The 144,179-nt window shown below is 39.2% G+C and overlaps 2 protein-coding genes across 4 annotated transcripts; one reads left to right on the top strand and one right to left on the bottom strand.

The window, feature by feature from the left end:
• The first annotated feature begins 28,739 nt into the window (after positions 1-28,739).
• ZDHHC13 (zinc finger DHHC-type palmitoyltransferase 13) lies at positions 28,740-87,869 on the top strand. Of its 2 annotated transcripts, none has more exons than XM_043973410.1 (17): positions 28,740-28,872; positions 45,541-45,689; positions 46,442-46,564; positions 49,208-49,285; positions 51,406-51,550; positions 57,707-57,771; positions 60,474-60,636; positions 60,874-60,999; positions 65,018-65,151; positions 68,133-68,233; positions 74,261-74,385; positions 75,166-75,228; positions 76,330-76,423; positions 77,173-77,256; positions 81,150-81,307; positions 83,403-83,500; positions 86,205-87,869. In XM_043973410.1, the coding sequence occupies exons 1-17, from the start codon at positions 28,846-28,848 to the stop codon at positions 86,341-86,343; spliced, it is 1,872 nt and encodes a 623-aa protein (XP_043829345.1). In that variant the 5' UTR covers positions 28,740-28,845; the 3' UTR covers positions 86,344-87,869. The 2 variants fall into 2 exon arrangements, with proteins under 2 accessions (XP_043829345.1, XP_043829347.1); XM_043973412.1 differs by having other exon boundaries at positions 28,753-28,872; positions 45,546-45,689.
• Positions 87,870-93,509: 5,640 nt separating this feature from the next.
• CSRP3 (cysteine and glycine rich protein 3) lies at positions 93,510-119,297 on the bottom strand. 2 transcript variants are annotated; one of them, XM_043971518.1, is made up of 6 exons: positions 119,140-119,297; positions 109,431-109,573; positions 100,504-100,672; positions 96,939-97,068; positions 94,550-94,643; positions 93,511-94,327 (listed from the first exon to the last, which is right to left on the bottom strand). In XM_043971518.1, exons 2-6 carry the CDS (start codon positions 109,540-109,542, stop codon positions 94,251-94,253), a joined length of 582 nt encoding a protein of 193 aa, XP_043827453.1. In that variant the 5' UTR covers positions 109,543-109,573; positions 119,140-119,297; the 3' UTR covers positions 93,511-94,250. The 2 variants fall into 2 exon arrangements, with proteins under 2 accessions (XP_043827454.1, XP_043827453.1); XM_043971519.1 differs by lacking the exon at positions 119,140-119,297 and having other exon boundaries at positions 93,510-94,327.
• Positions 119,298-144,179: the final 24,882 nt, after the last annotated feature.

The following is a 144,179-nucleotide window of genomic DNA, read 5'->3' as shown; positions in this document are numbered from 1 at the left end:
AAAAGAGTATATCTTCTTGAAATATAATACTTATTTACCTATTATGTCCCTGAGCATAACCTCCCACAACTCTAATCCAGTCTTAAGTCTCATACTACCAAGTCTCATGTCATACTTCTTAGGTTAAATCTGCTTCCTTGCAAGAATTTCCACTTGTTTGGGGGATTGTTCATAACTTATGTATTTGCATATAGATATTTAAGGTCATAATTTTTGTCATTGTCTCTCTTCTTGTATATTGTATATTATAAATAACTTATCCTTGCTACTAATATTCTGTTATATTTGTGTGCTTAATAGTATCTTGGCAGATCCGTGTTAACAGTCTTCTCTCTCCCTGTGCACAACTACTCAAAGATAAATGTACAATTTTCAATATTCCTGCATTCAACTTTCATGACTTTATGCATTCACCTGATTTTATTAGTAACCTCATTTTCACCTTGGTGACTGTATACTTGTGGCTATGTGCAGTAGAGAAAAAATGAGAGATGTGATACATGGAAGTTTGTGGGGTGGCTGGCATCCTAATAGGCACTTCACTGGTCTTGTTCACCTGACCATTAATTGCATATTTTCATTGTTTGCCTTTAAAACCAGTTTTTTTGTTGTAATTATGCCCCCAAAGCATAGTGCAAGTCCTCGGGACTCTAAGCCCATGTAAAGTCAGTGATGTGGCTTAGTGAGAAAATAAAGAAAAAAATAAAGAAAATAAAGGTGTTAGATAAATTTCAGGCTGGAATGTCTGTAGTTGCTGTCATCCTAACCTACCAGCTGGATAGAGACATCACAGCCTCAAAGTTAAATGTCAATTCACCTCTGCTATGTTCTCATATACTGAGACCCTTAAGTATCTCAAACAGCCCACAAAGTGCTGATGGATTATTTTAAGCTACAGTATCCTTTATGATCTCCAACATCATCAACGAGCCATGAAAGATAGAATGTTGGGGGTGAGATAGACACCTTTTCAGTCTTGGCATCTTCCAACAGTTGTGACTAAAGTCTCAGCAACCTCTTCCTTAGTTTTCAGAGGGTGGCCAAGGTAGAGAGATTTACAAAAGTATCACACACAGTACAACCTCACACTGCCATCTGACACAGTAAAAAGTAAGATTCAGGCTAAAAATAATTTAGTTTTAAGAATTTTATTTGCTATACAGTATTTATGGTACTGTAGGTGTGTTATGAGAAGTGAATATTGTCTGAAATCAATGTTTTTAAGTGAAAGGTTAACACAGAAAGTCACAGAATTCTAGGGAATTACTGTATTAGTGAGAAAAAAATGTTTTGCATGAAGCAAGGCACCATGAAATAAAAAATATTCTCTGGCATTTCTATCATGATTTATTCTTGGCAATGTTGATAGCCAAACAAATACATTTGAACTATTCCATTTTCCCCATTATACTGTGATCAGGGACATCCAGATGGTGCAATGGATAGAGCACTGGCCCTGGCATCAGGATGACCTGAGTTCAAATCCAGCCTTAAACACTTGACACTTACTAGCAGTGTGACTTAACCCCGATTGCCTCAACCATCCAGAGCCATCTCCAGTCATCCTGCTGTATATATTGCCACTGAACCTAGATGGTGACTTTGCACAGCCCTCCCTCATTTAAATCCAATTCACTGCAAGTCATGACATCATCTCCCAATGTCATGGTCCTCTTTAAGAAAGAAAGACAAATAACAACAACATTATAGTGAGATCTCCTTACCTTTCTTTGCCTAAATCCCCAGCATAGAGTACCATGCTTGCACAAAATAGGAACTTACTAAATGCTTGTTGACTTGACTAGATTTTGATACCAAAAGTATTATGTAAGAAAATTGCAATGGTATTTAACATTAAATATGGTAAACTGACTAGAGCTAGCCCACTGTTTACACAATAAATTCATGCTTCAGATGGTAACATTGTAAAGGCTCTCAGGAATAATTTTCAAAATATCTCAAAGGAAATCCTAAATGATACTTTTGGTGCCTTTCCAAAAGTGAGATTAGTGACTACTAACCTATCTTCCAGCTTTCTCTCAACCTATATCATAGCTTTTTCTCAAATTATCTGTTCATTATCTCAGACATGTTCTCCAGTCACAAAGCTCACAACCCATCAATGCCTATTCATCTTGGTGCATCCTGGGACAAAATCCAAAACCTTTTTCAAGAACAAAAATAAAGAAATGAAATTGACTAGGACAAGGAAATCCATGAGGTAAGATGGGCAAGTGTCTATTTGAATCAGCAAATTACACGAAACTCTTTTGCCCACAAGAGCTGAGCATTTTCTCAAAATGGCGGTGGCATTTACAGCTTTCACTTAAGGTTGTTTCTGTTCTGGTACATAAATGGAATTTAAGTTGGTCTTAAAAAAGAGGTTGATAGGATCATAAATATGGAGCTAGAAGGAACTTTAAAGACCCACTAGAACAACCTCCTTATTTTACATTTAAGAAAACTGAAGGGGCAGCTAGGTGGCGCAGTGGATAGAGAAGCCCTGGATTCAGGAGGACCTGAGTTCAAATCCGGCCTCAGACACTCAACACTTACTAGCTGTGTGACCTTGGGCAAGTCACTTAACCCCAATTGCCTCGCAAAAAAGATTTTAAAAAAATAGGAAACTGAAGTCCCAAATTCACACACATCCTATAGCAATTAGAATTTGAATCCAGGTCCTCTGACTCAAGGCCTAGCATGTTTTACAGTGCACCATGCTGCATCTCTAGTTGAATTTTGATACTTAAAGATTATAGGGGGGCAGCTAGATGGCGCAGTGGATAGAGCACCGGCCCTGGAGTCAGGAGTACCTGAGTTCAAATCCATCCGGCCTCAGACACTTGACACTTACTAGCTGTGTGACCCTGGGCAAGTCACTTAACCCCAACTGCCTCACTAAAAAAAAAAAAAAAAATTATAGGGGAGAGAATCCCTAAAGGAAAATCCATATAAGCAGAGGCAAGAAGGTGGAGAATATGTTAAGAGAATGACAAGTAAAACTTTTTGCTTAGTTTTGTGTAATGGAGTGGTGGAAAATAATGTTAGAAGCATAGGTTGGAACCAGATTGTGTCCGACTTTGAATTCCAGGATAAGAAGTTAGGATTTCATCCAGTAGACAATAAGGAAATGTTGAAAGATGGATTTTGACCAGGGGAGTAGCATGATTAGAAATGTGCTTTAGGAAACTTAATCTAGCAGCAAATTGGGTCAGATAAGGAAGAAACTGATTAGTCAAGCAAAAAATAGGAGGCTATTATAATAGTACAGATGTGAGTTGATAAATGCCTGAATTAAGGTTGATAACAGTGGGAGTAGAAAGACGGAGGTGGACCTAGTAGTGACCAAGTAGAAAGAATTGACAAAATTTAGCAATTGATATGATGTGGAAGAGTCAGCAGGAGGCAGGGACAAAAAAAAAAAATCAGAGCTAGAACTTGTAATTTTCACTTAAGAAAAGGGGGTTAAAAAGGAGGAGGAATAAGGGTACAAAGAGGGCAGGACAGGATAAGCTCAGTTAGGGAAAAGCCATAACAAGGAGGGACCCAGATCCAGATCCAGAGCTCAGATGCCATCTAGTCCAATTCTCCATTTTATTTTTTGGTGGAGCAATGAGGGTTAAGTGACTTGCACAGGGTCACACAGCTAGTAAGTGTCAAGTGTCTGAGGCTGGATTTGAATTCAGGTCCTCATGAATCCAGGGCTGGTGCTTTATCCAATGAGCTACCTAGCTGCCCTTGAACCCTCCATTTTAAATGACAAGGAAAATGAAGTCCAGGAAGATTGTGACTTGTATAAGGTCATCTACGTACTAAATGTTAGAGGCAGGATTAGAAGCTAATGCCTCTGACTTCAGAGCCAATGTCCTTTCCACCCCACCATGGTATATTCTTCTATATTATTGAAGAGACAAGCAAAACAGGGTTGGATGGGGTGCGGGTATCAAGTCAGGGCACCAGAAAGACACCCCTGGTTAAGGCTGCTGAGGGTGAGACCTGCTGGGTATGAGATCACCTGGGATATAGCAGTGGGTAAGACAAGAAGAAAGAAGCAAGCCCAGGGATCATTCTGTAGGTTCTCTTTGGAACAAAGCCTGAATTTTCACCACCCTAATTATAATTGATTTTTTAAAATGTTTTTTGAGATTTTGAGAACAAGTGACAGACAATGGTAGACCCATTGACATAAATGAGGGACTTGTAACAGATGTGTGTTTCTTAGCTGTATTTAGGTAGCATCAATAAGTCCCACATGTTCCTTCCCAATAAGATCAGGGGTGAAACAGGGATGTCCATTATCACCTCTATTATTTAATATTTTACTAGAAATGTTAGCTTTAGCAATCAGAGAAGAAAAAGGAATTAAAGGAATTAGAATAGGCAAGGAGGAAACAAAACTATCACTCTTTGCAGATGATATGATGGTATACTTAGAGAATCCTAGAGAATCAACTCAAAAATTACTTGAAACAATTAACAACTTTAGCAAAGTAGCAGGATATAAAATAAATCCACATAAATCATCAGCATTTTTAGACATGACCAACAAAGTCCAGCAGCAAGAGATAGAAAGAGAAATTCCATTTAAAGTAACAGTACATAATATAAAATACTTGGGAGTCTACTTGCAAGACAAACCCAGGAACTCTATGAACACAATTACAAAACACTTTTCACACAAATCAAATCAGATCTAAATAACTGGAAAGATATCAATTGCTCATGAATAGGCTGAGCTAATATAATAAAAATGACAATCCTACCTAAATTAATTTACTTATTCAGTGCCATAACAGACTACCTGAAAATTATTTTATAGAGCTAGAAAAAATAATAACAAAATTCATCTGGAAAAACAAAAAGTCAAGAATATCAAGGGAAATAATGAAAAAAATGCTCAGGAAGGTGGGTTAGCTGTACCAAATCTGGAGCTCTACTATAAAGCAGCAGTCATCAAAACTATCTGGTACTGGCTAAGAAATAGAGTGGAGGATCAGTGGAATAGGCTAGGCATAGGAGACACAATAGCAAATGACATTAGTAATGTACTGTTTGATAAACCCAGACTCCAGTTTCTCGGATAGGAATTCAGTACTTGACAAAAACTGCTGGGAAAACTGGAAGATAGTGTGGGGACTAATTTTTAATTGGGGAGTGTTAGCTAAGTGACTCTCTGCAACATTGGGGCAAGGAAGGAGACTGGCAGCCTCCCTCAAAACAGAACAGGATTTATTTTAACAAGAATGAACTTTAAAAAAAAACACAAATAGGATCAGTAGGATCAAGGGAAAGGAAATAAAATGGGGAAAGGGAAATTATACAACCTCAAAAGATACCACTGCCCAGGAATCAGTTGAGAATACGCAGCAGACCTCCTGTCCTTCCAACGTCATGCTAGAATGCCCAATTCTCCTCCCCCAATCCCAGAAAAACCCCACACCAGCCCCAGCCAATGGGATGGCCGCTCTGACAGTCACATGACTGCCCTCACTAGGCTTCCAATCATTATAATTTTGCCAGGCCCATGTAGGCATCAGCGAGTGGTGATGATGTGAGGTGCCAGCGCCCTGGCAACAGCTACAACCAGTGGGTGGAGCACCGTGCGGTTTGCGGAGCCCCAGGCCAGTGCCCGCTGAGGCATAAAAACCTCGAATAACGATTAATTCTTTACAATAGTATGGCAGAAATTAGGCATAAACCAAATTCTTACACCTTATACTAAAATAAGGTCAAAATGGGTACATGATTTAGACATAAGAGGTGATACCATAGGTAAATTAGGAGAAGAAGGAATAGTTTACCTTTCAGATCTTTGGAATGGAGAACAGTTTATGACCAAACAAGAGATACAGAATATTATGAAATGCAAAATGGATGATTTTGATTACATTAAATTAAAAAGCTTTTGTACAAACAGAAGCAATGCATCCAAAATTAGAAGGGAGGCAGAAAGCTGGGAAGCAATTTTTATGGCCAGTACTTCTGATACAGGCTTCATTTCTAAAATATATAGGGAACTAAATCAAATTTATAAGAATCCAATTCATTCCCCAATTGAGAAATGATCAAAGGATATGAACAGGCAGTTTTCTGATGAAGAAACCAAAGCTATGTATTTCCATATGAAAAAATGCTCTAAATCACTATTGATTAGAGAGATGCGAATTAAAACAACTCTGAGGTACCACCTGACACTTATCAGATTGGCTAAAATGACAAAAAAGGAAAATAATGAATGTTGGAGAAGCTGTGGAAAAATTGGGACACTAACGCATTGTTAGTGGAGCTGTGAACTGATCCAACCATTCTGGAGAGAAATTTGCAATTATGCCCAAAGGGCTATAAAGCTGTGTATACCCTTTGACCCAGCAATACCACTTTTGGGTCTTTTTCCCAAAGAGATCATGGAAAAGGGAAAAGGACCCACATGTACAAAAATATTTATAGCTGCTCTTTACGTGGTGGCAAAGAATTGGAAGTTGAGGGGGTGCCCATCAATTGGGGAATGGCTGGACAAGTTGTGGTATATGAATGTAATGGAATATTATTATTCTGTAAGAAACGATGAGCAGGAGGAGTTCAGAGAAACCTGGAGGGACTTGCATGGGCTGATGATGAGTGAGATGAGCAGAACCAGGAGAACATTGTGCACAGTATCATCAACATTGTGTGTTGATCAACTGTGATAGACTAGATTCTTCTCACCAATCCAACAGTACAAGAAAGTTCCAAAGGACTCATGATGGAAAAGGCTTTCCAAATCCAGAAAAAAAAAAAAGGAACTGTGGAATATGGATGCTGATTGGATCATACCATTTCTTTGGTTTTTGGTGCTGTTGTTTTTCTTTTTTGAGGTTTTTTCTTTTTGCTCCGATTCTTCTTGTATAACATGACTAATGCAGAAATATGTTTAATGTTATTATATATATACATACACACACACACACACACACACACATATATATATATATATATATATATATATATATATATATATATATATATATATATATATATATATATAACCCATATCAGATTACCTGCTGTCTAGGGGAGGGGGGGAGGGAGGGAGAAAAATTGGAAATTGGAAATCTTATCTAAACAAATGTTGAAAACTTAAATTAATTTTTTAAAAAAGTAAATAAGTCCCACATGTTACACACCTCTAACCCAGCAGATTATAAAAGCATCCAAACACAGCTTTAAATAAGAAATCTTAAATAAGAAAAAAAATTCTGCAAGTAAACAATAGTCACCACTTGATTCTCCAGCTCCACCAATCATATATCTAAGGTGGTGACCAACTAGGGGTAAAAATGGCCCCCAGGAAAGGAAGAGTAGGCTACCCTACTGAGCTGCCCATGGGAAGTAATAGATACTCACTCTCATCAATTTCATCAGAACTGCTAAAACAAAACTTTAAAACTGCTTAAAGAACAATGAAAAAATATATTTGTTCTGCTTATGTCTTCCCCCCCAGATGCTATACTCTGGGGGCAATCAGATGTGGATATTTAAAATAGAGCAAAGGAATAAATGACTTATTATTTACCACAGATTTCTCCATGACAGTTATCTTTTGAATCCCCAGATATTAAAATTCAAAACCTTTCAGGATTCACCCTTAAGGAGTCTCACCAACATTGATGTAGCCATAAATAAGAACTCATTATGAAGAATTTAATTTCCCATAATGGATTTTTTTCCAGCAAAGATCTCACAGAAAATTAACTGAGAACACATGACTTACTGTTTGTTGGTCCCTGAATGATTAAACACGTGTACTAATTTTATGGCTCATTGTACTCCTCTTTGCCCATTAGAATTTGTCAAGCAAAAAAAAAAATCTTTAAAAAAAAATCTCTCTAGGCAAATGGCAGCATTTTTGATTTCTCAGGAGGATAAGCACCAAATTACTGCAAAGGATTATTATCCCAGTTGTTTCATTGTTTTAAAAATACACTGAAGCAAACACCAGCCAATTTGCATCTTTGGAAGAAAATAGAATGCATCACTTTACCCCCTAATAGCTTTCATTTTTTAATATCCATGAAGCTATTATTTTACATACTGTTTGAAGTAATTCATTATCTTTGCTCAAAATGTGTCTTCTCACAATAGACAGCATAATTAATTTCTAGAGATTCTTAGGATAGATATTTGTATGTTCATTCACAAAACACATCCAGTGTGTTCCCTATCATCTGCAGAATCAAATATAAAGTCCTCTGGTATTTAAGGACCTCTATAAACTGCCCACCCACTCTCTATCATTCTAGTCTTCTCAGCCTTACACCTACACACACCCCATACATACACACATACACATACAGTCTTCAATCCAGCAATACTGGCCTTTTTGCTGTTCTTCAAACAAAGTCCTCATAGAAGGCTTTGCTTTTCATCTCTGCCTCATGGCTTCATTGGCTTCCTTCAAATCCCAGCCAAAATCTCACCTTCTACAGGATCCTCCTTAATTCTAGTGTCTTCCCTTTATTACTATTTCAAATTTATCCTGTATATAACTTGTACTGTTAAAACTCTTTCCCAAAGGAGGAAATTGTTTAAGGGGCTCAGGGAACACAAGTAATGTGGAGAGGAGGGTGTGGATCAGGGAAGGCATCACTTAGGAAGTAGTTCCTAAGTTGAGCTTTGAAGGAAGTTAGGGATTCAAAGAAATGGAGGTGAGGAGAAAGTGCATTCCAGACATGGAGGACAGCCCATGCAAAGACATAAAGGCTGGAGAAGAAGCATCAGGTTCAGGGAGCAGCAAGATAAAAAGATTACTTGAAGTATTGCTTAGTTTAGAGGCCAGTTGAACTTATCTGGCATGAGGATTCAGTCAGCACTGCTTTGCTTGTTCCTCTAGAATCACTCAGCACATGTAAAGTAGGGGAAAATTACCAGTAGTTTGGGAATTAAGAGCCAGGACTTGTGGGACAAAAGATGAGGGAGTTCAGAAGGGAGGAGGAAAAAAAATTACATTGATTAGTGACTTTTGTGTCAACATTGGGCAAGAGAGGAGACAAAAGGAATATGAATTCGAGTGCCTAAGAGAAAAGGGAAGAATCAATAGGAAGTCAAAGAACAGGTTTAGCCAGAGTAAGGAGCTAGACTAGGATGGAAAAAAAAAGGGCATTTTAAGTGCAAATTTTCAAAGTTGAAGATTTCAAAAGTAGAACAGCTTTGAGTGATAGAAAGGTTTACAGTATGACTATTCCAATGAATGAATAGGAGTAGAAAGTTGGGATGGTGGGCAGCTAGGTAGAGCAGGGGATAAAGCACTGGCTCTGGATTCAGGAGGACCTTAGTTCAAATCCAGCCTCAGACACTTGACACTTGTTAGCTGTATGACCCTGGGCAAGTCACTTAACCCTCATTGCCCCATTTAAAAAAAGTTAGGATGGGGTAAGGCTTCAATACAAATAACTGCTTAGAAGCTGGGGAACCCTGCTCTTCATGCTTACAAAATAGATACCTTAGATCCCTGGTACTCTGAAGGTTCATATCTATTCAAAAGCATATGCTCATGAGTCGCCACTGCTGTGTTTTCTTTTTCTCTAGTCAGTCACAAGAGAATGATTAGTTCAAAGCAAAGACATTTAATAAGATCACCAAGGGTGGTCTGAAGGATCCCTAGACCCCTTGAGATAGCACCTCTCTGAATGGAGAACACAAGGGAGTTGCTTCTTTCCACAAGAATCATAATGATGTGTAAAGTAAAGACTTTGGCAAGACAGACTGTGGAGCATGTTTTATAATTGGTTTCAGTCAGCTAGCCACATGTGAAGCTCTTTTATTAGCTGTGGAAGATTTGAAAGGTCCTATCAAATTCAGTTAAAGTATCTTTGCTTCAACACTGAGGGAGCTTGTTGACCAGGGAAAGGAATGGAGCCTATGACTTTGTGAGTTCAAAAGGTCTAGAGAACTCCGGTGCATCTTTTTATTCCAAGATTTGGTTTTGTGGCTAACACTACATTGTTGTGCCAAGGTAAGAAGGGAGTAGAGCCTCCTTCAGTATCCTGGAGTTCAGTTAGTAGCCTTGATGCTATAAGGAGCAAAGGAGTGATTTTTGGGACCCCAATCCAGAGGTAAGAGGTAGTCTCATCTATCAGTCATACCACATCTGGACATAAATTTTGTGGGACTAATGCTATGCAGGAACTGAACTAAGTTTTGAACCTACTCCTTTAGGGATTGAAATAGCAGTAATAGGAGAGTATGCCCATGAGGTGTTGGAGCAAAAAAGTTTGTTATTTTGTAAATACATATATGTATATTTCTATGTGGATGTGTGTGAATGTGTGTATATACACACACATATACATACATAAGATGTATATTTTAATACCTTTTTTGCAAAAGCTAAACAATGTTAAGTAGTAAAATGGAACTGGGGTACTAATCACTGGCTCCTAACATATGGGCCCTATATCTGGTGAGGGCTTAAGCAAAAGAGACCCCCACACATACACATGTGAGCCTTTCAGTGTCCCCTAGAGCAGGGCTTCTTAAACTTTTCCCACTCAAGACCTCCTTTTGGCCAAGAAATTTTTACATGACCCCAGGTGTATAAATATAAAAAATTGATATACAAATCAAGTATTTACTGCCAAATTTTTCTTGACACCTACATTCAGTTAAGGTTGTAACCCACAGTTTAAGAAGCTTTTCCCTAGAGCCCTGACGGGTAGGTGCATCCTGCATGATTCTAATAAAGTGACACACACCACAACAGCATCATAGATCTGGGGGTAAAAACACCTCAGAGATCATTTAGTCTAGCCCTCTAATTTAAAAATGAGCAAACTAGAGACTAAGGAAGGATTTATGACTTGCTCAAATTCATACAGTATAGTAGCAAAAATTGTGACTGAACATTTTCTCTCAAGTGTCCCTCAAAAAACTAGGACACACTTTCCCATAAATGCAAAAGAGGGCTCCAAAGTCCAGTGTGGACAAGCATAATAATTGTGCATGAGGGATACACACATGGTCAATTTGGATGGCCAGGTCTCACATATGAAGAGGCACCTCACATTTCTGATTCAGTAGGACCACTGATGTCTTCAGATGATGTCATCACTCGGGTCTAATTGAGTCTGCTCCTCATTGGTGGTGTGATGTTTAAAATCTAAATTGTGGTCGCCTTAAATCAGAAACTTCAGCACCAGTCTAGCCTAGAGTTCCAGCCTGATTGGATTCTTCCTGAAGTCCTCCTCCAGGAGCCTGCTTTAATCAGGAACACTCTAGCAAGCTGTTTGTGGAAGCTTTTTATAGGTCTGGAACAGAGGCAGTCCTTACACACTGCTTCAAGGTGATTGGTTGGTGTCATCCAAATCCATTGGCTTTGAAGGTGTTCACAAGTTGAGTTCACAGTCTAGTTTCTTAAGGGATGGCCAGGTGTGATTACAATCCAATTAACTTGAAGTAGGCTTAATCAGCAGTCAATCATGTGGATCCCTTTCCCCTTTCCATGATTTATTTGGGCAAAAGACCCAAAAGTGGTATTGCTGGGTCAAAGGCTATGCACAGCTTTATCGCCCTTTGGGCATAATTCCAAATTGCTCTCCAGAATGGTTGGATCAGTTCACAGCTCCACCAACAATGCATTAGTGTTCCAATTTTTCCACAGCTTCTCCAACATTTATTATTTTCCTTTTTTGTAATTTTAGCTAATCTGATAGGTGGAATGACAACTATTCTAAACAATACAATGATCCAAGACAATCCCAAAGGACTATTGATAAAACATACTATCCACCTCCAAAGAAAGAACTGATATTGATTGAACACAGACTGAAGCATGCTATTTTTCACTTTAATTTTTTATTTTATTCAAGCTTTCTTGTACAAAATGACTAATATGGTAATGTTTTATATAATTACAAAACAAAGAATCAATCTGAAAAAATTAAAATAGAAAAATAAAAGGGGGAGGCAATGTTGTATGTGCTATTCCCCCCTCACTAAGGATCAAAAGATGCAATAGATACAAAGGTAAATGAAATGATAAAGTAAGAAGTAATAATTAAAAATGAGTTGCCCCCAAAAAAGAATCTTGCCATCAATGATTAAGATTGTCACAGGACAATTTATTTCCTTTACCTTTACAGAGATGGACAAACAGGGGCATCTTTGAACTCTTGGGGTATTACCTCCTATTGCCATATAACCAGGAAAATTTCATTCATCTTTTGTATGAGCAGTGAGCCCTCTTGTAAATGTCACCTGGAATAGAATCAGCACCAGACACTCTGCCATACAAGAGAAGCCTAAGGGCATTCTAAACATCTTCAGTTGGAAATTCATCTAGAGAGTTATTGATTTCAACTTGAGGCATGTGGTCAGTGGCTTCAGCATTGATTGATGACAGTCTGTTGAGAACACTATGGAAGTGTTTGGTCCATCTCTCCAATATCATGCCCTTATCACTACTCAATGTCACTCCATCAGTACTGAGTAGTTGAGATGCATCATAGGTCTTCAGTCTATAAATAGCCTTGAGGGCATTTTAGAAGTGCTTTCAATTGTTATTTTTAGCATAAATATAATTTCATCTGCCTTTTTACTGAGCTAAGAATCCTGCATCCCTCTAAGTTTTGCTCTCACTTTACTTTTGATATAATTATATGCCGCCTTCTTAGAGACAGATGAACTATCCTGCTGGTAAACCCTATGGAGTTTTCACTTTTCTTTTAGCAGTTTCTAAATTTCTGGCCCAGATGAGTTAATGCAGTGTTGCACACCAAATTTCTGAAAGCCACCCACCTACTCTTTTTCTGTGTTGCTGACCATGTGTTGGGTCAGCTTTCTCTCCAATTTAGCAACTGCTCACTGTAGAGAAGTGCTCAAACTTGTTGACATTAAGTCTTCTGGAAGTCATCTTGTCTTGGGGCTACCACATTTATTGAACACAGATATTTAACTTGGAGAGAGTAAGTCTATGATCAGTTCAGCACTTTGTGCCACACATCATCTTCATCAGTCTCAAATCCTGTCTCTCCTCCTTACAATGACATAGTCTATTAAATGCCAATGTTTGCTGCAAGGGTGAATACATGAAGTTTTATTACATTTAGGTAAATGGAAGACAGTCTTGGTGATGAGGTCATGAGATGCACAGATCTTCAGTAGTCAGTGACCATTGCTATTGCTTTTTCCAAACTCCATTCCTCCCAAGGATTCTGGTAGTCTATGTTTACTCTTGCATTAAAGTTACCCAGATTTATAAACTTGCTTTTTTAACATTGATGATAAGGGTCTCCAGGTCTTCATAAATTTTTTCTTTAACCTCATCAGGATTTTTCCATGGTGGGAACATACTCACAGATGATGGTGGCATGGCATTTTCCTACAAGTGGCAATTGCATTGTCACAAGCCTGTCATCTACTCCTTTTGGGAGGCATAGAAGCTTGTTGACTATGTTAGTTTTAATTGCAAAATTTATGCTAGCTTCACAATGTTCCCCTTCACTGCAACAACTCCAGAAAAAACATGTATCCAGTTCTGACTTCAATAAGCTGGCCTTCAGTTGCCAGCCTTGTTTCATTTAATGCTGCTATTGGATATGGTACCTTCTGTGTTCACTCACAACAAGAGTTCTACAAGATTTTATATTGTCCATAGGTGTGCTCACAATCCATGTACTGATGATGAGTGGAATCATTTTTGTAAAAGTTTTTGTATGTCAAGGGCGCGCACGCGCGCGCGTGTGTGTGTGTGTGTGTGTGTGTGTGTGTGTGTTCCAACCAAAAGGTGAGATCCCTGCCTGCTGATGTAAGTAGGCCAGGGATAGATGAAGCAGACAATTTTTAAGGCACTTTTTCCTTTATATACAAGTTTGGTGAAGGAAGCCTTCATTTTTTTGCAGGACAATGAGGGTTAAGTGACTTGCCCAGGGTCACACTGCTAGTAAGTGTCAAGTGTCTGAGGTTGGATTTGAACTCAAATTCTCCTGAATCCAAGGCCAGTGCTTTATCCACTGTGCCACCTATCTGCCCCTTAAGGGACCTTTTCTAGCCCTTTCCTCATGCCACAAAGTAGGCAGTGCAGTACTTAACAAAGGCTCCTCAGACATCCAGGGGGCTGATAAATCCTACTGCTGCTTCAGTCCAGTGAGAAGATGACCCTATGACCTGGATTAACTATGTGCAATGTTGTGACTACAGCTCCTAGTGTATCTGTACCTGCTGCTTCATCACTTGTCTGTTGCCACAGTACTTTGAGATAGGTTAAAAATGTTTTAAAAAAAGGTTTGGGTGATGTCTTTTGATTCATGCATGAATTGGATTTAAGTGAGGCAGAGCTGCTCAAAATCATAGCCTCATTCTCTCTTCCAGGGTCATCAAGGTCTAGTGGCAAGACATAGTCAAGATAACCACTGATGGCTTGAGATGCAATGAATGACTTTGGTGCCTTCTATGTCAAACCAAGCTCTATGGCTTTAAGCCACCTTCATAGTCATTGAAACAAATTGTTCTCATCTGCCCATTCTGCAGGGCAAAATGTTCACATACATAGAGTAGACATGGCTGTAACTCAGTGAAGGTTTGGAGAACCCTTGGTTACTCTCAATCTGATTTAGCCCACCTGCCAGAATAGTTTACCAGGGTATGGTCACTGCGCATGCTATAGTTTCTTGGAGCCACAGGTAAGAGTTTGGGTAAATCAAGTGGACACCAAATGTGGAAAGCAGCCCTGAAAAGGACTCAGCAGCCCTCACATGAGAGGTACCAGTCTTCCCTGAACACACCCTACACCCCAAGATAAAAATGCCTATAGGACTTACCTCAGGATTGAGATCATATGAGATAATATATGTAAAATATTTTATACATCTTGAAGCACTATACAACTCTCTCTTTGATTATAATTTTATCTCATATCTCCTTTAGGTAGCTTCTTCTAAAACAACCTCTATCCCCTTTATCCTTCTGGGTCCCTGTTCTAGGCTCATTTTCTTATTTATTCCAATAAGTATCTATTAAGCATATGCTACTATGGGCAAAGCACTGTGATAGGCTGGGAAGACAAAAACAAAAACAAATAAACAAACAAAAAAATCTCCTGCCCTTAAGCAGTTGATTTTTTACTGGGAACCTGGGGAATATAGCACATAAGCATATAGGTATATAAATGATCATTTGAGGAGGGGGAGAACTTGTAGTGAATTAGAAGAGGCTTGGCATTGGAGATGGTACTTGAGTTGAGTCTTTTGTTTAGTTTTTGTTTGTTTTTGTTTGTTTGTTTTTGTTTGGAGGGCAAGGGGGGGGGGTGTTAAGTGACTTGCCCAGGGTCACACAGCTAATGAATTGAGTCTTGAAGGAAGCTAGCTTTTGAAGAGGCAGAGGAGAGGACAGACTGTGTTCCAAGCACAGGAAATACCAAAGGCACAGCAGTAGAAGATAAGTGTAGCATGATCAAGAAACAACAATCAGCCTAGTTTTCTTGGAACACAGAGTGGATAAAGAGATGGAACCTCAGAAGGTAGGCTAGAGCCAGATAGTGAGGGGCTCTAAGGGCCAAAAGGAGGATGCTGTATTTGATACTAGAAGCACTAAAAAGCCAAAGATGCTTTTGAGTAGGGTTTCACATTCTTGACCTTGTAAAGAACGACCCTGTAATTAACCAGTTCACCTCCATATTGCCCTTTACCTTTGAATCACTTAACTCTGGTGCTGCAAATGTATTGGAGCAATTAGAGCCTTTCCCCAACACCAAAATTTAGAGAGTTCTGTTAGCCCTTTCAGACCTTCAGCAGAATAGACGTTAAATGTAGTAACAAGATAGCAAAAATACTTAGGAAAGGAAGCTACCTAATGGCAGCTTTGCTCCCTAGGTAAGCTCCTCTCTGGTCTGCCACCCTCTTCACCTTCAGTAAACTAACATGTATCGAGTACTTACTATGTGCTGAACATTGTTCTAAGCATTCCCTCACTAGCAGTAGCAAGTTTCCTCCACCAACATAATAAAGATTTGTTTAATTCAATCCTTTCCCGCTTAACAGGAAATATTTTTGCTTTAATGAAAAGGATTGGAAAATATAGGGTAGCTTGGTGGCACAGGCTTGGAGTCAGGACAACTCATCTTCATGAATTCAAATCCAACCTCAGACACTTACTAGTTGTATGACCCTGGGCAAGTCACTTCATCCTGTTTGCCTCAGTTCCTCATCTGTAAAATGAGCTGGAGAAGGAATTGGCAAACCATGCCAGTATCTCTGCCAAGAAAACCTCAAGAGAGTCAGACATGACTGAAAGGACTAAACAACAGGTGACAAATATGAAGATTCTATGTATCTTGGCAGGTTTGCTACAGTATATCTTTCAAGGGCAACCTTGACACAGGAGGCAGCAAGGCTTAATAAATAAAGTGATAGTTTCTGAAACCCTTGGCTAAAATCCCAGCTTCCAACATTACCTAGATGGTCTTGGAAAAGACATTTAACCACTAAGTACATCAGGTAATTCTCTAGGACTTCTCTACTAAGTGACAGACAGAAATCTGTGTCGGTGGAGAGAGCTGCCACAGACCCATCATCCTTTTTGTGTACCTGATATCACATGACCAAAGTCAAGTCCCTTACTACAGTTACACAAGGATACCACTAATATCAAACCAAATTGTTCTTGAGGGATATATCAATAAGTGCTCTAATCCCAGGACTTATACTAACCAGGCATGTCATCTTTGACAAGTCACTTCAACACTGAACCTCAGTTTTCTGGTCTTTAAAATAAAATAGTTGTACTAGATGATATCTCAGGTTATCTTAAAACGGACAGGCTAAAAGATCTTATATTTCTTTTTGGTTCTACGATTCCTGTGGAGGAAGCTGAGTCAGCAAAGGGCAAAGTGACTTAGCTGAGATCACAGAACAAGCCTAGAGGCACAGTTCAGATCTCAGCTGATGATGTTAATACCCAATCCCTTTGGTATTCAGGTCACTAGGTGACATTGTTTCTCGGTTCTCATCTGTAACCCACCCAGCCCTTAGGACAATGTACAAGCCTGTGTTAACCTGGTACCCCAGGACAGGTGTTAGGCCTCCTTGGACACAGGCTGCTTGAAGTTTTATGATCTCTTGTCTCAATAGCTAGAGGGGACCTCAGACACCAAGTGGCTCATCTCTTCAATTTACAGAACAGGAAACAAACCCAGCAAGGTCACATAACTAATAATTAGTAGAGCTGAGGTTTCAACCCAGGTCCTCTGATTTCATAACCACTGGTTCTGTGTGTGTGTGTGTGTGTGTGTGTGTGTGTGTGTGTGTGTGTGTGTGTACATTTTAATACTACACTAAACTCAGTGATGGTTTTATACATGGGTAAATGATGTAGCCACCTATGTATGGCCTGTGATTTCAAGGGTAACCAGAAGCTTTCTTATTGTCCCAATCCAGAAACTTTAGAGTTGGAAGGGATTTTAGGGATAATTTTTTCCTAGGAAGGAATGAACTCCCCCATGAGTAGAAGTCATTCTGAGGACAGATGAGCATCTGTCTGGGATGCTTGCACTCACAAGTTGGACTAGATGGTGTAGAAATTCCTTTCCAGCTAGAAGTTTCCACGATTGGCTCTAGGACCATATGGACTAGGTTCAGTCTTAGAAGCCTGATCCAGGGAGGTCATTATCTGTCTTTTGCTTATCTCCCCACCCAAAGGGTTTTCTCTAGGACTCCTGTCTAATTTTCCCCAAATGGGGGGTAACAAGTGCCCAACTCCTACACAGTCAATGTACGATATGGTTATCAGACATAGGACTAGCTTTTATTTAACTCATCATAGAAAATGCAAATTAATTAGGAGCATTCCTGATCCACCCCCACCTTATTTTATAAATGAAAAAAAAAATAGGCCCACAAAGAGTTAGTGGGAAAGGCAGAAACAGAAACACAATCATTATCTTCTGATGCCTTGGCTTTGTAGTCTTTGATTACATAGTAAAAATCAAATTCCACTGCAGGAAGTGCTGAAGGAGTTTTCCCTTTAGGTTAAAGCATTTGATAAAATCATGTGACGCAGTGGAATAATTCACTAGGGGCTTAGGCAGGATTCAAGTCTCAGCTCTGTTATTCACTCATCTTTGTGGTCCTGGCCAATTGAGAGTAACACATGGTTGCAATTTCTTTGTCTTTAAATTGAAAAGATAGGTCACAATTAGCACCAAAAAAATTATTTTTCACCTTCCCCCCCCAAATGTTTGTACTATATGAATACACACTGTATCGTTGCAGTGGGCAGAGACCAATTTTCATATTTCACATAATTATAACTTTGAATAATGTGAAATCGAATACATGTGGCCATATCAGGGGATATATTGTTTGCACTAATAGGTATCTAGCTGTACTCCCTATTTCATGAGATTGTTTTGAGGAATGCCTTCCTCAATCTTAAACTACCCACCTTGTGAGCAGTTAAGTCCAGAGATTTCTCTTTTAAAATGCAAATACCTCTAGCAAATACATTGTCTTTTTGTTATAAAAAACATTCATTCAACAAACATTTTTAGATGTCTACATTGTGACAAGGAGTGCTAGATACATTGAGGAACAGAGACAGAAACCACAGTCGCTGCCCTCAAGAAGTTTACATTCTAGGGGGCAGCTAAGCGGTGCAGTAAATAGAGCACCAGCCCTGGATTCAGGAGGACCTGAGTTCAAATCTGACCTCAGACACTTGACACTTACTAGCTGCCTGACCCTCCACAAGTCACTTAACCCTCATTGCCCTGCAAGAAGAAGAAGAAGAAGTTTACATTCTATTGGTGGAAGCAACCTGTACTCATAGAAATAAAAACAAAGTTCAAAGTAAATAGAAAGCCTTTCATTATCCTCCTTCCCATAGTGCCTTTTTCTGGTAAGTATCCCCAATTTTCTTGTACATGTCTTCTTTGTAAGTTTGTTATTTGCATGTTGTCTCACTTAGTAGATTGTAAGCTCCTTGAGGCAAGACCTTTCTTTTTATCCTCAGTGCCTTATCCTCAATATTATTTATATCTTCAGTGCCTGGCCCCTAGTGGGTGTTTTAAAAATGCAGATTGACTAAGTGACTGGGGGAGGGAGAAGGGCACTGGCAACTGAGTTGATCAGGAAAGACCTAGTGGGCCTTAAGCGGATCTTTAAGGTATCTTCCTCTTTAAGGGAGGAAGCTACAGTTTCCTGCGGTTTTTCCTTCTCCTTACTTCACTAGTAGCAGAACACGCTGGTACAAATCAACACACAGATGCATATACCACTCTAAATATAATAGATCGCCAGAAGAAATATTAACTGGATAGTAAGGTGGTGCAGTGGATAGGGTGATGGACCTGGAGACGAGAAGACCAAATTTCAAAAGGCCACACTTCAAATCCGGCCTCAGATACTTAGTAACTGTGATCCTAGACACGTCTTTTAAACTCCTTTCTGTCTCACTTTCTTTCTCTGTAACATGGGAATAATAATAGAACTCCCAGAGTTGTAATGAGGATAAAATAGACTAATATTTGTAAAATGCTTTTCAAACCTTAAAATGTTATTTAAATACTAGCTGTTTTTATCATCATTATTATTAACTATAGAGAGTATCAGGGTATTTTCTCATCAAATATATCCTAGATACAGATATGCTTTGGATTTCTTGGGCACATAGATGCACAAAGTAATAACCATTGGATCCCATTTGTCCTCTAAAGAAAACATTTCAGATTCAACCTAGCACTTGACATTTTTTTAGACAACCTCTATCCTTCTATGGTACGGTAGAAAGAATCCACACTCTGGAGTCAGATGGGATAGGGACTGGACCCATGATATAAAACTGGTAAGTTTCTAAATGAGAACATTCACTCTACCAGAGGAAGATGGCACATTCTCAGTGATTTATAGTCTGAGAAGGTTGCCTAGATTATTCCTAATTTCACCGCCAGTAAGTGTTAGAGGTGGCACTTGAACATAGTCCTACTGGTTTGGAGGGTAGCTCTGTATACACTATGCTTTGCTGCTCTCTCTAAGCTTCATAACCAGGATTCAAATCCCATAGTGGACTCTTATTGCCTATGTGATCTTGGGCAAACCAGTCTCCCTGAGCCTCAGGTTCCTCATTTTTTTTTTAGTGAGGCAATTGGGGTTAAGTGACTTGCCCAGGGTCACACAGCTAGTAAGTGTCAAGTGTCTGAGGTCGGATTTGAACTCAGGTCCTCCTGAATCCAGGGCCGGTGCTCTATCCACTGTGGCACCTAGCTGCCCAGTTTCCTCATTTTTTAATTAAGTGTGTGTGTGTGTGTGTGTGTGTGTGTGTGTGTGTGTGTAAGTGTGAGTGTGAGTGTGAGTGCATGTAGGGCTTGAACTAGATTGCCTTGCCTTTGAGGAACCTTCAACCTCTAAACTTCTGTTTTTTTCTTTTGGTACTATCCAGGACTTTGGGTTATGACAAATTATGGACATCACATAATAATACCTCACATTTATATAGTGTTTATGATTTGCACAGCACTTTTCTCCCAACGACCCTGTGAGGTAGATAGTACAAGTTGTACAAGATAGTACAATTACCCCCATTTTGCAGACGAGGAATATGAAAACAGAGGTTTATGAAGGTGAACTGACTTTCCCAGGATCACATCGTAAATGGCTCAACCTGGTCTTTGGACTTTTCCATTATTGCACACAAATTCTGAGCAAGTCAGGCAAGGCTAGGAATGCTAGTTACAGAGGAACCAGATAAAGAACTGGACAAGACCCCTGTGGGAGGATGAGCAACTATTTCTCAGCGAGTTACACTTTGGCACAACTAAAATAACTCTATGAACACGTTAGTCCTTAGTCCACTCCTGCTAAGCCACTTCAGTGCAGTTGCCTCACTTCCCCAATCCTCCCATTTATCTCACCACTCCAGGCAGGGCAGGGCCACAATACAGGTTGAGGCAGAGCAAGGAAGGCTGGGGGTGGCAACATCATAAGGGTTAAATGACAGTTGTGCTAGGCCCATTGGAATCCCAGTAGGCCTGAGGCAAGATTTCAAAGGAACTCAAGTTTGTTCTTAGTGTCTTCTTCCTTCCTTTTATAGATTGAGTACTAGGAGAGATCCTCAGAGGATATCTAGTCTAACCACCTCATTTTACTGATGAGGAAGGAGATGGAGAGAAGTTGAGTGATATATACAAAGTATCTGAGCTGGGTTTTGATCCCAAGTCCTCTGACTCCAAACCACCATTTTTTCCCTTTCTGCAATCTTGCTTTTATGTTCTCCTGATTCTCTCCTACCAGCTGATGGATATAATTCTCCACTGTCTAGGTGCCCATTGCCTTCTTACTATCCAAAGCCCAATTCTAGCCTTGAAAGCCAACAATTCTCCCGCAGAACAGAAGTACATCTCCTCCCAACATAGGTCCTCAATGAGGCACATTCACAACTTCTCTTCATCCTTCATACCTCTCAATTTTTTTCTTTTCTTTTTTTGTTTTTGTTTTTGCAGGGCAATGAGGATTAAGTGACTTGCCCAGGGTCACACAGCTAGTAAGTGTCAAGTGTCTGAGGCCGGATTTGAACTCAGGTACTTCTGAATCCAGGGCCAGTGCTTTATCTACTGCACCATCTAGCTGCCCCCTCGATTTTTTTCAAAAGTTGGATAATGGTGAAGTCAGTGAGAAAACTGGGATGCCTGAAACAGACAGTTGTCTTGTTGGGAAAGAGCAAGAAATAAAGTTTAATAATGTGTAGTCAAGGAGGGATAGATTATGGATAACTTTCATTGTATACAGAACACTTCTTTATGTATGGGAGATGGATGTGACCTGTTAGTCAGTCAGTAAACATTTACTAAGTGCCTACTGTGTGCCCAACACTGTGCTAAGCCCTGGGGACACAAAGAAAGGCAAAAGACAATCCCGGCTTTCCAGAAGCTCACAGTCTAATGGGGGGGGGGGAGGAAGGGACAGATAACATAGAGACAATCACGTACAAGATATATACAGGATAAATTGGAGGCAACAAAGAGAAGAAAGGCACTAGCATTACGGGGATCAGGAAAAGCTTCTTGTAGAAGACAAGATTTTAGCTAGAATTTGAAGGAAATCATGGAAGCGAGGAGGCAGAGACGGGAGAGGGGAGAGTATACCAGACATGGGGAACAGTTAGTGAAAAATGCCCAGAGCCTGGAGTTGATATGTCTTTAGGAGGTCAGTTCCAATGGATCACAGAGTACATGGGAGGAGGGAGGTATAAGAAGACTGGAGCTTACAATCTAGCAGAAGTTTCAACATGCATCCAAATAACTGATACCCAATAATATATGATAAGTGCATAAGAGAACTATGAGGTGCTAAGGGAGGTACAAAGGGAAGAAGAATCAACTGGGAGGTATCATCCGCTGGGGAAAAAAGTGGCATCTGAGGTAGGCTTTAATGAGCCAGGGTAGTCGGTTCTAGGTTCAGTCAACAGTAAAGTCACAAAAGCAGGAAAGCTCAGGGCTTAGGCAGGTCATGAGAGATTAGTCCCATTTTTGAGTGTGGGAAACAGAACAATAGGAAAAAAGATGGGTCCAAGGAGTTATCAGAGGTAAGGACCATTAAATGGTTCTGTTTATTGTCTTTGTAGCCTTGGAACCTGGAATAGCAGTCTTGTACATCGTAGAAACTCAATAGAGGTTTGTTGAATTACAGAAAGCAATAGGAGTCCTTATTTGTTCTTCAGAAGGTGAGGAACATTATTTTCCCAGTATCATTTCATGCAGGTCCTGAAACACACTTAAAGGTCTTGGGCAGGAAGGAATTGCAGAGGCCACCTTCACCCACACACTTAGTTTATGGATGAGGAAACTGAGATCTAGGGAGAATAAGTGACTTGCTATGGGTCTTATTACAGGTAGTAAGCATCAGAGGGACAGATTGGACCATTCTTCTGCCTTCAGTGTCAGCTCTCTTTCTACTGATATTCCAAGTCTTTATTAGAGCCCTGAGAATAAGTGAGATCTACTTTGGGTAACAAGTGCCATTTTCAAGATGAGCTCCCCTGGGGTCTTCGCTTAAACCTCATTGCTCTTATCCTATAGTGTCATCAAATTTTGTAATCTTGCCTCACTGTAAGTCATCTGTGAGCTGGCTTTATTTAGGAACCAGGGTAGTTGTTAACTGATCCAATCTCATTTGATTCTTCCTTTTTCTGCACAGTCCTTGCAATTACAAAAGGTTATTATATGTTTCTATATTTTGTACATGACTCGGTAACAGCCGAGGGCAGAGCCAACCTGGATCTAGTACTCCAGGGAAGGTGAAAGTCAGGGGAATGAAGGATCCTTCATTAAAATAATTAGTTGAATGTGCATGAGGGAAACATAGGTAAGAAGGAGAATAACTCGTGTTAAATGTTTTGTGCTTTTGTTTTTTTATAATTGAAGCCACGATACATTTGAAATGAAAAATTACATCTTTCATGACATTTGTCCTGAGTCACTGACCAAAGTGGTTGCCATAGTATGTTGACAAAGGCTGCCAACATTGCTTTCTCTAAGATCAAAATACTCCTGAGCCTTAGAGTTTATCCAGGCCAACTCCCTTATTTTATAGATGAGGAAACCGAGGCACAGAAGAGTTCAGTGAATTGCCTAAGGTCATGTAACTCAATAAAATATCATTTGGGGGCAGCTAGGTGGTGCAGTGGATAGAACACTGGCTCTGGATTCAGGAGGACCTGAGTTCAAATCCAGCCTCAGACACTTGACAGTTACTAGCTGCGTGACCCTGGGCAAATCACTTCACCTCAATTGCCTCACCAAAAAAAAAAAAAAATTCATTTAGAAGGGACTTTAAGGTTAGCAAAGCACTTTATATATGTTGTCTTATTTGATCCCCACAGTAACCCTATAAGGTAGGTGGTTATTGTTATCTATGATTTATAGACAAAACTGAGTTTTTGAGAGGTTAGGTGACCTAGCCAGAGTCCCACTGCTAGTAAATAGCAGAGGTTAAATTTGAACCTGTGTTTCCAGCACTCTTTCCATTGTACTAAACCCTTGCTCTAGCTTCAGTGATACTCAAAACAGGTTGTCCTTCCTCAGTAAGTCATCGAGCTTTCATGGAAAGATGGAAACATTTCAGCCTGAGAATCAGGAAAGTGGATACTCAGCTGTCTCAGCTCTTTTAGTAGCTTTTTTAGTAGCTGTAGGATCTTAAGCAAGTTACTTCCTCTCTCGGGACCATAGTTTCCAAATATATAAAAATGGAAAGTTTCTACAAGGTTATTTTCAAAATCCCTTAAAGTTCTACCATCTTATTATTCTACTTATCAATTACCCTAATTTCTCCAGCAGGGAGGGATTATGGAATTATGCAACAAAAGTCACAAGACCATTTATATCCAACTGTTTCACTACTAAGTCTGTACCACAAGGAGGTTATTGACAAGGGAGAAAGGCCTATCTATAAAAAATAGATGAATGAATGTATGAGTGAACTAAAGAATTAATGAATGAATAGATAAATATTCTAGCCAGGAGAGTTTGTAAAAGCAAACTGAAAAAGAGCAAAGTTTCAATGATTGAGGAATGTCTAAAAGAACTATGATATGTAAATACTTTCTTCATTCTTTTATTCCTTCAAGTCAATTTCCTGTTATGTCTTTGAATTCTCCATATTTTTTTTTATGACACAGTAACATTCATGCTTGACCCCAATATTAAGAGAATAGGACCATAGGCTAATAACTCTAGAATTAGATGGGACCTCAAAGGTGATCTAGTCCAAACTTCTCATTTTACAGATAAGGAAACTAAGGCCCAAAGGGCTTAAGTGATATGCTCAAGGTAATATCATTGTGCCACAGGAAGTGAAAAATGTGACAAATTCCAAGTAAAATGTGAAGACCTACATGATGTGATATATAGACTTAAGAGAGCCTAAAGAGACACAATATTTAGAGCCCCTGACTTTAAATCCAGCCCCAGACACTTACTAGCTTTTCGATGACCCTCAGCATGGTACTTAACCTCATAACAACCCTAGGAGGTAAATACTATTATGATTCCCGTTTTACAGATGGGGAAATTGAGGCAGAAAGGGGTTAAATGACCTGCCCAGGGTCACAAAGCTGGTATGTATCTGAGGCAGGATCTGAATTCAGATCGTCCTGACTCCCAGTCTAATGCCCTATGCAGCATGCCCACCAGCTATCTCAAGATCCACAAGATGGCATAGTGGTTGAAACCTATCACAGCAAAGTGGTAGGTTGAAACATGCTTTGACTTGCAGCTGAAACTTCCTTTATGTGTTATCTCCCCCATTAGAATGTGAGTTCTTTGAGAGAAGGAACTGTCTTTTCCCCCTAAATGAATAAATGTTTTGTTGATTCATTAATTCATCCCAGAGTGACTTGAACTTTTTAGGCAAATGTAACCTGAAAAAAGGTATTTATTAAATACAGTCTTGATGCAAAGAAAGGCAAAAGACAGCCCTTGCTCTCAGGGACCTCATAATCTAATGGGGGAGAAAATATGCAAACAGCTCTGTATGAACAAGCTAGATCTAGGATAAACTGGAGCTATTTTCAGAAGAAGGCACTAATTTTGTTTTGTTTTGTTTTTGTTTTTGTTTATTTTTGCAGGGCAATGGGGGTTAAGTGACTTGCCCAGGGTCACACAGCCAGCAAGTGTCAAGTGTCTGAGGTCGGATTTGAACTCAGGTACTCCTGAATCCAGGGCCTGTGCTTTATCCACTGCCCAGCTGCCCCGAGAAGGCACTAATTTTAAGGAAGCATGGGGAAAGGCTTTCTGTAGAAGGTAGGACTTTAGTTGAGCCTTAAAGGAGGCCAGGGAAACCATGAGGTGGAGTTAAGGGAGATATTCTAGGCGTGGGGGGACAGACAGCCAGTGCAAAGTCATGGAGGAGGGAGATCGAGTGTCTTATTTGAGAAACACCAAGACCAGAGGTGTCAAACACTGAAGGCCCCCTGCTTCCATCAATACTCCCCAGGGCAGGAGAACAAGATGAAAATATAATTGGGAAATATTTAACAAAATAAATGAAAATACAATAAAACATAAATACAATTACATTTTAAAACTAAGTGAATATGCTGCCCCAGGGATCCTTATATACAGATTAGGGACCCCCATTTCTATTGGAGTTTGGCACCACTGATCAAGACCATTGTTCTTTAAGTTCAGAAATGGTGACCTATTGGGGAAAAACATTCCAGACAGGAATCCTGCAATCAAAACCCTAGCTCTGAATCTTATTAGTTTTATCATTCTGAGAAATATCTATAACTTCTCAACACCTCAGTTTTCTTATTAATAAAATGGCTGTAAGGATTCTTAAACCTCATGGGGTGGTTAGGAGGAAAGCACTGTGTAAATCTTAGTGGGCTGTATAAACAGGAGCTCTTTGTATTATTATTGTTCTGACAGGTCCTAGTGTTTCTAGCACCCCAGTGTGTAACCCAAGTGATGACTGTTCTCATTTCAACAGGAAGCAAATATTTTGGAATCACTCATCCTGTGAATGCAATTCATCAGATTCCAGATCTTCTGGTAAATTCAGTTCAGGAAAAACTCAATTTTCAGGTGTCCCCAAAAATGAGGAAGCAAATCAGTTCAAGTCAATTCTACTCAACCAACATTTCTTATTACCGAGGGTGTAGCTATGACAAGTTTACTAACTGCCTACTCCCACAGCAGCTATTAGTCAAGTGTGAATGAAATTTCTTTCAAAAGCAAGCAAGACCCTGGTATCTGAGTCATTGTCAGGGAAAGATGCTATGTGATAGACTTTAAATCCCCATTGCTCTTCAGTCTTCTCAGTGTAATTCTTGAAATTGAAATATTGTTGTTTTTCTCTATGATAGCATTACAGAAACTAACTCACAGATTAGGGGCGTGTGCTTGTGTGTGTGTGTGTGTGTGTGTGTGTGTGATTTTTTTCTCCTTTGAGCACACATTGCTGTCTTGTTTATTTATATTTTTAATTTATAAAAAACAACAAACATTTCAAAAGACTGGATTTCCCCAGTTCTTATCTTCTTATTATACCCTGAAAGCCCTTAATGACTATTATCAAGAGTATTAAGTGGGTGTCATCAATCTTACATAGCTTATTGAGGGTCACCCAGTTAGGGGAAAAAAAAAAAAACTAGAGAAAAGCAGCCAGAGGGGGTAGCTAGGTGACACAGTGGATAAAGCACCAGCCCTGGATTCAGGAGGACCTGAGTTCAAATTCGGCCTTAGACACTTGACCTTGGTTAAGTGACTGTGGACAAGTCACTTAACCCTCATTGCCAGAGAGAGAGAGAGAGAGAGAGAGAGAGAGAGAGAGAGAGAGAGAGAGAGAGAGAAAAGCAGCCAGAAATAGGTCTTAACCTCAGTGGGAATTGAAGGTTTCTCATATGGGGATATATCAACTCCTGTATTTTGCCTACTCTCTAGGACATAAGACTTGCTGTGAGTGAATTCCTAAAAATAAAATGGGATACATTGGAAATGCAAGGAACCTGAGAGGGGTGGTTTGGTATGGCCAACTGAGTCCAGAATTGGGACATGGGGGGAGAGGGCAGGGTGAGCATTGTCTCCAGTTGGCCTATGATCTCAGTCCCCCTTCCCCTTACAATTTTCCCTTTCTGATGACTCTGAGTCTTGGTCCCTGTCCCTTCAGACAAGCCCTTTTGATATGCCCACTATATGCCACACACTGAGCTTGGTGCTGGGAAGAGACGAAAATGAAAAAATAGTTCCTGTCCTCCATCTACCAACAAGGACCTGGATAGAATAGACTTAGGGACCGGACCTGAGATTTCACTGATATAGGGAATTCCCTTATTATTTCATATTGTCTGAGAGTTGTCTAGGACAGAAAGCTTAAGTAACTTGCCTTGGGTTACCCAGTCAGTATATATCAAAGGCAGGATTTAAACTCAGGCTTAAGGTTCTAAGGGCTTTCTCAGTCTAACAGACCGCGTTGCCCCTCAGACACTTCCTAGCTGTGACCCAAGGCAAGTCGCTTCACCTCTGCCTGCCTCAGTTTCCCCATATGCAAAATGAGAATAAACAATAGCACATACTTCCTAGGATTTATGTGAAGATAAAGTGAGATAATATACTTGTACAATACTTTTCAAATCTTAAAGCTTCATATACATGTTAGCTATCATCATCGTGGTCGTCGTCATGTTCATCATTAAATATTGCTATTCCTCACCGATTCGGTCTAGTCTGTAAACTCTGCTGTTTTACTTAAGAGTAGTGTAGGCACAGGGGAAGGGGCACCTTGGAACTCGGTATCCCCACCCTGGCAGATAGAAGACACTTAATAAATGCTTGTCTGTTGATTGACAGGTCAGTCGGTCGGTCAATAAACATTTATTAAGTAACTACTATATGCCAGGTACCGGGCTGGATCCTACACCAAAGCAAAGATCTTCCCAGGCTCAGAGATGATGGAGATGACAACCCGGTCAGTGAATTTGGGTCCGATCCCCACTGCTGTGACCTTGGGCAGGCCTCGGCTCCCCCCTTCCCCGCCTCTCAAATCAGGGAGTTGGACCAGCCCAGACTAGCACGTAGCTACGAGCTGCTAGACACTGAAGCGAGCTGCAGGACCCGGAGCCGAAGACGCCCCAGCCGGCTGCTAGGACACGGCCGCACCTGGAGGGCGAGACCCCGCCCCTCGGAGCGGATTGGCCGGACCGCGCCGTGATTGGCAGGCGGCTCGGGGAGCAGGAAGCGGCCGCGGCGCTGACAGGAGCAGGAAGTGGGAGGTGACGGCGCGCCGAGAAGGAGGCGGCGGGGGCGGAGGCGACAGCGGCGGCAGGACCGGGACGCAGCCGGGGCCGGCCTCGAAGTTTCCCGGTCGGACCCGCGTGGAGGAGGCGATGGACTGGTCCGGGCCGAGCTCCCAGGTGAGCGCGGCGACCGCGGCAGGGGCGGGAGGGCAGAGCCGGGCGGGGGCTCGGGTCTGAGGGGGCTGGGGGAGCCCAGGGGCTGCGATGCCCCGCGGGCATGGGGGTCCCTCCCCTCTACTCCTCCCCCCCCCCGAGGCTGCGGGGTTTGGGGTTGGGGGGATCGCAGGAGCTGACGCCGCGGGACCGGAGTTCGAATCCCGCAGTCCTCCCCACCAAGTTATTTCTGCCAAGGCCTCAGTTTCCTCACCTGTAAAATGGGGGGGGGTGTCCGATGACCCCCCCCCCCCCGAGTCCTCATCCAGCTCTGGACCTCCATTCTTGTGATTCTCTATGTGGGAATTAGGAAAAGCCTCTTAACCTTCCTGGGCCTCAGTTTCCCCACCTGTAAAATAAATAAGGTGATCGGACTAAGTGACCCCCGAGGATCCTATGATCCTCTTTGGGCCTCAGTTGGCTCTTCTGTTGCGTTTGGACTTCCAGAGCCCCTTCAAGATCTAGATCTGGGCTTCCCTGAGCCAGTTCAGCGCCCCCCCCCCCTTCCTTTTTTTTAAGAGAAGAAAACAGATGAGGTCACGGGTCCTGGGTCACATCGTGCGGAGGGGAAGTTTCGGGGTGGAGGACTGAGAAGAGGGTGCTGGGGACGGGGATCTTGAATCAGTAATGAGGGAGGGACTGGAGTGGAAGGGAATGTGGGCCTGGAGAAGGAAAGAAGGGAGTTGGGGGAAGAGGGAGGGGGCGGGGAGGAAGATTTAAACGAGTTTCAGGGCAATGGAAATGAGGATTCTTGGGCTGCATTAATAGAGGCAGTAATGTGCAGGGCTAGAGGGGTGGGTGATTTTAGGGTCATGGATATGTAGATCTCCTACAGTGGTCGTCCAATCCACCTTCCTCATTTTAGGGATAAGGAAGCAGAGAAGCGAACTCACTTACCCAGGGTCACAAAGTAAAAGTGGTGCCTCATGGGAGAAGGGAGTGGGGTGGGGAAATGGAGAAAGAAAGGGAGGGGGCAGCATATAGGAGAGAAAGGTAGAGAAGGGGCTATGGGAAAGAATGAATGGGGGTGGAAAGGATAAGAGAGATGTAGGGTAGTAGGGGTGGGCTCAATTAATAGAGGTAGAGGTTTTCATAACCATGGAGGAGGAGTTGAAATGACTCCCTCCCTCCCGCTAGTCACAGACGTAAAAACCAGCAGAGCCAGACTTTGAACCCAAATTCTCTGACTTCCAAGGCACTATTCTTCCACTGCACCTGTTCTCTGCTTTAGTCAAACCACATCTGAAATATCAAGCAGAGAGCTGGTTTTCACATTTTAGGGGGGACATTGACCAACTGGAACATTGCATAATAGTTCCAGCAGAGGACCTGCCACCGTGCTGTACAATGATGGGTTCCAAAAAGTCTTCAGAAGACTTGAGGAGATAGAATAGCCTTTTTCAAATATTGAAAGAGCTGTCAGATAGAAAAGGCATTAGACTTCTTACTTGGTCCCAGCAAGAACTAGATGAGATTAAAGTTGAAGAGAAGCTGATTTAGGCCCAATATAAAGAGATGTTAGCACTTTGACACTTCCCCAAAATGTTATGGGCTGCCTTGGGAAATAGTAAGTTCCCTATTGCAGAGGATAGTCAAGTGGAGGCTGGATGACCCTTTTTCAAGGTCATTATAAGTAGAATTTCTGTTCAAGTGGAGGCCTCACTAGCTGGTCACTGAGGTACTTTCCAGCTTTCAGTTTCTATGATTCTGGTTGACTAAAAGTATAATATTAAGTGATATTAAAGAATGACTAAAAGCTTGATATTGCTTCTATTGAAGGGGCATGGAAGAACCTGGAGAGAGGGGACAGTTAGAGAGCTTAGGTAGGTAAGACTAAAAAAAAAAAAAGTTGGGGGATGGAGCCAGTGAATGAAGGGAAAAAAGTAAAAGCAATGGGAATGGAGAGAAAGTTAATGGGGCAGTTAGGTGGTGCAGTGGATAGAGCACCGACCCTGGAGTCAGGAGTACCTGAGTTCAAATCCGGCCTCAGACACTTAACACACACTTACTAGCTGTGTGACCCTGGGCAAGTCACTTAACCCCAATTGTCTCACTAAAAAAAGAAAAAAAAAAGAAAGTTAATGAGGGTAGGGGGCTGGGGAAAAACAAGTGATGGGTAAACATTGGTTAAGAAAATCTGGAACTGAGGGCCAAGGTTTCCCCTCCCATTTCTGCCCCCATGCACCATGGGGCCACATTTTTTTTTTCCTCTGGACCAGGTAGAAATGGAAGAAGTGGTGGCTCTTCCATGGGGGTTGGGCTGAGTAGGAGGGAAGATGAGAGGAAAGAAGGCTTCCTTATAGGAGGTGTTAGGTTACATGCTCTTAGTGGACCATTCACCTTGACCTTGAATCTTTTGAAACAGCTCTAATTAATTCCACTCCCCTGGGAGGGGCTTTTTTTTTTTTTTTGTCTTTGCTTTGTTTTGTTTTTCCCCAGCACTGGTTTAGAGTCCTTTTACCTTTGCTTGTTTATTTCTGCTGTGTTTCACGTTTTCTTCAGAGAAACCAACCAACCAACCAACCAGAGTTTATAAGCAAAGAAAGGATTCTGTAAAGGAGATGTTCCATCTTGGAATGGAAGTCTGATGGTTACCGTGGTAACCTTCTTCCTTTAGCTCTCTGGGAGGCCAAGGAAATGTTCCTAACTCTTATTTTTTCAGAAAAGGCATGGCAGAATTACTTTTCTTTGTAATTACTTGGGAACTAAGAAGGGAGGCATTGGAAATTCAGGCATGTAACTATAGTTGTTTTGATTAAAAAGGCATGGAATCTTTTAATGGACACTTGATAGGGCCTTTGGGAATCTAATTCCCTGGATCAAAGCAGGTAGAAATGATGGTTGTGTTGAATTAATGCCCAGCATAACATCACCATAATATTTATCTGCCCCTTAGAAGAATTCCGTTAGTGGTTCAGTCAGACCATATTTACTTAGTGGGGGAGCAGTTGGATATCCTTGACAATGCCAGGCATAGGCCCATTTAATTATAAGTTATTTTTGTTCTTGTAGTGTATTGTACTTATTTTTCTCTCCTTTGAGAGTCTCATTCACTCAATTCAATTTCTTAAGCACCAGGCATACAGTGCTATTCGCTGTGATTATTATGACAAAAGTGAAATCTTTTCTATTTTCAAGCACCTATATTCTATTGAGAAAAATATGGACAATTAAATACTTCTTAAGTACTTTCTAGACGAAACACTTGGGAAGAGCAAGAAAGGCTTACTAAAGGAGAGCACACTTGAGCTGAAGATGGGAGAGGGATAGAAAACCGTGTATAGTGAACAGCAAACAAGGACAGCTTAGCTGGAATGTGGTAGACATGAAGGAGGGGAATGGGTCATGAGTCTGGAAAAGTGGGCTAGAGTCAAATTGTGAAGGGTTTTAAGGTTGCAACTTATCCTAGAGGCAAGAGGGAATTGCTAGAACTGTTTGAGCTGGGGAGTATCACTTTGGCAAGCTAGATGTCTCATGAACAGCTCTGCAAACTAGCCCAAAACAGAGCAGGTAGCCTTTTCCTCAAAACCTAACCCTCCTCCAACCTTCTGTATTTCTGTCAAGAGCACCACTACTGTTCCATTTACCCAAATTCACAACTTTGGCATTCTTTGATGCCTCACTCTCCTTCACTTCAAATATCTATTCAATTGACAAGTCTTAACTTCTCCACATCCCTTGATCTGACTTCTCCTCTCTAATCGTACAGTGCCACCACCCTAGTTCAGGTCCTGATCATCTCTCTTCTGGACTGCTTTAGTAGCCTACTTGCTCTCTCCAATCCACCCTCCACATTTCCTCTAAAATATAGATATGACCATGTCTTTTCTCTGCTCAGTAACCAAATTCTCCTGTAAAAGGTATTCAAAGCCTTATACAACTTGGATCTAACCTACCTTTCCAGTTTTATTATTTCTTTGACTGCACTGTAAGAAACAGTCAAACTGCCCTTCTTTTTGTTTCTCACATAAAATAGTTTATCAACTGTCACTTTTGCTTTTTACTGGCTATCTCCCATGCTTGGAATGAATTCTCTCCTTACCTCCATCTCTCAGAGAGTTTCTTTCCTTTGAGAATCAGCTCAAGTACCACCATCAGTGTGAAGATTTTTTTGATTCTTTAGCTCCTGGTGTCAACTTCCCCAAATCACTTTGTTTTTATTTTGTGTATATTCTGCATATGCATATTTATGTACATATTATCTGTCATTTCATCAATAAAAATGTATGGTCCTTGAGGTCAGGGTCTGTTTAATTTTTATTTTTGAATCTGCAGTACCTGACACTTGGTAGGTAATTGATTAATATAGTGAAGAGAAGAGAAACTTGAGTCAGAGAAGTCAGTTAAAAGGTTTTATTGCTATTTCTAAAATTATTTTTATTTCTTTCTTTAAATATTTCCCAATTACATTAACATTTTTAACAATTTTTAACAATTTTTCATTCCAAATTCTTTCCTTCCCTCCTGAAAAGGCAAGCAATTAATTATATATGTGAGGTCATACAAAACATTTCCATATTAGCTATATTGCAAAAGAAAACACAAAATAAAGTTAAAAGAATTAGGTGTCAATCTGCATTTAGAGTTCATCAGTTCTCTCTCTGGGGATGAATAACATTTATGGGTCCTTTGGAATTATCTTGGATCATTGTCTTGATCAGAGTAGCCATGTCTTTCCCAGTTGATAGTTGTTACAGTATTGCTGTTACTGTGTATAGTATCCTCCTGATTCTGCTCACTTTGCTTTGCATCCGCTCAAATAAGTCTTCCCAGGTTTTTCTGAAATCATCCTGCTTATCATTTCTTATAGCACAGTGGGTTCTATCACAATCACATATCGCAACTTGTTCAGCCATTCTCCAATTGATGGACATCCCCACAAAAAGAGCTGCTATAAATTTTTTTTGTACAAATAGGTTCTTTTCCCTTTTTTTTTTTTAATCTCCCTGTGGTATACATACCTATCCATGGTATTGTTAGGTCAAAGGGTATGTATGCACAGTTTCATAGCCCTTTGGGTGTAGTTGCTTTCCACAATGGTTGGTCTACTTTACAACTCTACCCACAATACATTATCCCTGTTTTTCCATATTACCTTCAGCATTTGTCATTTCCCTTTTCTGTTCTGTTAGCCAATCTGATAGGTGTGAAGTAGTATCTCAGAGCTGTTTTAATTTGTGTTTCTTTAATCAGTAGTGATTTAGAGTATTTTTTTCATGTGACTATTGATAGCTTTGAATTCTTCATCCAAAAACTGTCTGTTCATATCCTTTGGCCATTTATCAATTGGGGATGGCTCTTATTTTTTATAAATTTGGTTAGGTTCTCTATATATTTGAGAAATGATGCCTTTATCAGAGAAACTTGTTGCAAAAACTTTTTCCCAGTTTCCTGGAAAACTTCTGATTTTGGCTACATTGGTTTTGTTTGTGTAAAAGCTTTTAAAATTAATGTAATCAAAATTGTCTTATTTTTCTTCCTGGAATCCCCTTTATCTCTTGTTCGGACATAAACTCTTCCTTTATCCATAGATCTGACAGCACATTTTTGCATGTTCTCCTAATTTACTTATGATATAACCCTATATGTCTAAATCATTTATCCATTTTGACCTTATCTTGGTAAACCACGTGAGATGTTGGTTTAAGCCTAGTTTATGCCAGACTACTTTCTAGTTTTTCTAGCAATCAAATAGTGAGTTTTTACTCCTAAAGCTTAGATCTTTGAATTTATTAAAATTACTTTAGTATGGCCATTTACTATGTATTGTGTACAGAATCTATTCCATGGATCTACCACTCTATTACTTAGCCAGTACGGATTATTTCGATAATTACCCCTTTGAAATGTGGAACTGCTAGGTCACCTTCCTTCACGTATTTTTTTTCATCCATTCCCTTGATGAATTTTGTTACTATTTTTTCCTAGCTCTCTTAAAATAATTTTTTGGTAGTTTGACTGGTATGGCACTGACTAATAGGTAGAATTGTCATTTTTGTTATATTGGTTTGGACTACTTATGAACAATTAAAATTACTCTAGTTTAAATTTGTCTTTATGTGAAAAGTGTTAAAATTGTGTCCATATAATCCCTGGGTTTGTCTTGGCAGGTAGACTCTCAAATAGCTTCTATTTTTGCAGTTATTTTATTTTATTTATTATTATTATTATTTTTTGGTGAGGCATTTGGGGTTAAGTGACTTGCCCAGGGTCACAAAGCTAGTAAATGTCAAGTGTCTGAGGCCAGATTTGAGGTCTTCCCGAATCCAGGACCAGTGCTCTACGCACTGTGCCACCTAGCTGCCCCTGCAGTGATTTTAAATGGAATTTTCCTACCTCTTTCTGCTAGGTTTTGTTGATATTATATAGAAATGCTGATGATTTACATGGATTTATTTTATATTCTACAACTTTGCTGAAGTTGTTCATTATTTCTACTAGTTTTTTGGTCGATTCTCTAGGATTTTTTAAAGTATATCCTCAAATCATCTTCAAAGAATGATGTTTTGTATTCTCATTGCCTATATTTATTACTTCAATTTCTTTTTCTTGTCTTATTATTATAGGTAGAATCTCTAATATAATATTAAATAATAGTGGTGATAATGTACATCCTTGCTTCATTATTAATATATTGGGAAGGCTTCAAGTTTATCATTTTAAGAAAGCCTCACTGATTCCTGTGCTTTTTTGTGTTTTCAGTAGGAATGGGTGTTGTATTTCATCAAAGGCTTTTTCTGCATCTACTTATATAATCATACTGTTTATTTTATTTTTCATCAATATGGTCAATTATGCTGATGGTTTTCTTAATATTGAACCAGCCCTGCATTCTTGGTAAATCACACCTGGTCATCTTTTTGACATATTTCTTCTGTAATCTCCTTGCTAGTATTTTTTTTTATTTTAGCATCAATATTCATTAGGGAAGTTTTCTTACTCTTTATTTACTCTCTCTGGTTTAGGTATATTTGTGTAATAAAAGGAATTTGGTAGAACTCATTTACCTATTTTTTTTCAAATAATTTATATAGTATTGGGATTGATTGTTCCCTAAATGTTTGGTAGAATTCACTTGGTGGTTTTTTTGTTTGTTTGTTTGTTTTTTTAAGTGAGGCAACTGGGGTCAAGTGACTTGCCCAGGGTCACACAGCCAGCAAGTGTTAAGTATCTGAAACCGGACCTGAACTCAGGTACTCCTGACTCCAGGGCCGGCGCTTCATCCACTGCGCCATCTAGCTGCCCCAGAATTCACTTGTGAATCCATCTGGTCCTGGAGATTTTTTCTTAGGAAGCTCATTGATGGCTTATTCAATTTCTTTTCCTGTAACAGGGTTTTTTAAGTATTCTATTTCCTCATAGCATTTTTCATCATAAGTCCTTCAGAATTGTCTTGGATCATTGTGCTGCTGAGAGTTGCCAAGTCATTAACAGTTGATCATCATACAGTTGCTGTTACTGTGTACAATGTTCTCCTGGTTCTACTCATTTTACTTTGCCTGAGTTCATGTCAGCCTTTCCAGGTTTTCTTAAATCATCCTGCTCATCATTTCTTATAACGCAATAGTATTTCATTACAATCATATACAGTAGCTTGTTCAGCCATTTCCTAGTTGTTGGGCATCCCCCTCAATTTCCAGTTCTTTGCCACCACAAAAAGAGCTACTATAAATATAGGTCCTTTTTCTTTGATCTCTTTGGGGTACAGACCTAGTAGTGTTATTGCTAGATCAAAGGGTATGCACAGTTTTTTATACTCCTTTGGGCATAATTCCAAGTTGTTCTCCAGAATGGTTGGATCAGTTCACAATTCCACCAATGGTATATTAGTGTCCCAATTTTTCCATAACCCCTACAACATTTGTTGGTTTTCTTTTTTGTCACGTTAATCAATCTGATAGGTATGAGGTGGTACCCAAGAGTTTTAATTAATTTTCATTTCTGCAATCAAGAGTGATTTGGAGCATTAACAATAGTTAGATTTGGTTTCTTTTTCTGAAAACTGCCTGTTCATATCCTTTGATCATTTATCAACAAAGGAATGGCTGTTATTTTTATAAATTTGGCTTGGTTCCCTATATATTTGACAAAGAGACCTTTATCAGAGACACTTGTTACAAATTGTTTTCCCCAGTTTCCTGTTTTCTATCTAATCTTGCATGCATTGGTTTTATTTGTGTGAAACCTTTATTAATTTGATATAATCAAAACTATCTATTTTAAATCTTGCTCTTTATCTCTTGTTTGGTCATAAATTCTTTCATTATCCATAAGTCTGACAGGTAAAATATTCCATGATCTCCTAATTTGCTTATGATGTCACCCTTTAAGCCTAAATCATATACCCCTTTTGACCTTATCCCAGTATATAGTGAGATGTTAGTCTATACCTAGTGATTCCTTGTCCCAAAATCTTGGATATTTGGGTCTGTCAAATACTAGGTTAGTATAGTCATTCACTGCTTTGTATTGTGTACCTAATCTATTCCACTGATCTACTACTCTGTTTCTTAGCCAGTACCAGATTAGTTTGATGATTCCCACTTTGTAGTACAATTTGAGGTCTAGTACTACTACTAAGCCAATTTCCTTCACATTTTCATTTTCATTGATTATCTTGATATTTTTGGCCTTTTGTTCTCCAGATTGCTTCTCTTTTTATTAGGTCTAGTTTTGCTTTTGCTTTGTCTGATATTGCTACCCCGGCTTCAGGTGAAGCATAATAGATTGTAGTTGTGCTCCATTTATTTATTTGTTTTTAAGGCTCTATGTGTCTCTCTTTTTAGTGTGTTTCTTGTAAACAATATATTGTTGGGGGCATCTAGGTGGCGCAGTGGATAGGGCACCAGCTCTGGATTCAGGAATACCTGAGTTCAAATCTGGTCTCAGACACTTAACACTTACTAGCTGTGTGACCCAGGGCAAGTCACTTAACCCCATTGGCCTCACTTTTTTAAAAATATTAATTTTAAAAAATTAAAAAAAACCACAACAATATATTGTTGGCTTCTCATTTCTAATCCATTCTGAAATTTGCTTCTATTTAATGTGTGAATCCATCGCATTCACATTAACAGTTATAATTAATAACTGTATATTTCCCTCCATCCTATTTTCTTCTGTTTATTCTTCTCTCTTTATCTTGTCCTTCCTCTAATGGTTCTGTTGCTTCTGACCACTACCTTCTTTTATCTACCCATGCTTTTATCACCACCCCTTCCCCCTTTCTCTTCCCCCCCTTACCTTTCTAGTTCCCTCTTGAGTAAGATAGATATCTTTTACTGAGTTTGTGTGTACACACACTCCCTTTTTGAACCAATTTAGATATGAGGTTCAAGCATTGCCAGACCCCAACCACCATTTCACCTTCCACTATAAAAGCTCTTCCTTTAGCACCTCTTTTATATAACATAATTTTCCCCATTCTTCCTCTCCCTTTCCTCTTCTCCCAGGGCATCCCTCTTTCTCACTTATCCATTTTTTTTATATCATCCCAACATAATTGACCCATTCCTGTACCCTCTTTCTATGTAAAATCCTTTTATCTGCCTTAATACTGATAAAATTCTTAGAAGAAAGATGTATCATCTTCCCATATAGAAAGGTAAACAGTTTAATCTTGAGTCTCTTATAATTTCTCTTTTATGCTTCCCTTTTCATCAAAATTTCTATTGAACTCTGGTTTTTCATCAGGAATATTTGAAAGTCCTCTATTTCATTACATGTCCATTGTTTCCCTTGAAAGACTCTACTCAGTTTTGCTAAGTTAGGTTATTCTTGGATTATAATCCCAGCTCTTTTGCCTTCCAGAATATCATTTTATAAGCCCTCTGCTCCTTTAATGTGATAACTGCTAAAGCTTGTGTGATCCTGACTGTGACAATATTTGAATGATTTCTTTCTTGCTGCTTGAAGTATTTTATTTTCTCTTTAACTGGGAACTCTAGATTTTGGCTATAATACTCCTGGGAGTTTTCACTTTGGGATTTCTTTCAGATGGTAATCGGTGGATTCTTTCTATTTCTATTTTATTTTCTGGTTCTAGGATATCAGGGCAGTTTTCCATAACTATGATATCTAGGTTCTTTCTTTGATCATGATTTTTAGGTAATCCAATAATTCCTCAATACATTTTCCAGGTCAGTTGTTTTTCCAATAAAATATTTCACATTTTCTTCTATATTTTTCATTGTTTTGATTTTGTTTTATTGCTTCTTGATGTCTCATAGAGTTATTAGCTTCCACTTGCCCAATTCTAATTTTTAAGGAATGATTTTCTTCAGGGAACTTTTGTTCCTCTTTTTCATTTGGCCAATTCTGTTTTTCAAGGTATTATATTCTTCAGTATTTTTTTGTGCCTCCTTTACCAAGCTGTTAATTATCTTTTCATAATTTTCTTCCTTTGCTTTCATTTCTTTACTAATTTTTCTTCTGTCACTCTTTGTTTTTGAAAAACATTTTTTAGTGGCTCTTTGCTCAAGAATCATCAGCAGCCCTGTATTGTCTCAGGAGTTAAATTCAGACTCCTCAGCCAGACTCTCAGAGCCTTGTTAACCAGAGATCTTTTATCTGGGGTCCATGAACTGCTTTTCTTTGCTTGTTTTTAGTATTTTGATAACTGAATATTAATAGAATTCATTTCCTTTGTAATGCTCTGAATCTTATTTTACCCATTTAAGAACATTCTTCTGGAAGGGAAACACCAGTATTCTTCACTCTCTGCTTGAAGACAATTGCTGGCCCATTGAATGCTTGGCCTGAAGCTCTGCCAGTATTCTGGTATTCTGAGAACTTATACCTCCCAATTTGTGGAAGTCTGCCTATCCTTGACTATATAACATATCCTCTTAAAGTTTTAAGCCTTCTGGTGGAAAAGAGTTTTGCAAATCTCTAGCGTATTCTACCTTAGAAACACTTAATTGTGTTAAGGGTACTCTTAGGAATAGAAAAAGAAATAGAAAGCATTGTGCTTGTTCTTAAGATGCCTCCCAGTCTAGGGGAAGCAAACCATGAATATAGGAAGAAATTAGAGGGGAATTGTATAGCATTCATTTAGAGGAGAGTGATTCACAGGCAGTATTCTGACATGGACTTGGGCTATTTTTTTTCCTATTGTGGGAGTAAAAGATCAGTTGTTTTCCTCAAAGGCTTTTTTATGTGACCATCTTCAGTAAAATGTTAACCTCATCAGAAGTTGCCTGACTAGCTCCTTCCATACTTGTGATTAGGTATGAGCATTTTGTAGCAAAAGTATTTTTTGTGAAGTCAATAGAGACTTATTTTTACCTAACAGTTTTAGGTTTCATTTTTCTCAGAGTTTAAATAAGGATGTATTATGTGAAAATATAATATAAATATTAACTAAGTCCATTAATTATAATGCAGCATAAAATATGATAAGAGCATAAGAGAGATCCAGAGTGTTGTTTGAGGTCCACGGAAGGAAAGATCATATATGACTGAGAAGAGCATGCAAAGATTTGAGCTAGACCTTCGAGGATGGGGAGAATAACAACAGAAGACATTTATATAGTAAGGTAAAGTTTACAAAGGATTCTTCTTAGAGTATTTCATTTGATCCTCATGCCAATCCTGTAAGGTAGGTACACAGTTGTTATTATCTCCATTTTACAGATGAGGTTCAGATAAGTTCAATGACTTGCCTATTTTCACGTAGCTTTTGATCTTCAGAGGCAAGTTTTATACCCGGGTCTCTCATGACTCCACAAGTCCAGCATTCTTTCCACTGTACTATACTGCCTTTGTAAAATTTCAACAGGTTGGGGGATGCTGGGGAAGTGTCATTCTGGGTATGTTTGATCAGAGGCTACCTCAGGATTTGTACAAAGGGTGACTTATTACAGTGTAATGTATTTGGAAGAGAATAGTTTGAGATAATGATGAAAAGGAAGGTAGGCACCAAACTGTGCTGGAACTTGAATGCTAAGCTAAGGAATTTTAACTTAACTTGCCATGTAGTAGGGAGCCATTGGAGGTGATGATGTAAGATCTGGGTATGGGGAAGGTCATTCTGACTATGTGAAGAATGAATTTCAGTAGAGATAAACTGGAGGTGGGAAGATCAGTTATGTGTTGCAATAGTTCAGACACATGGACCTCTACTAGAATAGCAACAATGGTGATTTTTTTAAAAAAAGGTAGAGATTTCAAAGCATTGAGAAGACTTGGTAACTAATTGAGTATGGAAGGTGAAAGAAATAGTTGATTCAAATATAACATTGATTCTTCAAAGATGAGTGAATAGAGTTATAAATCACCCAATCCTTTGAAGTTCATTCTATCCAGATATATTATCTTATCTGTACCTCTTGGCAGTTATCTACCAATTCACAGGTCATTCTTCCTTTTTCAAAGACGTTGGTATCTAACTTTCAGTATTTCTCTCCAGCTGAACTTGTTCACTTATACTTCTGGACTTTGATATACATATTGATGTTCCATCCATCCAACACCTTGGACTCCCAGTCCTCACTTTCCTTAACTCCCATTTCCTGTGTTGTCACTCCCCTCAACCACACCCAGGGATGGTTACACTTTGATCTCCCCAACACTTCTAAGTTCCACTTTCATGATCAAGAATTCTGAAATCCTTTTATCTGACCACAACCTCATATCCTTCCATCACTCTCTATTCTTCATTCTTTGTTTTTACCATGATCTCTACTCCCTCCATACTTCAGTATTCTTCCAGGCCATCACCCTGGCTCTAACTTCATTTTGTTAAAATAGTTCAGCTACACCCTAATATTACTCTTATATTCTGTGCTCCATTTTCTTATTGCTGCTTCTGCCTTGACAAACTTCAGCCCTGTAATGTGTCCTCAACATCTGCTTCCTCCATTTTAACTCAAGAAAGTGCTGGTTACTGGGTCCACTACAAATTTATTTTATCTAATCTGTATTGGGCCCTCACTGTCATGAGGCAATTCTTTCACTCTTCCTTAGTTGATTCAATATAGCACTAGCCACATACACTATTCTACAACTCTTCTCAACCCCTTTCACCTTTGTCCCTTAGCAGAAGACCTTGCCTCATACTTTACTAGGAAAATAGAGACCATTTGCCATAACCTCACATTTCTCCTTTTTTCTACACCTCAAAACTCTTTGACATTATCTCCCACTGTCTCCTCTTTTACTATAGTTTCTGATGAAGATGTAATTCTCCTCCCCAAGACCGAGCCCTATATTTATACCCTTGATGTCATCCCTTCCTGTCTCATCTGGCTGCTTGCTCTAACACTCTTCCCACCAATCTTCAGTCTCTCCTTATCTACTGACTTTTTCCTTGTTGTCTGAAAACATTTCTAGGTCTTCCCCATCCTTAAAAACAAAACAAAAGAAAACAAACAAAAAAACTTCACTTGACCCTACTGTCCTATTAAGTTGTTATTCTATATCTCCCCCATCCTGTTTTCTAACCAAAATCCTAGAAAAAGCTGCATGTACTTATTGCTTCTATTTCCTCTCCCTTTTACTCTCAACCCTTGAAGTTTTGTTTCTAACCTCATCACTGACCTCAAACTGCTTTCATCAAAGTTACTGATGAACTCTTGACTACCAAATTCTGTGTCCTTTTCTTATTCCTCATCCTTCTTAACATCTGTTCAGCATTTGACATAATTTATCACCCTGTGCTCCTGGATGGTCTTTCCCAGCTTTCCTTGACACTGCTATCTTCTGCTTCTCCATCTACCTGTCTAGCCACCTCACAAGTCTTTTTTGCTGAATCATCATCTGTGCCATGAGCATAACCATAGATGTTCCCAAAGGCTCTGTCTTGTGCTCCTCCTTTCCCCTTTCCTCCCCTGTCTTCACTTCTCCTCCCTTCTTCTCTCTAATCCTCTCCTCATCCTTCTTCAATGGAGAGATCAGTTCCCATGGGATCCATTATTGTTTCTGTACCGATGACTCCTAGATCTATATACCTAGCCTCTAATCTTTCTCCTGAGCTCTTCTCACTATTACTATCTCATCCCTGAGCTCTCACATGCTGAACATTTAAAAGTGGGTGACCAATAGGCATGTTAACATGTACAAAACAGAATTCGTCCTCTTTTCTCCAAATCTGCCCTTCTTCCCAAGTTTACTGGTTAAATAATACCAACGTTCTTCCACTCACCCAGGTTCATAACCGTGGAGTCATCCGTAACTCTCACTCTAGCCCCATCTTCTATTACCAGATTATTTGCCATGTCTTTGTGATTCTACCTTCACAACAAATCTTGCATCTATCACCCTCTCTCTACTCACACAGCTGCCACCCAAGGCCAGGCCTCACTCCTTGCCTGGACAAAGCCAACAGTAATAACAGCAATAACCCACATTTGTATAGTACTTCAAGATTTGTAAAATGCTTTACATGACCTTTTGAAGTTGGTACTATTATCCCCATTTTACTGATGAGGAAACAGACTAAGAAATTAAGGGACTTGCTTATCTGAAATGAATAATAAGTATTTGACATGGTATTTAAAACCAAGCCTTTATAAATCTAAATCTAGTACTCTCTATACTGTGCCACACTGCCTCCCAATTGTAATCGTCAAATTTCTCCCTTCACTCCATCCACCGTGCAGCTGCCTGTATTCTAGGGCTTGGGGGTAGGACAGAAGGAAATGATGGTATGCACACGGATAAGCATGGTGCCAGTGAATAATAGATTCAAAGAAGAGAACTCAACAAAGTGATAAAAATGGGATGAGGAGGGAAGACCAAGAGGATGAAGCGGTACCTGATATGAGCATGGAAAAAATCTGAAAGGCAGAGATGAAGTGGGGAGAATAATCTAGGGATATAGTCTGAATAAATCTATGGAAGTAGGAAGAGATAGGATGATTTCAAGTAATTATATGGAATAACTAATTTGGTTGTTTTTTCCTAAAGCAATTTATAGATTTTCCATGTCCTATGCTGTCCTTTTTCTTTTCTTCTGTATGACTTATAGGCCAATTGAGAAGGAAGCATGGGGAAAGAGGAGGAATAAAATCTCAGAGTTTCAAAGTCTTCATTAGAATGGTGCCCAGCTTTCTTAAAGATATTCAGATTGACTTTAAGGTGGTCTTGAAGTCAAAGACTCATCATTAAAGGCTTAAAGACTCATCATTAAAAAGTAATGTCTGGGGGCAGCTAGATGGCGCAGTGGTTAAAGCACCGGCCCTGGATTCAGGAGTACCTGAGTTCAAATCCGGCCTCAGACACTTGACACTTACTAGCTGTGTGACCCTGGGCAAGTCACTTAACCTCCATTGCCTTAAAAAAAAAAAAGTAATGTCTGGGGGTGGCTAGGTGGCATAGTGGATAGAGCACCAGCCCTGGAGTCAGGAGTACCTGAGTTCAAATCTGGCCTCAGACACTTAACACTTACTAGCTGTGTGACCCTGGGCAAGTCACTTAACCCTCATTGCCCTGCCCCCTCCTCCCCCCAAAAGTAATGTCTGGGGGGGGGGCAGCTAGGTGACACAGTGGATAAAGGACCGGCCCTGGATTCAGGAGGACCTGAATTCAAATCTGGCCTCAGACACTTGACACTTACTAGCTGTGTGACCCTGGGCAAGTCACTTAACCCTCATTGCCCCTCCAAAAAAAAAAAGGTAATGTCCATTGTGTGTTATCAAACTTGAGAACCTACATCTAGTAACCACCAGACTTTAAGTCTATACCCAATGGAACTATCTCTGAATATTTTATTGGTGATACTATTGCGTATTTCTTTGATGTAAATGAAAGGTCCAGAGAATCGATATCATGAATAGAGTCACATTTTTATATCCTATGAAATTTCTTCTTCTCCTCCCACCCCTACCCCGCACCAGTACCACTGACTTCCCCTTTGGGATCTCAGGATGGTATCTGTTTGTTAGATAATATCTAGATTTTATTTACATATATAGATTTGAATGGTCTATTTGGTAGGAAGAAGCACTGAGGCTTCTTTACCTAACCTATAAAGGAGGGCTTATTTTCCACATAATTTTCACTCTCACCAGGGAATTGATCAACTCTAGTTTGGGATAATTGCATATTTAAACAGTGTGGCCTAAAAAGCCACATTTAAGTCCATAGTCCCAACTTTCTCTCTCCCCAGGTATTCTAATACAACTGCTGCAAAAATTAACAGGCTTGATTTTTATTCCTCTTCTTTCCCCATGCTTCCTTCTCAGTGGGCCTATAAGTCATACAGAAGAAAAGAAAAAGGACAGCATAGGACTTGGATAATCTATAAATTGCTTTAGGAAAAAACAACCAAATTAGTCATTCCATATAATTAGAAGTCTTGGTAGTGTTTCCGCCAAAGACATTCAGGTCAGAAACTTGCTTTCTACCTTCTAAAGATGTTTGAATTCAGACCATGATCATCCTTTTGTAATGATTATATGCAACATGTGATTTTATATTAATGAATGAAAAAGTATTTCTTAAGCACTTATTGTATGCCATACACTGGGAATCATTGGCAGAATTAAGAAATATGAAGGATGCATTCCCAGGACACATGCCTAAGACTTCAAAATGTTAATTAGTTAATTAACATAGATATCGTGTTTGTTTGTTCAACTGGTTATACATGTGATTGATGATTTTATAACCCTTTGCATTGTAAATCTTCAGTGCAGGAATCACAGTCATGGCTCCCATTGGTCTCCAGCACTTGGTCATCGAAACATCTCTGCCCAGGAAAACAAAGAACCAACAAAGGAAAAAGAAGCTTTGCCTCTTATAGAGGACACTAGTAACTGTGACATTGTGAAAGCTACCCAGTAAGTCCTTTATGATTACTGTCTTTGGGCATTTTATTGCTTTGCTATTGTATATGCTGTGCTGTCCAGTGGAGTTCATAACATTGCTTTTGCAGCTTTAACCTTAGTGAAAGATGATAACAAAAGTAGCTTGCATTTAAAACAACAAAGAACATTTACTATTTGGAAATTCATTTATTTGGATATATACCCAACCTTTATAAAGGTGATCCTAACCTAACTAAAGATGACTCTAATTGTACTAACAAAAATCTTTGCACATAATAAGCATTCAATAAATACTTATTGATTGATCTAAAAAAAATTGAAGGTACGTTTAATGTTCATTTATGGGACAAACCAACATAATGAAAATGACAGTACTTCATGAGTTAAAAGCATTTCTTTTTCAGCAAAATCTTAAAGTTGTTTACATGATGGAGAATTGAGTTGTATAACGCTACCCATTATCAGTACTTCACTCTTTATTGCATAAAATCATAGACCAAATCTGCTAGCCCTGACCTAGAGGACCTGCTAACCTAGCATTATTCTTAATTAGGATATGGAGTAAATAAGTATAAGCTTTGGTATTAGAACTCATGACTTTGTGCTATTCAAACTTGTTGTCATACCTTGATTTGTATTTGCAACATTATTTAGCTGCAAGATAGACTGCTAAGAATATAAGCCTTCCAAGAGGAGATACTTTAGTGTTTGGATGTTTTTAAATGCTGCCCGGTGGCATAGATTTGAATATTTCCTTGTTTTAGGTATGGGATTTTTGAGCGATGCAAGGAGTTGATAGAAGCTGGATATGATGTCAGGCAACCGGACAAAGAAAATGTGTCTCTTTTACACTGGGCTGCTATAAACAACAGACTGGATCTTGTAAAGTAAGATTGGGCAACTGTGTTTCATAAATGTCTCTGTTTCTTTGTTGATGATTATTTTCCTTATCCATTTCTTGTTTTCTTTGTGTGAATTATCTCTCTTTTTGGAAATATAAGTTTGAATAATAACCCATTTTTAATATTTCTCTATGAATGACCTTGGGCCTCAGAAATTCTTATCTCTTTACCATTTCCCTGAGAATGTGAGTTTTAGCAGGCTGCTAATCAACTTAATGTGAATATAAAGACAAAATTTGAGTACTGAGAATGTAAAGTCTTTAAAGGAGGGAAAAAATGCCTTTTATGGCAAATTGAAGACTTGAATCTAGTTGTGACCTTACAGTGCTTTACATTTGGGAGGCATGATCCAAAGATGGTTGGGAGCCTTTTGAACTGCACTTTAAACAAAATTCTAAAATGCTATCCTTTCACACTGCTGCTTACCCATGATCCTTTTTGTTTCTTTAATGTACATATTTTACTCTTCTGTCATTTACTAACATAAGTTTAGAATAAATTCTCATTGGGGCCATAATCTTTTTGTAAAGGTTAAGAAACTTATTAGAAATTATTTCCATTACATATACATCACACTCTTGAATAAGTATCTGGAAATGACTGTGCTTTTCTTGATGATTTCTTAACAATTCAGTAATCTTGAGGGCAGCTAGGTGGCACCGTGGATAAAGCACCAGCCCTAGATTCAGGAGGACCTGAGTTCTAATCCGGCCTCAGACATTTGACACTTAACTAGCTGTGTGATCCTGGGCAAGTCACTTAACCCTCATTGCCCTGAAAAAAAAAATTCTGTAGTCTTTTCCCTTTGCTCATCCTTCTTGAAACTGCAGCATGTGATGCTGACAGCCACTTTCTGCTCCCTGAATTCTCATGATGCCACTGTCTCCTGGTTTTCTTGTTACATGCCTGGCTTCTTCTTTTCAGTTGCTTTTGCTGAATCATCATCCATTTCCCACTTGTTGTGCATTGTAAACCCAAGGGCCCACTCTTGGTCCTCCCATCCTTTCCCCTTCTCCCCTCCCTTCCCCCCCTGCCCCCCACTATCATCAGCTACTTGTTAGACATCTCTAAATAGATATCACCCAGGCATCCCAAACTCAACACTTCCATAACAGCATTCATTATCTTTGCTGTCCAAATATCTCCTCTTCCTCACATCCTGTTTCTGTTAAAGTCACCACCAACCTTCCAGTCACGAAAAAAGTACTTGATGCTTTACTCACCCTTGCCCTTTATGTCTAATTAGTTGACAAGTCTTTTCAGTTCTACCAACATAATATCTTTTATAATCTTCTCTACACTCATACCACATCTCCCCTACTTCATTCCTTTATCACTTCTCATTAGATTATTGCAGTAGTAGGTTAATTACTCTCCACATATCCAGTGTGTTCCTTTTCTAAGCCATTCTCCATGTGATTTGTATTTTAAAGCATAGTTCTGACTCTCATTCCCATGCTCAAGAAAGTCCAGTTTTCCCTAGGGACTCTTTCTTGTCCCCAGGTGAAAAGACAGATTCCTCCATTGAAACTGGTTGACATTTCAAGCTCTTCAATCTGATTCCAGCCAGATTCCAGGTATATTGTACAGTACTCTCCCGCATGCACTCTAATCACCACCAAACTCACCTATTTCCTATTCTGAACACCGTATTCCATCCCTCTCCCACCTTTATGCTTCTGCACAAGGCCAAGTCTGGAATGCACTCCCACCTCACTTCTACTTCATAGAAGCCCTTGCTTCCTTCAGAGCTCTGCTTAAGTACAAACTCTTTTATTAAAAAAGGCCCATCCTGATCTCTCCATTTATTACTGCCTTCACTGCCCCCTCCCAGCTACTTTGTATCTATTTTACATATAGTTTGCAATTACTTTTCTGCGTACATTTTGTTTCCACTCAATAGAATGTAAACTCCTGAGGGCAGGTTTTGGGTTTTGGGTTTTTTTCCTTTTCCTTTTTGTGTTTCTATCCCTATTGCCTTTCAAAATTCCTAGTGAATAATAGTTGTTTAAGAAATCTTTGTTTCATCTTGCCACAAATGTGAGGTGTAATAACAAAGTAATAAGCTGTCATATAAAACATCAAATCTATTTCAAAAAGATTTATCTAGCTTTAAGAAAAGAGCTTTCATAACTTTGCCTCGGATAAGATGAGAGCATTCCAAACTTTTCTGACTTTACAACTTAGTCCTACTTTGATTGAAAGTAGCACAAATGAGAAATTGAATCCACTATTAAAACTGATATGATCTCTTTTTTGTTCTCACCATGTTAAAATTGTATCCTATGCAACACTAATGCATATATTGAAATGTGTTCAGCTTGAAGCTTTTGAAAGCTGATGTAGCTTGTGAGAATGTGCAAAGAACAGTAATCAAATTTATAGGAGGAAAGTTATAACTGAAGATTAATTATACCTGAGGTCATTAGTTGTCAACTAAGATTATTTGACTAGGGATAGGTATAAGACTCTAGGAAGAATCTTTTTCAGAGTTCCATAGAGCTGAAAATGTGTTTTCTTTTAGCAAAAAGTATCTTCATTTGTTAGCATTTATTAAAAATCTAACTAGTGTGATATTTCTTCTTATGAATTTTCCATTCTAACAGATTTGTGTGTTTTCCTACATAGGTTTTATATTTCAAAAGGTGCTGTTATAGATCAGTTGGGTGGAGACTTAAATTCAACCCCTCTACACTGGGCCATCAGGTAAGAGTTTTCTAATGGTGAACTCACATTTGTATTGTATTTTAAGGTTTCCAAGCTGTTTGCTCACAACAAATCTGTGAGTTAAGAATTGAAAATATTATCTCTCTTATAGTTGAGGACACTTGGTTTCAGAAACAGTCACTCAGTGAGTTGGTATTGCTGGGATTTGAACCCAGGTTCCATGAAGCACTGCCTCAGTAACCACTATTTAGGTTATCGAGGTCTATCTAACGATTATAAGCAGTTTTAATGATGTTTTTTCATGTTATCCTTAAGTTCTTTTAGAGGTATTAGTTCCTCTGTTGTAATGTAGTGTTCGTTTATGACTGTAAGACTCAGATGCATGTCATTTAACTTTGTTTCCATAATTAGGATAAATGTTTTGAATAATTAATCATGAGAGACTACATAACATAGTGAACAGAGAGCCTGCAAGAACCTGTGTTCAGTTTTTGCCTCTGATACATACTTTCTGTGTCACCCCAGGCAAGTCATTAAACATATTAGTGCCCTAAGCAGTTTTTTTAGACTGAGTTGGAGATAAGGCACTGACTTGCATTGAGGAAGGGAGTTTTCTCATCAGAGAGTTCCCTATACCAATGAGATCCTATAATTAATCACAAAGATGAACTGTGGACCTCACTTAGAGTAGTTGTGGCATATATGTCCAACTGAAAACTTTAATCAGTGGATTCAAAAATAGAGCTTGATTCAGAAATCAGATTTAAGGCCTATCCTAATAATCTTAGTAGGAGACAGGATTGATCCCAAATGGTTCAGCTGTGTTGACACTCATCAAAGAGCAGACAGGCCAATATAAAATACCAGGCAGTTAACTTAGATCCCACTGGTACCCATTCAGTGCAAGTCTATAATTTCAAAGTCATTCTTTTGCCCTGCTTAGTTCCCTTTTATCACCTCATTGTCAGGGAAAGATAACATTTAAATGCAAATTAATTTAAAGCCAAAGTAGGGTAAAGAAATGTGTTGGGGTTTTTTTTTTTTTTCCCATATCAAAGAACTTAAAAACATTGGGTTAGCTATATGTAGCAGTCTGCATATAAACCTGAGCTCCATTCATTTCTGCAGTGCTATTAGGCCATCCCATTCATCAATGGTGAGGGCTACAGTTCAGCGGTGTTAGTTTTCAACTCTGTTATGTTGACAGATCTTCTCCTGAAGTCCTGGTGTTTTCCTTATCGTGGCATGCAAATGATCCCAGGTTCACAAAGACCATATGGGCAGGGCATAAGTTCTAACATATTTCTTTCCATGTTCAGAAAACTGAATGTGAATGTGAGATTCTGTCTGCCACTCATATTTGACTCTATGTCCCTATTTGGGGCTTTCTTGGCAAAGATACCCGAGTAGTTTGCCATTTCTTCCTCCAGCTTATTTTTCAGATGAAGAAATAGAGGCAGACAGGTTAAGAGACTTACCTAGGGTCACACAGCTAGTAAGTGTCTGAGGCTAAGTTTGAACTCAGGAAGATGAGACCTCCTTCATGGTTCATAGAATCATAAATCTGGAAGGGACCCAAGATATCATTTAATACAACCTTTTCATTTTATCCAAGAGGAAACTGAGATCCACAAGGATTAAATGACTTCTCTTAGGTCACACAGGTAGCAAATAGCAGTATTAGGGTTTGACCCCAGGTCATGTGACTTCAAATCTAGTGTTCTTTGAACATTAATTACTTCCCAAATAGAATCAGCTCTAAGCCTACATAGCCTTCATATATCTGTCCTGTCAACAAGGATAGCACAAGAGATGTTGTCAAATGTCTTGACCAAGGACATATATTTATAATCCGCATATGTTCATAAGGGGTGGCTGGTATCCACAGACACGCCTCCGTATCTTTTTGCAAAAAAATTATTTTTTTGTTAGGTCATCCAGTTCAATACCCGCCTATAAGCCATCCCATGTATATGAGATTTACTCCTAACTTGAAGGTGTCCACAGGGATGAAAACAGCTTTTCATGTGTATCTAATCTACTCCAGTATGTCTGTTTCTAACCTAAATCCTTCGTGGCTCAGATAAGGTGATCCAAGTTAATATTTGCTTCTCCCTCCACATTATAGAATTCAACAGTGTTGTTGTCTTTCTTTACAGACAAGGACATTTACCTATGGTGATATTGTTACTACAGTGTGGTGCAGATCCCACACTCATTGATGGAGAAGGGTTTAGTGGTATCCATCTGGCAGTATTATTTCAGCACATGCCCGTCATAGCATATCTCATCTCAAAGGGTCAGGTATGTTTTTTTAAATGTTCCATATATTTCAACTGTTATAAATTGGAAAGCTTCTAATTATTAATCAATTTTTAAAAGGCAGTTTAAGGTTCTACCAAAAAAGACCTAATCTCATGCCTCACCTAGATGTTGAAGTGACCCAGAGTTCTCAAAGCCTTGAGAACGATTCAAAACTCTGGCAGGTTCTACTAGGCTGGAAAGGCTTTGAAAATGACCCACAGTGACAGACTGTGTGTGTTCTCTGAGGTCCAGTTTAGCCAAATGTGGAAAGGCTCATTACCAGAAAGCTGGTTATTAGGTGATGAACTTTATAGCCATGGTGATTCATGAAACATAAAAATTCCAAATGGCTCTCATTCTGATTCCACAAAATGAAGGAAAGTAGGTACTAAGCATCACACAGGTCTTACTATAGGGTCTTTGTTTAATGTATAATATATTAGCAGAATGCTAGAGAAATAAACCATATCTGCTTTAATATTCTTCCTAGAAATGTAAATGCTAGTTATAAAGTAGTTATGGCAGATGAAAAGATAGTTCACAGTTTCTTGTCAAGGAAGTAATAGAGTTGTCAGGATTGGTTGTATCATGTCCCTAGAGGCAATAGGAACCATTTAATGAGCTCCTTGGTCATGCTCTCAAGAAAGATAAACAAATGGACCACCAGGGAAATACTTATAGCTTATGGGCCCATACCTGTTACAGAAGATAAAGTAGAAAAATTCTATGAAGAATTTGATGGAATCATCCAAATTGAGTCCAAAACACTGGCATGAATTGGGCAGAAGAGAGGAAAGATGAAAAGCATATGGTAAAAATGAAAAAGTCAAAAGACTTTTTTATATGCTACTTAAAATCCTTTTGCCTGTTTAACATGAATCAAAGTGCTGGCTATAGTGAGCCCTTAACAGTATCACAGCAATTGAAAAAGGTTATATCTTAGTGCACAGGAAATGACTAGTTACCTTTATGAGAGAATTGCCTGTTTTTGAGCAGTCATGTCATTGACAGAGCAATAGTCAAAATCAAGACAAAAATTAAAATAAAGGATGAAAACAATAATGCATGCAATTACAACAGCACTAACCTGACCTTTTAAACAAGCTTCTGACTATAAAAAATGGGAGGACCAAAGTAGATATAAAAGTCTAGGGGCAGCTAGGTGGAGCAGTGGATAAAGCACCTTTCCTGGTTTCAAGAGGACCTGAGTTCAAATCCGGCCTCAGATACTTGACATTTACTAGCTGTGTGACCCTGCACAAGTCACTTAACCCTCATTGCTCCGCAAAAGAAAAAAAAAAGTCTATGAGATTCCTTAGATAAGTTTAATGATACAAAATAGTTGCCACCGCAAGAAGACCAAAAGACCCTGTAATCACCTTTGAAAAAAAAATCAACGTGGACACCTTGGCGTGGAAAATACATTGTAGCCAAGATCAACACTAGCTTAGTGTAAAAGCTCATTTGTTGCAATGGAGAAAGATGATGAGATGAGGAATAGCATCAACCTACAAAACAGAAAAAAGTGGTTCAAAGAAAAGAAGCCCACCAGAGATGTTGGTGTGAGACTGTCACACCAGACCCTCCTGAGATTATCAATAGATGAAACCAGAAGGAGGGCAATAAGTAGACATGACAATGAAACAAATCATTTGAAGACAGTAGAAGCATCACATTACCACATTGAAAAAGTGGCAATGACATGAGATAAAGTTGGAAAAATGAATGAATTTGCCTTCACATAGAGAAGAAATCTATGCTGGATGTGGCACAAGTTTAAAGACATTTGGAATTTGATTTTTAAAATATCTCAAAGTAGGTGATATCCCAAAAGAAAGGAACACAATATGGATGACACTTACTTTGTTTCATTGGGTTCTCTATGGATAGTGAGGGCCTCCGGTTGTTTTTGTTTGCAAATGGAATTGTGCTAATTTCGTCAAACTCCAGAACATTGCAGAGCCTCTAGGAAGAGATCTGTATTGAACAATATCTGTTGTCCAGGCTTGAACATGGCATTTGGAGGGACGTCATATAGTGCTTTTTCATCAGTGTGTGTATCCAGAACAAGCAATCCTGATTGGCAACAAGTTTGGCTCACAGTTGAATGGGAGAAAGAAGGTGGATTAGATTGCTTTTGGTAAATGGCAAAGCTTCTTTACTGACCCCAAGCTTCCCATGAAAGCAAGCTACTATATTTTGAATAGTAACATTCTCCCACAGTTGCAATATGATAAGACTTAGAAAACAACTACCTCTGAAGAATTAAAAATAAGTATCACACAGGGCAGCTAGATGGCGCAGTGGATAGAGCACCAGCCCTGGAGTCAGGAGGACCTGAGTTCAAATCCACCCTCAGACACTTAACACTTACTAGCTGTGTGACCCTGGGCAAGTCACTTAACCCCAATTGCTTCACCAAAAAAAAAAAAAAAATAAGTATCACACAGGGCAATGGAGAGATGCATGATAGGTGTGCAAAAACTAAAACATGTAACTAATGAGGAACTCTAAACAAGGAATAAAAAATGTCATCAAGGAATTGTGTAATAAAAAGAGAAGATGGGCTAGTCATGTGACAAGAACAAAGGATGACAGGTGAACAGTCACAGTGCTCCCCTGGTACCCTCACATGTCAAGAGAAAGTGAGAAAGGTCTCTGGCACATAGGGTGATAACCCCTGTAGTGAACCAATGAAGGACTTGGATGAGAGTCATAGAGGATGTGGAAGGCATGGATGGGTTGCAATCTGCATCATTGAAAGGAGCTCAGGAATTGATGAGGACATGGATCCACTGAGGATTATTACCAAAATTAAGAATTATTACCAATAAGACATCTGCAACTTCACCCTTTCTCATCTTTATAACACCCTTATGAGAACGGTCAGCTTATGCATCAAGTTTATACATGATGAACACATGACAGGGCAACAAGCAGATTTTACAGATAATTTCTACTGCAGCTTCCACCTTTATAGCCACATTACTGCCTGGGAGGTATAGAAGATATAATCAGATCCTGCTGTGCTAACTTGTTTGCTGAAAACCAAAAACAAAGCTTTTGACTTGGTAGAACACAATGCCACCTGAAAGGCTTTCCTTAAACAAGTCTTTATAACAGATACAATCTCAATGATCACTTTTGTTCTGTTATCTGCTGAGTATCATCATCAAGCAAAGTATACAAAGGAGAGATTTGCTCACCAAGATGGTATGACTAGAACAAAGATTTCCTTCCAAAGCTGTTTTCTAAGTGTTCTTATGTGCAGAACACAGTATTCTGACTGCATCAAGCCCTCAGGGCCATCTTAATGAGCTCCACTGTCACTCTAAAGATACTGGCCTGGTCATCCTTACTGGAAAACTAAAGGGTATGAAAAAGACATAATGAACAGATGGTCACATGCAGTTTAAGGGCAGCCCATTTTGTTAATCCATCATGATTACTATTAGATAGCTAGGTATAAAATCTTAGAGTAGTTCTTCTGATGAAAAATGAGCTGGTTCCACAAGTAAATAAGAGATCAGGCTAAATCAAGTTTGAGAAGTTTTACAGCCTTTCCAAAACTACATCCTGCAAAAGCCCTTCTTTTTATGGCACAGTATTTTCTCATTGATACCCTATGGCTGTGTATCGTAGAGTACCAAACTCAGAAGAAACAGAATTGTGGGTGACCCACAGGGCAATGGAAAAGATGCATAATGCATGTAAGAAGTCTGTTTTATATTACCAATGATTACTTAGATGTGAGAAGTAGTGTACAAGAGATCAAGAACATATGTAAATAGAGAAGGAAGTGAGATTGTAGATTATTGTGTAAGGAGTAAGGGATAGCTAATGGACAGTCTGTGTGCCTCAGAAGTGTCCGTGAAATGTTCACTCACACACACACACACACACACACACACACACACACACACACACTACTCTTCAGAGAGGATTTGCCAGGAATCATGAATAAGAATCTTTCAGGTTAATATAGCATTGATGAATTGTGATCTGAGTGACAGAACAAGTACCTGCTTTGATGAAGCAAAGAATCCATTGAAGAATAGAAGTTTTTGTTGAACCTTAAAATATCTAGACTTAGCATAGGTATTGAGCACCATATTTCTATTTACTCTTTTCAGGCATAAAGTAAAGATCATTTGGCTCTGCAGCATTTAGCTACATGTAAGCCTATGATAGTTTTCCATGTCAACCCAACAATTTTTATTGTATCTTTAAAACATATCTTCAAAGCCTGGGTTTTTCTTTTAGTGACATGTAAAACATGTTAGTACAGCCCATGAATTAACCCATCACCTGAGTAGTAGATAAAAGGCCAATTTGAATTCACATTTTTCACATGTATTCAAAAATAATTCTGTAAAAAATGACTTGCCCAATGAAGCATCCATTTGTAACTCAATATGATAGTTTAAATTATAGGATACTGGAAGTGAGGGTTTCATTGTCAACTCTATCTGCCCAAGATATGCTTTCTGGTAGGAAAATAGTTTACATACCAGTAGACTTAGACTGAAGACTATTTGCACAAATCCTATCAAAATGATTGCAGTTGGTTTAAACAAGCACTTTCCATCAGTCTGAGCTAATTGAAGTAGAATAATTATAACCTCTTGAGTCATGAATTAGAAAGAGTAGGAGTAATAAATTCTTCCATATCCTTCCCTTTGGTTGTCTTCATATAAGGTATCTCAGAAGGCTTAGTGCAGTTATAAGCTATTGAATCTCAAGATTTTTGAGACACGCTGTATATCACAGGACTTCAAAGCACATATAGCCTTTATTAATTTAAGGCAATATTTACTGACTCTGTTGTACATGATTGTATACAGCATATCTCAGAATCACAGAGCCTCAGATTTGGAAGGAGCCCTCAGAGGCCATCATGCATCTTTGAAGTATTGAAGTTTATTTGCAAAATTCCCTTCCTGAACAGGTACTTCCTTTCTAACACCCTCCATAAGCGGTTCTTTAGCTTCTGTCTGAAGATCTCAGAGGGAACCTTTTAGTAGATTTGAGTACATTACTGATGAAACTACCATTCAAAAAACAATCATCCAGAGTATGGAAAGAGTTTTGATGATTGCTATTTCTGGTTCTTATCTATTATAAACAGAACTTGCTGATTGAAAAGAAAGCTGTCATCTTCCTCTTTTCTAGCTTTCTTCCTATCTCATTTTCATGAAGGATTGAATCCATACGTGATTTCCTTTTTAAATATTAGTATAAAAGACATCCCCAACCTATGGAATATGAAGCAGAAGATTAATTGAAATGCTAATTTGAACTATCTTCACAACCACGTAGCTGGATAGTATGATGCAAAGTATTTATATTGACAAAAGAAAGGGAATTCTAACTAAATATTAGAATCTCATATTTGAAAAGTTTCTCCACTAAAGCATCCTCTGATGCCTCATCATGCCATAAAAGGGATTGTGGGTTCTTGAAAACTAGACCAACAGAGTGCAGGCTCTGCCAGTTTATCAGGCTTTAAAGGCTTCATGTTTTACTCCAGTTCTGGACTTGGGATTTCCCAGGGATCCCAAGGATGACTCTCTAACCTATCGGAGGTGAATGAAGGAATAAATGAATGAAAGAATCAATGAATCAAAGAATGAAAAAGTGTTCATTATTTGCCAGCCACTGTGCTAAGTGCTGCAGATACAAATACAAAAGCAAAGACGATCCCTGTACTCAAGAAGCATATATTCTAATGGAGTATGATAACACACATAAGGAAGTGCTAGCCAGGTTGGGATACTTTGGTTTGAGAAATTACAAGGCAAGTGATTAGAGCCATAAGGGAAGTGCAGCTGTAACCCAAGCCTAGATGTAGTAGTAGGTAATCAAGGCAACCACCAGTCAAGACACTGGAGCCCCAGAGGGGAGTTCCAGGCATTAAAGGGTTAAGTCCGCCAGGACTTGGTTTCTGGTACAGTCAGCTTGGAGTTTAGCAGAGAGATGGCTTGGGTATGAAGTTGGCCACTGGGTGATTGATGCCTCAAGCAATTTACAGAGAATGTTTGCTAAGGCTTAAGGGAAGTAGGCTCTGTATTCATGATTGAGGGGACCCATGCAACCTTGAAACATTGAAGTATATTTGAAAAGTGATATTGAACAGCTCTTTTCTTTTTGAAATAGAGTATAGACACAACAGACTTAAATGGGCAAACACCACTCATGCTGTCGGCTCACAAAGTACTTGGGTAAGTAATGAGCTTTATTGAGTTAGTGCTCAGTCTAATTCTCGATTCTTGTGCAGATTCTTGTGTGTATTTAATTAGGTCTGTGTAGCTTTAAAATTTGAAGATGTCCTCTTAATGAAAGGATGACAGGAGAAGAACTATGACTAGGCTTTTTGATGTAGTTGAATTTTGGAATGCCACTGAAATGTTTTCTAAAAACATTGACTTGTTATGATGAAAAGCCTCATTTGATGATGATTAAAACATTCAAATAGGTTATATATTCAGTGATGCAGGCTCATTAACTTGACTTGTGTTTCTTAATTTAGAGACGTGGGGGTGTTTTGTTTGTGTTTTTTAATGGCTGCAGCCTGAAATCTAAATGATAAAATGCAGCTCTGCAAAAGAAAGGTGTAAGCCCTATAAATATTTTCTTTGAGGCCCTTCTGAATATTTTGTGGATACCGCATTAATATCAAGTGTAATTGATTTGGAAAAAACACTTTCTTATATACAGTACCATGAGCCACTTAAAGCTTAGATTTCTACATTTGTCATGACAAATATGCAGGATTAATAATCATATGATTGCTGGTGTTTTCTCTATGCAAAAACTCTATTTCTTACTTAGTGTTTTCCACCAGACTGTTCTTTTATGAATCAACTGTCAGCTGTGAGTGATATTCTAGAAACCAGATGAGAGACAGGAGAAGCCCAACTTCTCTTGTAATGCTACTCACTTTATTTTAAAAATTTTTATTGATGCCTTTTTTAATGCCACCATAATATTGATACTCTGTCACCCCATATTTGAACTCTCCCTTGTATCAAGGAAAATCAGTTAAGCAAAACTAAAGTTCGTGGTCTGACAACCTTATTCCATACCCAGAGCGCCTCACCTGGATACCAAGAAGGGGGAAATATTTCATCATCTATTATCTAGGGCCAAGATTTGGTCATCATGTTAATGCCATCCACTGTATTTTACTTTTCACATTTTTATTGATTTTTCTACATCACTTCCATTTCCCAAAAAATTATTTCCCTCCTTTCAGAGAGACATCTCTTTGGAAAAAGGATGTAAATGAAAAATTGTACATATGTGAGCCAAGTACAGCATTGTATATAGTGCTCCACAACCACAGTCTCTAAGCTTTATAAATAAAGTAGGGAGGCAGTGCCATTGATTTTAAATACCAAACATTTGTTGCTTTTGTCTTCTCTTTTCTTTATCAGTTTCCAAGAAGTGTAGTAATAAATTTGAAATGGCATCATTTACCTAAAAACTAGAAAAGACTGCTATTTCAATATTAAACTCTCGGAGACACCCATAGTAGAAAGAAACAAATGAATGATAATTGTATAAAAATAAGTGGCTTTTTAATCTATAAAGTGAGGGCATTGAATGAGATGATTTATAAGATTCTCTACAGTTTTGTGCTTATTTCATTGAATTCTGGCCCATCACTTTAATATAGATTAAGATTAAGAACTTCAAATGAAGAGCTCTTCATTTGCCCATTCTATTTAAAGTAGGTTAAATGTGACCTATTATTATCAGCTGTGAGGGAAGCCATAGGAATTTTACTCTCTTTGCCACAAAAATAATTTTTTAAAAACATTTAGGGCAGAATACAAATTCTGGCAAAGTAATGGGGATATGTTATATGCCCTTCAGAGTTATAATAGTGATTAAGCTCTGCCAAGTGACCTTCTACAAAGATGAAATCTGGAGTAATATCCTTTCCAACTCTGCTTTCCCACAATCTCTAGAAAACTTCCTTGCCCATAATAAGTATTTAATAAATATTTTACAAATTTCATGAGGTGAATTCATGCACAACTGGTCCATTTTATTCTTTCTTGTATTGTTCACTCTTATTTGGTGTGTCTTTTCTCCCATTTTTCCCTATCTTTTCTCATTTCCCCAGCTAAATAGCAAACTCCTTGAAGATAGAGACTGTGTCCCATTCATGAATTGATTAATTAATTAATTTACTCAACAATTAATTTATTCAATGATTAATATATTTTAAAATAAAATAAAGTACCTATAAATATTAATATATGTAAAAGAAATATGGCATAACTTATATAGGAGATAGCTAGATGAAGCCATGTGCAGAGTGCTGGGCCTAGAGTGGAATCAGGAAGACCTGAATCGAAATATAGCCTCAGACCTTTACCAGCCAAGCGACTCTGGACAAATGACTTAACTTCTGTCTGCCTCAGTTTGCTCAACTGTAAAACAGGGTTAATAATAGTGTCTACCTCTCAGGGTTGTTGTAAGGATATAATGAGATGGTAATAGTAAAGGGCTTAGCACAGTGTCCAAGCACACAGTAGGTGCTATGTTAGCTGTATTGATGATGAAGACTAGGTTTAAAGTTATGAAGACCTGGGTTCAGATTTGACTTCTGACACTATGACTCTGAGCAAGTCACTTAATATCTGTTTCTCAGGCAGCTTCCTAGGACTTTCTCTATGAATAGATCTAGGTTGGTAGAGAGAATTCCCTATACAGATAAAATATCATCTCCTTTGTATATGTATGTATTTATATATAGATAACATTGGAATATATATTACACACTACCTAGTGCAGGATGTTGTAGGTGCCTGATAAATACTTTCCTCTGCATTAGTGGAAGAGATGTTAATTCCCCAGTATAAGTTGTCTTCTGCTAAATACATTATGGTACTTACCTTTTTTTCCTATGCAGACCAGAACCCACTGGATTTCTTTTAAAGTTTAATCCTTCTATCAATGTAGTAGATAAAGTTCACCAAAACACTCCACTCCACTGGGCAATTGCAGCAGGAAATGTTAGTGCCGTTGACAAACTTTTACAAGCCGGTTCAAGTCTGGATATCAGAAATATCAAGGTATGAGTAAATTTTTGTTCCCCATTAATTGTCTTTGTCTAGAAAAATGATAGTCAGCAGGGATGTATAACAAGACAGACTTTTGTCTTCATTTATCACAGAATAAATAAGAAGGATGAACAAATGTTACATGGTTCCTCCTTTTAAAAAAAAAGAGTTTATGATTGTGATGATTCATAGAAATGCACAGTATGTATGATGTTTAAAAATATAACTAGGTTTTCTGTTTTCTTTCAGGGAGAAACACCACTTGATTTAGCTCAGAAAAACAGACATCGGCTGATTGTCCACATGCTAACAGTAGAAGCTAAAATAAGAGCAAACAAAAACTTAAGACTCTGCAGGTGGCTACAGAAATGTGAGGTATTTCGGAGTCCATTTGTTGAATAGAGTAATTGAAGTTTAAGGTTATTAAGGAAAAAATCCAAGGAGAAAGAGTGTCAGGTCATATTTTTCTTGGTAATTATGAGGTGTTTATAGTTTTCCTTGGGAAAATTACTTAGAACTAGCAATTGACATAAAAAACTCAAAGATTATCTGGCAAATCTTCTGGTTTTTGTGTTCTTGTAAATTTTTAAATGAACTTCTGAGCCCCGAAAAAGCCAAGATTTGACTCATTGATTTAAGATCTACACTTTCCCATTCTGCTAAGCATTCAAACTCTCCTGCAGAGAGTACCACTCTAATGGGCTGACCACGTTGTTCAAATGCCAACACTTGCCTAAAAGACTATTTTATGGAGAACTCACAGAAGACAATCACTTACACGGTAGTCAGAAAAAGCAATATAAGGACACTCTCAAGGTCTGCCTTAAGAACTTTGGAATTGGTTGCATGACATGGGAGACACTGGCACAGGACTACCCAGCATGGCATGCCCTCATCAGAGAAGCTGCTGTTCCTTATGAGCAAAGTAGAATTAAAATAGCTCAAAAGAAATGTGAGATGTGCAGATTTAAAGAATCCAACCCAAATATTCACATGGATTATTCGTGCCTGACCTGTGGTAGAGCATTCCGAGCTGATCATCCACAGTTGGACACACTGTAACTTGACTCTAGCATAGTGATGTCATTTTGGTCCTCTTTGAGAATGATGGACAAGAACCAACCATTTCCCATTATCCTGAATGGTTGACAAGCTCTAAATTAGAGCAAATTCAAATTATGCTTTCTGTTTAGAAAAGGTAAAGCAGACTATCCAGATGTCTCTCTTAAGCTAATATTTTCAAAGGAGAGATTTCATCTTCTAATGTAGCCATCTAGTATACAGATAATAATAATAATTGGCACTTTACATTTTCTAAGTGGTTCATAATTGGCAAACATAGCATTCTTCATTAGGCCACTAAGAATATTATGGTTGTGTTAGATTTAGGTAAACTGAGACAAAGGAAGAAGTGATACGGATTGTCTTAGGCCTTTCCTGGGTGAATGGTAGATTTAGAATTAGAATTTAGAAGCTTAGATTTGACTGTTATTCCCATGTTCAGACTATACCAATTATGGACTTTAAAGGACCTGAAAAGAACCTTCCTTTTCAACCAGAGCTCTCTTGTTTTTTATTGTAACATGTATTATAGTTGAAAGAGAAGAATCATGTTGAAGTGAGTGGAGCTGGCCTCGAAGTCTGGAGGTCTAAAGTTTAAGTTCTGTCTCTGACATATACCTGCTACAGGCTCTGATGCAGTTACTTCACGTGTCAGGTAGTGCTCTACACCTTTAAGGCGTAGAGCAGGTGTTGACCTACTTTAAAAGCGGGAGTTTCCTCTTGGGGTGTCCTTTAGAACACTGAAATCGCAGATTTGGGCCAAACAAAGAACTTAGACTTGGAAAGTACTTTAAAGAGAGAATCGGTGTGGCTGAGATTCCCCAACTGCTGGCCCTCACTTGGCTGTTGGCCAAGGTGAGACAAAGTGGCTTTCTCCTTTTGGGAGTTACAGAGGTTCCATCTGCTTATGGATCAGGGTACAAGATGAATTCTCAAAGGAGAGGTGATGCCCAGCTATGGCTCATCCCTGCTCCAGACACTGCCACAGAATCCACGGAAGAGGCATCTCCCTGGCCCCCAGCTGAATTCAGTGGGTCTGGTGCTCAAGAAACACTGAGCAGAACCCTAGGATCATCAGGCCATTGGGCTGATCGGTTGAATTTTTATTAGAACATTTTCTTGGACTGAGCTTAATTTCTTAGAGAATCTGAACTAGAGTGATTTTCCCATCTAATTTTATGTTTTAGTGATGTAGACAGCAGCTTATCTCTATTTATAATTATGTGTGTGTTATATGTTTTTCTATATACCCACTCACATATATGTGTGTGAATGTGTATGTATATTTATGCATATGTATATGCTTGTCTTCCTCCTCAGTGTGCATATGGAAAACATGCCTACATGAATTATTAGGTTCATTTTATATTTAGGTTTACAAGTTCATTACTTGAAGTCATTACCCCTCTTTTGCCTTCAATTAGAAAATATTGCTGGCAGATGAACAAATGGTAGCATTGCATGGTCTGAACAATCAGACTTAGATATAGATGTAGCTAATGGAGAAAAGTTACCATTCTTTTCTAGACAATCCTTTAAAAATCAGTTTTGTATTAAAACATCTGAACATAACTATATTGCTAAGTATTTTGAAAGATGTTTGTTCTGCAGAACAAGTTTCAAAGAAAACCATGCTTAAGTACAATCAGATTTCTTACTAATCCTTAACTGTTGGGAAATTATTCCAGCTATAATTTTATAAACAAGCCTTGGATTAAAAAAAAAAAGTCCCATTGTAACTCACCCTCTTTATTTAATAATCTTAAGTTCTGTCAGGGGAAGATAGGTGCCACTAGGATTTCAGACTACTTTAACATCAGAAGTCTTGTTGCTTTTCGAAGTTAGGACTACAGATACACCCAAATTGACTTACTCGTTCTTCATCTCCCATCACAGTGCCTTTGTGTGGGCAGACCCTCTGCCTAGAGTTCATTCCCTCCTCAATTCAACCTCTTAGAACCCCTAACTTTCTTCTAGGCTCTGCTCATATGTCATCTCTATGAAAAACTCTTTTTATTTCTTTGTTGTGTTTTTTTTTCTTTTCTTCAAATGATCATGTATGATGTATGTGCTTTTTGGTTTACAAGTTGTTTACCCCTGGAAGAATGAAGTTCCTTGTTGGCAGGAGCAATTTTCCATTTTGTTTTTGTGTCTCCAGGACCAAACTTAATATCTTATATCTTTCTTGTTTTTCTGGACCTGTGATTTCACAAAAGTAAGGAACTCCCCTCATATAAACTTCTTTCAGTGATGTAGACAGCAGCTTTTCTGTAACTTCTACCTTCGAAAGTTTCCCAAGGCATTGTGAAATTGAGTGATCTGCTCATAATCTTTCAGAGCCGGGGCTGAGCCCATGTCTTCCTAGCTCGCAGCTCACTGCATCATGCTGCCTCATTGTCTTGCACAAATATGCAATAAATGCTTCCTGGATTGGATTTGAATTCTTTCTACCACTGCTGTCTTTAATAACCAGGGCTTTAGTAATTCCCAGGCTCCACACCCCTTGTCCTTATCATTTTTTCCTCTTTGTGTCTGCAGAAGCAGAGAGGGAGTTGCATGGTAGATTTCTGTGAGAAACCCTTAAATGAAATCTAGCATAGCAAATAACATGACAGACCCTGAGACTATTTTGCCCCCTGCAAATAAAGGTTTTATTACTTAGTTATGTATTTGGGAAGAATTGTGAAACTGCTTTCTTCCATCTTAACTTTTGACTTCCTTAGCTCTGCCTGGAGTTAATTGTGTTCCTGTTAGCAACCCACACTTGTATTTTCTTTCTATTATAGACAATTGTTTGAAAGATTTTATAGTCACACAAAACCAACTTATGCTTGAAGTGATTTTCTAAAACAGCTAATAATTCTTAAAGTAAAAATACTTCTTAAAAAACTCATTTATTTATTTAAGTAATAAACATTTTTATTTATAGTTTTGAGTTCCGTTTTTATCTGTCCTTCCCTCCTCCCCCCTCCCTGAGGTGGTAAGCAGTAAGATATGGGTTATACATATATAATTATGTAAAACATTACCTTATTAGTCATGGAAAAAATAAATTTTAAGCAACATCTAAACACAGGATTTTAACCATAAAGTTTTAGTAGTTAACATCTAAACAACAGGATTTTAACATAAAGTTATAGTGGTTTCACCATAATTTATAGGAATTTTTCAGGTATGTTTCTCTAAGTTTATGACTTAGCAATCAATCTACAGGAAGTTTCCTGTGTCACTGCTGTTGTTAGAGTAATTGTTATTGACACGGATCCTATAAGGAGTATAATAATTGGAACGTGTTTTACCTATAGTATGTTAATTATGCGTATTTTAATAGCTTTTCCTGCTGTTGGCGCTTTCCACGATTACGATGTGGGCAATAGGATACATAATGGACCTCAATTCAGATTCTTGGCTTTTAAAAGGAAGTCTTCTTGTTGCAGTGTTTTTTGTTACATCTTTATTTCCAAGGTGTGTACATTTTCCTGTGTTGCTTTCACAATGGCTGTGCATTCATTGCTTAATTTGGATACAGACCAGCAGAACTAGCATGGGGCAGGAACATCTTTGTTCCAAAGTGCTGATTCTTAAAGGACCCTAACACTTGTACTTCTTTGGCAGATAGAAACAACTAATTGTGCTTAGTTAGCAAGAATGACGTGCTTCCTCCCCCAGAGGTTACCCTTTCTGTGAGCTCTTTCCCTCCTCACTTTGCTGTCTGCCTCCCCAATAGTGTCCTGGAGTCTCTTCCTTCCTGGGGGCTTTGTATCCTGATGATTTTCCTCAAGGCTTCCCTTCCCCGCCCCACCCCCCTTCAACTGAACTTATCTTAAGGAATAATTGTTTTAAATTTTTTAATCCAATTTTATTTTACCTTCATATCTGCCTTTTCTCCTTCCCAGATCCCTTTCCCTCCTTCCTTCATTGAGAAAGGAAAAACAAACTACACATGCATAACCTATATTGACTTTCTTGCCTTCTCAACGTGGAGACAGGGGAAGAAGGAAAGGAGAGAATTTGGAACTCAGTTTTGTAAATGAAGGTTAAAAGTTGTTTTTATATGTAATTGGGGAAAATAAAATACTAAATTTTTTAAAATGAGAAAGGAAAAACAAATTCCTGCACTGGCCATGTTCGTACTCCCCCCAGCCCCCCCCAAAAAAGAGAAAGAAAGAAAAGGAGTACCATTGTATACTGAATTTAAGGGATCACTTTGAGGGCACTTTTCATGCTGCTTGCCTCAAGCGTGCATGGGTGTGGGTTGTGGGTGTGTGTGTGTTGCTTGCCCCAGGTCCCCGAATCAGTAGTTATGGCTCTACTGCTTTGTCTGGGTTTGTGCCTTTTCCTAAAAATGTGAATGTTAATAATCAACATAATTAAATCCTGGGAGTTGTTGGGGTGGTTGAGCTTGGTGCTATAATTGTCGGTGGGGAAGCTAGGCTGGCAAAATTGACCAGCCTGAAGCCTATTGTTTCTCTAGGCAGTTATTTAGGGGAAATGATCCTGTTGCATTCACCTTTCTCTGCCTTTTCCTCCCCTTTGCCAAAGCATGGCTGTTTTGTTATTTTAACAAAGCCAAAGCCTAAGACTTAAAAGTTTTTCTTTCAACATGTGTGTAACTAATCCACTTGACAAAAATGAGTGAGAATCTTCATGCCACTTGGGAAATTTTGAACATACTAGGTTCATATCTACCTACAGAGGTGACTACAACACAGAAATGCTCAAGATGTATTCCATGTGTGGTCAGGAAAGTAAGATAAATTTAAATAAAGAATATTTGTTATATATTAGAAAATATTTATATAAATATACTATTTTATATAGTATATATACTATGGAACTTAAATACTAGAACAAGTTTGTAAAATTTTGACATTGTACATAAAATATTTGAAATCAATTTGATATTTAAATATACAAGCAATCATAGAATTGGAAAGGGCCCTGAAGATCATCAAGACAAATTCCCTTATTTTCCAGATAAAAAAACCTAAGGTTCAAAAAGATGAATTGACTTAAATAAGTCAATGGACTTGGAACAGTGAACGAGAATCAGTGATTTACTGATTTGTCAGTGAAATAGGCCAAGACACTGATTAGGTGCTTTGACAGCAATTTAGAAATACATGATTATACCTAAAACATTCTGTGTGTTTTAGCTTTACTGTTACAGGGTTAGGACTATTAAAATTTAAACTGACTAGCTAAACTAAAAGACCTAACTCTCTTTGAGAAGCTAAACTAAAGGAGAGACACACTTTGAGAAGTAAGGGAGCCCATTAGGTGTGGCTGCTGCCTAAGTGGCACCAAGGGGACAGAGATAGAACAACCATCCTTCACCCCACTTCTCCAAACCCGCCCTCAATAAGGGACATTCCACTCTCAGGTGATCACCCCCATCTACCATCTATAAAAGCTATGGCTTTTCTGCTGTTTGAGGAGATAGGTATCTCTACTAGAATGTTTTGTTTTTGTGGGGCAATGAGGGTTAAGTGACTCGCCCAGGGTCACACAGCTAGTAGAGACAGGTATCTCAGAGAATGTCTCTGAACCATCTCCCCAAGAGAGAAAAGGACTTCTCTGTTTGTCAGCTTTCTCTAGCACCTGTGTAATTTAAGATTCTAAATGTGGATTCTAATCTGTTCCCCCAGTTTTGGGGGAAACTGACTAAAATCACTGATAAAATGAGTTTAGGTTTTTAAGGGTTTATTGAAAAATAGAAAGAGAAAGATTGAGAACAGAATTCCAACAGCCTGGCATTCCTATCTTTCCTCAAATTTCCTGTGAAGTCCTCTGCCGCCACCACCACCATCAAGTCAGGAACCCAAAAGAGACAGAGTTCTCCACGCAGGCCCTCTTTCCTCCTTCCTGTCTCCTCCCAGGAAATAGGAGGCTCCTCAAGTTGATTGGCTGGTAGCCTTGATAGACAGCACCCATGAGCAAACGTCACTTCCTGACGCCAAGGAAAAGCCACATGGCCTTGCCCTCTGAGGCATTCTCCTCATGGCGGAGCTTTCCTATAGTAAGTCTCCAGTAGGTGGCGTCATTCCAATCATTACACACCTTATGTTTATTTTATTCTAATTGGATTTGTGTTCGAGAGGGTGTAATTCTTTAAAGAGGAATACCTAAGGACCTCCCACTACCACTCATTTCCCCCATGACATTTACAATTCTCTAAAACAAAAAAATTCTCGATGACTTGGTAAAAATATGTAAAAGTTTTAGGTTATAGACAAAAAAGTATTTCCTTTAAGAATTAAAAAAAATACACTGGGGGTTCGGGGCAGAAATAGAACTAAATATTGATATTGCATCGAATTTTCCATAAACATTTTTGTCCTTGTACCACCTGGGTTGATGTCTGGCATAAAGGGGGCACTTAATAAATATTTGTTGATTGGTTAATCATGCTCTTTAGAAAAAGGTTTTCCTTTTTTTTCCCCCAGGTACCTCGTGGGACACAAGAACCTCAATTATTTGCCAGCCATTATTTTGCTGAGCTCCATTTTTTGGATATCTGTGACGTGGTTCATCGTATTTTTGCCTGATATCCTTTGTGTAAATGAAGTTACATTTCTTATTTTCTTCCAATGCCAGATTAATTTCTCTACCCTCAAAAAGAAGTATCTTTATTCTGAATTGAGTATCAGATGAAATTCAGAGAATGAAGTTGAAATTCACATTCCTTTAAAGCAGGACTTCTTATCTGGATATTTTGAAAACAAAATGTTGATATATGTATTTCAACAGAATTGTTTTCCTTTGCAATCCCAGGTGTTTAATTTTATTTATTTTAAAACATTATTCTGAGAAGCAGTCTAGAGGCATCACCAGGCTGCCAAAGCAAATTCAAACCAAAAAAACATTAAGGATACCTGCTTTAAGGATTCTAATTAAAGGGGTTTCATTTATGAAAAATATGTTTTTAACCTTCTGAAAGAAGACTCATGCTGTGGGAACAGAAGATACCCAGGTTTTATTATTATTATTTTTATTATTATTAGGAACAGTAGCATGGGATATTACATTTTAAACTGTTGCACATAAATATGGTTGATTTCTTTAGTATGTCCCTTGAGCAGTTCAATCGCTTAACTTGGCTAGGAATTTTATAGTACAGGGATTCCTCAATAAACAAATCTGGGAACAAAACCCCCATTAACAAAATCAATGTAGGGGCAGCTAGGTGGCACAGTGGATAAAGCACAGGCTCTGGATTCAGGTGGACCTGAGTTCAAATCCGGCCTCAGACACTTGACACTTACTAGCTGTGTGACCCTGGGCAAGTCCCTTAACCCTCATTGGCCCACACCAGAAAAAAAAATCAATGTAGGTATGGAAGAGTTCTTGTCTCATTGTTTTTTTGTTTTGGGGTTTTTTTTTTGTGGGGCAATGAGGGTTAAGGGACTTGCCCAGGGTCACACAGCTAGTGAGTGTCAAGTGTCTGAGGCTGGATTTGAACTCAGGTCTTCCTGAATCTAGGGCCCGTGCTTTATCCACTGTGCCACCTCGCTGCCCCTCCTCATTGTTTTGTCAGTTTTAAAAGCAGCCAAGAAGGAGGAAACAATAAGTTGCTCTTAGATACAGAATAATTGTGGAACCAAAAGGCCAGACAGACCTGCCTAAATACAGATGTCATTTCTGGAGGGGAAAGGGGAAGAAAAGAAAACGCATTTATTAAATACTTACTTTGTGCCAGATTCTATGCTAAGTGATTTACAATTATTATCATATTTGATCTTCACAACAACCCTAAATTGTCAGTAGGTAGGTAATCACATGCTGTGATGGCCATTTCTGCAGCTGAGGAAACTGTGGCAAACAGGTTAAGTGACTTGCCTAGGATCATACAGCTAGTAAGTGCCTAATGCTAGATTTGAACTCAAGTCTTCCTGACTGTCTCTCTAGTTTGAAAGACCTAGTCTTTCTCTAGAGGGAAAGACGCCATTCAAGTGACAGCCTGATACAACAGCCATATGACAGGCAACTATCAAAAGAGAAATGAAAGTTTATCTCCATGTAGGCCCCAAAGACTTGAGCAATCGTAGCCTCCATTGCCAAAAAGGAAGGGAGGAAAGGAGAGCCTTTCTGGAACTCAGAAAGAGGGGGATAAGGTCTTGAAATGCATTACTATGTTATTTCTCATTATGGTCATGAAATTTCTGACAATGAAGTATGTCCCTGGGGTGCATCCTTTTTGTTAACAGAGGCATAGTGTTGTGATTAACAAGGAGTTAGGTTCACTTAGACCAAAGATACTTAGAGACTGTTAACTCTGAATATAATGCAAAACTGAAAGAACCTCCTGGGAGTCAGGCAAAACTGGTAGGAGACAATAGCTGACTAGACGGAATACTTCAGTTCCTTGTCTAAAGTCCACCTTGGTACACAGTTGTTCCTGAATAGTAAATGGAAAACATGCTTGCTGTTCATGAGAGGCTGTGGCTAAATCACTAGGTGGCACCCTTCTTCTTCAGATAAATGTGATTTTTCTTTCTTTCTTTTTTTTTTTTAAAGCAATGAAGCTGACCTGCATATACCATTTGGAAAGCTCCTTTTTGGACTGTGTACTCTGTAGTCTCATTTTCCTGTTAGAAATGCCCAGTATTTGTTCAAATTCAGATTCTTCATGTGTAGGATTTTTTTTTGTTTTGTTTTTATATTTTTAAATTACATATAAAACCAATTTTTAACATTTAGGTTTTTTTTTTTAATCTTGAGTTCTAAATTCTCTCCCTCCCTATCTCTCATCCTCCCTTCTCAAGGGAAAAGGCAATTTGATATAGGTTATACATTAGCAACCATGTAAAACTTATTTCCATATTAGTCATGTTATAAAAGAAAACACAGACCAAAAATTAAAGTTTACAAAAGTATGTTTGAAACTGCATTCAGATTCTATCAGTTCTTTCTCTGGAGGTAGATAACATTTTTCATCATGAGTCCCTTGGAATTGTCTTAGATCACTGTATTGCTGAGAATGGCTAAGGCAATCACAGTTGATCAGTATACAATATTGCTATTACAGTGTACACTGTTCTCCTGGTTCTGCTTACTTTACTTTGTATCGGTTCATAAGTCTTCCCAAGTTTTTCTGAACCTAGTGCATGGCTATTTTTAATGCATATGCAGACTGTAGAAAGTCACTTACTTGATAGAAGACCATTTTGTGGTGTACATCTAAGTAGTATCCTTTTTCACTAATTCAACAAGCATTCATTAAGCTTCTACTACACACTCCGTACTGTGACAGCAGTATTGTGCTACCTAGAGTAGTCTCAAAGAAGGTCGAGACATTTTTGCCCTTGAGCATTTTATAATCTGGGCAATAAAGTAAAACTGACACACGCAAAATTTAAATGAGGGAACAATGAAGTGAAAGATGGAATAGTATTAATTACATAAGTGCAGTAGGGATATCAGCAGAGAAACCTTCATGAAAGAGACTAGACTTAAGCTAGGCTTTGAAGAGTGATGCAGAATCCAGGTTGACAGTAACAGGATATAAAGAAAGGGGCTTTTGTCATCATATCTTTCATCTAGCAGCTGTGTTATTTTAGTTTGCCTTCAGTGATTCTTTTGTTGGGTTTTTATGACCATGACAGGAAAATTCAGTTGATCTTGTTTGCACAGGGTCATCTTAAAGTTATCCACGCAGTAGAATGGGCACTTCCAGGGAAGCCACATGTTGATGTAGCTTATTTTAAGGTATGCCACATTGATGTAAATCTGGTTTTACAAGGAAAAAAAAAATTAAGAGATAATTACTTTTCAGTGATCCATCCTAAAGTTCCTTTAAATAGTGAGTGCTCTTATTTAAAATATGATTTAATTTCACCCAAAAAATCAGTTTATACAGCCTTTATCTTTTTTTTTTCCCCATATTTCAACCAGCAAGCTTAGATCTTGTGTAAAGAGGGAGACAAAGTCAGGAGCTGTTACTAGTAATATCTTTTCTGCCGTGAGTCTGACTCTAGCTAGTTTATAAAAACTGAAGCATCTGAGTCTCCTAGGCAGTGGTTCTAAATTGGTCTTTATATTGCCACAGCAACTGCATTGTAATAAAGAGAGCAAAGAAGCTAGAGACCTCACCTGGCCCTTCCTTTCAATATATTCATCTTTACAGTAACAGTATGAAGATTCTGTACTCCCCAAGAGCCCAACAGAGCTCATACATGGGTGGCATGACCTATGGCAAGTGTTTGGCTGGTCCCAGACACATCAGGATCTGCTCCACCAATACCTCTGACCACAATGGCTTTGCTACTGCCCTAACTTGCCATCATTTCCACACCTACATACTAGAGTCCGGGGGAGTAGACACACTAGCTTTTGTAAGCCAGTATCAGCCTTTAAAACACAAACCCATCCTTTCCACAATAGACATAGCCTTTATTTTGAGAAAACTTCAAGGGAAATGCCAGGGTGCTAGATTGGACTCTTCTTCTAAGAGAGGAAGGGGGGTGCTGCTGATGGGAAGTTATCCACACTTAAAGGCAAGTTTCCTTGTTTGGGGATATCCTCATTGCAGATAGGATAAGGCAAGAGCCATTCCTTGATCCATTCCTGATGTCATTCCTCCACAGGAGGATGCTTGGTGTTAGCCTATACCAGCTAATTGGGCTGAGAGGAGTCAATAATTCCAGATAGTGATAGATCTGTGATTTCATCAGTGCATCTGTTCCTTTCATTGATGCCACTTGTGACCCAGCCAGGCCTTTTCATTATGTGCACTTCTTGGTCCTGCTCCCCCACAGATCTTCCACAGAGGATCTACCTAGTGGTCAAGAGGCCTTCCCCTAAGTTTTTGTTTGTTCATTGTTTTCTTGAGTCTGAATTTGTTTTGTTGCATTTTATCAGTGCAACACTTGAATCCAGAATTAAATAGGGAGTGGAGCAGGGACTAGTGATTTTAATGACTCCAAACTTCTGCCAGAAAAAACAGCCCGTCATTTTATTGCCAATATACTTCTGTGATTTGACTATGAATCATGGAACAATGTACCTTCTGAAGAAATAAAAGGAATGTCACTCTGAGGGCAATGGGGAGACACCTTATGGGTGTGTGCTAGCTATAACATATTATAAATATGTACAAAAATTAACTGGGGAGTCTAAACCACATAATCCTTAAAGACAACTATAAACAAGCCACAGCGAAGGGTACTAACCATTTCCCATGCTTATTGGGTTCAACCACACTTATGGTATGTGGCCTCTGGATTTTAGGGTGTGTTTCTTAAACCAGTTTCTACCCCCAACCCCTTTAAATGACAATTTCTGTGCTATGCAAGAATACTAACAATAGAAAGACTATGACAGTCACTGGATGTCAGGAGACTCACCCTTTTCTTATAGTCAAAATTAGTGTTTATAAGACTAATCACTGTCATCATTTTGTCACAATGACAAAGCAATTTTTCCCTTTGTTATTTTGTTTTTCGATTTCAAAGCGATTTCAAAAGGGAGATATATCTACTTAAGAATATGTTCTTTATTAAGCCCTCTGATCTCTGCTGGCTGTTCCTAGTAGGTGGTTTTTTCCACTACAAATAACCTTACCATAATATTATGTACACTACTGTGATTAAATAGAACTGTAACCTAAACAATGTGGGTCCTGCCTCTAACAACCCCCATCATTTTACCTGGCTCTTTGTGAATCCTCCCCAGTTGGTCTCTCTCAATAGTTGAGGGCCTTCCTCTTTATCTCTTGGCATTAAGAGTATACCAAGGTAAACAAAAAAACAAGCAAACAAAAAAAGGGCAGCTAGGTGGCGCAGCGGATAGAGCACCGGCCCTGGACTCAGGAGGACCTGAGTTCAAATCCAACCTCAGACACTTAACACTTACTAGCTGTGTGACCCTGGGCAAGTCACTTAACCCCAATTGCCTCACCAAAAAACAAAAAAACAAAACAAAAAAAAATAGTATACCAAGGTAATGGTAAGGCCTTTCTAGCTATTATCCCTCTCTCACATGTTGCAAGGCAATTCATTCTTCTTAATGTTCTAAAGCCTATTTACACCCAGCCATTCAGCTTTCCATTGTAATACTATTACAAGGATTAGTAAATGTGAATTGTACCATCATCTAAGATAAGTAAATTTTTCAAGCTTATCTAACTTACATAAAAGCTGATTATATTTGAAATTTTTCTTACAAAGAATGTGCTGCTTTAGATTAACTACAGAAGCTGCTTTTAAATAGTTTTAGCATAATTATCAATAAAATTAGATTTTCCTTCCTTCTTCCTTGCTCTTCCCTTTCTATCTTTTTCCCCTAAAGTATTTAGAGATTTGTTTCTTCTGTTCTTTAGAGGCTAAATATAGTCTCGTAGAGGTCCCGTAATAAGAAGCAAATATTTTGAGGTGAAGTAACACCTTAAGCTATTATTAGCTACATGTTGGGGGGGGGGGTGGAAAGGGAAGAATTAACTACTAGCTGTTTAGCTACTGAGTCTAAACAACTGGGTGATGGGATAGACCCTGGAAGGAGGAATATGGTATGGAAAGCTCAGTCCCATTTGATTGGCTAGAACACTGACTCCTATATTCCTTGACCTGGCTTTTACATTTAACAGGCACTCCTCTTCAGGTTTCTTTCTTTCTCAGTGTGATTGGCTTCCTCTACTTTTTCTACAAAACCTGGGTCACTGATCCTGGCTACTCCAGAACTTCAGAAGAAGAAAGGAAAACGGTAAACTCTTTAAGTAGCTCCATTGATTTTTACTTTTGTTTGAAATGTAACCGTGGAATATCTCCACTTTGTTTTGTTCTGTCTCTATTTATTATCAACAGCCAAACCTTTGTTGGTGGACTGTCCATAATATATTAGGTGGCATAGTTAGTAGTGTGACACTTCGAATGAGGGAGACCTGAGTTTGAATCCTGCCTCAGAAGCTAACTGTGGGACCCTAGGCATGTCACTTAATCCCTCTGGGCCTCAGTTTACCCAACTGTAAGGGGAGGAGGTTGGATTCTAGCTCAAAATCAGGGTTCAGTGATTTCTGACTATTTTAAGGCCTTTCCTGTGGTAGTCCTTTCCTCTCCACTTAGGCAGGACTGCAGCCAGAGTAAATACACATCCTTAACAGCAGGACATCTCTCCTTGTCTGTGAGTGCCAGTGAAGTGCCCTTTAACAGGTTGGTGAGGGCACTTCTGACCTTTACTGGGCAGTCGCTTCCCTAAAATCAAGAATAAATATGACCTATGGTGCCACCTTCTCTCTTAACATCTGACTTTGTTCACTAGTCAGAAGAAGCAGCAAGTTGTCACTGAGATGGTATTGCAAGTCTATATGCATCCAGATTTATGGACTACAATAGAAAATGTAGTCTTGAAAAGTTACAAAATTTCCATTGTATAACGAACTCTTCCAAATTGTTTTCTGTCTACCTGTGGTCTGTGCCATGCTCCTTAGTCATACATAATTAGATAAGAAACAAAATCATAATGTCATTTTCTTATGTCTTTCAGAATATCATTGCCCTTGCAGAAGCTGGTTGCCTGGATTTCAGAACATTTTGCACAACCTGTCTTGTAAGTGAACCTCTTCTGTGTATTCTTTTTCATAATAAAAGCAAACTACTCAGATGGCATTACAGGGGTAGGGAGTGGGAGTGGGGTGTCTCTCTTTCATTAAGAAATTTTTTTTAATATTCCTATGTTCCTTTATCTTTACCAAGATCTGATTTTTAAGTAATGTCAAAAAGATCATCTGCCATGGGAAAGTTTTATAAATACTGCATAATGTATGTACAGCTTACCTGTCTTAGGAAGAACACCGGGTGTGAAATCAGAAGGCCTGTGTTTGAGTCTTGATTCTGCTGTTTTCATACCTGGTTGATCTTGGTTATTTAACCTCTCTGGGCTTGTTTTCTTATCTTCAAAATAAGTGGGTTTGACTTAGTTGATCTTTGGAGTCTGTTCCAACTTTAAATTCTATGAACTCTCAATTATTCACTTTAAAAATTATCAGTGACTTTTGTTTGTCCCTAGTAAGCTTCCCTCTTCTACCCAGCATGTATTCTACTGTTTACTATGGCTTGCTCAAAAAATAAAAACTAACCTTAATATAAATCATGATAGTAAATCTACTGCCCAAAATTTTAGGTGTCATTCTAGAGTCAAATTGAAATAATCTATTGATTGTCTGCTGTTTTGTATTATCTATACCCTAGCTTCTTAGCTGTGGGTCGAGACCCTATATGGGGTTACATAACTGCATTTAGGGGTGGTGAAAAATTTGGCAACACTAAGTTTATTTATACCTAAGTTTATATATACCTATTTGCCCAGGGTTGTGTAAAAGTTTCTCAAGCAAAAAAGGGTCACGAATGGAAAAAGTTTAAGAAGTGTTGATCTCTATCCCTATCTCTTCATTAAATAATAATTGAGATTAATATTCAGTCTATAATTCAAAAAGCATAGAGATCACTAGTCCAATCCCCATGTTTTCAGGTCAGGAGATTGAACCCCATATAGAAGAAGGGACTTATTTAATGTCAATCAGAAAGTATGGGGCAAATAATATTTATAAAAAATATCGTCTTTGTCTAGGGCTTTTTCTACTATGAAAGTTGAAGCAATGGCTGTCTTTCAATTAATGCACAATGTGAGTGCTTACATGTCTGTTTTTAGGTGAAGAAGCCATTAAGATCCCTCCACTGTCCTGTCTGTAATTCCTGTGTGGCTCGCTATGATCAGCACTGCCTGTGGACTGGACGCTGTATAGGTGAATCTGCATGTTTATGTCCGTGTGGGCACGTGGGCATACATGTATACACATTTAATTAAAAACAACAAACTGATCCTCTGTGATTAGCATAGGGAAGGCAAAGATACATGTTTTGTTGGTCCTTCCATCTTAAAGGAGATCATCTCTTGGAAAGTAGGAAAGTGGAGTCCTCAGGGATTGTAAAAGGGCTCAGGGGACCCAGCCAGCTCTCCACCCATCCTGGGGGAGGAGAGCCAGAGGCAGCCATAGACCAGGGCAGGTTTCTCTGGGGCACCTTCTTGTGCATTTCACTCCATCCACAGACCTTCGTTTCTCTCGCAATGTCTGCCCTTTTGTAACATAAGAGTCAGGTGTCTCAGGAGCAGTAGCCAGCTATTGCAATGTGGTCAGTGGCTCCATTTTCTTTGTGTTTATTATACTTCTACCAACCCCTTTTCCTAAAGTTGATATTCCCCATTTCGTTGGTCAGGGTCACTTTTATTGTTCATTTTAACCATATTTAAGATGAATAAAAGGGTTATTAGAGAAAGGGACAGACTAAAATTCTCATTGGGTTCCATACTTCCCTAAGAGTGGCTGACAAGCAAGATGACAATTGTTGGGTTTTGTTTTCATTATTGTTTAATGGGATGACCTTATTTGTATTTCACTTCATAAAAAGCCTTTGATAGAAAAGTGTTAATTATTTTAAAATGGGAAAAAATTAAGAGGAATTATTCAGTATTTCTTTTCTTTTTTGAATTCAGGTTTTGGAAATCATCACTATTATATATTCTTCTTAATTTTCCTTGCCATAGTCTGTGATTGGATGTTATATGCAACTCTTCTCTGTAAGTATGGTTCGTTGGTTGTTGTTTTTCCACACATTGGTCCATCCACCCATGGCCTCTCTGATTACTTTTCTACCATTCTGCCTCAATGTTGGTAAACCACACAACTTCCCTCAGAGGCTCTTCTGGTTATTGAATAGGGTAAAATAAATATTAAGTGCTTTGAGCCAAATGTATGGTATTATACAAATATGAACTACATATCATATAAATACTATCTGTTATTATTGTTGTCATTCACAAATGGCTATCTATGGGACTTCATCAATTTTTGAAGTCATAAGAGGTAAGGGTATTGTTCATTAGTTTTCATTCATAACCTAATGATTGAATGATGACATTGCTCTTTGGATTGGCTAATGGCACCAAGCTAAGAGATATTTCCCAATAAACTTAGAAGAGATGAGAATTTAAAGGGTTCTTGTCAAATTGGAAAAATTATTAGACATACAAGTTCAGCGAGGGCAGGCCACCTGGGGAAATAAGATGAACTACCAGAATTCCAGATGAGAAAGAACCTGCTTGGTGCAAGTATATTGGCAAAGAATGATGAACAATCAGCTAAGCCCAAACTGGATGATGCTTTAAAACACACACACACACACACACTATGATCCACAGGTGGGAATATAGATGTAGGAACTTAGAGAGAATGGGAGGGGTCAGGAGTAGGAGCCTGTGAGAAAAAACAAATCTGTGTAGCCTGGAACAAAGAAAGCTGTGAGAATTTAATAACATTATGAAAGAACACAGTGGCCTTTTACAAAGGATACTAAGCAGTTCTTCTCCATTTCTCCTATCGACTGATCAAAAGGAAATTGGTTTAAATTAAATCAGGATGGATTTGGTTTATGTGTTTAAAATCATTTCTAGACTATTTCTTATGGGTGGGAATTTTTCCTGCCTTTGAAAATTATTCAGTCGTGTTATGTTGTGAGTTTGGTTAGCTGTGGTGATGGACACACCTCTCAAACCAGTTCCTTATGGCACTCCTAGCCCTGAAATCACTTCTTGTGGCAACCTCTGTAACTAAAAGTGGTTGCCAACATATTTGCCTTCCAAGCTTCCAGAGTGTTGTCCTTTTAAAACCTTCTGGGTCGTGCCTGGCCATGCAAAAAGGAAAAGGCTTTTTCTAGTATCCTAGCTCATTTGGAGAGTTTTCCTTTTTAGGCCTGATTGCAAAGCATATTCCTTGAAAGACCTTTCTGTATTGGTCTCAGAGAAGGGACTTGTACTTGTCACTTGGACTTTAGTTTAATGGAGAGGAACCAAGTTTTACATCACACTCATGTCTCTCCTCTTCATTCTCTTCACTAAAAATAATCGTTATCTGATGCCTGCGTCCAGCATAAGGATGTATTAATAGGTATTAATAGGGTTGTAAGTTAGTTCCAGTTACCATCACTTACCGTCTTGCCAAGAGTCCTGGATTTGCAATGAGAGGCCCTGCTATTTTACTAGTTCTGACTTCTATTTTACTACCCAGGTGACTTTGGGGAAGTCACTTTACTTGTAGATTGAAATGGGTCACCTCTAAGATCTTGTCCAGCTCTAAATTCAATGAGCCAATAAAATAAAATAAATAAATTCAATGACCCAACCAACTCATTGAAAACTCACTGTTGTTTTTTTTTCTTTTTTTTAATCCTGGCACTAGTAATTTTTTTGTTGACTCATGTCTTCTCAACATTAGTTATACTTTGCATTTTACATTGGGCATATACTTGAAAAGGTTACCACATTATATCTAATGAACTTCCTGCTAGCACTCCACCTCCACCCCTCCAAACCCTTGCTTTCAGAGCTGCCTGCTGTGTGGCCCAAACACAAACTGCTCTCACCATGCTCTCTCCCCTCCTCATGGTAGTCTGTCCAGTCCGTCAGCTAGTTAGCAAGTGCCTCACAATTCACTTCCTCTGAGTTAAATAAGGGTGGAGCTTAAATCATCACTACTCCCCAAATCCACCTGTTGGGGATTATGTGATTTTATGTAAAGTCCTTTTAAAGGAAGCAGCTGAGATTTAAAAACAAGTGGATGCCCATTCTTGCTTGCTCCATGTCAGCTGTTCCCTTCACCTGCTGTTGGAAATTGTAATGATTACTTTGTGACATCAGGTGCGTACCAGCTATCTCCCTTCACCATCCTAATGAGCTTTATAGAGAGTATAAATTACTTTAACTTGTTGCCTTGATTGTTGCCCCCTGATGATTGCTGGCAGAACATTGCTGGCATGTATTCATTCAGGAAAGGTGGGTGGGAGTCTAAGAGCTTTAATTTTTAAAAAAAATTCGGGAGAAGGAAGGGCTAGATTTAGGAAATTTACTTCAGGACCAAATTGAACAAATGGTCTATACTAAAGACAGCACACATTTTTACTGCATCTCAGGAATTTATAATTTATAATTTTCCCCTTTGGCGGGGAAAGTATAAAATGATCAAATTGTCAGAGGTATTTATGAAAGTCCATTGTGCAGCTCTGCAGAATTGTAATTTTACAAACCTATCGTCCTTTATTTTAAAAAGCTATTATCCTTTCTACATGGTCGTGGTGATTGTAATAGTTATTTAATTTCACTTTGAGAGACCTGCTCCTTCATTCTCTTTCATCATCAAGGGCCACCTCATTTCTCTCTCCATCTTCAGGTGGTTCCCTCAGGGAACTCTAGGTTTGGTGTCAAGAGTCAGGAGAGGTTATGGATAGATGAAACTTCCCACTAACTTAATAGAGGGGGTCTGGAGAGAGCCACTAAGTCGGGAGAATATAGATCCAGCTCTGCATTGTTTTCCTGATTCTCACTGTCTCTGAGCCTTTCCCTTCTGATGAAGAGGCACCACTTACTTTGATCTTTGTATATCCTTGGTTGATCATCTGCCAGAAGGAGACATGACACAGTGGGCAAATGGGTAATAGTATAGACCTGTTTGTGTTCACCGTTTTGTTACTGCAAGTGCCTTTATAAGTCAGAGTAAGGTGGAAAGGTGATCTGATCGATTCAGAGATCCTGGCTCTTCAGCTTAAATTCTCCGTGTCTGGGGCAAGTTCCTTTCATTTCCATACCCTCAGTTTCCTTACCTGTGAAATGAGATCGGATGGACTAGACCAGAGCTTCCAAACCTGGGGTACACACAGTCCTCAGGGGAGGGGGTGTACAAGGACCTTATCAAGGGTTCATTTTTCTCTGTAAAAAATTAATGTTATTTTCTTACATACATATACATGGTAAACTCTAGAATTTATTTCATATTTTACATTGATAAGTGCAAGAGGCCTATTGAAAGCCATAGTTTGGGGATCCCTTGGATTCGATGATCTCTAAGTTCTCTTCCAGTCCTCCCCGAGTTGAACCCTGCATAAAGAACTTCTTAACCTCCCTATTAAGAGAAGGTGTGCTATTTGCAATTCTTAGACTAACTAGAGCGTTTTGTAGAAAAGGAATGGTTGTCCCCCCTTTCCCCCAAGCTTTGTGTGTGTGTTATACCAAAAACAACACACACACACACACACACACACATATATATATATGATATAATTATTTTCAGCTGGCAAATCCTCAAGTGAGTCACTTTCTCCCAGTGCATTTTATGCCGAATCTGCTAGCGTTTTTTTCTTTTTGAGTTTAATGGCACCTTTTTCCCCCCGTCATTTCTTTTCTCTCTTCATTTGTTATCAACCCACAGCCTATGGTGATCCTGAGAAAACATCTTCTCATCTTAATTCCAGGTCTGCTATTCACACCACAAATTTCTGGAGTTTTCTGACATGTGCACACATAGACTGCATCTTGTTCTCCTCCACTGGACCTGCAATGGTTTTATCCTTTTAGAGAGAGAGAGATCATTCTTCTGTTTTCTTTGTTTTGTTTCCAATTAGTTCCTTTTTGTTAATCCACAGATTGGTCCAATCATTGCACTACAACCTACAGTCAAGATGGAGCCTGGACCTACCTCAATCAGATTGTGTCCTGTTCTCCTTGGATTCTATATATCTTCATGCTGGCGTCTTTCCATGTATCATGGTCTACTTTTTTGTTATTAAATCAGTTCTATCAGGTATTATTTTTACATCTTATAATGTCTCTGGGAACCATTTTCTAGCTACTTACATCTCTATTCCTTCATTTCTCTTATTTACTTTCATGAAACATTACCAAGGCACATTTCACATTCTCCAACCACGGAAACTGTTGCTTATGGTGGTGGTTGGGGAAGGAATGAAAGGGTGAAATAGTAGCTAATTGATGTGGTGATAATACCTCTAAAGAGGGTGGTAGCCATTGCAGACCTCAGGTTCCTGGGCACCAGCCAACCAGCCTCCACCTACTTTATTCCCAGCTATGCATGCCTCCCTTCATGTCCTCTGAGTCTGACATCCTGCTACTGCTGCTCACTCTTCCTGCTACTAGGAGCCCCTTGTTGGATGGACAAATCATGGCTACTTGAGCCAACTCAAAACCTTCATTATTCGGAACCTAATTCACTAGAACCTTCAATTCACTAACTGGGACTTAGTCGCTGTGTTTCTGCCTTTAAAATAAAAGAGCGTATAAGAGAAAAGCTGATGGGAGACATTTAGTCCACAGGATAACTTCTGAGGACAGCATGTGGTGGTTGTGGATCAATCCCGTCTTCCACATTGCCAGGAGTGGGCAGTGAGAACGAGGCCCTGCATGACTCCCAGGGGTTCTGAGAAGTTCTGTGTTTATCTAGAACTTATACGTAAGGCAGCATGGAAATCATAAAAGATTTAGACTTCTTACTGTAGTTATGGAGGCAGAAAAGTTAGCTCATAAATGAGTACCTTTATTTCCAGTGCCCTCTGCTAGGTGCTAAGGATAGACATGAAATGAGAGTCCCTGCCCTTCAGGAGTTTACAGTCTAATAGAGGAGTTTTTCAAGGACACAAGCTTTGTTTTTTAAGGGTTTTCTATTTAATGCTCAACCAGCTAGGAAGTCATACTATCTTCTATTCCTGGATTATTTGGGGTCTGTGTCCTAAGTCCTAACTTGGTTACATTTTTAACCATATGACCATGGGCAATTTACCCCCTCTCTGTGAACCTTGGTATCTGTCAAACGAGGGTGCTAGATCATTTTACCTTTTTTTTTTTTTTTTTTTTGTGGGCCAGTGGGGGTTAAGTGACTTGCCCAGGGTCACACAGCTAGTGTCAAGTGTCTGAGGCCAGATTTGAACTCAGGTACTCCTGAATCCAGGGCTGATGCTTTATCCACTTCGCCACCTAGCTACCCCACTAGATCATTTTAAAGGGACCTTACACTTTTAATATTGAAGGATTCTGTGAAATTCATCCTGTTAAATTGAAGTTTGGCTACAGTAAATCCAAAATCATAAGGTTAATTCAAGTTACACCATTTTATTCTTACCTTCCAGGTGTGATAATTGTCAATCTTTTCTTTTCAGAAATTTGGCATATAAACGCTACCAAAAAATAACTCTGGCTTTATTCATAAAAACAGGTGCTAAATTCAAAACAATATATTCTAATATAGACCTTAGATAATTTCCTTAATCTGCAAATGAAATGCAGATTGTATTTGTAGTTCTTATTAATTGTATTCATAGTCAGAATTATTAACTTTAGGTTGGAACAAATGACTATTAAGGTCCTTTCCAACTCTAAATTTATGCTCTACCCTATAAGATAATAAAGCAATTTAAAAGAGCCAAGTGTGTACCTTTTCATATTCAATGTTAAATTTAATTTTAAATTTTTACTCATATATGTATTATATATATATATATATATATTCTTCTACTCAGCTGACCAACTCTTGTATCAAAGAATTGAAAAAGAGGAGGAGAAAAGGAGTTCAGAAAAGCTAACCAATATGTCAGCCAAGTATGACAGTGTATGCCATGTTATATACCCATAGCCCCCCACTTCTTCAGAGAAAGGAGAGATCACACACTTGTTTTATGGCACGATGGTTTCTTAAAGGAGGTTAATACCAGTTTGATAGATAATTGGTCAAAAAAAGAGCAACTACAATATGTGCAGGTTGTAGGCTTCATTTTCTGGTTGAACAGCTAAGCATCATCTCATTTGGAAAGGCTCTTGAAAAGCTTTGGATGCCCTTTAACATGTCAGGAATAAATTGTTTTCCATTACCTTTGCTACACTTTCAGATTGCAGTTTTGGGCTTGACGTCACATGAGAGAATCAGCCTGGTGAAGCAGAGCAGGCACATGAAACAGGCTTTTTCACTCAGGAAGACACCATACAAGTAAGTAGGGATCTCCTTCCTCAGCACAGACCCGGGCCAGCCGCCCCAGTGGGCAGTGTCCTGGCCAGCTATCACCCACAGCTCCCAGAATTGCCCTGCCAGTCGTCCTGATTCCCACCCCCTGACCCTGTCTCTCTCAAAAGGGCCCCCCTCTCTGAGCTCATGGAGCTGCTTGCCAGGACACTACCCAGAGAGAGTCCCCAAATAGCTGCTGTGGTCAGACCTGCTGTTCGTGGGCAGCTTTTGGGCCCTGCTTGACATAAGCCATAAGCTACTTTTGAGATGATGCTGAGGCAAGTGGTGTCTCCCCACAAGCCTCACAGTCACAAGGCTGCACGTTGCTCATGTGAAGGTATCAGGATGTAGATAAGAATTCGGTGAGGAAGCCAGGCCACGAGGCCCTCTGTGAAAAGAGGGTAGTCATGAGGCTTGCCAAGACTCAACCTGGCCAGGCACCTCTGTATTCCTTTGTCTAGCTGCTTAATTTCTCTATCTATATCAAAATGAAACTAGCTCCTCAAGTTTGTGCTGCTTTTTTCTTTGTTTTTATATCCAGAGCCATAAACATATACAAAATTGTGAAGTTTATTCCCAGATGGAGACAGGGGTATTTGCAGAAAAGTCTTAAGTCTTTGGTATGTGAAGACTAGACTCTGAAGCTTATCTGTACCCTGGCTTCACATGTCAGGTCTAGGAATGCTGCTGAGGTGACCCAGAGCCCCCTCAGGCAAATGTTCCCAGTATATCTCCACAAGAAGTCTATTTTAAAGCCCATCACAGTACAAGATAAAAACTGTTAGGCCTTCTCACAAGAAAGTCAGGAGCTGGGACTTGGCTGGGCTGCAACATGCACAGAGAGAAGAGAGAGATCGGCTTCTTTGGAGAAATGAGGCTTCAGGAGGTGGTGAGGAGATAAAGGGCCGGGCTTGCGATGATAACTTCAACGATGCCTCAGTGATTGGGTAAGGAAAAGACCAAATACATAGTGCCACATTTTGGCAGCCAGAAGTAGATAGCAGGGAGGGAAAAGAAGAGGTATCTGCCTTCCTGCCAAGGATGGCTCAGCCTCTGAGGACTGACAGGGCTGCCTGGCAAATGCTGTCTGGCAGTGTTTCAGTGGCTGACTCTGAAGTCTTTCCGTTTTTCTACTATCAGCATGAGTAATAATACTCATCATAAGAGCGAGCTTATTGATAGAGATCTTTAAGGCTTGTAAAGCCCTTTACTCATTTGACTGCATTTAGTTTTCACAACAACCTTGAGAGGTGGTGCCTCCCGTGTGCTAGGCACTGTACTATTATTATCTCCATTATTTAGGTAAGGAAACTGAGGCAGACAGATTAAATGGCTTGACCAGGGTTGCACAGCTAGTAATATTATCCCCATTCTACATATAAGAAAACTGAGGCAGAGAGAGAGGCTACGTGTTTTGCATAGGGCCACACACAGCTAGTAAGTATCTAAGGCAGGATTTGAACTCAGGTTTTCCTTCCTCTAGGTCCAGCACCTTATCCAGTAAGCTGCCTAGGTATCTCCAGAAGTAAAATACTTCTTACTAATAAGAATTCCAAATATGTAGAGAGCAATGACCATGTACAGGGTATTTTATGCTAGGGACTTGGATCCAAAGAGAAAACACATGCTCCCCTCCCTCAGAGGTTTACAGAATAATAGTATTGGCAGAACAATGTGGTTTTCTTAAAGTATCAGGTAGCTTAAGCTAAGTATGATGCAAGTGTTGCATCCGATAAATGCTAGAGATGAACAGGCAGGCATTTATTAAATACCTGCTATGTGCCAAGCATTGTACTAAGCACTGGGGACACAAAGACAAATGTCCCCTCCCCACAGATGCACAGGTTGGCACGTACAACTTAGACACCTGAGAGTGTATACACATGGAGAAGTAGATGGAAGGTAAACTTGGAGGGGAAGTACCTTCCTTCAAGTAGTGCTTTAGCTAGCGTGGAGATGGGCAAGTGTGTGAGGAGGAGCCATAGGACACAGAAGTAATCACCAAGGGCAGGAGCAGTTGGGAAGGCTTTGTAAAGATGGTCCAACAGCCTTGAGGGAAAGGGAGGCTTCAGACAGGCAAAGGAGGAGGAGGAGAAGACCTTTTCCAAGTAGGTGTGAGTAAAGGGACAGATAGGGGAATGCTTATGATTTGCTTGGAAAACAATGAGTAGTACAATCTTTCTGGTAAGGTGTTTTCCAGGAGAGATGGTAGAAAATGAGGTCAGGGCCACATTATAAAGGGCCTTAAATGCCAGCAGAAGGAGGTTGGACTTAACCTTCTGGGCCATGAGGAGCCATGTTGACCAGAGCAGTGATGAATATAAACCAATTTTTTAATAAGGATTCTTTTATGGTAGCAGAGTATAGGATGAATTAGGGGTGAGACAGGCAAGGAGGCCAGAAAGGGTGCTACGATTATAATAGTCCAAGTATGAAGTGGTAACCTGGACCAGGGGAGTAGCATTTTAAACGGAAAGGAAGTGACATTTTGATGGTACTGACAAACCCTTGGAAGATGGAGCCTACAACCACTGGAAAAGCCACGGTAGAGTAACTGGGGAAAACCAAGGAAAAGGACCCCTGTAAGGGACTCAGACCAACAGTAGACCTGGACCATTCAGTAAGTAATGCCCAGAGCTGATCAGAGGCAACCCACTAAGTCCTGTTTCTCTCTTCTTTCCTTGGGCAGCCATGGATTCACTCAGAACCTTGCTGACTTCTTTCAGTGTGGATGCTTTGGCTTGTTCAAGCCTAGTGCTGTGGATTGGACCTCCCAATACACTGTGGTATTTCACCCAGCCAAAGAGAAGGTTTTACGCTCTGTATGAAGAAAAGCAACACCAAATTCTGAAATATAAATCTGACTTTGTTGGGCTGGGGCACGGAAACAATTGAAGTTCAGAAGTTTATCTAAACTGAAGCTAACCCTCAAATGAAAGCATTCTTCTAGGTCTTCATATATTAGACAAAATGGGGGCCTTTCAGACAGCTAACCTCATTGCACTTTGTAGTTTCAACAAGATAAACTTTTCCTGAATTATCTCAGCAAGTTCCTTAAACTCCTTTGATATACTTTTTTTTCACCAGAGAAATGCCACTGTTAATTTTTTTTTAATTTTGAAGATTATATTCATTGATTGTGGATAACATGTATTATATTTTCACATTGTATTGGCTAATTCAAAATAGTTTTATTCTTAAAACTAGTACTTTTTGGTAAATTATTTTTCTTTATATTACATCTATAAATCTGTATAAAAAGTATTTGAATGGATATATCTTTTTTGCTTTCATACTTAATAAATTGGGTCTTTTATACAAGTAGGTTCATTCACCCAGCACCTCTAGAATTTAACTGTGCAAAAGGCATACATATATTAAAAAAACAAGTTAGACTCACAACTGTATAGTTAAACTGAGAGTTTCATAGTAGGCAGATTCACGGGATTAGATTCAATTGCCTACATTGGCCAGAATGTACAAATACAGACTTACAACCATCAGACACAGTAACATAGGAATATAGATTTCGAACTAAAAGGGACCTTTGAGATCAACTTATTCTCCCTCTCCTTTTACAGATGAGCAGCCAGGGGCCAAAGGAAGTGAATAGATGACTTGACCAAAGTTTCACAAATAATAAGGAGCAGGCTAGAATTTTAACCCAGAACCTTTGACCTCATGTCTGCCCCCTTTCTACTCTGCCTTGCTACCAGATGAGTCAGATCATAAGTTTCAATTTCCCTTTCTGTGTAAGAAAACATTTCAAGTCAGGCAAAAAGCACCTTCATTTTAAGGAAAATCTTTACATGGCAGCATAAAAATACAACTGAAAGTTAGGTCTGGCCATTCACTTTACCAAGGGATTTTTCATGACAAGATGTATCAGAGGGCACTTTTCAGTACCAGACATCTCAAAATGTTAAAAAAAGAAATAGTATCTGATTTACACAAAACTTTAAAAATACATCTGTTGCAAAAAACAAGGCATGTTTATGTACTGAGTTGAAAAATTACTGTGCATTTCCGTGCTTATTATTAATCTCTAGACTGTGTTGAAAGTACCATTGGAAGTCGTCTAGTTCCTTCTGCTCATTTTACATATGAGGAAACTGAGGCATAGACCAGTGGAATAACTTGCCTCACACCACACTGGTAATAAGTGGCAATGCAGGATTCAAACTCAGGTCCTAGGACTCCAAACTCCATGTTCTTCTGTCTGGGCCTTGGTCTTTAAGAACCAGCTAGTTGGGGGCGGCCAGGTGGCCCAGTGGGTAAAGTACCGGCCCTGGATTCAGGAGGACCTGAGTTCAAATCCAGCCTCAGACACTTGACACTTACTAGCTGTGTGACCCTGGGCAAGTCACTTAACCCCCATTGCTCTGCAAAAAAGAAAAGGAAGGAAGGAAGGAAGGAAGGAAGGAAGGAAGGAAGGAAGGAAGGAAGGAAGGAAGGAAGGAAGAAGGAAGGAAGGAAGGAAGGAAGGAAGGAAGGAAGGAAGGAAGGAAGGAAGGAAGGAAGGAAGGAAAAGAACCAGCTAGTAGCATCAGGTCAACACAGCTCTTATGCAGAATTTGAGCAAAAATGGAGATGTATAATTACCATAATCCTTTTCTTTGGGCCCAGGGTATCTCTAATGCAATAAAGAATGGGATACAATCAGCGTCACTTCAAAATGAGGTGTTTGTTTTTTTCCTTTCAGAATTCTCAGTAGCATTTTAACTGTCTTTAAGAATAACTTTGAAATGTTAAACTTAATTAAGGAAAGAGAAAGCATATGTACAACATTCTAAATTGAGTTGCCTGATTTATTTTTATGGAACCACATCTGTACTCACCTTTGTGCAAACACAAATTTGCAAGGGCAGATGGATTTATTAAACCCTTCCAGCTCTTTTTGTATTTCTTTTCCAAAAAAACAGTCACAAAAAAACCATGTTGCTATTTAGAGTCTACATGTGCTCTATTCTCCAGATTTGGATTACAGAGAGCCCTCGATTCAAATCCCTCTTCTGGTTTAATAACCTTGGGCAAAGCACCTGACCTGTTTCCTCAACTGTAAAACTGTGATTATGATGCCTGAAGTACTAATTCCACAGAGCTATTGTGAGGATGAAATGAGATAATAAATGTTTAATTGACTGAATTGGGATAATTATAATAATTAACATATAGAGCTTTAAAGTTTACAAGGTACTCTACATATATTGTGATATTTATAAAACTTGGTCTACCTTAATGTCCTATATAAATGTCAGTTGTTAATATTACTACTTCACAACTTTGAAAACCACACATTTTCAAGTTAAGTAGTTTAAATAATAATAATAATAATAATAATAAAAAGAGCATTTATATAGTGATTTATGGTTTATTTACAAAGATGTCATTTTATCCTCACAATATCGGGAGGTAAGTGCCATTATTTTTCCTCTTTTATAAGTGGGAAAGCTGAGGTACTGAACAGTTAACTGACTTGCCCAGTGTGATGTAGCTAATGTCAGGTCAAATTTGAACTCAGGACTTCCCGATTTCATGTCCAGCAGTCTATCTTCTGTGCCACCTCAACACCTTAAAGTTCTCTCAAGTGGTAAGGACTAATTTCCACATATCTGTAATGCAGCCGCTGATAGATGCAAGTACAGATGACTTTTAGCCATAAGCCAGAGAAGAGTTACGTTAATCCTCTGTGGGTCCATCATAGTGTCTTGTATATAGTATAGGTGCCCGTTATGTATTATTAGTTGGTTTGATACGATGTATGAAAGAGTGAAAATAATGAAGAGATGGCCGTTAGTTATCTTGGTATTCATCCATCTATCAATCAATCAATATTTTTAATCTATTCCATCAGTCACTCCCTAAAATAGCTACACAAATGCTATTCTCCTCAGATCCTTAATCTCTCCTCCTCCCCATTTGGAACTGATGATCTCACCTCCTACATCACCCAGAAAACCAAAAATAACTGCTGACAGTTTTATCTGCAATACTTCCCTACCTCAACAAATCCCTTCCCCTATATTCTTCAAGGCCTGGAGGAACAAATGCCCCACACCCTTCTGCCTGCACCCTCAATCCCATTCCTTCCCACCTCCTAAGGGGGCTTTGAATCCATGTTCATCCCCCTTTCCAACATGTTTATAGCGTTTTCCTCTACACTAGACGACTAGCTTCAAACAGTGCCCATTCCTTCCGAGCTTGGAGAAATAAAAATAACACCTTTTGCCTTGGTCCGACTCCTATCCTATCGGAACATGAGTCAGAGTTCCTGGTTTCTAGTCTGGATTTTGCCATTCACTCTCTATATGTGTGTGCTTGACTGTTATTTCACTTCTCTGTCTACTTCCTCATTTGTAAAATGAGCAGGCTGTATTGACTAACTTCTCTAATATCCCTACAAGCTCCAACATTTCATTATGTATTATTCATATCTCTTCTTTTCACTGCCAAACTCCAAATAAACTACTCTCTCAACAGTCACCAGCATGCCCGCCTCCTATCAAAATTCAATAGCCTTTTGACCAGTTCCCATTCTCTTTGAAAATTGATTCTCTTCTTCAGTTTCTCTCACTTGCCCTCTGTAACACTACTTTCCTGGTCTTTTTCTTACCTCTCTAATTGATCTTCCATTGCCTCTTCCTTAAGTGTGGGCATACCTGGAAATTTATCCATTAATCTTCAGCTCCTCTTCCTATGCTCTCTCATTTTAAACAACTTCTACAAACTATGAGGATTCAAGTCTACAGCTTTGGTCCTTTCCTAGCTCCCTGGATTATATCCAGTTCCCCACAGAATAGTCTCATTCAGGATTTTTTATTTGCTTTATTTTCATTAATTTAATATTTTTATTGCCTCAATGTCACCATGTCTATTTTAAACCATGACCTGTCTCTTCCTCAAATGGCTCCCCTTTTATGTCAGTATAACACTACCATTTCCCATCTACCCTACCCTGGACTGGAATCTTGGATTCTTAGAATCATCTTTGATCTTTGCTTCTTACCCTCAAACCTGGTTTACTGTAACAACCTCTTAAATGGTTAATACTGTTCCACTCCATTGATACACAAATGTTAGATTATTCTCCCTAAACTCACTTTCAATAGGCTACCATCAACTGGCTCCACCTTAGCACTGCCTCCTCACATAACTTCACCACATGGAGTCCCCAGTGCAGCAAGGTCAATCTCTACCCTCAACACATGCCATGCTTGCTCTTGCTGCTTCTATTCTTCCCACATGGAATCAATGAAAAAGAAATGTGAAGAAGGGCAGCCTAGCAGTACCAAATTTCAAAGTACATTACAAAGCAGTAATCATCAGAACAATAATAAGAAATAATGGTGGGTCAGTGGAATAGATCAGGTACACAATACACAATACTAAATTACTATAGTAAGCTTGTGTTTGATAAACCCCAAAACCCAAGCTTTGGGGGCAAAAACTCACCGTTTGACGAGAATTTCTGGGGAAACTGAAAAGCAGTTTGGCTGCCTTCAAAATTTTTTTCATTGATTCTCTTGAGATTCTTGACCTTTTGTTCTTCCAGATGAATTCTGTTATTATTTTTACTAGCTCTATAGAATAACTCTTTTGGCAAGTTTGATTGGTATAACATCTATCTGGCATTTAAAGTCCTTTACCTACCTTTTCAGCCTTACCATACACTACTCCTCTTCCCAAATTCTTTCTTGCTGTTCCTCACACATAAAAATCAACTTCCAGTCTCTGTGCTACATTGGCTATAACCTATGCCTAGAATGTACTTCCTCCTTACCTCCACTTCTTAGGGTCCCTTGTCTTCCTCAAGGCTCAGCTCAAACTCCACCTTCTACATGAAGCCTTCCCTGATCATCCCATTTCCTAATTCCCAAAATTACCTTCCAAATATCCTATTTGTACCTAGTTATTTATGTATTGTCTACACCAATAGAAAGTAATCTTGAGAGCAGGATGTATTTCATATTTGTTTTTGTGTCTTTAGTTCTAAGTACAATGCCTGATACCTAATGGCACTTAATAATTTGTTGTTTTTATAGAATTATGGCGAATTATGAGATTTTTGTGCTGACCAAAACATGGCCAAAAAGAAAAGAGTTTTTGTTGTTGATGGGTATGTACGATAAAAGAAAAGAAATAGGGATCATTCCTGCTTAACTAGTTTTGTTTGCATATCAGTCAAGGAGGAGCTTGGGAGTGAGGCTTCCATGCAGTTTCCATTTTTGAGGGCAGAGCCCACAAAATGTGTTTTGGAGACATGAGAAACAATCAAGTATTTAAAAGGAATTTTTAACCCTAAACCAAATAGTTGTCTGGGGCCAAAGGCTGCAGGTTTGCCTAGGATCTAACTTTCTTTTTTTGGGGGGGGGGGCAGGGCAATGAGAGTTAAGTGACTTGCCCAGGGTCATACAGCTAGTAAGTGTCAAGTGTCTGAGACAGGATTTGAACTCAGGTCCTCCTGAATCCAGGTCCAGTGCCTTATCCACTGTACCACCCAGCTGCCCCTAGGATCTAACTTCTTAAACTGTGGGTCAAGACCCCATATAGGATTGTGTAACAATGTGGGGGGGGGTTTTGCAAAAAATTTGGCAACAGTAAAAGTTTATGTATACCTATTTTATATACTTATATACCCAAGGCCACATAAACATTTCATGGGCAAAAAGGGGTCATGAATAGAAAAGGCCCTGGCCTGGGAGATGGGGTACTAGTCAGAAGAGTAGGTTTTAACTTAGACGGGGGTATTCTCCTTACTTTCTTCCCTGCTCATTATGGTGACTCAGTCTCAACTACACCCTAAAAGTGTCAACCTACCCTTATCAAGTAGAATCTAACCCTTTGATACAGAGAGCAGCAAATGGCCCTGAAAAACTAAAGTCAGATAGATAATAGCATAGAGTAGCTTGAAGACCGTGAGAGCAGTGGAGATATCAGAGAAGAGCCAATACCAAATGCCCAGCAGAGAATAGGGTAGGGACATCACTGGAGGACCTTGGCAGCCCTATAGCATTATAGGTATGAGTTGTCCTGGTCACATTGGTTCCTGATGTGTGTGGATATATATGTATGTATATGTATCCTGCCTGTGTATGCTCTAATTAAATGGGTTTCTAGTATGTGTCTTTTCATTCATGTTTCCTTGTCACACATATTGTGTGTGTGCCCTCCTTCTACTGATGGTAACCTATGGGGGAATCTTTTTTTGTCACTAGATTTACTATTATTCCCATAGGTTTTCTTTTGTTCTAATTAGCTCAGAAACAAGTGACAATCAGAAAATAGTGATTATTTTGCTCTTTGTATTAAGAACATGTCTCTTAATTTGGCTCAAATGAGGGATCAATGAAGAAAAATGAAATTTCATGAAAATGTAGAATCATGGATGCTAATGGCATCTCCCGTTTTTATAGGGCTTTATAAAGCACTTTCTACAGAATCACACAGTGTGGCAGGTAGTTTAAATATTATTATCCCCATTGATGACAAAACTGAAGCTTAGGGTAGTTAAATGACTTGCCCAGCGTTACTGAGAAAACATAGGTAAAGCACTTTAAAGACCTAAAAGTGATGTGTGGACGCTAGCTATTATTGTTCTTACAAAGCTATGAAGTGTGAGAACTCGGACTCGCATACAAATTTTTCCAAATAGTCTTCCCATTATAACATGCTGCCAATGTTATTAGAGCTAGAAGGAGCCTTAAAGATAACTTAGTCCAAAACCTTCATTTTACAGATGAGTAAACAGAAGAGGAATGCCCAAGGTCCTATAATGACATGGTAATTGAGGCAGAACTATAATTCAGATCTTCACTCTTCTAACATAATGCTCACATAAATACACATGTTGTATGTCTGGGTAGTGGAAAAGAGGAAATAATTTCATAATCAGCTACAGTTTGATCTCAGCTCTAACAATTTGAAATAAAAGACATTTAAATGGGAGAATAAGTCTAAGAATAAAGGAACAGCCTTTGAAAATGGTTTGTGAAGTAAATAATATCTACCATTTATTTTGATTTGAATTTTCAAGAAACGTGAAGGATTAAAAAGCTGGTGGAAGAAATAAATATTTCTTTTTCAACAACAACATGCCTTTAACTTTCTGCTTAAAAATGGGAACTGTATTTTCTCTCTTCCCTCATACCCTCATTTCATCTTGATCCTTATGTGAATTTTTCTCCAAGCTGGCAGGCTGGGAAAATGACCCGAATCTTCTACTTTTTTCCTTAGTTGACCGTTTTCCTCATTTATTCCATCTGTTTTTCTTTAATCCAATTCAACAAATGTTTATTAAACATCTACCATGTTCAAGGAAATCTTTGTGTTAGCCCTGCAACTTCCAAACCTCCTATTCACTTCCCAAGATTGTGATTACCAGACACCTGACTGAGACTGACTATAAAGCATATGTGTTTCTACATTCTCTGGAAAAATCATTCCCCATTAAAAAGTCAATTCAAGAAATGTGCCAGGACATCCTCTGGAACCAGTTGAACATTTATTTATCTCCCCCAAAAGTAGCTTAAGAATTAAATTATTTGTAACATAATAAACTGAAATCAATTTTCTTCAAACACTTTCCTAGCATCACTTAGTACAACAGCTGCTTTAGAAAAGAATCTTGTCCAGTTTCAAAGGTGATTGTTGGGAAAAGATGTCATTTGGTGTAGAATTTCTCATCAAAATTTTGTGCCTGGAAAAGTCATCCCAAATGCCCAGAATTCAGCACACTTCACTCTTTCCTCTCCACTTGTTTTGTGTGACCTCCAAACCCAATCCCTGTGGGTCCAAAATTTTTGGCATAGCAAACTGAAAGAAAGGAGATGAGAACATGAAAGAAAAGAGAAAAGAGTTTAGTCAATGAGATTATATTACTTCATTCATGTCCCCTCCCCTGAAACAGCCTCAGCCCTCATCAAAAAACCCAAATCCTGCGATTGCTCAGAAGGATGCCCTGACAGAAAGGGAAGGAAGGCACCCTGGCACAGGGATGCCCATGATGCAACTTTGCATTCCTCGCATCTCACTCACCTTTGCAGTAAAGTTCTCCATCTTTGTCAGTGACATTTGTAGATTCTAAGCTTTTTCCACAGATGGCGCAGCGGAAACAAGTCTTGTGCCATGGCTGAGAAGTAGACAAAAAGATGTCACCAAAGGACTAGGCAAACAATCCCTTTCATACAACAGAACATTGACTGAAGCCATATGAAAAGATACAACCAATCCTTAGAAAGTATAGGTGGGGCAGCTAGATGGCACAGTGGATAAAGCACTGGCCCTGAATTCAGGAGTCCCCGAGTTCAAATCTGGCCTCAAACACTTAACACTTACTAGCTGTGTGACCCTGGGCAAGTCACTTAACCCCAATTGCCTCAACAACAAAAAAAAAAAAGAAAGAAAGAAAGTATAGGTGGCTGTTGTCCAGGAGGGACTCAGAAGAAAAATCCAGTTGAATCCAATTAAATTTAGAAATGAATGATGAGTAAGGATGTTTGGTTATAGCCAGGAGGGCTACCTTGGTTTGAACATATCTGTTAGTTTTAGGTCATCCAAGGAACAACCTAACAGTGTGTGGCGAGCATATGGCATTGAGTTTGAATTTCAAATTAAACCTGTGTCCAAGATGAAAGAAAAGGAGCCATTTATCTAAGTAATTCAAGCCAGTGAAATATTTTTGCTTTAGTTATTTGGATATTTCAGGGAAAAGTGATTTTGTTGGTTTATCCAAAGTCTTCAAAGCAATTTGAACAACTCACTTAATAGAGCCTCCCAGCTCCATTGCTGACTCTGTAGACTTCTCTACCTCATACCAGCAGCCTTCTCATTTTGAAGATGCCTTTGGTTTGCAGCCCCCTCCTCCAATTGGTGAGTTGCTGGCTTGGACCATTTTATAAGGTACCAAAGACATGCTCATTTTACTCCCAGATTCATGTCTCATTCTCAGGACTTGATCTCCTCAACAGCATCCTTACCAGATAGTTCCTAGCGCTATCCACCTTACCTCCTCTTTCTAGCTCCCTTTGTGTGTGTGTGTGGTGTGTGTGTGTGTGTGTGTTGTCTTCCCTCAGTAGAATGTAAACTCCTTGAGAGTAGGGAATACAGTAAGTGATAAATAAATTCTCTATCTATCTATCAACATTGAAGGCTTATAAAGTGCTCTTCCAAGAAAAATCCTGTGAGGTGACAATCAAGAATGAAGGAGTGAGAGAATTTGGAACTCAGTTGTTAAAAAAAATGAATGTTAAAACTTGTTTTTACATGTAGTTGGGAAAAGAATAAAATATTATTTAAATAGAAAGAAAAAGGTATTTAACAGCACTCCCTCCCCTCCAAAAAAGGAAAAATTAGTTCAAATAGGAAGCTAGGTGGCCCATGCCTTCCCATGCTCCTTTTTCCCTTTCCCCCAAGCTGAAGCAGATAGGTAGCCTTGTGGATAAAATGTTAGATTTCAAGGAAGGAAAACTTAAGTTCAAATATTGCCTTAGATACTGTCTTTGAGATCCTAAACAAATTATCCGTCCTGAGTCTCAAGTTCCCTCATCTATGAATGGGGATGATAATAGCCCCTGAGTCACATGACTGTCATGAAAATAAAATCAAATCATAAAAAGTCCTTTGCAAGCTTAAAGTACTATATAAATTCTAGCTATTGTTATTAGTGCTTTTCCCCCTAAAAATTACCTTCTCATCTACCTTGTATGTAATTTGTATGTATTCCATATGTGAATAGTTGTCTTCCCCCTCCCTCCCCTTTTAATGTAAACTTCTTGAGGACAGGGATTGCTCTTGCTTTTGTTCTATGTATCCTCAATGTATAGAAAAGTACCTGGCATATCATAATCACTTAATAAATGTTTGTTGATTGATATGCTTCCTTCTCACTTTCCCTTGAACACAACTCAGGTGAGTTCTGACCTCATACCTTTCTACTTCCCCAGTTGCAACTTTCCCTACAATACCCTCTCTGAGGTCTCTACTAGGGGTAGAGTGTCAGGGGTTGGGGGAAGAAGAGCAGCAGGATCTCAATCTTCCCCATTATACCACCCTATGAGGGGTGTCGTGCCTCCCCACAGGATTTTGTGTTGTGATATCTATTGCCCTGGGCAACACTTTCTGGTGCTTGCCCTAAACACCAAAATTATTAGTTATGGCTCTTCGCCAAGGGCATTTCTTTTCTATTTTTGATGACTAAGTCAAAAATTATATGAGCAATGAATCACCAATCACTATGTTATAAAAGCTTCCCTCTCCCCCCCCCCAAATGCTAACAATTGCATACTTTAGGGTACATTTCAGAATTGTAGTTATAGGCAATAGGTAACATGAATTTCTTTCAGAGTTTCCTGGTTTCTTAAATTCAAAATACAAGCAAAAAAATGCCTACCACCCAAAACAAAGAGAGAAAGAAAGTACTCCTTACTTTGCCACCACCCATTACTCTTTCAGCAGCATAGACTGATTTGCCACAGCGAGGGCACTTCTCCACCTCACCAAATTTGGGGGTAAATTTAGAAGGGTTGCTGGTAGTTGATCGAGCTGTCTTTGGGGACCTAATGGAAGAAGACAGGTTAGTGGTAAGCATGACTTCATTTTACCAATGATAGTTAATTTCCTGAGATAGACATTATAGTAGAAAGAACAGGTGGCCTAGATCATGCACCTGTTTCAGCCACTGACTCATCCCTTCCCTTACATGGACCTCAGTTAGGAGATGAATGAACAGATTTTTAAGGTCCTTTCCAGCTCTAATATTCCATCATCCTGGGTTCTAGTTTTTCCTACTCAACTTAGGGCCCTAGTCCTATATGTATAGTGATTTGGAGCATTCTGTCTTCTCTAAGAGAGATTTGAAAACTATTATAGGGTGAGGGTAGACTGATGACACATGTCCAAAAGCAACAAACTAGAATTTCTCCTTGCAATTCAATCTACCATATTTAATACAAGAGATGTATCCTGCATGGGAGACCAGAAACAAAGCGAGCAGGTAATATAATAAAAGGATTGTAAGGTCAATCAACAAGCATTTCTTATTAAATTTTTCTGATCTAGAGTTCAGAAGAACTTTTGCAACACTTGTGTCCAGTTCTTTACAGCTAATAAACATATTCACAAATGTTAAATATTTTGACCTCACCACAACTTTATCAAGCAGGTAGGGGAAGTATTATTATTCCCACTACACAGATGAGAAAATTGAGGCTCAGAGATTTCAAGCACCCAAAGGGCAAATGCCTGATAAATCCCAGAGCTAAGACTAGATATCAGGTGTAACAATTGGAATGATGCCACCTGCTGGAGAGTTACTGTAGGAAAGCTCCACCATGAGGAGAAGGCTTCTGAGGGCAAGCCATGTGGTCAGTTCCTTGGCGTCAGGAAGTGACGTTTGCTCGTGGGTACTGTCTATCAAAGCTACCAGCCAATCAACTTGAGGAGCCTCCCATTTCTGGGAGGAGAACATGAAGTAGGAAGCAGACACTGGTGGAGGGCTGACTTCCTCTTGTGGTTCAAGACATCAGCTTGGTGGCTGGACTTCAGGTGGGAGGTTAGGAAGGCTAGGATTTCCGTGCTATAAGAAATCTGTTCCCAATCTTTCTTTCTCTTTACTATCTTATATCTTTTAGTAAACCTTTAAAAGCCTAAATTCTTGGTGAATTTATCAGTAATTTTAGCCAATTTCCCCCCCAAACTGGGGGTGGGGGACAGATTAGAACCCACAATTTAGATTTTTAAACAACACACAGGGATGCTACTCTTTCTATGACACCATCGCAATAACAAAACTAAGAACACAATAAGAACCTTCTCAATGCTATCCTTTATTCTCCAAGTAGAGACATCATTCCGGAATTGAATAACGAGGTCAGTTAATGAAAAGAGACTTCTCTTAAATTCCAGGATTTCATATCCTTTTTTGTTGTTGTTACTGCTTTCCCTTCCTAAATGTTTAGACTTGACTATTGCAGGTCTATAGATCTAGGCAACTAGGTAGAGAAATGGTGAAAGCCCCAGAGACAGGTTGATAGTTAAAATCCTTATGCACACCTTAGTTGTGTGATGCTGAGCTAGTAATTTAATCTCTATTTACCTCAATTTCCTCATCTCTAAAATGGGGTTGATAATAGCACCTACCTCAAAGAGTTGCTGGGAAGATCAAAAGATACACACATGTGTATATACATGCATGTAAATGTACATGTATGCATATGGATGTGTATATGTATAGATGTACATGTGTATATGCATATTCATACATATATAAAATGCTTTGCAAACCTTAAAGGGCGATATAAATGTTAGCTGTTGTTGTTATGATTATAACATATACAACCTTCAAATGATCTGATGTTTATTCGTTTGTTCAAGTGGCACGTACAGCATCAAAATTTGAACTCTTACTCTCTGGGAGCTTACAGCCTAGAAATCATGTGCCAATACAAAGAAAGGATTCCAGCAGCCAAGACGAGGAGGGCTTAGTTCTGGTTGGAAGAATCAACAAATTCTAGAATCACAGCATTTCAAAGCTAGAAGCCATGTTTGAAATCATCTATTCCAATTTCTTCATGTTACAACTGAAGAGGAAAGCCCAGCTCAAGAAGCTTGGAAGCTGGGCATCTAAAGATGGATAAGATTTTAACAGGCAGAAAGAAATGGAATGAGGACACAGAAGTTCAGGGAATGTGAGTAATTAGTCCAAGTTCACTGGACTAGAGGGTGCTTGATGGGGGATAAGCCTAGAAGGGTAAATGGAGCCATCGTTGTGAATTCTAAGCCACCTAGTACAGATAACGCAGGCGAGTTTCCCTACCTGTGTTATTTCCCAGTGATCACCCTTTAATTTTTCACTTACCTCTCTATAAGGTGTTTCTCTCCAATAAGACATATGTTCCTTATGGGCAGGGATCATTTCATTTTTCTCCTTGTATTCCTACTGCCTGGTACAGCATTTGGTGCCTTCCTTCTGAGAGTGCCTCCCATCACCACTGAATATGTCTAGTAGGCACTTACTTATTTACGTGTTGTCTATCTCCCCCTCCCCTATTAGACCATGAGCTCCATAACAGAAGGTACCAAGTTTTTACCTTTCTATGTATTCTTATTGCTTAACACTGTGCCAAATACTTGATAGATGCTTCTTGACTGACTGACATTGGTCACAAGCTGCTGCAAAGATTTTCCAAAGCCATTATACTCATGTCATTAGGAAAACAGCTGATTATGTATTTAGGACATAAAGAAATCCCTACCAAGGCACCCTCTTGGTGGATTTGTAATTATTCATCCTATGACCCAGGGGTGAAAGTCTGGAGGGTTAGAGAGGGGATTATTGTGTGCCTTATAAGATATGAATACATGGTGTATTAATGACTTTTGCTATCTTAATGTGATTGACGTTTAATCTCCCAAAGGTTAAAAACGGAGATGCTATGAAGGTCTCTAAGCCTTCAAACCCCATAAAGTCCATACATTTCAGGTTCTCCATCTACATGCAAACAAAGAGCACTTGTATAAGAGTAATTACATGCTAGAATGGCAGATAATTTTTAAAGTCTTTAGGAAAAATGAAACATTGTTTAAAAAAAAAAACTTGGTCAAATTGACTATTCCCATTATTTGTTTCCTCTCGAGGGAATTCATTTATTTATGTTTTATATGTTTTTTAATCATAAAAGTATTTTATTATTTTCTAGTTACATGTAGAGATAGTTTTCAACATTTGTTTTTAAAAGATTTCTAGTTTCAAAATTTTCTCCCTCGCTCCCCTCTCTCTGTCCTCCCCAAGACAGCAAGCAATCTTATATAGGTTATATATGTACAATCACATTAAAAATATTTCTGCATTTGACTTTCCATTAAAGGCCCATCAACACTATAGTCCATTCTTCCATTTCCAGAAAACATCGCTATGGAAACTAAATGAAGTGGCCTAATAATTGGGTAATAGAGCATCAAGAAAATAGAGAGGTGACAGGATTTTAACGTACTGTTGAAATTGCAATCCAAGATGTTCACCAGTATCAGTACTAAGGCAGCCGGCACCTTGTCCAAATCCAATTCCTTTAGGGCCATATTTCCTCCCATAGCATGATTTACAGTAGATCTCAGATTCGTGAGCTGCTACTGTTGTACTGTCCAGAGATTTCCTGCAAGCCACTGAAAGAGGGAACTTGGTATTAGGGATCCTGCTTATGTAAGAATATTATAACCATCCTAGGCAGTCTCTTTACAAATAAGTTCATTATCGAGTTTGCATCAGTGTTTGAAAGGTGGTGTAGTGCATAGAATTCTGGGTCTGGGCTCAGGAAGAGCTGAGTTCAAATCTGGTCTCAGATACTTATTAACCGTGTGACCCTAAGAAAGTCACTTAACCTGTCTGCCCTAGTTTCCTCATCTGTAAAATGGGGATAATAATAGTACCTGCCTTCCAAGGTAGTTATAAGGATCAAATCAGATATCTGTAAAGCACTTTGCTTAACGCACTATATAAATGGAACCTATTATTTGTTTTCACAGATTAATAATGCATATCACATTTAAAATTATTTTAATCAATTTGCATTTTTATATTACCATTATTTCCAGATATTCCGATCCCCCAAAATTGTATCCTTCCTCATAACAAAGAAAAGCAATTCAGCAAAACCACTGTATTTCACAGTATATACAATATTCTGCCCCCATTGTCCCCTCCCTACCTCTCTGCAGGGAGAACGTGATATGTTTCATTCATGTTCTCCATGACCAAGATTTGCCATTTCAATTACTCATAGTTTGGCTTCCTTTTAGTCTCCTTTCTGTTGACATTTTTATAATCATTGCACAAAGTATTCTCCTGTCAGTCTCTCTTTGTGTAAGTTCATTTAAGTCTTTTTATGTCTCTGTTCTTTATGGCCATTATTTCTTACAGCACAAACACATTCCATTACATTCATCTACCACTTTGTTTGGCCAGGTGATGGGTAGGCACTTTGTTTCTAGGTCTTTGCTACCATGTTAAGTGCACTACTGATATATCATTGAATATGGAGTTTTTTATTCTGTCTTCGACTTCCTTGAGAAATGTGCCAGTTGGATGTTAGTATTGTGACTGCTTCATCAGAGGGAAAGGTTAAGTCATTTTTCTTGCATGATTCCAGAGCATCAGCCAGAACACAGACCAATTCACAACTCTAACAATATAGTAAAATGGACCTGTCTTCCCATAGCCCATCCAAGTGGGGTTGCTTCTATTTTTGTTGGATTGAGTTGGATCTTTCCCAATTGGTTGGATTTGAAGTACAATTTCAGAGTTGCTTTAATTTGCATTTTTCTTATTAGTAGTCATTTAAGACCCTTTTTCATATCTTCATGGATAATTTGCAATTCTTATTTTGAAAACTGTTTATATCCTCTAACAGTCTAGCTATAGGGAAATGGTTCTGGGGAATCAATGGTGATGATGACAACAACGACAATGATGATATTTGCACGATTCTTTAAGGTTTGCAAATGTTTAACAATTTTTAAAATTTTATCCTCACAACAACCCAGGGAAATAAATATTGTTGTTGTTGTTGTTGTTGTTAATGTGCCCATTTTACCAAAGAGAAAACCAAGACAGAAAGAGGTTGCAACTTGTTTGTGGTCACACAGCTAGTAAGTGCGGTGGCCCCGTGCATTTTCTTTGGCTGTCTCCCATTCCTGGAATGCTCTCCCTCTTCCACTCTGACTACTGACTTCTTTGGTTTCCTTTAAGTCCCAGCTACAATCCCATCTTCTGCAGGAAGCCTTCCCTAACCCCTCTTAATTCTACTGCTTTGTATTGCACTTTGTTTGCACTTTGTCTCCCACATTAAAAGGCAGGGATTGTATTGTGTGTGTGTGTGTGTGTGTGTGTGTGTGTGTGTTTCCAGTGTTTTGCACAATGCCTGGTATACAGTCGGCCTTTAATAAATGTGGATTGATTGACCATATCTAAACTCAGATTTAACTGACTCCTGGTCCCTACATCTTTGACAACAGACTTTTATAGCAATATCTAATACAAAGACTTTATTTTCATTATCTTTCAGATGTGCATTGAGTGTTCTAAATTTTAATTCAAAATTCCTTTATTCTCTCTAGGAAGGAATTCCTTACAAATAAAATGACATGATCTTGAGTAGTTGGTTTCCTTCTGAGAACTACCACAACAAAAACTTCTCAAAACGAATATTTCAGTCATCTGTGAAAGTTCAGAAAGAAGTGTAATCAAAAAGCACTTGACCTCATTGTCAAGCTGAAAGACATGAGTTTAAAATGCAAGATCATTTAAAACTTTGTAAAAGATGCCATAATATTGCTTGTAATTTTTTCTCACAAAATAGGGGGAAAAACAGTAGAGGAGAAGACAAGCTTACAGAAATCTCGGAACGACACCCAACTGTGCTCTATTTTTATGAGAGCAATTAAAAATTAAATTGAAAAAAAAGACAACAAATAGGTACAAAATGGAACAGTTCTACAAGTATTTCCATAGCAAGCTATTCTCACCATGAGAACTCCAAGACACTGCAGTGCATCTGGAGATCAGTGACAGAACACACCCCCCACCCCATTACACTGCATACTACTTGAGGGCAGTAAGCACAAAGTAGATGCTTAATAAATTCGTGTTTGTTGATTGATTAAATGATCATCATTAACATTAAAACACCACTGGGGTGTACTCACCATTTCAACACACATTGAGTTGTATGATGAAATAGAAATCTGACATTCAAGAAAATGAAGTTAGTAAGAGAGCTTGGACCTAAGCAAATGCATACAGTGTAAATACATGATAGAGGCAACACAAGTTTAAAGACGTTCAGAGGTTGAGATTTAATACCTTAAAGAAAGGACCTTTCCAAAAGAATGGATTAGTTCAATTCTGCAGTGGCCTCTGCATTGGAATTCTTTCCCCTCCTTATACTGTCACGAATCATGGCTTGCCAAACCCCAATCTTGGATTATCACCACCACCCAATGCCTTTACTTCTATTCACAGGCTACTGATCAGAGCTGGAAAAAGTCATGGAACTGTGCTATCTGCCAGGAATTTATGTGACATAATCTTAACTGGGCCCTAACTGCATGATGCCAATCCTTTTAAACCTCGCTAAAACATGGATCAAATGAGATAATATTTGTAAAATGTGCTTAGCACAGTGACTGGAACATAGTAGGCACTAAGTGCTCATTCCCTTTCTCCCTTCTCCTTCCCCTAAAAGATTCACTCACCTCTTCACCACTGCAACTTTTATAAATCTTTCCATTCCTCACAATCCTTGCACAGAACCCCACCTCTCCCCCACCCCCTCTGCTGAGGACTTCCCCTCATATTTCCCTGAAAAAATTGAAGCCATCCACCAAGAGCTCTCTCTTCTTCTCTCATCCTCATCTCACTTCACTTGGATATCTTTCCCACAATATCCTACTTTAGCCCTTTTGCACAAGAAAAGATGGTCTTTCTCCTTGCCAAGGCAAACCCTTCTATGTGCATCTTTGATCCTATCCCTTCCCCCCTTCTCCAGAAGATAGCTCCTTTTATCATTCCCACTCTCTCACCCAATTTTCATTCTCTCCCTATCTACTGACTCCTTCCCTGTTGCTTATAAGCATGTGCATGTAAATCCTTAAAAATAAAACCCTCACTGGGGGCAGCTAGGTGGTGCAGTGGATAGAGAATTGGCCCTGGATTCAGGGCCTCAGACACTTAACACTGACTATCTGCGTGACCCTGGGCAAGTCACTTAACCCCAATTGCCTCACAAAGAAATAAAAAACGAAAAAATCTCACTTGATCTGTTCATCCTCACTACCATCATAAGTCTCTCCTCCCCTTCATGGGTAATTTCCTTGAGAAAGCCATCTACACTCACTTTTTTTCTCACTAGATTCCAAACCCTCTACAATCTGGCTTCCAATGTTATTGTCCATTTAAACGCGGTTTTACTAAAGACACTAGGGATCTTTTAATTGCCAAATCTTATGACCTTTTTTCAATCCTCATCATTCACGAATTCTTTATAAGGTTGGGCACTATTGATCACCCCTTTCTCCTAGGTACTCTCTCCTCTCTGGGTTTTCATGACCCTGCTCTCTGCTGATCAATCTCCTGATCAATCTCAGTCTTCTTTGCTGAACCTTTCTCGAAGTCTTGTCCACTAATGGTGGATGTCTCCTGGGTCCTCCTTTCCTCTCTATACTATCTTACTTACACTTACAATAAGCTAAATTATTATTTATCCTCTTCTTAGTCCCCACTACTGGTTTTTCATCCAGGTTATATCTACTAATCTTGGGGGTTCCCTAGTCCCTGTCCTCAACCTTCTTTTCTTCCTCTATACTATCAAACTTGGTGACTTTGTCAGCCAATTCTGTGGGCTCCATCATTACCTCTATGTAGATAATTTCCAAAACTTTATATCCAGTCCTAACCTCTCGCCTGAGCATCTCAAATAACCAACTATCTATTAGACAGCTTAAACTGGATGTCCCAGTGGGCATCTCAAATTCAACATGTCCAAAACAACTCATGATCTTTCAAATTCTGCCCTCTATTATTATTGAAGATACTACCATGCTTTCAATCACCCAGGCTCACAACTGCAGTGTCATCCTCAGTCGCTGTCTCACATGTATTCCCCACAGCCAATTTATTGCCAAGTCTTGGTATTTCTGCTTTCACGACCTCTCTCCTCTATTTCTCCTTCTCTCCACCCACATGGCCATCACCCTAGTGTAGGCCTTATCTCCTCATGTCAGTGGTCTAGGTCTCATCTCTTTCTGAGTCGTTTACTCTCAGCTGCCAAAATGATTTCCCTAAAGTATAGGTTTGACCATGTCACTTCTCCACTCAATAAATCCTAGTGGTTCCCTATTTTCCCTAGGATTAAGTAGAAAATTCTCTCTGTGGCTTTTAAAGCCCCTTACCTCTTGGTCCCTTCCTATCTTTCCAGTCTTTTTACACGATATTCCCCTTCATATACTCTATTCTCCAGTGACATTGGCTTAGTTAGCATTCTACTGGGGGAAATGATATGTACATAAGTCAATGCATATGAGAGACACTGAGTAGCTGGAAGATAGCTTTTGGGAAGAGGGCACTAGTAGCTATGGGGCCTAAGTAAGATCTCCTGGTGACATTTGAGCTGAGTTGTAAAGGAAACCAGGAATTCTAAGAGGTGGTGGTTAAGAAAAAGAACATTCCAGACATGGGAGACCCAACCAGTGTAGAGGCAGGGGCACGGAAGATGGGACATTCTGTGCAAAGAACCCAGGAAAAGTTGAGTTCAAGTCCCATCTCTGACAAGTACTGGTTATATATAACTGGTTACATATGATATGATATGATTAATAATATATCATATTATGTATTGTACACTCTATAATTCCTATGTGATCCTATGTAATCATATAATCTCTCAGTTCCTCAGGCAACAACTCTAAAGGATTGTCAGTTGCAGAGAAGATGCCAATCTGCATTGGTAGAGAGAGATTCTTCAACAGGAGCTCCTTATGCAAGGAAATAAGGGAGCTTGTCTAAACAACATAACTGCAACAACAAAATTTATAGATTATAACAATGAAGATAATATTGAAAGTCTCTTTAATGAAATTATTAGGAAAGAAAAGGAAGGTTTTTTTTAAAATAAATGAAAAACATGCCCCATTTTTAGTTACAAATTATGTGTAGAGGGGGCACAGTGGATAAAGCACCAGCCCTGGAGTAAGGAGGACCTGAGTTCAAACCCAGCTTCAGACACTTGACACTTAATAGCTGTGTGACCCTGGGCAAGTCACTTAACCCTCATTGCCCCGCAAAACAAAACAAAATAAAACAAAACAAAACAAAACACACACACACACAAACCCCAAAATTACGTGTAGAGAACATGAAGCATAGAGAATAGGAGATGCCTTGTTTATATCCCTATTGTGTTTGTTAATAGGCACCTAGATGGTGCAGAGAATACAGTGTCTGTCCTGAAGTCAGAAAAACATGAACCTAAATCTGGCCTCAGACACTTATTAGCTGTGTGACCCTGGGCAAATCACTTAACCCTCATTGCCCCACCTCCCCCAAAATTCAAAACTTGAAATAAAAATGTTTTTAAAAAAAACATTTAAAAACAAATGAAAGTAGGAATCATTTTGCCTAGATATGGATATGGGCACCACAGATCTAGCCTGCCAGTGTTCATCTCTTGGATAGTCCATAAAGTTGGACAATGACCTGAGTCTAGATTTGATTAGGAGGAGGGGGAGGGGCAGGGAGGATCACTTTGGAGAAACTGCTCAGAACTTTAAGGGCTTCCAAGTGGCTTGCTTCACCAAACCACTGCTAAAACCATGTCTTGAACTCCAGTCTCTGCAAGAGGTAATCAGCTCCCAAGCATTCTGTATCATCAACAAATCCACAAGCATATAGTAAGAGAATATGATGGGACAAAGACACAACTCTCCTTAAAAGCCTTGTTGAGGGGGCAGCCAGGTGGTGCAGTAGATAGAGCACTGGCCCTGGATTCAGGAGGACCTGAGTTCAAATCCAGCCTCAGACACTTGACACTAGCTGTGTGACCCTGGGCAAGTCACTTAACCCTCATTGCCCCCCCCCCCAAAAACCCTTTTTGATCACAGGCTAAACATGAGTTTTTGCCATCTGATAGCATTTTTTTGGGTAGAGAGAATTGTTGGGTCAGGTGTGAGTTGAACTGGATGACCTGCACGGCCCCTCCCACTTCTGAGATTCCAGGACTCTGTGAGTGTGAATGTGCAAAATCCATCATGGTCTCACTAGAGCTGTTGAAACCTGGATTATCATCATAGAAATGTTTCTGCATGACATATGAGATGACTTTTAACAAACAGTCTCTCATCACAAAACTAAAAGCACTGGTAATCTGCCATTACCTGAGAGTGAGCAGCATCTATTCCCTGGTTTTATCATGGTAATTATGTTTCCTGAGGAAGGTGAAGCTTCAATAAAGGAAGCTGTGGGGGTGGATCCAGTGTTCCTATTTCTGGCATGGAGTATTTTTTTTTTGCATCAAATGGAGCTAAAGCCCTTGATGTGTTATTAAAACAGCTCCAAGATATGACATAATTTAGTAGCCCATGAGGAGCACAGAGAAATTCTAGTGTTGCCAGGAGTTGTCCTGCAAAATGTTCAGCCCCCCCTAAATTTGAAACCAGGCCTACCAAGGTGAGGAGATTCAGTAGCTAAGGAGTAATTTGGAAAGGTGGGCCTCCTTCCTCCCATTAGGTGCTCGTTTATAACCAAGATTGCACTGATGGGACTGGTAAATGATAGCATTTGCAAAGGACATGTGCTGGCTTTCTCATCAGCACAGTGACATATTCAGTGCTGTGAGAATAACCTGATAGGCTAATAATCCCAGGAGACTTCTAGGGACCAGTGCCCAAAGTGGAATCACTTGCTGGATTAACAAATTACCCCACCACCTGCTCACACCAAGAGTTTCTAGCTGTTTTACTTTTAATGATGAAAATCCTCAGATAGGCAGAACTAATGAATAAGAATTTAAAACAGAACAAAATAAATAAAATAGAAAAAGACTCACTTTGGGGTCTTTTTTGCTAATGTTTTAGTTGTAGGATGGTTAAGTGTCTTTTAAAATCATCTTAGATCTATTACTACCACAGAAATCCATCTTTCAACAGCTCTTCTGAGATTATGATGAACTCAGAGTTGGAACAGACGTTTCAGAGAGAGAGAGAAAGAGAGAGAGAGAGAGGGAGGGAGAGACAGACAGACAGACAGACAGACAGACAGACAGACAGACAGACAGACTTCAAGGACTTGCATATAGCCCGGATGTGAAAGCCAGCTCTACTACTGTTTACTACCTGGGCCCCCTTGGGCAAGTCTTTTCACGGACCAGTTGATACCTTCTACAAGATACAGGGCAGGTAGTGCCCTCTATTGTCTGTCTGCCAAATAAAGTTCACAAGATAGAGTAGGAGCTAGAAATGGAATTGTATTTGTGTAGGAAGTTCTGTGTGAAAAACTTCTGTTATTGATGCACTTCAGCACCTTCTCCCCAATTTATACTCTTAAGGTATTGCCCAAAACATTGAAAGGTTAAGAGAATTGCTCCGGGTCATACAATCCAGAAAAGGTCCTCGAACTCAAGTCTTCCAGGCTCAGACGCCAACTCTGTTCACTTTGACAGGCTGATAAAGGATATTTGAGATTAGCTAATCTAAATTCCTCATTTTTCATATGAGGAATCTGAGGCCTAGAAGAGTGATGGGATGCTTTGCCCAAGGTCACATGATTAGTAAGTACAGGACAGCCCACATTTGAATTCTTCTGACTCCCAAGCCTGTGTTCATTTTTAGTCAAGTAGGTGATGCAGTGGATGGAGCACTGGACCTGGAGTTAGAAAGTCCTGTGTTCAAATCTAGACTCAAGATCTTTTTTGTTGGATGTGTGACCCCGGGCAAGTCATTTAACCACTGTTTGCCTTGGTTTCCTCAACTATAAAATGGGGGTAATAATAGCACCTGCCTTTCAGGGCTGTTGTGAGGATCAAATGAGATATTTGTAAAGCACTTAGTACAGTGCCTGGCACATAGTAGGCACTATATAAAAGCTGATTTCATTTTTTTTACCTTCTCCTCTGCTCCATTTGAGCTAGAGTTTAAACTGTTTAGCCTGTTGTTAAAGGCCCTCCACAATCTACCTAGGCAAAAAAGAATTCTAACTAGCCTTCCCCCCCGCCCCCCCCCATTTAATATGTCAGTGATAAGGACATAGATAGCAAGCACTTAATGAATGCTTTTTCACTGATTCCATTCACTCACTCAACTCATTCATTCCTTCATTCATTGTATCCATGGTAGATTTGGAAGCACCACCTACACACCGAGGTTTGTAACTTACTGCAGTGGAAGCAAGTCTTGTGGAAACTTCTCCCGTTGCACTGGATTTCCTCTGCATGATAGACTGTTTTTCCACAGGCCCCACAGCTTGCTCCTCCACCCCAGTTTGGCATCTTCGAGGTTCTCAGTAGATTCCAGAAGCAACTTACCAGAATAAAAACACACACACACAAATTACTTTCAGGCAACAATAGGAGTGAAACAATTCTTCTATAAGATCACTTTTCCCCATACGAGTCAGTCTCAACAAATCTCAGCTCTAATAAACGATTGAATTCACAGGCTCATAGATTTAGGGACAGACAGAACCTTAGCAATCATTTATTTTATTCTTTATTTGTTTTGGGTTTTTTTTTTTGGTTGGTTTTTTTTTTTTTTTTTGCGGGGCAATGGGGGTTAAGTGACTTGCCCAGGGTCACACAGCTGGTAAGTGTTAAGTGTCTGAGGTCGGATTTGAACTCAGGTACTCCTGACTCCAGGGCCGGTGCTTTAACCACTGTGCCATCTAGCTGCCCCTATTTTATTCTTTATTAAGGAAACAAAGACCCAGAAAAATTCATTGATTTTCCCAAAGTCAAATAGATAATAAATATCAGAGAAGGGATTCAACCCCAGGTCCTATTACTCCAAAATCCAATTTTTTTCCCCACTACCCCATTCAAGCCAAAATTGAAATGTTATTATATGAAGCAAGGATTATACCAGTTCTATTTGACCCTAGAATTAGATTAAGCCTAAAGGATGAGCATATTTCAGCTCAACACATTGAATAATTTTCTAACAAGTGGAGGTATCTAGTAATTAAATTAGCAAGTGGCTAGAACATTGAGCCTAGAGTCGGAAAACTTCATTTCCCTGAGTTCAAATCTGGCCTCGGACACTTAATAGCTGTGTGATGCTAAGCAAGTCACCTAACCTTGCTTGCCTCAGTTTTCTCATCTGGAAAAGGAAATGGCAAACTATTCCAGTATCTTTGCCGAGAAAACTCCAAATGGGGTCACAAAGAGTTGAACACAACTAAACAACAACAAAATTTAAGAAGCTATTTCCAAAGATCTTCAGGCAGAGGCTAAAAGATTCCTTGTCACCAAAGCTGTTTAGACTTCAGGTATGGGTTTAGTTAGATGACCTCTGACATCTTTTCCAACGTCAAGACTCTATGATTCGAAATAAACTACATCATAGCCATCTTTCCCCTCTAGTTTATCTAGCTAAGAAAATAATTTGGTTTTGAAAATCTCTGATCCATTAAATCTGATATACACAAATGTGTTCCTTGCTTCACTGGGATGGGGCCAGGGTGACAAAGTGAATCCCCATTCACTGTTATTTCAATCTCCTCACCCACAAGATGGAAATGGTCGTGTCTGCCCTGCTTACCTCACAGGGTTGCATTGGAGTGAAAGTACTTTGGAAAGGAATAAAATGCTATAGGCTGTGAAGGTTTGTTTTAAATATAAGACATGGCATCTGCTTATCGGTAGATACTACCACATCGCTGTTGTAATCCACACTACAGTACTAAGTTTAGCAGATGACATTAGTTGAGGAGAGTGCTATTTAAAACCACTTTCTCTTAAAAGATAAAATTACATTTTCCATTTTTTCAGGCTAGAATGGAACGAATAGATTCTTGATACAGGTTCTGAAATAGTCGTTACTGTGAAGGGAAAAAAGTTTTCTCCAGGCTCCTTTGATTTTCCCAATCTTGATTCTCATTAGTTATCATACAAAATAATATGATTCATAATAGTATTCTTGAAGTGGGAACTGGATATGTGATTTCATTGGTAAAGGGAACATCTAACGAAGAAGCTCTATCACCAGTACTTCCCTCTAACTTCCTTCCTTTAAGGGCTGCCTAGAGCCTTAAGAGGTTAAGTGGTATTCCTAGGGTCAAGCATCCAATAAGTATCAAAGTGGGGGCAGGAAGGAAGGTCTTGCTGGTCTTGATGCCAACTTTCCACTGTAGAAATGGTGTCAAACTCAAAGAAAAGCAGATCTCCCCCAGGCATGTATTCACTTAGAAACCATCAAGTAAATATCATCTATGTTGTATTGTAGCTTTATTGGGTTTTTTTAAAACATATCGTAATTGTATTTTAATCTAGGTCAGTGGCACTCTAGTTCTGCCAGCACACCTATGCACCACACCATACTGCCTTTTGATATTCATTCCATGGGTCTTGTTTTTAATATTATGGCATTTTGTATGTAATATTGCATTTGACACACACGAGGATTTTGTGAAGTAGGTGGATAGAGTATATGTAGATTTTATATATATATATATATGTATACTTTGATATCTGTACTCTGTGTGTGTATGGAAAGAGTGACAAAGAGGCAGAGAGACAAAAAGAGACAGAGACAGGCATACAGAGAGAGAGAGAAGGAGAAAGAGAGAGAGAGAGAGAGAGAGAGAGAGAGAGAGAGAGAGAGAGAGAGGGAGAGGAGAGAGGAGAGAGGAGAGAGGAGAGAGGAGAGAGGAGAGAGGAGAGTGTAGAGAGGAGAGAGGAGAGAGGAGAGAGGGGAGAGGAGAGGAGAGAGGAGAGGAGAGGAGAGGAGAGGAGAGGAGAGGAGAGGAGAGGAGAGGAGAGGAGAGGAGAGGAGAGGAGAGGAGAGGAGAGGAGAGGAGAGGAGAGGAGAGGAGAGGAGAGGAGAGGAGAGGAGAGGGAGAGACAGAGAGACAGAGAGAGAGAGACAGAGACATCTAAAGATGCAAAGTAACTCTCTCAAGGACACACAGCTAATAAGTCACAGAGCCAGGAATCAAGCCCAAGTCTTTTGATCCCTGGACTCACAGGGCTCTTTGCACTACACTAGGGTGCCTGGAATGTCAGCTTGTCGTTTGCATGGCATATTATCAGACCACTCTGAGCTTTTGGCTCTGACCTTTCCCTTCTTGGAAGGAAATCACTTGCCTAGAATAGTTAATGGGTATCATTGAACACTCCTAGACCAACTTGTTCAGATCATATTGCACAAAGTCAGTGCATTGCACATAGCAGTTGCTTAATAAATATGTTTTTTAATTCAATTCAAAGCTGATGTTTCTGTAGCTAAGAAATAAGTACAAGTCCCACCCACCCCTCTTCAATGACCCAAAGACAAAAAGGAAATGATCTTCTAAAAACAACACTGAAGACAAATGGGTGACTTGGACACAGAGTATGAGAATTTATCAGTCTCAGCCTTTTCAAAGTCTTACCACAGGCAGAAGTAGTTTCCTTTCATAAAGCCGTTACAACATAATAACTAAATGTCACCCTCAAAAAGGGAAGTAATTCTGTTTCTACTGAAAATTGCCTTGTCCATAGCCGGCTATTTTTCCTCTTATGTGATAGTATTTATCTATGTGTTGCCACTTATTTATTTTGGATCCAGAGTAAATGATCAATTTAGAGATGGAAGGAGATTTGGGTCTTATCTGACCCAATCCTCTCATTTGAGAGATGAGAAACTGAGGCTCAGAGGGGGTGAAATTGATTTGCCCAAGGTCACATAACTAGCTAGAGACAGAGTCAATCCCCAAACTAGACCCTGGTTTCCTAAATCCTTTTAAAATGCTTGTTTTGCTATATCATGCTGCCTTCTAATTCATTTTGGGGATACATCTATCAGCAATCACCTTTATACCAAAGATTCAACCTTCTATCATGAAATATGACAAACTACTCAGAAGGATAGGAAAACAATATATTTTTGTTCATGCTTATTTTACTTGTAACTTTCAACGTAAGGTAAAATGAAGGAGAAATGAAATTGATTTCATCCAAGGATGACAGTGGAATTGATGAGATTAATGATGTGGAAATTTACAAACTGACCCTGGATAGGATTTCTCATTTCCGATTTACAGTATGAATTTTACTTCCAAGTCCTAGAAGATAATGGGCTGTGGATCTGCCTCTTGGGGACTACAATTGGCAACACGCTTTTCAAAATAGTAGAACATTCCCCATCACGTAATGTATCCCATCCAAGATTATCCCAAAAGGATGCCAGTTTTTCATATCCATGCATGAGGATGGGCAAAAATTGGGAGCCTTGAAATATTCTACTAAATAGGTATCTGCTTCTATTTGTGAAACTGTGAATATAACTACGGAGACTCTAAACAGTCGACAGCAATCTTCCTTACTCTGAAGCCAGCAAATCTGAAGTGTAGTGGGCAGAAGACTCAGCTGTGAGTCAGGGGAACCAGGTTCTAGTCCTGTCTTGGCCACTGAGCAGCTATGTGACCTTAGACAAAAAGCCTTTTAACCAATTTGGACCCTTTCCCTGATGTGTACATCCCTAATTATACCGTAATAAACTGTCCTGCCTACCTTACTCAGGCTTATTATAAAGCTTCAAAAGGACAATATGGCCAAGCCATTTGAAAGGCATAATTGCTATATTAATGCAAGGGACTCACATGAGTGTGATTTCAGAAGTGCATCAAGCAGCTGTGGTTCATTTCAAAGAGTATTCAGGGTCCTGGAATGCACGCAGAGACCTTTTAGCCTGTTGCATTTCTTTGGAATTCCTGCATCTCAACACTCCTCCAACTGGGCTCTGAATGTTGGAGTTTTGGGGCCAAGTTCTGACAGTAACACCATTTGTTTATCAGTGTGGCATGGCTAGCATAGGTCACCAAATATAGGTCAGTTTGTCGTTGAGTTCCATCTGTCAACCTTATCACAAACGCCCTCACACCCTCAGACCACTCTGTGTTGGTTTTAGAGATGTCCACATTGTCATCAACAGGGTCTTGGGTCAAAGATGAAAATAGGAATCTGAGCAGAGGAGCATGAGAATTGAAAAAAAAAGCGAGATCTACCTAATACCACACAGAGAAGGGACAGAATGTCCCCAGGCTTCCTAGTTGGAGTTTCTTTGGCATCAGTGCTCAATTCTAGTCCAAATGAGATCAAACCCTTTTCACGGAACAATTTCTGAATCCAAAGTTAAACTGCCATCGAGTATGTCATAGGCAGGAACAATTAGCATTGGAATAATGCTACTTTGAATTAATTTGGATTAAAATTTAAATGACTAGAAAGTATTTATATCTTAAATATTTAGATGCTCTGTTTCAGAAAACCAAAAAGAGGGACGAAAAGTAAAATATTCAGAGTCTGCCATTTGAGAATAATTACATGTAGCAAGTAAAACAGCTACTTAGTGATTACATTTTTCCTGGGTCAGGATTTAATAAGCAATCATTTAAGTAATAAGTATGGTAGATTAAAAGAGGGTATTTGGGGCATAGTAGCCAAAGTTGATCATGGCAGTTCAATGCTTATTCTCCCCATGATAATCCTCCATCCTGCATCATCTCTTCTACATGAACTCAGGGGAAGATTTTAAGGCATAGCAAAAATACCACCATCCCAAGGACATGTATCAGATTTAAGAAACACCATATTTCCAACCAGCAAACAATTAGGAGAGCCTAGAAGACTCACTTTTATTTGGAACCCTGAATTAAAGAGAGAAGAGGTGTAATGTAATCGAAAAGATCGCTAGATTGTGAGTCAGAGAACTGAGTTTGAATACTGACTCGGATTTCAGAAGACCAGAAAACAAATTCTAGTCCTGTTCCTCACTCCCTGTGTCACCTTGAACAAGTTATTTCCATCTCTGGGCCTTGATTTCCTCATTTATAGAATTAGGGGGGTGGTTTAGAAAATTTCTAAGCACTTTCCAACGGAAAGAAAAATATGATCATCCTTTGACCTCAGAGTCAAATGCCGAGCTCTAGTTCTCATTTCTATGACTAACTTGCTGTATGACACTGGCCAAGTCATTTTCCTTCTCTAGGCCTGGGTCTAGGTCTGGAAAATGAGCCTGTCAGACTAGACAATGTCCAAAGGCCTTTCCAACTGGAAGTCCACAAGTTACTGAGGCTATAGAACGGAAGACATTCCCAGTGATAAAATTTCCCAAACTGTTGGTTCATGGACTATGAGTCTCATAGAAATGTCACATTGCTAACACTTACTTTTATCTCAAAGCTTCAAGTCTATTCTCTAAGCATCAACTAATGCTGTCCTCCTGCCAAGTCTGGCTGCTCTAGTTCAGGACATCAGAACCAGTCCCATGTCACACACATACATCCCCTCATTACTGTAGGGGTGAACCCGGCATCAGGCTCTATAGAAGACAGAGAACCAAGAAGCTCCTACCTCTATCAAGCCTTCCTTGGGTTGGACAAAGGAAGCTGTTGTACAGTACCTACTAAATTACCTTATGTTTATATGTAAGTGGTATAGTGCATAGAGCACTGGGTTTGGAATCAGAAAGTCTCATATTCATGAGTTCAAATCCAGCCTCAAACATGTATTAGCTGTGTGACCCTGAACAAGTCATTTAACCCTGTCTGCCTTAGTTCCTCATCTGTTGGGCAGTTAGGTGGTACAGTGGATAGAGCACTGGGCCTAGAGTCAGGAAGACATCTTCCTGAATTCAAATCCAGCCTCAGACCCTTAATAGTTGTATGACCCTGGGCAAGTCACTTAACCCTGTTTTCCTCCATTTCCTTATCTGTAAAATAAACTGGAGAAGAAATAGCAAGCCACTATCTTTGCCAAGCAAACCCGAAATGGGGTCAAGAAGAGTTGGATACAGCTGAACAAAAAAACCCATATCTTACATATAAATAAAACAATGTTGAATGGTGGATAAAGGACCAGCCTTAAAGTCAAGGAGACCTGGGTTCAAGTTCTGTTGTTTACCCAACTGGCTGTGACCCAAGGACATTTGACTTCTCAGTATACCAGACAGCCTTTAAGACTCTCAAGTTGCATAGGTGTTGATATGCATTGGTAGAGAGTTTTCTTATTGAGCTTCCTTATATTGATGAAATCATAAAATCAGTCCAAATAGGTATATGTGCACATCAACTGTACTTATGTGGGAACGCGTTTACTGAGGAGCACTTATGCTTTTTGAAGACAAGGACTCGAATTCAGTTTTTTGTTTTGTGGGGGTTTTTTTGTCTTTATATCCTCCGCACCTAGCACATAGATGGTGCTTAATAAAGGTTTGTTGATCAATTGGCAGGAAAGAAATTTATTTCTCCCTTTTCACAAAAAGAGCTTCTAAGTTCCAGCAATATTATTACTGAAACAGAGTTTCCCTGTTCAGTAATATTTAATGTTTGGGGAAATTATCCCCTATATTCTGCTTTGTCGGGCCTTCTCATACCCAGATTTACTTCTGACTCAGTAGATAAATAAATCCAAGGGATTTACTTGGGCACAACAGGATTAGACGGCTTGCCCGGGTCAATAACCTAAAATTCCCAAAGGTGGGAATTGATTCTAGAGCTTCTTAACTCCAAACTAAGCACTCAGTCCAGTAAACCATTCTGATGCCTTCTCTCTCAGATTATCAGATAAATTGAGAGCTGAAAAGGAACTGGTGAAATTAGACCAGAGCAAGTATTATCCCCATTTTACAGATGAGGTCACTGAGGCTCAATTAACTGGGAGTCCAGGGATCAAAATTCCAATCCATCTCTACCAGTGGGTCATGTGATTCATGGGCAGCTAGTAAATGTCAAAAGTGAGACAAAATTCCCAAGGCTACTGATTTCTAATTCTCTTTCGTGCTTCTCTCTCTCTCTCTCTCTCTCTCTCTCTCTCTCTCTCTCTCTCTCTCTCTCTCTCTCTCTCTCTCTCAGAAGAGTCTTTTTTGTTTCTCCTAAAAGTCCAAAGAGGCAGTTGGGTGGCACAATGATGGAGGGCTAGGCCTGGAGTGAGTAGGAACCGAGGTCAATTCCAGCCTCAGAAACTTACTAGCTATGTGCCCTTGGGCAAGTCACTTTACCTCTTTTTGCCTTGGTTTTGTCAAGTATAAAATGGGGATAACCACAGCACCTACCTCACAGGGATATTGTGAGGATCAAATGAAAGATTTGTTAAATGCTTAGCACAGTATATGACACATAGTAGGTAATTTAGAAATCCTTATTTTCTTTTCCCCTATCACCTGGTGATACCTATGGACCTCTTCTTCTTAGAATCATGTTGTTAAAGGCATAAACTTAAAAAAAATATTACAAAGGAAATCAATTATATTGAAATACAGCCATCAAATTAGTTTACAAAACTAAGTTTCTGGCCCTAGATTAAGAATCCCTGGAAAGAGCGCTGGTTTGAAGCTTGGGCCCATGTTTAAATTCTGGCTCTGCCACTGACCGATTGTGAGGTCTTGGGCAAAGAAGTCACTTAATGTCTTGAGAATTTCTGCATATAGAAATGACCTATAGTAAAGTAGTTTATAAGCGGTAGTAAACTACATAAATGTGATGCCTGATATTCACAGTTCTTTAAGGCTCTCAGGGTACTTTCATTATAATAATCCTTCAAGGTAGGTAAGTTAAGTACTATTTTTAACCTATTTTAAGCATGAGCAAATGGAGGATCAGAGATGTTAAGTCACTAGCCTAGGTCACACAGCTAGTAAGCCTTCGTGTTTAGATGGAGTCATTTTCCAGATGATTTTTAATTTAAACCTTGAAAAGAATCTGCAATTGGCCCCTGGTTTCAAATTAACTCCTAATTAAGGCTTTTAATTTGCCATCCTCTCCACTCATCATGACACTTTGAGAAAACTTTCAGATCCTCAGGTTCATCTTCTGGAGCAGACAATCTTAAAAATCCTTTCCAATCCAATATCCAGCTTGCTTTTCAAAACAGCAAAGGCTTTTGAATGCTGTCCCTAGTTTTGTTTACTTTTCTAATTTTGAAAGGTCAATTTATCATTGACAATCTCCTGGAAATCTGCATGTATGTGATGCTGTGCCTGGTCCAGGAATACCCACCTTCCAACACACCCTCAGTGCTCTTTGGGGTACCAGAGGCTTTCTCGAGCATGCTCTATGAAGACCGGCTTCTGTTCTTTTTGTTGTTTCCTTACCTGGTCTAGAAGCTGCTTTTTCATATGATAGGGTTATCTCAAATCATGGGATAGAAACCTGGAAGGGTCTTTGGAGATCTCTTAGTCTCTTTGACAGTGAAGGAAACTGAGGACCAATGAGGTGCAGTAACTCACCCAAAATGAAAAGAGGGGCAGGTTTGAATCCCAGAACCTGTGCTATTTATATGTACCATATTGCATCTCTCTTTCTAGGACCCCCTTTGATGCTCTACCATAGAGAGTTAGGGCAAGGCTTGTGTGAATTTCATAGATGAGGAAACTGACAAAATGAGACAGAAAGCAAAGTGACTGCACTCACTCAAGGTCAACAGCTAATAAGCTTCTAATAGTAAACTAGCCTCCTGTTATTTCCCCTCTACTGTACAACTATCCTCCTGTTTGCGGTGTTTCACTCTATGGAACGGTGGGGAGGGAATACGAACTCAGTCCACTATGAAAACAAGCCGCAGACACCAATTAAAGACCCTCCTTGACCCATTCATCTCACCATCAGCTGCCTTGGAGCCCAAAAACATAGTTTTTCAAAGGGTGTTTGGGAAGCCCCACTGAAGCCTGCCAAAGTTTCTACACCCCATTTAAGGATGCCTAACCACCATCCCATCTGCCCCCACCCCAAACCCTGACTGTTTTAAACTTGTGGCCTTGTAATTCAGGAACAGAACCATTTCTGTATACCCCGTGCCGAACACCTAATCACTTTCCAATAGTCACACTTTTCACCACACATGCACCCTCCTCATTCATTATAGAAGAATGTAAATTCCTGTGTATCCACTTACCTCCCTGGGTGGTCTCTGTGTGTTCAACTAAGGCAGAGGATCCCAGGATCCTTTATAAATACTCATGGCACTCAATCACTAGCCTTGGCCCCCCATGGTGGGGAGGGGTGAAAGGGGAGGGAAAGCACAGGAGTGAGGGGATGAACAAGCGATGAGTAACCCAACTGCTATCAGCTTGCTGAAAATAACTTGTGAGCAAAGCCCTGAATTTTGCTCCCCCCGCCCCACACACCAGCTGTGGATCTAGGGAAGAACAATGTCATCCCTGAAGTTTCAAACTACTCCTTGCCTTAGTACCTCATATCCAATTGATGAGATTGATGGTACAAAAGATATGTATATTACCAGGGTGTGTTGAAGTAGAAATGACCACACAATATAAATTAATGACTAAATATATATTTTTAAAAGTTTCTGCCCTTCTCCCCAAGTCCTCTGACCTTTCCAGAAAATCTACACAAACTACCTACAAATAAATCATGACCCATATGTAAGAGCACTCTGGAAATCTCAGGCCTGGTCCTCATGCTAGGATTAAGAAGCAAGAGCTAAAAATAAGCACTATTGAAGCTGGAGGGAATATTTTGATAATCTCAATGAAGTTTATAAAATGTGGGTCAGCTAATCAGGGTCTTCCTGCAAGTCAGTGACTATACAGTTGTAGAATGTTAGGCTAGAAAGGACCTTAGAGGTCATGTAGTCCAACTGCCTCATTTTACACATAGAGAAATCTCTATGAAGAGGTGGAAAGTGATAGTTACTGATAGAGACTGGACTAGAACTCAGACTTCCTGGCTTCCTCTAGTGCCCTTTCAACTACCTCATATACTACCTTTCCAGTGTGTATGTGTATGTGTGTGTGCCTGTGTGTGTACATGCCTACATAGACTCAAATATATGTGTATGTATGTATATACATACATGTATGCGTCCATATACAAACACAATTTAAAATATCAATTTTTCTTTACAAATTAACATGACAGTATTGAAAATTCAAAATGTATATATAATAACACATATTATACATCAAACACATACACACATCAAAAGAATGTAAATTCTTTGAGGGCAGGAAATGTTTTATTTTAGTCTTCCTATCACTAGCACCTAGGAGAGTGCCTGGCATATAGTAGGCACTATGTGTGAATGTGTGTGGATAGATAGATGATTGAGAGAGAGAGAGATGGATGGGTGGATGGACAGATGGATGGATAGAGATAGAGGTGTGTATATACTTGTTGGACTGAATTGAATTCACTTGAATTGATCTAGGATTAGAGGTTAAAGGCTAGTCCTAGCTCTCTTTTAGAAATCAACTAGAATAAGTATATTTTTCTTTGTTCACCTAAGTGATAGAAATTGACATCTATGTTCCATTTAGGAAACTCCCAGTTGTCTTACCTGAAGTATACCCTAAACATCCACAGAATGGTGTAGTGAATAGATTACTGGGGTTAGAACCAAGAAGCCCTGGGTTCAAATCCGACCTTTCCCATTTCCTAGCTCTATGACCATGAGCAGATCACTCAACCTGAGGCTCAGTTATACAATGGAAATGATAATAATATCTGCAGAACCTACCTTGCAGAGTTGTTTTGAGGGTAAAGTGAGGTGATGTATATAAAGTGCTTTGCAAATGTGAAGGCCACATAAATGCCACCTATTATTATTACTATTTATTACTCTACTGCACGATAAACAGACCCTGAAGGATTTTTTATCATATCTGTTTAAACATTAACTTTAAAAAAAGAAACCCATGTTTTCAGCTTTATCTATGTATCATAAATACATAAGAAACACAAAATGTTAGAATTTTAAGAGATCTTTGAGATCATCTGGTCTAATATCTTCAATTTATAGAGGAAGAAACTGAGGAATAAAAAAAAAGCAATGGCTTGCTCACAGGTCTTCTGACTCCTATGATGTGAGGGCTCTTTCACTGATTTATCCTTTCAATAACTATCATGAGGTGTTCTTCCTTGCCAAAGCAGAATCCTTAACTTGTACCCATGATCTAATCCTCTCCCTATCTTCTGGGAGTTTTTGCCATCTCCCCTCTCCTCTCCTCTCCCCTTTCTCTACTTCTCTTCTCCCTTCTTGCCCTACTTCTCCTCTTCTCTTCTCCCTTCTGTCCCTACTTCTCCTCATCTCTTCTTTTTAAAAGGTATAGTCACTACAACTAAATATTTTCTTAAACATTATGGAAAAGCTTTGTGTTCATTTTCAGAATAAATGGAGATCTTAAATAGGTTCATAGAAAAGAATTTACTCATTCATATTATTTTATGAATAAAACAACTAAGGTGATACATTTCCCCCTGACCTCTGACAATGTGAAAGGATTTAAGCTTTATCTATTAGACTCCAACCAGAGCTATTAAGGATATGCAGGATTCTAGCCCTTTAAGAATAAATGGGAGCAAAAAATAATGTTATGTTCCAGTTATAAATCTAGGTTCTTTTTTTGTATCATGGATTCTTTTGACAGGCTAGTAAAACCCTTTTTAAAAATAATGTTTTTAAATAATTGAAGAAAATGCTGAATTTCAATTAGTAAAAATAAAGATTCATTTGTAAAAATAAAAGATCTAATTTGTTCCCAGTCAAATTCACGGACTTCCTGAAACATATCTATGGATCCAAGGCCAAGAAACACTATTCTAAAACTACCTCACAAGAACAATAAGAAATTAAGCTATGTAAGACAAAAAAAAAAGGAAAATGGATGAATAAAAAGAACCTTCAGTAGTTTAATACTCATTTGAAAGCAAAAAAAGAAAGAAAGAAGTATACTGTCAGCATCCTTACTGGCCCCACTTTGAGCCAAGGGAAGTGGGAAGAGAGGTAATATCTGTCTCCTGGCTCATGTAGGCCCACTCCTAGCCATTCAGTACCAGGAACAATGTAGGTACCCACTACCTCCTAAATAATGAAGGTCTTTGCTCTGAGCCATGGCTAAGTAGGAAGGGTGGCAAATGCAACCACCCACCTTGGTACCTATCTCTGTACTCATGCTTTTTGGGCCTATGATCAAGAGGGTGGACACAATTGCTTAGGGAAAATATTGATTTGCATTGAATAGGCTATAGAGTTCTTGTGTGCTTCTTTTCTCTTGCATATACTTTCCACCACCCCAAAGTACAGTTGACTCACTGACTATACTAACAAGTTGAAGCCTCTACTCTTGCTAATATTTGTACCAAGGATACTTTCTCACCGTATTCTCATGTTCTATTGTTTGGCTCTTGTTTGTTACCTTTATCTGGACCAAAATTTAGATTCATCATATCCTCCACTGATTCATTTTTGATGGACGTAACTTGAATTATTGTAGCAGCCATAATCATAAGAAATCCCATCAGTAATGACTGAAGGGGAAAGGACGTTTGTGTTCTAGTTTTTAGTCATTGGTATGGCTAGGCCCAACACTTTATAGGATGAGAATGAAATGGTCCAGGCAACCAAATGTGGGAATGTAGATACATGCTCCCAGAGTAGCAAAGGCCTTCCAAAGCCAGCTCAGCAAAGGCCAAATCCTGAGCTTCTGGAATCTGCCTTAGGTGGGATGTAGTTGGGACATTAGGTGCTATACAAAGTGATAGGTGGAATTTTCGGAAAGGCTTCAGAATAAAGAAATGCTCCTTAACAATTTGAGTTATATAAAAATGGAGAGGGTGATGTGTTTTCTATCATTGAAAGTCTTTGCATGCTGACTTGAGGACCATTTGTTCAGGATATTTTATCAGATATTCCTGTTCAGGTACAAGTTGAGCTATATGTCCTCTGTTTTTTTGGGTTTTTTGGGTTTTTTTTAGCGAGGCAATTGAGGTTAAGTGACTTGCCCGGGGTCACACAGCTAGTAAGTGTTAAGTGTCTGAGGCCGGATTTGAACTCAGATACTCCTGACTCCAGGGCCGGTGCTCTATCCACTGCACCACCTAGCTGCCCCTTATGTCCTCTGAACTAACTTGTAACTCAGTGCTATGATTCTATGATTAAGGATAACAACCTATTAGACCCATGCCATGTCACTGAAAGGCCTTCAGTTCTTTCAAGCCCTGTAAGTCTGCAATTAACTTCTGTCTTGTTATCTGGCTATGCTTTATACATTTGCCTTTGCTTTGATCCAACTTTCCTAGCAATTCCCCCTCAGTGCCAGCCTTCTAGCACAGGTCTTTGATAACCCTACTCATCTGTCCTTCTTCCTTTGCCATATTGATCTCTTACTCCTTCCTGACTCTGGATGAACTCATAATACTTGATCTTCCTGCTCTCTGACCTCTCCCCCTCCCCCTCTTTTTGCCTCTGCTGAGAGTGCTTTATTCATCAGCCTCCAAAATGAGGACCAAAACTACCCCCTACTAGGACCAAGGAGATCCACAGGCTATAGTGTTACCCCTAGGCTGATGTTAACCCTGGGAATGTAATCTCAGAGAAAGGAAGACAGTGGCAATGGTGGGGGTTAGGAGGAGACTTCAGAAGGTGACATTTGAGCTGAGTCTTATTTTTTTGTTGTTGTTGAGGCAATTGGGGTCAAGTGACTTGCCCAGGGTCACACAGCTAGTAAGTGTCAAGTGTCTCAGGCTGGATTTGAACTCAGGTCCTCCTGAATCCAGGGCCGGCGCTCTATCCGCTGTGCCCTGAGCTGAGTCTTAAGGGAAGTAAAAATGCATAGGTGAGGAGGGAATGCATTCTAAACATGAGGAGAGGTACATACAGTGAAAAGACAAGGAGCTGGGGAGATGGATAGAGTGTTGTATGGAAGGAAATTTTCATGAATTGTAGTGCTACACTCAAGTTGTCCACCTATTGGTTCCCAGTCATATATATTGTAGTATGTCTCCTATGCTTTTTTCCCCACAAGCTTCCTAGGAGCCCTTAAAATCATTTTTTTTATAAACATAGATTTCTATTGTATACTGTAGAAATATTTTTGATGACTAGCCTAATTTGGGGGGACTAAAGCTGATTGGGGTACTAATTCGGGGACTTTTGAATATTTAGCTATCTGACTGCTATTAATTTAATGTGGGCCATTTATATAAAGTTCCAGCACACTGTTCCACTCTCAAATTGATAAACAAAAGATTAAGACGCCTCTTAACTAAATAATCAAAATAGAGTTTATTTATGAGATACTATTTAAAATTAAGAATACAGGGAAATAAAATGTACAACCTGACTGCATTGCGGCACTTCTCTTTCCACTGCGTCTCTTTCCCACCTACTGTGCCTTGAACTTTTTTAATACAATAAGGATCTTAGCTGCCTCCAGCCTCAGGGCACGATACACTTTCCCTGCTCAGCTACTTTCTTCTAACTCCTCTTAATCTTCACTTTCTCCAACCTGTACCCTGTGCTGACCCTTCTGTGCTCTCCGCTGCCTCCTGATCAGTCTGCCCTCTGCCACCTTTGCCACCCCTTTGATCTTGTCTGCAGGTCTTTCCTCCTTGCTCCTAGTCCTGCGTTACTGTTTATCTCCTCCTCGTCTCTCGTCTCCCCCCCAGGTCTATCTCCACTCAAATCTCGGGGCTTCCTGTGCCTCCACAGACCAAGCTAATCCGCTAGCCAGGGCTGCGGCTGGTGGGGGTGGGGTGGGGGTGGGGTGGGGGCTGTGCTCGAGCAGCTTGTGTCTCAGCACAGGCTATCCGGGATCTCTCGGAAATCGGAGGGAGCTGGGGGCTTTTTTCCCCCAGCTGTCTGACCTGGCGTCTTGTACAGCCCACGGGGCTCTTTGGCTCAACTGAAGCAGGGGGGGAGGGGCACCAGCACCTCCCACACAGAAGAGACCCTGAGAGCCTAAGGCTTTCTAATCTCAGCCCAAAGGTAGGGTCCCCAAATCTAAATAAATTTCCACAATACGTTTTGGCAAGTCCACTTCCTCCTTCTGACTTGACTTCCTTAAGTTCAATTTTCACTTCTCTATATTAGCAAGATTATAGAGTCCAAATATGATGGATGCAGTGTAGTGTCAACAATGATGAGTAAATTGCTATAGGAATGATGGCAGATCTGTTTCATTGTTTTAAATTGCTGAACATTTTCCAAGAAATGGCTTCGATAATTTATAACCAATGTTTTCATTTTTATCCATTTTTTATTTCACAGAGTCTGGAACTTTTTTTTTAAGTTGGATTTGATGCATTATAATGACATGCAGTGTCTTTTCATCGTTAACCCATCTCCTAATTTGGTGCTAATTTTGACTTTTGCTCTGTCCACTTGATGATCTGACTGCATATAGCCAGTTGTGTGTAGAAATTATGATCACAGTAATAACTGGTCAATTTCTGTCTGTTATGATACAATCAATTTATTTTCTATGTTGTATTGTGCTTTCCAAGTCTAATATCTCAACAAAATCTTGGCGTTTGAAGGAACTCTCAAGGTCATCCAGTCTAACTACTACCTAAATGAGAATCCCTTCCACTACATTATTATTATTTTTTTTTTTTGCAGGGCAATGAGGGTTAAGTGACTTGCCCAGGGTCACACAGCTAGTTAAGTGTTAAGTGTCTGAGGCTGGGTTTGAACTCAGGTCCTCCTGAATCCAAGGCCAGTGCTTTATCCACTACACCACCTAGCTGCCCCTCCCTTCCAGTACATTATTAACAAGGGGTTCTCCTGGTGTTTTTTTTTTTTTTTTGGTGGGTTTTTTGTTTTGGTTTGTTTTGGTTTCGGTTTTGCGGAGCAATGAGGGTCAAGTGACTTGCCCAGGGTCACACAGCTAGTAAGAGATAGCTCTAATTGTAATGAAACTTTTCCTTACATAAAATCAAAATCTGTCTCTCAGTTACTCACCCAATTCACCCACCCAGATGGTCCCAGTTTTATATTCTGGGCCTTAGTAGAACAAATTGAATCCCTCTTTTACATAACAAACCATAAAATGCTTCAGGGTTGTAACTGAGCCCTTCCCAAATTTTCCTTGGAGAGCAATGGCATCAATTTACCCTATTTCCCCATCCCCACTTCCCAGTAAGAAGGCAGGATCCAAGATCTAATGACAAAGTCCCAGGACCTAGTTAAAAATGAACACATTGGCATCCTCAGACAAGAAGAGGAATCCCCAGACTCTCACAATAAGGGTTGAAACCAAGGCCAACCTCTGTAAAACACAGAAGTGTTCTGAGGTTCAAGCTGCATTGTCTGAACACTGGGACTCTCTACTCAGTCATCTGACATCACTATAATTCTATCCTGGTATCACCTCTCTCTGGAGTGATGTGGTGGTCTCTGTTACCAACTTCCTGCTTCCTTTCCTAGCAGGAATTAAAGCCTTCCACAGAGAAGAGTCAGGTAAGAAGCTATATATGTCTATTCTGCCTCCTTTCAAGTTATACAATGACACCCCCATGCTACATGTGGGGTACAGCCCCTTGCCCTGCATGGGGCATCAAAACATGTCTTTGCTCTTCTTAAAGAGAGGGATACTAGACTAGAATTATGTGTCTGTTCCCTTAAATATTGTTACTCTAGAGTTTCAGGTTCAAGTTAACTTGTGATCTGTTTCATTATCAAGGGGATGGTGAAAAGAGAACCCCAAGATCTATATCCAAAGGCTTGACTTGACCCCTTCCTTACCAAATGAACACATATAGCACTTAGGCACCAAAACCCATTTATCAAAATTGGTAGTAAAACAGAAGTCAGGGCAAGTATACATAGGAAGATATATACCAGGTAATACAAAGTGAAGGAGCTCTCCTATTGGGAGTGAGATAACTGAGCTTGGTCAAGATAAAGAGTCTCAGATCTCACCCATAGGGAAGTTCCCTGAAGTTTCTAAGGTAGCAAGCTCGATATAGGGAATATGATGGAGACCACCAGATTCTCTTATGTCTTTCCAGAGTCTTTTCCCTTAAAAACCTGGAGAAGGATTGGCCTTGTCCATCTTCCTCCTTGAAGATGGAAGCCAGGGATCATCACTATGTTATATCAACAACCCCAAATACCTTTTCCTTTGCTTTGGTATCTTCCCTTCCTCCAGATACCTTGAGAATCAAAATTTCAAAACTCTCAAAATTGGGTCCCTTCCACCTCAAGTGCCCTTTTATATTTGAGCTGTTCCAGATGTGTTTCCTATCTTTGTTTTCTCTGGTCCTGTTAAAGAAAATAAACTGAATTGCTCAGCACTATTTAGTGATCAGATCTATTACAAACAATATTTTTATTAGTTATTTCAAACAGCTCTTTGTGGATAGTTGCTCAATAAAAAGATCCTTCTCTATCAAGCAACTGTCCTAGTTTGACACAAGAAGTCTAGGTTTTACATGATCTTGGGGAAACACTTCCAGAAAGTTCTGGGCATTACCTCCTCCCACATGGTTTGTGTTAAAGGTACAAAGTAAAAACAGAATGTTTATTGAATGGGAAGGGACAACAAATCAACTATCCAGTTTGTGATGTTAGATCATAATAGTATTGTACAACTTCAGGAACTTCTAAGATGAAATAAGAAAATACTCCAAATGACAAAAGTTCAAGCAAGAGTAAGTCCATGTGAACATACTTAATTTTATCCAGGCATGAAATTTTTCAGTATCTTTCAATATAGTATATACTAGCAATTGTGCATAGGGTATTTGGTTTTCAACAATAACTAGTAGCTTTTAAATGCAGAGGCCCTATGAAATTTGGCTATTCCTTAAGTTTGGTTCAGCTCAATTATCTATGAGATCCCAATATTTTGTTTCTACAGTGCCACTTCCACGTATTCCAGAAGTCATCTGATGTTTTAATGTGGTGACTCCTTGATGATGAAACAAATTCTTAGCTAGGTGGCACAGTGCATAGAACTATGTAGCATTGGACTGGATGTTGGACCTAGCAACTCGATGTTGAGTCAGGAAGACATGAATTCAAATTTAGCACCAGTTACTTACTAACTGTATAACCCTGGGTAAGCCAATCTGCCACAGTTTCTTTATCTGTAAAATGAGAATACTAATGGCACTTCCCTCCTGGAGTGGTTGTATGGATAAAATGAGATTATATTTGTAAAACATTTTGCAAACCATAAAGCACTATATAAGTGTTGTTGTTACCTCTTATTTTTTGTCTTTTGTCCTCTATAATTTTGTCCTTAAATATGTTCCATATTACCGTGTATAAGAGAGTTTCTTGCCAAGCTTTTTTTTTCTCCTGAGGCAATGAGGGTTAAGTGACTTGCCCAGGGTCACAAAGCTACTAAGGTTCAAGTGTCTGAGGCTGGATTTGAATTCGGGTCCTCCTAAATCCAGAGCCAGTGATTTATCCACTGCACCAACTAACTGACCCCCCAAGCTTTTTTTAAAGTCAATTGTCCTTCTATTGCTTTGCATAGAGAGAAAAATAGCCCACATGCCACTCTGATAGCCTCATATATGAAGAGAACAAGATTAACACCTTCCACCATGTATGGATAAATTATAATCTGAATCATTGGATGGAATACCCTCATCAGTGAATTCAAAGACTCACTCACATTTTGGAGTATCAAAACACCTTAATATCTGGTTCTGATTATATCATTTGGGGAGTAATGGTGAGGGGACAGGGATGATAGAAAAATATGCCTTCTTGCCAATTTCCCTGCTGATAAGAAAGAAAAGGAAAGTGTATAAGCCAAGAATGAAAGGGTTCTGATAGCTGACAGCTAAAGAGAAACATAGCCTAATAGAAACAAAGGAAAGGACTCCTACCAAAGTCAAAGCCAGTGTCGCCAGTAAGTATGGAATGAATCTGTTAAACCACTTGTTCCAGAAGATTGGATTAAACAGAGAGTAGAACAGCACTCTTTGGATACAAAGTTTTAGATTCCAATATCCATGAACTAAATGCAGGATAGGAAACAGGCTACAAATAACATAAATAAGGAGGAATTAAAAATCAAAGTGATTTGTGCAATTAAATAACTGGTGTTGTGTTAAAATCCTAAGAGTTCGGGGGAAATGACATCCACTTTCTCAAATTGAAACTGTAAATATTTATACACCATGAAATAATTATTTAATTGGACTCCTAAGATTAATTTCCATTTATAAAATGTTTTAGTACATACTCGATTTATCCAGAATTTTTTTGTCTAACTCTACAGAAGGGGCATTTCCCTTTCCTTAGCTTGGAAATCTGGAGAATCAGAACTCAATAATATTACCACAAATCAGTCTTTAACTTGAGCTTAAATGGATTCCTTTGTCTATTTCTCCCCCAAACCCATCTCCCATCCCTGCACCCCCACTCCAAAGACCTACTGGAATGAAAATGCTTTTAGAATACTAAACATCAGGGGTCTAATGAGTCTTAAAAAACGTAATTTTATCCGACTGCCCTACCTTCTTTTCAATATTCCTTCTTCCCATGAGTTCCAGTGGCTAGCTTTCTGAGCAGTGTGTATCTAGCAGGGTATAAGTTAACTTCTTTTTTAAAAAAAAATGATTGCGATTTTCCCATAGTAGAGAATACTTTATATACTGGATGTAAGCAGCCTGGCCTCTTCAAGCCAACACTCCACAGCTTTGGTTGATGGGCAACAGACCTCTTTTTAATAGGCAACTTAAGCAGCTGCTAATAGGCAGAGATCATTAGCTCATTAGCAACTGCTCTAGTCCATTAAGCATCAAGCAGATGGATGAGGGGTGACCTGAATAGAGTGACCATGTTTTTTAATCCAAAAACAAGCATATGTGGTCTAACAAAAGAGATACCATCTTCAAAGCTTTGTTAAAAGTGCATTTTCTTTTTGTTGAAATCAGTACTGCTCCTGGAAAGTTTAGTATAGTTTGCATCATATAGATCAGAATTTTGGGACAAAATCTTAATTGTTATGGATCTTTAAAACGAACCTCCCCCACCCTTTGATTTCATAGTATCATAGATGAGGGTCAGAGGAAACTTTAGAGTCCATCTAGTCCCATTTTACAGATGAGAAAATCAAGGGCTAAGGAGGTTAAATGATTTCTTCTAGATCACTCGGCTCCTAAATATCCGAGGTGAGATTTGAACCAAGACCCTCTGCCTCTTGAATCAGTGATCTTTCTACTGTATCATGCTGCTTCTTCATGTGCAAAAGTGATAACAACAATAACAACAACAACAACAATAAATATACTGCTCACCTCCAAGATTCAAAGAATGATGACTTCTTGGATATGACTGGATGGTGACCTAAGAATCCACTTATGGGAATCAGAACTTTCTTGGTTTCTAGCTTAGAAAGACAGGTGCAAAATCATGAGGAATGAGCCTGGGGTTAGCTACCAAGGGAATCTTCTTATGGGAAAACAGAAAGTCTTCGATTTGAAGTTGTCGTGACCTGTGAGTGACTGCAGAGAAGTAGCAGATCATGGAGACTCTCAACAGGACTAAAGCCTGGGATTGGATTTATTGCTTGGTGAATATATTTAAACTGCAATCATTACTTACAGAGCATTGATTAAAAATTGTGGTCCTGCATAATGCAGGTTCATTGACTGTGTAAATTTACAAGAATTTATCTCTATATAAATAAAACACATATCAGCATTCCTCCTCCAAGATTCTGTAATCTCACCAATGTAGGTACTCTTGCCCCAAGTTGAAGATGTCATTAAATGTTTCTATTAAGGTAAAATTAGATGTTGGAAAGTGACAGCTGTATTTTTAAAAGTGCATCAATAAAATATTAATATTAAAGCTATATTAGGGGGCAGCTAGGTGGCGCAGTGGATAAAGCACTGGCCCTGGATTCAGGAGGACCTGAGTTCTAATCCGGCCTCAGACACTTGACACTTAACTAGCTGTGTGACCCTGGGCAAGTCACTTAACCCCCATTGCCCCACAAAACAAAAACAAAAACAAACAAATATTAAAGCTATATTAAAAATTTGGGCTTTTGTTTCAGGGAGAAGCCGAGAGGCACTAAAAGAATTATGTGACTTCCTAACACGCCCTCTATTCCTTCTGTCTAATTCCAGGCCCAGCTCATTTCCCCCTTGTGTGTTGCCTACCCCAACACATAATGCAAGCTTCTTGAGGGTAAGGGGTGTCTTTTTTTCTTGCTTGTATTCATAAAATCCATTCTTAAGTACAGCATCTGGTATATAGTAAGTGCTTAATAAATGCTTCTTGCCTTGCCTTCAATTTCAAGCCATAGATTAGACAATAAGCCTTCGTCATGCACTTGATTTTTTCTGTTTATTTCCAGCATGTAAACACACACATATACACACGTGCATGCTTATCTACATGCATGTGTACACATACCTGCATAAGCATATGCACACATATGCATGTGTGCACATACTTAGTAGTAATAGTAGGCCTCCACCAGTCAAGGATGACCGTGGATCAGCGCCTTGAAGAGCCGCCGGCCACAGTGTGGCTGTGCAGTCCGATACGGGAGCCGCAGCTCCTGAGTGACTTATGACCGGTAACTGCTGCATCCTGTGTTGTATCTACCCCATGAGGAGTAGCTGGAGTGTCCTCTCCAGGGCTCTGGCCTGGGTGGATCAATATGGAAAACAAGCTGTTGCTCATGCAGCAGGTTTTCCCTCTCCGCGACATTGGTGGATCCAAAGGAGAGGCAGAGCCAATACAGTTTGGCACCAGTGCCCCGCAGGAGTTGCCAGAGGGATGTGCTGTCCAACGTCCAACTGCCTAAGGGACTCTGACTCCTGATTTTTCCTCGGGGTTAACTCCCAAAGCCTTTCCCATATATGGGTATAGCCGCAAGGTAGCAGAGGTTTAAATCAGGGTTTCCTTCCCCTAGGTGAGTTGCCTGCCAAGACTACCGAGCCCCACCTGCACATACATATGTGTAAATATACATGTGTGTGTGTATGTGTGTGTGCATACAAATCAACTCCCCTAAAGTCCTTTGATGTCTTGCTGTGACATAGGAGTGACCTTGGATTCCCAAAGATCTCAAATACTATGTCTTGAAGTGGTATTGTCAAATTTAAATGGAAATGGAGGACACTAATTCATAATAAGGATCTCTGGGGGCTGCACATTGACTTAGTTTTTGTTTTTGTTTTTTTTAATTAATTAAATTTTTTAGGCAGGGCAATGAGGGTTAAGTGACTTGCCCAAGGTCACACAGCTAGAAAGTGTCAAGTGTCAGAGGCTGGATTTGAACTCAGGTCCTCCTGAATCCAGAGCCAATGCTTTATCCACTGCTCCACCTAGCTGCCCCTGACTTAGTTTTAAAATGTAATATCAGTGTTTCAGTGGATTTTTATTTATTTTGTTAAACATTCCCAGGGGCAGCTAGGTGGTGCAGTGAAGAAAGCGGCAGCCCTGGATTCAGGAGGACCTGAGTTCAAATCTGGCCTCAAACACTTGACACTTACTAGCTGTGTGACCCTAGGCAAGTCACTTAACCCTCATTTCCTGGCGGGGGAAAAAACCCCTAACATTTCCTAATTATATTTTAATCTGTTTTGGGCCTTGATATACAGAATTCATGGTTTCATCAGTTTGGGTACTCTCTGTGTCAATATAGGCTGCAACACTTTTTTTCTTAGCCTTTAAGAGTTGCCACAGCTGAAAATCCATCCAAATTGCAGTCAGACTGATGGTGATCATCTCTGAACTTAGTTAGGCAGTAGTCAGACAAGAGACATACGATATACTGGAGGTGGTCTATAGATGACACACATATGTGTGTACATGTGTTTACGTGTATATATATATATACACATGTGTGCATATATATACATCTGTGTATTAGGTCTGGCACATACTAATTTGTTTGTGGAATAATTATTTCATTATTTTTTCCACAAAATATTTGTTAAGCACTTATGATATATAACACTTTGTGCTAAATATAAAAGATACAAAGATTAGAAATGACCAAGTCACTGCCTTCAAGGAGCATGAATGCCCTTGGGGGAGAGGTAAGGAGTGGAATATGACATTTGTACAGATAATAGGATGCAAAGGACAATGCAATCAGGGAAAGTGAGAGATCCAGATAAAGCACTCTCGATAGATTAGGGGGAGAAAGAATTGTTTGTTGTCCTTCATTCTCAAAGAGGACACTATGTTGGAGTCGAGGTTCAGCATGTCCAACTGTAGCTGATCAGACCAATATGAGCTAAGAAGGGTCTACCACAGGGGAAGAAAAAACTTTGAGTTGGGAAGGATGAGGGAAGGTTTTAATGGAGGAAGTGACATTTGAGCTGAGTTTTGAAGAAAGGTAAGGACTCTATAAGGCAGATATTAGGAGGAAGCACATTACATGTCTGCGTGAGTGTACGGAGGCAGAAAAGCACACGTGTAATTCGGAGAACACAATGTGGAGCATGCACAGTTTGAAACAAGGCTGGAAAGATAGAATGGTGACAGATTGCATGTGGCCCTGAATGTCAGGCTAAGTAAGGAATTTGCATTTCCGTCTGCAGGTGCTAGATAGCACCTGGTTATGTTGGAAGCTGTGTCAAGGATGGACTGAAGTAGGAGTGAATATTCACACATTACATATATAGCATGTAAGTACTATTATGAAATCACTTCATCACTTCATCAATAAGAATCTGTGCCAAATGAAGCAAAAGATGAACAAACAAAATAGATGAATTAAAAGAAACTAAAGTAAGTTATTCCCCGTGGGATGTTGGGGAGAACGATCCAAGGACCACACTGACCTCACTCAGCTATGCTTTGGGCCAGATCTAAGAAGAGGAAAGAATTGCCTAGGATTAAATCCCTCAGCAACCACAATTACCCAGTTCAATTCATTTCAGGACTGTGCCCATTGGCAGCCACAATAAAGCCAAGTACTTGAAATAAAAAGGATGCTCATGAGTTGGGAATGGCTGATCAAATTATGGTTAAATGGTGAAACAGAATGTTCTCTTGATATAATAAATGAAAAAATATGAACAACTCAGAGCAATGTGGGAAGACTCATAGAAACTGAGTAAAGAAAAGAGTGTTCTCTTGAACACTTTAAATGATGACCCCATTATCAATCAACAATCACTTCTGAAGCACCACTTATGGGACAGCATTGTGATTGGTGCTAAAAATGCAGAGACAAAAGTGAAATGGATCCTATCCTTAAGTAGTTTATAGTCTTTCAGGAGAGACAAGACATATATAAGTAAAATATATGGAAAATAGAAAATTATATTGAAATACATTAGAACCCCGAATAACGAAGTGAGTAAACTTGACTTGAGAGGACAAGGTGAAATTTATATATTCCCCCACTCAGCCCAGAGGTGATGGTTTGAATCATATAAGATCAGATATGGACAATATGTTTATTTAGAATTTTATTTTTCCAAATTACATGTAAAAGCAAATTTTTACATCAATTTATACAAAATTTGTGTTCCAACTTCTCTTCCTTCCTTCCTCCCCCCCACCCCTCAAGAACTCAAGCAATTCAATATAAGGGATATGGACAATATGTTGGTTTGTTATTCTTAACCATATTCTATCCATCCATCCATCCATCTACCTATCTATCTATCTATCTATCTATCTATCTATCTATCTATCTATCTATCTATCTATCTATCTATTCCTTTCTCTACCTTTTTAAATATCTTTATGAAGTGTTCGACTTGATGTCTGGAAGTATTGAATTTAAATCTGGCTTAAGACACTTCCTGCTTGTGTGGTTCTTTGTTCCCCTTTACAAAATAAGGATCATAATCCCTAGAACCACAAGGGATGACATGAGGCTCAAATAAGATAATATTTATTTAAAAGTTTACAAACTGTAAACTGCTTTACAGTTTTACTGTGCTTGTTTTTGTTTGTCCTTTATACTTAAAGAGGATCAATGACCTCACCATGTCTGGGTAGAGGTACAGTGTGTTTGACTGTGGCTGATCAGTCCAATATGAGCTTGGAAGGCTCTACCACAGGCCAGGCACAAATAGTTCATTTGAACATTTGAGATGGAAGTGTCCTTAGATTTGTGTATCTCATGTTTCCTTTGTGCTCCTGGGATTCTGTTTTGCTTGTATAGCACAGTGCCTTCTTTGAGGCAGGTACACCATGCTGGGCAGTGCTATGCCAGCATCTTCCATGTCTCATGATCATTACTACAGTTTTTTAGAGAGACTACTTCTGACCTCTGTGTGAGCACTTGCCTTGTGTGAGTTCTTTCACAAATAGTCTTTTAAGTAAATGTACTGTGCTGGTAACAGTGAGGATGAGATTGATTGCTTTAGCTTGGAGAGAGCAGGGCATGAGATGGGATGGAGAGAATGTTACTTGTTTTAATGACTTCTGAGATCCGTTTAAATGCTAATGAAAAATAGCACTTATATGGTGCCTTAAGATTCACAAAGCACTTCAGATCTTATCTAATTGATCCTTCTAATAGTACTGTGAAGCAGGTACTATTATTATCCCAATTTTATAGATAAGGAAATTGAGGTCTAGGGAAGTTAAGTAACTTTCCCTGAGTCAACATAGAAAGTGTTTGAAGTAGAACTTGAACTCCTTTCTTCCTAACTCCAAATCTTTTTGTTGGCTTTTGTTCAGTCATGTTTGATTCTTCATGATCCCATTTGGAGTTTTCTCCCTTCCCTCCTTCCTTCCTTCCTTCCTTCCTTCCTTCCTTCCTTCCTTCCTTCCTTCCTTCCTTTCTTTCGGTGACGCAATGGGGTTAAGTGACTTTTCCAGGGTCACACAGCTAGTAAGTGTCAAGTGTCTGAGGCTGGATTTGAACTCAGGTCCTCCTGACTCCAGAACCATTACTCTATCCGGTGCATCACCTAGCTGCCCCCCATTTGGAGTTTTCTTGGCAAAAATACTAGGATGGTTTGCCTTTTTTTTTTCTCCAGCTCATTTTATAGATGAACAAACTGAGGAAAAAAGTTGAAGTGATTTGCCTGAGGATACACAGTTGGTAAGTGCCTGAGGCAAGATATGAGCTCAGGTCTTCCTGATTCTGGGACGAATGCTCGCTCTATCCAGTGCACTACCTCACTGCCCATTTCTAGCACTCTATCAATCTACTGTGCCAATGAGTTACCAGTTCTAATTCTATGACTACAGAAGAATTACAAAATCCATTGGGGGCCAGGTAAAATCTACCTCCTAGTTGTTGACCTAGTAGTTCCCTAATTTCTCAATAACTTAAGGCTAATTGCCACTCAGGAAGTAAATTAATTTGGCCACACAAAAACCAGCTCAAAGGTTTAGGCTCAAAATAGCCACCAGATCTACACAGTTATTGGGCCAAATTTTTGGTCTCTTTAAATAAGGTAATGCCACACTTTCAGTAATGAATGGAAAGAGTTTCAATGAGCATTATTCTCAACTCCACTCTTCCTATCCTGCTCCTCCCCCTATTATCATTACAGAGATCATGATGTATGTACCCTTTGGTTGGAGAAGTTTCAAAGAATTTCAGAGACGGTAAGGGGGGGATATCTTGGGATTGCCTTTAAACAAAAGGCCCAGAAAGCCATTTGCCAATATGTTAATGTTTCTTAACCCCTTGGTCAATTTTGCTGCCAGTATTTTGGAAGTCTGGAGCACACAGAGCAGCTGAACTTAGCTCTAAGTGCCCGTCCCTTTTCAGATGTACTGTGTGGAACTCAGCCACTAGCAGCTGTAGACATTTGACCCAGCCTTCACAGTTTTCTATGAAGAAAACCCATCTAAAATCTGTCTTACTGATGTCATTCCCCATGAGTCATAGTACCTAAACTCTGTTACACTAAGAAAATGTAGAGTCCCCCTTCTTGGAGCTCCTAAAGCTAGAAGATTATTGTTAGATACATAGGCATGGGTGGATCCATACCAAAAAATGACTCTCCAGTTTCTTGACTGAATCTCTAATCCTCTTGAGTACACATGGTGTTTCTCTTGGCTAACACCCCAGGGAAAAGGATTTAGTTTATTGATGCTATTATTGTAAGAGGCTGTAATCTAAATGGAGTTAAACTTAAAGGTTGGCATTCCAATCTCTGTCTTGTGAACTTTTTATATCTTGACTTTGCTTTGTAAGATCTCTATTCCTTTTTGGCCTGTGGAATGGAAAGTATGACATGAGACCAAGAAAAGATTCAGCTAAAGGTATAGGGTCAAGAAAACCCCAAACCTGGATTAACTGGAGTTTAAGTAATGGAGTGTTGTATATAATGTAATTTTCTGAGCAACTGAAGATTTATTAAAAAAAAACAACTAAAGCTTTTGTTTCCACCCTTGTTGCTTAACTTCCCAAAATGTCCCAATCTGCTTCCATTAATTACTGGGAACTTCTGAATAACTTGATACCTAAACATCAGTTCTCATCAAAGTTGTAACTAGGATAACTAGGACCTCGTCTCAAGGCACTATAATCAAGAGGATGCTGGAAATTTGAGAGTTAGTAAGGCATATTGAATAGGGAGGAAACTGGACCTAAAGTTCTGGGTTCAAATCTTGCCTCAAATTCTATCTATGCCCTTGGTAAATCATTTAAGCTCTATAGAAAGGTTCCTCAGTTTCTTCATTTGTAAAATGGTGGGTGTGAACTTGATAGTCTCTCAAGTCCCTTCCAATCCTATGTTAGTATTTGCATTCCTTTAGAAGGTAAAAGTCATTAAGGCAAAACAATTAGTAAGAATAATTAAAATAGAAAGCTACCAATGGAGGCTTTATCTCAGGTGATATGTTCCTTACCCCAGTCCTACTCTGATGCAACTCCCCCCTTACTCCCACCAAATGACAGTAAAAGCCATGCTTCCCAGTAGAAACATTGTGGTATCCTAAAGTTTTTCCTGTTATGTGTCCCAGTGCCTCTTACCGCATTTTTCTAAAAAGTGGATTATTTTATAACTTTTCCTGTGTTACAAAAATCACTCGTTGTTGCTCACTGTTCACTACTATTAAAGTAGCTATAGATGTAGAAGATTAATTTGAATGCATAAAGAGATCACCTGGAAATTGCCTTTATAACCCCAGCTTAAATAGTGCCTCTCACTGGAACTTTGGATAGTTAACTATCTTTATTTATTTATTTGGTTTGTTTTTAATTTGTGGAATAAAATAAGCATTCCCATAACAGCACCATAAAAAAATGATTACACATAAATCTGCTTTGCACAACTTGCCATTCTTTTCAAACATACAACAAAATTATCTTGTACATTTTTGAAAGGGATCTATGGGAAGCACTGACAGAGAATTGTTATTCCTAAGGAGACTGACAGGTCTTTGGACAGGAGTCTGTCAGAGATTTAGATAGTTAACCATCATCTTTGAGAGACTTTGACGTTCTGTGGTTGAGGCATTTTGGTTTGAAGGCATTCTGTGAAGACAAGCTGGGGAGAAGTCCTGAGGGGAACTGAGAGACTTTAATCCTGACGTAAACTCAATTACCTTATCTCTGTGAGGGGAGATGAATCGTTGGACTTTTCAGTGTTTTGGAGAAGCCAGCTGTTGCAGCTGTTGGTGAGAAAATCTAGTTGAAAATTATCTTTCTTCTTCCCTTCTAGAGCACAGATGTGACTGACTGTAACCTTTCTCACATCCTGTAAATTATGTAATATTTACCTACCTCTTTGTATTATTTTTTTTATGTCAATAGTTTTATGGGTATTGGGCATATTCTCCAAAAGGCAGAATTATAAGACCCACTTGTCCCCAAATATTTATAGTAGTGCTTTCTGTTGTAGCAAAGAATTGAAAACCATGTGAGTTGTCTATCAACTGGAAAAAGGCTAAAGGGATTATGGCATATGAATGTAATAGAATATTACTGTGCCATTGAAATGATGAAAGCAATAAATATAGAGAAACCTGAGAACATTTGTGCGAACTTATGCATAGTAAAATGAGAACTGGGAGACTAGTTTATACAGTGACTACAGCAATGCAAAGGAAAACAAGTTCTAAAGATCTAAGAACTAAAAGTGTTGTAATGACTAATTCCAGAGAGGTGATGGACTAGGAGTGCGGATTGAGACACGTGTTTTCATATATGGTCAATACATGCTTTTCTATTACTGAAATATGCTTATTTGTGGGGATGAGGAAAGAGAGAAAGTAATGATAATGTTTAAAAAGAAAAGTGTATTAATAAAACTTTTTTAAAAGGGCAGAAAAGACCAGAAACCTCTAAAAAAGGGACACATAAGCAAAATAGTGTTAAATTTGATAAGTGCTTTATTTTTTTAAATTTAAAATTTAATTTTTCCAAATTACATGTAATAATTTATCACATTCATTTTTGTAAATGTTGAGTTCCAGATTCTCTTCCTTCCCCCACTTTGAGAAGGTAAGCAATTTGATATAGATTCTACATGTGCAGTCATGCAAAGCATATTTCCATATTAACCATGTTGCAAAAGAAAACAGACAAAACATACACACAACAAAACCCAAGAAAAATAAAGTTTAAAAAAAGTTTGCTTCAATCTGCCTTCAGACTCCATTAGTTCTTTTTCTAGAAGTGTATAGCAGTTTTCATCATAAGTCCTTTGGTTGATAAATACTTTTTTTTTTTTTTTTGGCAGGGCAATGAGGGTTAAGTGACTTGCCCAGGCTCACACGGCTAGCAAGTGTCATGTGTCTGAGGCTGGATTTGAACTAAGGTCCTCCTGAATCCAGGGCCGGTGCTTTATCCACTGTGCCACCTAGCTGCTTTGATACATTTCTTTAAAAATTCTGTATGTAATAGAAACCCACTGTTTCATATACCATCCTCTTTTTCCTCTAGTGATTCTGTTTCTTGATGTCTGATAAGTTCATCAAATTTTTAAAAAAAGAAAATGTAAACAATCACATCAGTAGTACCATTAACATTTGTCCAAAACTATGAGTTCAGGGGTTGAGAGTGAGCCAAGAGAGCCATCTTATGGCATGTTTTTCATGTTTTACACTGGGTTTTTTTGCACTAGAGTTGTTCTTCACTTGTGTCGCACTCTTCATGACCCCATTTGTGCTTTTCTTTTGGCCGGGGATGGGGGGAGAGCAAAGATACTGGAGTGGTTTGCCACTTCCTTCTCCAGCTCTTTTTAAAGATGAGGAAACTAAGATACAGAGTTAAGTGACTTGCCCAGGTTTATACAGCTAGTAAGTGTCTGAGGCCAGATTTTAACCGAGGAAGACGAGTCTTCCCGACTCCAGGCCCTGGTACACTGTGCCACCTAGCTACCCTCTGGGGTAAAGACTCATGTCTAATTAATGAGAGATTTTTGCATTTTAATTACTTTTCTGAGATAATTTTCATCCATACCTACTAGACTGTCATTGAACCTGGGTAAAGGGTAACATGCCAATAGCATGCTGAAGGAGAGAAGTTGGGTGTGTTGTTCCTGAGAGCACCTGGAAGGCCACAGCTTTCATCACATCTGCCTACCCCTTGCTTCATGTTGGATTCAATAGACTTAATAGATCTGTGATTCCATCATTTATAAGAACTTCACTAATATAGATCACAATTCTTCCATATCTTAGTAGGGAGCTTTACACAGACTCTTTTTGGGGGGGGAGTGGGGGGGCAATGAGGGTTAAGTGACTTGCCCAGGGTCACGCAGCTAGTAAGTGTCAAGTGTCTGAGGCCAGATTTGTACACAGAATTAACTTTTTGTTTTGGCAGGGCAATGAGGGTTAAGTGACTAGCCCAGGGTCACACTGCTAGCAAGTGTCAAGTGTCTGAGCCTGGATTTGAACTCAGGTCCTCCTGAATCTGGGGCCAGTGCTATATCCACTAGGCCACCTAGCTACCCCCTTGTACACAGACTCTTAGAAAATCAGCACATGGGGGCCAGCCTTCAGATGATCAATCTCTCCGTTTTTCCAGTTTAGCTAAACTGGTTCTCAGATAAGAGAATGAGTGTGTTACTGGGTCCCTCCATAAAGCTCTTTAGCTTGGGAGGACTTTCCAGAGCTTGCATTCCATAGAGATAACCTTTGATAACCCAGGCTCACTTCCATTCCACAGTGAGTAGGAGTTTGGTGGAGGATCAGTTTAGCATAAAATGAGAAAATTTTAGAGTTGGAAAGGACCTGTCCCCTATCATATCCCATGCCTCCATATACATACTTTAACTCAAAGCATTCCATTCATCTACTTGTTGGTATCAAAGTGCACTCAACCCTTATCTCCACCTGCCAAAATCATATCCATCCTTCAAATTAAATCAATCTTAGATACATATCCTCTATGAAATTTTCATTGATCTCTCCACTCCCCCTATCTAGCTCCCAGAACTGTTGTTTGTATCTTTCCTTGGATCGCTCATAGTAATTCATGCCTCTTTTATGTGACTACGTGATAACTTATACTGTGGTTATTTGTGTATGTGTGTTGTTTCCTCCACTGGGAAATACAAGGAGAAATACCACTGTAGACCCAACTCTCATCAACAAGGAGGAACTACATCCTATAACAGAAACGATGGGAACCTTCAGGGCAAATGACCACTTGCGCATAAAATTCACAATAATAGAAAAAGAAAGGAAATCCTGGCAACATCTGACATATAGTCCAGATTTGGGGAAAGCAGATTTCATTAGGCTCAGAAAGAAGGTTGGTAGGGTCCAATGGCCTAATATTCTGCAGAACATTCTACACCAATGCTGGATAAAGGAGACATTATTATACCTACAAGGAAGCGTAATATATCGTATTTGCTCAACGAATATTTGTTTGAATAGAATGGAACACAGAGACTAATTATATCTTTTTTTTTTTTTTTTTTTTAGTGAGGCAATTGGGGTTAAGTGACTTGCCCAGGGTCACACAGCTAGTAAGTGTTAAGTGTCTTAGGCCGGATTTGAACTCAGGTCCTCCTGAATCCAGGGCCTGTGCTCTATCCACTGCGCCCCCAACTAATTATATCTTAAAGCAAAACTTAATAGTCATATACTTCACCTTCTGGCCGTTCACAAATATACATAGCAACTTAAAGATTTACCAGCATTTCCCCTAGATATTAAAAATATTTATTAGAATCCTATGTTTACCAGTCTTAGCATTTAGTTCAATCACATCATTGACTTAAATGAATTTAAATTGGGCTTTGAGGCATAAACATTAAAACAAATTCTTTAATAATTGATCAAGAAATTGATTTTTTTTTCCTCCAGAACAATGACATTTTAATTTGCATTTTATCCCTTACTTGGGTCCTTAGATCAGAAAGCTATCAGGAAGTGAAGAACATTGTAAGAATCTGAAATATACCATTAATAGAATTATTACCAGAGTGCTTATCTACTTAAGTCTCTAAAATCATTATCTTGTACTTGCAAGAACACTTGAAAAGGGTAAGATAGAATTAATATTGTAGGAGTCTAGGGTTTCGGGCTGGGGTGAGAGTGGGTGGGCAGGGGTTAGACTTTAGATACCCACTACTACAAGTCCTTGGCTTAATAGATGAAGACATGGAAGCCTAGAAAAGTTAAGCAATTTGTGCATGTCTGCACAGGGGGTAAGTAGAAGCAGGATTTGAGCCTGAGGCAACTTATTTTAAAATCATGTTTCATTTCTCAAAGAATACGGCTTCCATTTTCTAGGTTACTTCCCCTCTTCTCACCAGTGCTATGCATTTTTTGCTTTCAGTGGCATTAATTAAAAAGTGCTTTTCTGGGGCAGCTGGGTGGCACAGTGGATAGAGCACCGGCCCTGGAGTCAGGAGTACCTGAGTTCAGGTCCGGCCTCAGACATTTAACACTTACTAGCTGTGTGACCCTGGGCAAGTCACTTAACCCCAATTGCCTCACTAAAAAAAAAAAAAAGTGCTTTTCTAGCCACTTTGCATTTACTTTCACATAGGTAAACAATTTGCATTCTCTGGCTGGGCAAGAAATTTTGTTTGGTATATATGCCATCTGGGTCTACGCCCACCTTAAATGAAAAGGATGGTGGCTTCCTCCAAGAAGGCTTCCTGGACTCCCTCTAGCTCACAGTGATCTCTCCTTTCTCTGAACTCCTATATCATTCATTTGGGTGCCTTCTGATACTTCTATTATTGAACTATTCAATGCTGACCATATTTATGGCCTGTTTCTCTAGAGAAGTAGCATAGAGTAGACAGAAACTAGGACGATGTGGGTTCAATTCATGCTTCCAATAAAGATTGGCTTAGTTATTGTTACTCATAATTTCACTACAAAAATACTATATTACTAACAAAAACTACCATTTATGGAGTGGTTTAATGTTTATGAAACCCTTTAAAATGTTATTTGATCCTCACAATGATCTTAGGAGGTAGGTGCTGTTATTATCCCCCATTTAGAGATGGGAAAATTGAGTTTGAAAGGTTACGGGATTTGCTAGGGATTCCATAGCTAGTAAGTTTCTGAGGTAGGATTTGAACTCAAGGTTGGTGCATCCATATTTATTAAATGGCTATTATGTTCCAGGCATCTGGGGATATAAAGAAAGATAAAAAGAAAGTAACCCGCTATCAAGGAGTTCACAGCTTAATTAATGGGGGAAGACAACCAGCAAACAACCATTTACAAACAAGCTATCTACGGGTTAAGTCAGAAATAGTCCACAGAGGAAGGCACTAGTAATAAGAGGGCTTGGGAAAAGCTTCTGGTGGAAGGTGGGATTTTAGCAGGCACCTGAAGAAAGACAGCAGCGAAGCCTGGAAGCAGAAATAAGAGGAAGAACCTCCCAGGCCTTGTGAACAGCCAGAGCAAAAAACGTTGGGAGATGGAGTGTCTTATTCCAAGGAACAGCAAGAAAGCTGGTGTCACTGCACTGAAGAGTACATGGGGGCATTGGCAAAGTTTCCTGACTCCAGGTTCAGTGTTCAATGCATGCTTAAAATCCTTTTGTTTCCTAGAACTATTAGCCGCAGTGAAGGTTGGTGGTGGTGGTCAGTTGAGTCCTACTCTTTGTGAACCATGGGTTTTCTTGGCAAAGATACTGGAATGGGTCACTATTTCCTTCTCCAGTGGATTAAGGCAAACAGAGGTTAAGTGACTTGCCCAGGGTCATGCAGCTAGAGTGTGTGTGTTTGTAGGCAGATTTGAACTCAGATGTTCCTGATTCCGGGCCCAGCGCTCTATCCGCTGCACCATCTAGCTGCATTGAAGGTACCAACTTAAATGAGAGGAGGTGGTTTCCTCACTGGGAACTCTCCTAAACCAAT

Source organism: Dromiciops gliroides, chromosome 6 (genome assembly GCF_019393635.1).
Source record: "Dromiciops gliroides isolate mDroGli1 chromosome 6, mDroGli1.pri, whole genome shotgun sequence".
Classification (NCBI taxonomy): Eukaryota; Metazoa; Chordata; class Mammalia; order Microbiotheria; family Microbiotheriidae; genus Dromiciops; species Dromiciops gliroides.
The sequence above is the reverse complement of the archived record's forward strand: the minus strand, read 5'-3'. Positions and strand labels throughout refer to the sequence as shown.

Bases quoted from the DNA above. Each gene is read 5' to 3' on its own strand.
- CSRP3 (XM_043971518.1), bottom strand. From the start codon at position 109,542: ATGCCAAACTGGGGTGGAGGAGCAAGCTGTGGGGCCTGTGGAAAAACA. The intron at 100,673-109,430 runs GTAAGTTACAAA...TCCCTCTTTCAG, and splicing joins CAAGACTTGCTTCCACTGCA to TGGCTTGCAGGAAATCTCTG. The intron at 97,069-100,503 runs GTACGTTAAAAT...TTCTTCCATTAG, and splicing joins CTTGGATTGCAATTTCAACA to GTCCCCAAAGACAGCTCGAT.
- ZDHHC13 (XM_043973410.1), top strand. From the start codon at position 28,846: ATGGACTGGTCCGGGCCGAGCTCCCAG. The intron at 77,257-81,149 runs GTAAGTATGGTT...GTTAATCCACAG, and splicing joins GTTATATGCAACTCTTCTCT to ATTGGTCCAATCATTGCACT. The intron at 83,501-86,204 runs GTAAGTAGGGAT...TTCCTTGGGCAG, and splicing joins CTCAGGAAGACACCATACAA to CCATGGATTCACTCAGAACC.